We start from the raw sequence: 144,179 nt of genomic DNA, 5'->3' as shown, positions 1-144,179 counted from the left end.
AGCAAGTGAGTAAATTGAGTGATTTAAGGAAAAGACTGGGGCAGGCCAAAGGGCAACGTTTTTGCATCAATTCAAATGGAAGAAGTGCTTTTTCCTCACCCTGCCATCATCCTCACCACGTTCTCAATTGAATCAAGCTGCTGACGTGGAATACAAGGAAGAGGCCCCTGTTCCAAGCCATGTAACCGTACCCCTCTTTAGCACATGAACAAACCATTACACCCACCGTTTGCTCCAAATGGAAAGAAGTTAGGTATCAAACCTACAGTAGGTCCTATTTGAACCTTGCCTGGTAGACTTGGAGCGTTGTCTTGTGAATAGGGCTGGAACTAACAAGTATTTTACCTTATTCGGTGCCATAACATACGAATATGTTTTCAGAAGCGATGTCCCTGAGTGCTGTTAAAATATAAATATATATAATGTTTTTGTTTTAATTCTAAAAACTAATTGTTATCAAAGCTTTGGCGCTACAAATCAGTAAGTAACAAGCCTCTGGGAATGATGAAAAATCAACACTAAATAGCAGGAATGGCAAACAGATCTTGAAAACGCACTCAATGCCTCCATGGCTTCTGTATCAACCATATGACACTGAATGGCAGTGTGTAGTCGACCCGTCTACCAAGTTTGCATAGTTTAGTGAGAGAAGCGAAGATATAACATAGACATAAGACATAGACGGTTAACGCTCAATGGGTTATTCTTTCTAAAAGTCCCATCATCATCATTGAGACGGAAAGAGCTGATGTTTAGTGCACCTTCTCAATCACCATGATGACCTGAATCATGTCATAACTTCCCCAGAAACATTGGGGGCTGAAAAATTCTTGCAAAGTTTATGAAATGTTCAGGCATAAGTGTTCTTGCAATAAAATGTTCTTTAGCAAGCAAAGTCAGTGTTTGAAAACGTAACGTATTGTGTTTTTTGGGGTAAGGCAATTAAATAATGAAATAAAATCAAGGAAACATTATTTGCCCTGAATACCAAGAACTGGCTCAGTAGCAATACTAAAAGAGTAAATAAAATGAATATTATAAACATTTATTATTTTCATCCATCCATTATCTGCACAGCTCTTCCAACTAGGGTCGCTAGGGTGCTAGAGCCCATCACAACTAACTTCGGCAATGGGCAGGGGACACCCTGAACTGGTCCCCGGCTAGTCGCAGGGCAAACAATACACACATCCATTATTACACTCACTCATACCTAGGGACACTTTAGAGTCACCAATTAACCTTTAGAATGTGTGAGGAAACCGGGGTACTCGGAGGAAACCCATGCAGGCACATTCAGGCCATGCAAACAAGGCTTGTAACTAGTTTTGAACCCGTGAACTGTGCCACGGACATGATAACCACTCAGCCTACGTGCAGCCAGCATTGATTATTATTATGTACATTCAGTGAACAACTGCGAAGTATGTAACCAAAGTACTTAACGATTCTCAACTGTTTGAAATTTAACGGTTTTAACTAGGGATCAACGATAAAGGTTTTTCAGGGCCGATACTGTTACGGATTATTAGTATTAAGAAATTCAAATAAAACTTAAGTAGGTATTTGAAATCTTTTTCTGTAAATAAATTAAAATGTCAACACAAATAAATTGACTAATCTTTCACCTAAAATAAAGTAGTAAAAGTAGCAGGAAATTAGACTTAGCAGCAACTCGCATAAAGGTACATAAAACTTAAGAAATAAAATGAAATGATCTGCATTTATATAGCGCTTTTCAAGTCAATGACTTCCCAAAGCGCTTTACAATGTGCTCCACATTTCCCAATAGCGGCCTTGCAGCCATGTAAGGCGCTAACCTGCTTATTGGGGGTATCAGGTGTTCAGTGTCTTACCCAAGGACACTTCGACATGTAACACGGACGAGCCGGGATTCGAACTGGGATCCCTTGATCCCAAGACGAGCGCTCTACCTCCTGAGCTACTGCCGTTTTAATGTCTTAAAACTTTTTGGAGTAAATAAATTACAATCTCAACATTAATAATCTTTCACTTCAAACCAAAAATGTACAGTGCAGGTAATTAGGCCTAGCAGCAACTTGTATTAAAGGTACATAAAAACCTGTATAGCTCCCTGATGGTTTTTTTACAATAAATAAATAAATAAAAATGTCAATACAAGTAACATGAATTAAATTAACTAAAAACAAAAATACATTGACGTTTTAACAGGGCATGCAAATTGAAAAGAGTGGTTATTCCGGTTTTACAGCCAGATTGACAAAATATTGTTATGCCAACAGTCAATCACTCAGCCTTCCACTTTAGCATGCTTTTTAAGATGTCTCTCCATCACAAACACCAGCGTCTGAAACTCATGACAAAACCGGACACCAGGGCAACAACTCTGTGAAAAGTGGCCTGCCCCATTTTTCATAACTTGAAACGACATAATCGCAAAAAAAAAAACAACGTTGTGGCAAAGTATTAAGGATTGATTATCAGAATATATAACAGAACAACACTTTAAAATTAAGTTTTTTATAAATGTACTTATAACATTTATTGCATGTATATGACATCGCTGGTTTCCATCTGCCATCAGTATGTACCTGTATTTACTCATCTTCATTCATGCAATGTTTGCGTTGCGCCGTCTGTTACAAGCCACGTGAACTCTTTTTTCCACGATGATTTTAATGCATGTTTACTTTTTGTAGCGTCACAAATTTTGCTAGCTTCTTTTGAATATTTCTTCTGGGGCAGAGGTTTTTGATTGATTCTTAATCACGTATCCATTTTTCTTGTGTTGTCTGTGCGGCTACTTTGGAAAATGATATGCAAATGCATGACCTTATAACGCTTGGAAAATTCCGGAAGCACGTTATTCGATGCAGGCTTCTGATCAACTGCCGAGTATGCAAATTGCCAAAGGAATCGAAATTCCGAAATATCCAAACTGAACGAAGATTTCGAAATCGGAATAAAGCGTTTAATTGGGAAAAAAAAGATCTTTCGGTTTTGTTTTGTTTTTCTGGAAAAAGTTGTCGGCCACCCGGGCGGAGACGTTTTGTATGTTGTACGCCCGACGTAAAAGATGTACGCCCCAGGCCATCTCTTAATTGTTTTTCTATCACAGAGGCAGGTCGGGACAATTTAGCTGTGCAGCTGATCTCATTGTTTCTGCTTTAGTGGCAGGTTGCTTATCCAATAAGAAGGCGCAGGGTGGGTAGCGAAGATAGAGGAAGGAGGAGAAGGAGGAAAGACCCCGTACAAACCTCTGATATTATGTAGTAAATGTATTTTTTTTACTTTTATTGTTTTGTTGAAAAAACACTTTAGCTAAGGATTATTTTTATTGCTGTTTAATATTGTAGAGAGGGATGGGCGCCACCACACCCAAGACACATCACAGGAAATGGTGGCCCTATAACCCTTGTGGTTAAGGGATCTAACCAACCAACCAACCATGCACTTAATTCAGCACAGTTAAATGAGGTATCAAGTACACATAACACACTAAAAAAATAATTACTGGTTATTCAATCGAGAAATGGGTGGGAAAATAGATTTACCGAAAAATCATAAGTGACAGCTCTGAACTGAACATATTAAAAATAGAACCATTTTACAATCAGCCTTATTTTTGTGGTGTCTTAAAGTTTCTGGAGACTTGTTGAGTGAAATCACAATAGAACGAGGGGAGGGGTTGTGAAGGCACATGACCAATTTTCTGAACAGAGGAACTCAAACTGAGGTCAGAACGTCTTAAAGGGGCATTAAACAGTCTCACAATGTGACTGACCTCATATCAATTGTTAGAAAGGGATAATCCCAAAACCTTTTGAGAAAATTGCATCCAAAAGGAATTTCATGAAATAAACGCAAGAGAATGTTGGTGGTCAGGTGCTTAAACCAAGCGTGTGTGTGTGTGTGTAAACTGAAACAGAGGTGTTGAGATGAAGCCTACCGGAGTAGACAACTGGTGGATTTCACAAATATATGCGTTTGTTTTTGTGTGTGAGTGAGCGACCAAGGGTATTCAAGTTGTTGTCCTATCAGTTTTCACCATGTGGTAAGAGATTCTGGCATGGACTACAGCGGTGAAGTTATGAGGATTACAGCTAAGGGAGACCCCTGTCTACATACGTGTATATGTGTGATTACATAACTGTGTAGATAAAACTCATTCATCTTGTGTTGACTGACCTTGCATGATGCACTTATAAATAAAGTGAAGAGTAAAAATCTAGAACGTTTCCTACTTTAAATTCCTGAACATACTTTTGTTTACCTGACTTCCCATTTTGCACATCTGGTTTAGCTGCTCCTCTTGCACTCTTTGCACTACTGTATAATACTATACATAGCTATAAATTATTTAGCATATTATCAGTACTTCAATACTCTAACTCAGTACAACATTTATTTATATCTGTACATTCAAGAAAACTGTGCGGGTCAGATGTATCGACATTTCGTTCTGTATACACGTGTACAAGAATGACAATAAAGTATATCTGAATCTGAAGAATGCCACAGAGGCAGAAAACGCCCACATTAGTGGCCAACACGTAAAAGCCATACATAGTCATGTAAGCTCTTTAAGCATTACTCACTGTTGTAAATTTGGTAGGTGAGAAAATGGCATAATTATCACTCAGGAGCGAAGCAAGGGTAGAGATAATGTTTTGGTTTTAGATCTAAGTATATATACAGTGCATCCGGAAAGTATTCACAGCGCTTCACTTTTTCCACATTTTGATATGTTACAGCCTCATTCCAAATTGTATTAATTTAATCTCTTATCTCAAAATTCTACACAAAATACTCCATTATGACAATGTGAAAAAGTTTTTTTTAACTTTTTTGAATTTATTAAAAATAGAAAACTAAGAAATCACATTTACATAAGTATACAATAGTATCGTGTACTACAGTTATCTCTGAGCATTATTTAGTTACATTTGAGGTGCTAGCTAAATGTAGTACCAAAAAGACTGAAGGATTCACTGGACGCAATATAAGCACGGGCACAGTCTCTGAGCTCTCCGATATTCTTCCAGGAGTAGTTGCGTCCTTTCCTTCCTACATAGGCTCCATCGAACCACTCCTAAATGAATTCAACGCTACCCTGGCCAATGCCCTGGATTCAGTAGCGCCCATCCGGCATAAATCACGACCTAAAAGACGCACACCTTGGTTTAATGATGAAACTAGATCCCTTAAACGAGAATGCAGGAAATCTGAAAGAAAATGGCGCGCTACCAAGCTTGAAGTTTTCCATCAAATCTGGTGTGATAGTTTGTTGAAGTATAAAGCGGCCCTGGCCTCTGCAAAATCAGCCTACCTTTCGAAGGTGATTGCGTCACAAAAGAACAATCCCAAGGTCCTTTTTGACACTGTAGCATCGCTCACAAGGCAACAGACTATCCCAGATAGCTCCACTCATTCTGCCCACGACATAATGGTCTTCTTTACTAAGAAGATCCAAAGCATACAGGGAGAAATTGCTAAAGACAGCTGCAACAACCTACTGTTTTACTAGTAATCTGTTAGACACCTACACATGCTCGCGCTAATGATTTTGGTTTGCCATTGCATTTCTTCTTCCCTCAATTAACGGCAGCTGGCATTATCAGCATTGCTTAGGCTATGCACGCACCAATCTTGACTTTGAGATTATCAGAATTTGGAACACTACAGAGGAAATTTGCACGTGTAGCATAAGTCTCTGTAGTGCGAAGTGGAAGGAGAAGAGGACGACGAGGTGAGCGGAGAAGATGAGGTAAAATTTTGGACTATTTGATAAAGTTTCAGGAGCGAGCAGAGAGAGTGGGAAAGGTGAGATGGCACAACATTCATTTGGACAGGTAACTTAAAATTAGTTTTACCTGGTTATATCAGTATCAGAAATTATTTTCCCCCCATTTTATTAACACTCCACTTATTGAAACATAAATATTTTGTTTGTTTGTTGTACATGATTCAATTGTTTGTTTGTTTGTACATGATTCAGATTGAATCGTTTCTTGTACATGATTCAATTGTTTGTTTGTTTGTACATGATTCAAATTGAATCGTTTCTCCGGCGCCGTCACGAATGGCAGCCACTCCAGCAGCTCCCGTGTTATTTTCGATTGTTCTCAGTTATTTTCGATTGTTCTCAGCTTAGGGATGCTGCTGGAAAAGTGAATTTCCCTTCGGGGATGAATAAAGTATCTATCTATCTATCTATCTATCTATCTAATTCAACACATACTAAAGCACTCAAATCTATAGATGCACGACATGGTGGCTGTCCAGGGATTTTGTCCCGTTTTAGTGAACTGTCACTCGATAATCTTAAACAGATGGTGAATACGGCCAAACAGATGACTTGCCAGTTCGACCCGCTTCCAGGTTCACTTATTAAAGGTCTCTTTGGCGTTCTTGCACCTTCAGTTCTAAATATTTTAAACATATCACTCTCCTCAAGTGTAGTTCCAGCTGCTTTTAAGTCCGCCGTCATTAAACCCACACTGAAACGACCCAACCTTGATCCAGAAAACTTATGTAATTATAGACCTGTGTCAAACCTACCGTTTCTTTCTAAAATACTTGAAAAAGTAGTGGCACAGCAGCTGAATGATTTCATGTCCGAGAACAATCTCTTTGAATCAATGCAATCAGGATTCAGGGCTAACCACTCTACTGAGACAGCTCTGATTAAGGTAACCAATGATCTCCTACGGGCAATGGACTCGGGCGCATCATCACTTTTGTTGCTGCTGGACCTTTGTGCTGCATTTGACACAGTGGACCATAATATCTTGCTAGAACGGTTGGAAAAAGGGATTGGTCTCTCAGGAAACGTCCTATTATGGTTCAAATCCTACCTCTCAGATAGGACACACTGCGTTAAATATGGCGAATTGACATCTGAGCCATTTAGTGTCACTTGTGGTGTTCCGCAGGGTTCAGTGCTTGGCCCCCTTCTCTTCAGCATTTATATGCTTCCACTGGGTGATATTATTCGCAAGTATAATGTCAGTTTCCATTGCTACGCAGAAGACACTCAACTCTATCTCCCGATGGAGGAATCTGCCACACTAAACTGTGGAAATTTGGAGGCCTAACTCACTGAGATAAAAGAGTGGATGTCACTCAATTTCCTGCATCTTAACTCTGAAAAGACTGAAATGTTAGTTATTGGCCCATCTAAGTCCCGTGACTTGTTCTCTAAAACTGCTGTGAACATAGACAATTGCCACATCACACAGAGCGACTCACTTAAAAATTTAGGTGTCATTTTCGACCCTGATCTGTCCTTTCAAACACATGTGAAGAAAATTACTAGAACCGCTTTCTTCCATCTCCGTAACATTGCTAAAATTCGTCCTATACTTTCTCAGTCGGATGCGGAAATCATAATTCACGCGTTTGTTACCTCCCGTCTCGACTACTGTAATGCACTACTTGCCGGTCTTCCGATGACCAGACTCAAGAGTCTTCAGCTGGTACAAAATGCTGCAGCGAAGCTTTTAACAAGGACAAAAAAAGTACGATCACATCACCCCAATTTTGGCTAACCTGCATTGGCTCCCTGTTAGCCTAAGATGCGATTTTAAGGTTCTCCTATTACTATACAAAATCATACATGGACTTTCCCCCTCATATCTTTCAGATCTGATCTCCCCCTATGTCCCGGCCCGAAGCCTTCGTTCCGAGAGCGCCGGTCTCCTGGGGATCCCAAGAGCCAAGAAGTTTTCCGCTGGTTCGAGAGCGTTCTCCATCCGGGCACCGGTGTTGTGGAATGCTCTTCCCCCTGAGATCCGATCTGCAACCTCGGTGGAAATGTTTAAATCTAAGCTTAAAACTCACTTCTACTCTATAGCATACGAATAACCTAAACTTCTTATATGTAATAACTTGTGAAGCCCTTAGAGACTAATTGTGATTAAGGGCTATACAAATAAAAATGACTTGACTTGACTTGAATAACCTATATTTTCTGTTGACAATATAAGGGGGTGTGTCATTATAGTCTGTAGTTTGTCTTTGATCTGTGCAGCCCTTTGAGACTTTGTGATTAAGGGCTATGCAAGTAAACATGACTTGACATATATACATATACACACACACACATATATATATATATATATATATATATATATATATATATCAAATGTCTGTCAGGAAAGTTAGGTGGGATACCTTAAATGTGAAAAATGCCCCAAAAAGTTAACTCAACTCTATTGGTTTTGTTGACTCTGCAATTTTGTTTGTCTATTTGTTTGTGTGTCTGTCCACCCAAGAAATTAGGGTAGGAGTTTAGGTATGACCACATTATTTCACGGACATTCAGGTAAGGTTATGCTGGATTTGGGGGAAAAAAAAAAAAAAATTCAAAAAAACTGACTCAGAAGCTTTGGTATTGTTGACCCAGTACTTTTTTTCAGAAAGACAATCCTCGCTTCCAGCCAGAACAGCATTCAATTTCAACACCATGTCTTGCAGACCAATGGGTTGACGTATTAGAGAAAAAATGCCAAGGAATGCCAAGAATGACATTCCACTATCCGGGATCAGAACAACATTGGATATCAACACGTTTATTACAGACAAGTAGGTTATCCCAGATGTGAAAACGCCCCAAAAAAGTTTGTGGCCCAGCAGCTTTCCCAGAAGGACATTCTACTCTCTCGGGCCAGAACAAGTAGTGCCAGGATCACAATATTTCACAAACAAACAGGTAGGTCACCCTAGGGGTGAATGCCACCCAAAAATGATTTTGCGTCTCTATGCGGGGGATACTATTATGGCGCAAAGCCATTCTATATGACTAATGTAATTGCAGATCTTAGGACTTTTCTACATTAAACAAAGAAATGCTGCATTTTTGCAACGACACCCAAATGCTGTCAAATATCAAGTGAGAGAAAGGAGCGCGAGTGGGATGATTTCATTCCTTCGTTATCCAATTAGATGCTATACTGTAAATTTATCAAGGACATTCTGTTATATTAGAAACATACAGTGCTAATATGCTGATTTCTAGACTCCATTATCCTTAAGTCAGATAACCTGCTTCAATATGCTTTTTTTTTTTTTTTTTTTTTTTTTTTAAATAACAGCGTGCTATTTTGCACAGCAACAATTAGTGGGCAAGTATTACAAAATGTCCTTTACAACAAAGATGTATTGATTAAAAAACACACCCTGAGCAAAATGTTCAGGCAAGAAATACTCATTGGAGGCAGTGTAAGTTCAAAAAATAATTAAAATCTAATTGTTTGAAACAATTTTCGTGTAATTCAAGTTACTTTATTTGAAACTTTTTCCAAATTTTATTATAATCTTAAACTTTTCAAAATAGTAAAATAAGAAAATAATACATCAAGGGACAGTGCATTTTAATAAGCACCTCTAATGGTAAGAAAATGTCATCATTAAAAATTAGTAATACTGACGCCGGACAAAGAGCCTTGAATATATCACAAAAAGCAAGGGACGTGGCATCATTGCCACAAAGTTTGTTTTCCAGCAAAAAATTCAAAGCCTCAAGTGATACAATGAATGATGTTAAGGTCAACAAAAACAGGCCTTCTCAAAATTTCTGAAAAAAAAAACTTTTTTTCCTTAGTGATACAGGATCTGATATTTGTATCATCCGGCTCATCTCTGTTGAGCTGGAGGGCGCCTTACATCAACAACAGCAGCGACCAGATGATGAAGGTCCTGCATCCTAGTTAGATCAGTAGGCTTCTTAAACTCATAGTTACCATGGAAACCAGTATCTGTTTTATAAAGGGAACAGACACAAAATCCAAAAACTGGTGACAAAAATTGTGTAATCACGTCACATGAAACATCAGGGACAAAAATGTTCTTGCAAAAGTCTAGCATCGTTGCACAAGTTCAGCATTAAAAAAAAATTTAAAAAAAATCATTCTGCAAAGTGCCCGTGTGTTTATGCAAAGCATTGTTTGGTTATTGGGGGTATCGTATATGGAAAAATGAATAAATAAAAAGCACCCAAGTGAAATTTCTGTTTGAAATACATCCTTTCACAAAAAGCTCCTTTGATCTGTCCTGTGCGGATATAGCTAGACAAAAAAAACTTTCTGTGGGCCTTCAAAAACAAGTCAAAAGGGCAAAAGTTGGCTGGCACCGGCTCTTCCAGTTTTAGAAAAACTGCAGTGATCAACAGAGGAAATATAAACATAATGCAACTGACTGCCCTTCAATCTGTATTTTATTTGTGTAATATCATACGGCTGAATGTTTTTTAGAAGTACATAGACAGAAAAAAAAGATGAAATGTTGCGAAGGCAGGAAAGAAAATGTAAAAGTTGAAGAGGTGGTGCCAGAAGACTGTCAACAGCTTCAGCAGCCAGGCCTCTGGGTGGCCCACAGAATCACTCTTGCTTTCTCAGTAAGAAACACAGAATTGCGTTGCGATTCAAAAACAGTGGCAGGAGGGACAAATAGGAGAATGAGGGAGGTGGCGGTGGTTTATGACGGAGGTCGTCACCTTCACTGAATCTGATTCAAATTAGTTCTGAGGAAAATATTGCAGCAACAGTCATAAGAAAATATGACAATTAGCGAGGTCATGCTGAGGCGGTGCTCCAGTGTGTGGCCGCAGTTTCGGGTAGAAGAGGAATGTCAAAAGAGGTCAGGTGAGATTTTTATGAAATGTCTAGATAATTGACTGACTCGTCTGGGTTTTAAAAGCAACATATTCTCAGAAAATGCATTAAGCTTAATTAAAATGCATCCAACAGTTACAACAAATGCACATCTTCTTTTGACAAGCAAGTGTCTCTAAGACAACCTTTGTTTGCAAATTCACATATCTCACACGGTTGCAGTGCATTGTATTCAGGGAGCTTGTAAAAACAATTTCCTAAAACAATATCCCATGTAGGAAATGTAGCATTCCCCACCCCACAATAATAAGATTCTAAATGGCAAAAGAAAACAATATTGACATCACAATAAAAATTTCACAAAACCGTCGGGGCCTACCTTAGAAGAATGATGTTTAAATAGATACTGTATGTACTTCTACTATATACAGGGTGTTCCAAAACGTTTTACCACATTTCGTAGACCAGTAATTTTGACATTTCTTGTTGGAATGACCTCAAATTTCTACAGCTTGTGTAGAAATGTTTCATGTTTTGGTGTGTAACGTTTAGCATTTCTATTTTTTCAAGTAAAAATTGCATTAACTTCAAAAGAAAAGGCCTTTTGGATGTTAGAGTAAGCTCTGACTCAGTCACAGTGCAGCAAGCCTTGTTCACACATTTAGCAAAAAAGGCACAAACTACAATAATAGGAGTACTTGGCACAAATAAGAAAAGGCTGCAAACCTAAATCGCCAAAAAGGCCATCAACATCAGGGGTGACAGTGGCTCAGGTTCGTAAAAATTTGCTTGGTAGTCGTTGGAAGAATCTTAGAAGGGCAAGTGTAGAAATCCACATCCAACAAACAATAATTTGGTGGATTTTAAGAAAAAAAATTGTGATACAAACTTTACAAGCTGCAGCTTTGTCAGGCATTGTGGTGATAAGCGAAAATGTAAGGAACTTTTTGTTGAAATGCACGAATTAGCACAATTCTGCAGTTTGGCGTGAGCTCGAATACCTAATCGATGAGTGTAGAGTCTCATGCGGAGTTCATATCAATTATTTATGAAAAGCTATTGGCTGATAACAATCTAAATCATGCATTGTAATAGCGTAGAAATGACAAACACACCATATAGAGAGTCCAGTGGAATACAGTAGGTTACGGGAAAAAACATTAATTCTCTCTGAGGAAGGGATTTCAAGGTGAAATTGTTGTATGAGAGGGGAAAGAAACCTACGGTAATTTGCTCATGCGTACGAAAACCGCAGTACTCAAGGTAAAAACATTAAAATTGTATTTACATATTAAATATTAGGAACATTGTATATAAAATTACTTTTACGTGGAGTATGTGTCTTGGGTAAAATAAAAAAGATAAAGGGAAAAATAAAATTGTATTTACCTTTGGTGTGACATGACTTGAGCTGGTGTAGTTGAGTAATGAGTGGATACAGAGGTGCAATATGGCAGATTAAAATAAAAAATGACTTTAAAATTTTCACTTTCAAGGATTGCCAGGCCTTTAGAAGACTTGATTGCTTTAATCACCTCCTTATTTTCAATAACTGTCTCAATCCATGATTTGTTATGACCAAATAGATAGATAGATATTTTATTCATCCCCGTGGGGATATTTACACTTCCAGCAGTATCCTTGTGTTGAAAATAAAACAATAATAAAGTAAAAGGAATATAATACATAAATACCCAATGTAACGTGTTGATATAGAGTATTCAAATAGTGCTACATAAAATACACACTGTAATAAAAATAGGGTAATATGCAATGTGGGGGTGTGGTTTAATGTGGGCTTTTACTCCTCCGGGTGGAGTTAAAGAGCCTCATGGCATGAGGAAGAAATGATCTCCTCAGTCTGTCCGTGGAACAAGAGTGTGACAGCAGTCTGTCGATGAATATGCTTTAGCGAGGGTATAAGTGTGTGTGCCTTCTTCCTTCTTGATAATCTGCGCATCTTATGCGAGAAGTTTCAACCACACCAGAAAAACCTCCATCATTCCTCTGTGAGAGAGGGCTGCATTCTCTCTCCAAATGTGTATAACATTTTCCTGGAAGGATAAGAACCGTACTTACGCTTATTTAGTAAGTTGGAAAAGAAAATAGAGATGGAGATGCAATGCTAAAATAAACTTCTAGGCATCAGCTGCATACATGTGACAAACAAAACCGTGCACAACCCCATCAGAGGGCACATTAGACTTTACCAAGAACTGGTGACAACTGTGTGCAGATGAAAACTGCAATGGTATGGTCACATTACAAGCCTATCAGGACTGGCCAAGATCCTTCTCAAGTGCACAGTACAAAGGGGAAAGGGACTGGAAGACAGAAAATTAATTGTGCCAACGACATAAAGGAATGGACTGATGCCAGCTTTTTCACAACCCAAACTCGAGACAGAACTGTCAGCAGTGGAGAGAGCTGTCCAAAGTAGGTTCCTCTGTGGTTACCTGACAACCCAGGGAGTTAAAGGATCTGTGACCAGGAGATTCTGAAAGATGAGGAGCATAGCAGGAATTCAGCCAATATCATAATGGCATCTTCATGAAGCCGTGACACAAACCAATAGCAGGTACGCATCTTATACGAGGACCACCAATAGAAGACAGACGTAATGTATGAGACAAATGAATTGTCATACAGAAAAATACCCTAACATATGGATTTCTACATTTTTACGCTTGCAAAAAAATGAGTTGTTCTTGTCGTATGGTGGGAAAAATGCCTTGAAGAGGTGGTGAGAAAATACATCGTATTTCATATCGCAATGTGAAAATATTGTAAGCGAAGGACGTCATAACCTGGAATCTACTGCATTAATTTTGATTCAGTTCTTACTTCTGCCTGGTAACCCAAGTGTATGCGCGTGTGCATGTGTGTGCGTAAACACGCGTGTATCTTTCATGTCTGGGCATGTCTGCTCTTGGACTGTTACTGGGGACAATTGGACCTTGGTAACAGAGCTCTCAGGAAAAGCGTCATCACCATCTGAATACACGCCCAACCACCCACAAAGATGCCGACGGCTATCTGTCGTAGAAGTAGACAACAGCCTGATAACAACAATTGGTATCAACACAATTAACTAGTCCCATGTTAGGTGTGATAACCCAAGAAAATCAGATCGTCTTGAACTGCCTTTTTAAACCTCATATCTAAACCTCAGGAATCCCCATGACGCACACACAAACAGCTGTTCACCATCATTATCCCTTCCATCTATGTCACAGACAACCCCCACAACTTACCCCGTCTCATCCCCAATTACTCCTGTAAACAACAGACCCTCTCAATTTCAATCACCTGTGCCTAGCACCACAATTCAAACAATCTTAGCTACCAAGCACACACACCAAGACATCTGCATGACAAAAATAAAAGTTGCAGAGAGTCATCCCTACAAAGCGGTGCAACGTAAACAACCAGGCACTCTGCCTGGCGCCTCACCGACTCTCAGGAACGGCAAGCTGGTACTTTTTTTTTTTTTTTTTAAAGATGCATGGCAAAACAGGAAATGCATCAGCAGGGGCCTATCAAAGGACTTTATCAGACCAGTGGCAGCCCAAATGACAACATGGGCGGTGCCGAATGCTTTCTGGTTGATCAAAGTGGCAACTGTGTCATTAAATGTCAGGAGGTTAGGGGTAATCAAGAAGCATCCGAGCAAGAGTACTCGTGTGTCTTTATGTTGCCCTAAATATCTGAATGAGAGGGAACTCCTGTAAATGAAGACGTCAGAGGAGGCTCCTGGATAAAAAAAAATGTAAGGACCTTTGTGTCATAAACAAAAGATTAAGAAAAAAAAAAATTTCAATTGTCAAGAAATTGTTATGTAAAAACATTATCATAAAATAATATTCGGAGCTTATTAGTTTGGAAATAAAAGTGCCTTTTTATAAAAAAAAATTAAAAATAAAAAAAACAGAGATCCCTCGGTTTTTGTGGTTAACGGGGACCAGTACCACCTGCGAAAAATGAAAATCCGCAAAGTAGCGTCGCACCTTCATAAAAGCTCCCAAAGGGTTAAACTTACCTTGAGATTACATCATTACCTACTTCAAAGTATACGATTGTAACAAATTACACCTATTGATCTACAAATATTAGCACACAGGACATAATTGCAGTTGAATGGATAGTTTTATTGTCATTACATAAAAGAAAAACAAAATTGGAGGGCTTCTCCTTTGAGAGTAAGGAAGCAATTTCGAGAGCAGCTTGCTAGCTGTGCGCTAGTATTGGATGTCCTCGATTTGACCCAAGTTTCCGTGATGATTAAAATAAAAGACTACCAAATGTAGCAGTTTCCCACCAGTTGTAGCTCCAGTAATTTAATTTATGGTTAGTGGATGTGGCTTTGCTGAAATACAGTCTGCGGAAGGGTAGCTTGTGAGGGTTGTTAGCTTAGCCGTAGAAGTAGACTCGTTATTAGTTTCTCTCCTAACGTGCCTGAGTCACTTCTGGGAGCCAATAATAATCTAGGGAGCACCTAGGAGTTATCAGCTGTAACGAGCCGCTAAATGCTAGCGATCGCTATCCTTCCCATCTTTGTTATCCTTGTTTTGATTTGGAGACAGAGACTGCGCATGCTCACAGAGGCTGTTTGACTGGCAGCATACAGCCACGCACGCAAACAGTTATGCCCACCCAATATACGCACACACAATCTGACCCATGCAGTATTTTCTCTGTGCTCTCTCTGACCACAAAAATCAAAATGTTGATATCAATAAAAAAAAGAAAATAAGACTATTCATTAAAATCAGGGAAGTAGCGAGGGAGTCTATGTATCACACACACACACACACGACTATTTTTGGGGGTGCGCCTTATAGTGCGGAAAATACGGTAATATTATTTTTATCATGTGGAATCATTTAGGACAAAAAAAGAGAATTTTCAACTAATAAGTTGACATTCTTAACTGGTGAAAATGGGCCAAAAGCAGAGGGCAGTGAGGACAAAGTGGCACAAGTTAAACATGGTAATTGATGTGATAAGCAAGGGTGAGGCAGGCCAGGGAAGGAAGCAGCGCGACAGCCAGGCAGACAGACAGAGTGTTTGAGGAAAGCCTGTGTTTGCGTGACTAGGTGAAAAGGAAGAAAAGGGAGGGAATGAGAGTGGGAGCCACAGCAATCCAAATAGTTGAAAATAAAATTCCTCGTAGATAAGCAACATTTCCACGTCGAGCCAGCTGCTCCAAAGAGCCGCAGATTCACTCAGACCAGAGATCAGCAACAAAAAGCAGTGTGGCAGGACAGCCACATCCTGTGCCCCTTCCCAGCCAAATAAACACGTAGGAAATAGGCTTTGCTCATGCTGTGAGTTTAAACCTCTATACTGTCCACTCTTACCCATCAACAGTTGAACGTCACTGTATTATTGATGAAATTGTTCACAAAAAGTTCGGAAAAGCACAAAAATCCATGCTTTTGAATATATAAAACAATTTTATTTGTCAATGTACCCAATGAAAAAGGATGCCTCTTTAGGGACTATAAGGCGTACCTTTAAACGCCAATTGGCCAGAATTGTGAAAATGCAAAATATAACCCGGTGCGCCTTACAGAATTCTTACACTGTACAGAATACAGTGGATAATATTAAAAATGCATACAGTAATTATAGGTATGCTTTACTGTACATGGTTTTTCATACAAGATTTGACTGTATTTAACCACATTTCAGCAACAATTGTAAAATGATTGATCAAATAACTTAACATCGCTGACTTAAATTGTAAAACATTGTATGCAACAGGAATCTAACCAGAGTAGTGGCAGTAAAAGCGGTGAATTCTTACCAAGAGACCACCAGAGGTATAGATTAGAGGTCGACCGATTATCGGGCAGGCCAATTACCTGCACCGATATTTGGAAATTTGACTGATATTGATAACGGCATATTATTTAGACTATTATTAACACCGAACAACAGCCAGGCCGATCTTTTCTCTTCCAACCTGCCTTCTGTCTCGGGCGCTACCCACCTCACACCTTCTTATTGGATAAGAGACCCTTCACATGAACATAAACTCCAATTTTCCTATGCTTCTCAGCGCTGCTCTCCCGATAGAACGAGTGTCTCGATAGTTTATTGTATTTTATTAAGAAATACTGATTAACATGGTTAAAACAAAAAGCCATGGATGTCATATTTGGCCCCAAGGGGAATGGTTGTAAATTTACACATCAACATTGGATGTGGATGCTTCCAATTGAAAAAAAAAAAAAAAATCAACACAAGTAACTTAATTAAAACTAGTCGAACAGAAATCTAATGCATTTTCTCAATTCACCAAACTCCAAAAAGCGTTTTTGCAGCTGGACAATACAATACGTACGCAAGATCTCTCACAAAGATTAACTTTTGTTTTGATGTAAAACAGCAGAGCATGATATCAGCAATGATTACACCTTAATGCACTTCATATTTGCCAACTAATTCAGCTCTGGATCTCGACCTCCCCCAATGTTCTAATCACCACGAAAAAAAAAACCCACTCAGAATGCACTTTGTGCCAGCAAAAAGGCAATACTTTTATGTGGAATGCATTGAAGAATAGTAAGGTAATAACAACGTCAGCCAATAAAGATATGAGAAACACTTCCCTCTCAAATACCTTTAAGATAGTTACTCTTTACCATTTTTCTGACGCCTCATTAAAATGGAGACACATTGGAGAAATACATATGTAAATTAAGAATTAGTTCCATTTGACAATTGCAGTAATATTTTGGGGCCGTGTTTGTCAGGTGAGTGTTTCATAAAATAAGATGGTTGTGTTTTTCCTATTCGTTTGTGTCGCAAATAATTTTGGGGTTTTAGTACAGAAATTAATAATTATAAATGTCAACGCTGGCTTAATCACTAAATAAGCCTTGCATGAATTTATACTTTCTTTGCAACAACAACAAAATCAAACAGCATTTTTATCGATACACATAAAGAAGCGTATATAAAGGCTTCTGGGGCACAGCGTACAAGCTTAACACAAGACGCAACAATAAAAACCATTTTTAGAGCCAAAAGAAAACAAATACAATACTTAATAGATTAGTTTATTGAAAAGAAAGATACATTTTTTTTAATGTTAATAGTTTAATGCAGAAAGGACGTTTATTTACATCATGATTTTGCTCTTATTTTTCCCCCTTTTAGAATAGTTATTATTCCCAAACACCATGTACAGTATATGGTACTAACTCTAATCAAGTAAAAGGATAACTAGCATTAGTCCAAAAACGCGAATTCAGACCTCATTTACTATTTCCTGAATGTAAACAGGACTGCAAATCAGCAGTTTTGACACTAACTGACTCATACTGAGCTTTAGAGCAAGTATGCAGCCAGCCTTCGTTTCTTGCTGAGTTTCATTTGGTTTAAAAATTTCGAAGACCACATAATATATGAGATGTGAGATCTAATCCATCCAGTCAGCAACAATAGACACCTCGGCACTTATAGTATTGGTTCCTCTCAGATCGGTGCAAAACAACTGTCAAGCAAACAACAATTGGTGTGAATTTTTCTTACAAGGCCCCAAACAACACACAGGTGCCTTGATGTACCATGCACCACACAATGCACAGAGAACACAAACTGTGGTTCTCCCCTCTCGACCTCCTCTGAAAACAACATTTCTGAGATTCCTTCCCACCCATACACGAATCTCATCACCAATTTTAAGTAGAATGTTGGGGGTGTCAGTTAATCTTGCATCTCTTGCTTACAGAGAGAGAGAGAGAGAGAGAGATGTTGGAAATACTTACACATATTTTCGGGCGGGAATCCGTAGTATACAATTTAACTTTCTGTATTCCCTTTGCCAATGGCTTACATCAAGTAATTTTGGTGAAGAGATTAATTTCACTCATTTTTTTTCGAGGAGCAAAGTTTCTTGGACTTTGTACCTTTTGGTAGTGTCAACCTGGGTATATGAACAATGATGAAAGACCAGACAGAGAAAATCTCAAATCAGTATAGGTTTCCCTTGTCTAACATGGGGGTTCAATAGCAAACATGTGTGGCCGAGAGGACCAAAGAAATTGTGTTTAAGTCAAAAGCGAAAAGAATGGATTTTCCCAAGGGTCTTGTGCCAAACAGATGTAAGGGTAAGAACTGATTGCTGATATATATATTTTTAAAACTGCTCCTCATAGAGTAATCGTTAGCCTAGCACGAAACCAATGTTCTTGCAGACAAAAACAAGACAGTGTGATCGACAAAGGAGGCACTGTTGTTCCACTGTTTCAGCACCAGTACCTCCACTCTGTAATACACACTACACAGGCCCTGATAAACATCCCCCGCTGATAACTTTGCTCCGTCTCAGGACCTCCACAATCTGGCATGACTCCATCATGTCCTTATTCAACTCAGTTGCCCACTGCTCACTGTGTGCGAGTGCAAGACAAAGTTATGTTTCTCCATCTCAACCGAGACATTCCAATGACATAATGTATTTTTTAGCCCTTTGCACTAACCTTGCCCATCAACAAATATCATCTAACACTTATCCTAAAAACAAGTCTCATTCAAATCTAAAGTTAAAAAAAAATGATAGTCCTCTTTTAATGATTTAAGTACTTAACAAAGTCAGGTAAACACACACAAAAATCAAGGTCCATTCCAAATAGCTGGGTCATCCCCTTGGACAGAGAAAAATGTTAGTCATAGAACCCCACTAACGCAATGCTTTCCCTCTACCACAAACAAAAATTATGGAACCTAAGAGAGGGAAGGAGAAAATGTATTACAGATGCAATATTACCTGATGGAAGGGAAGGATGAGGGTAAAAAGGGGGCGGCCACAGTGTGAGCATCAACCTCCAAAACACTATTCCACATGTGGAGTCAATTAGAAACAAACTTGTTTTGCACCAACTATTGGAAGAAAAAAAGAGGGCTTTCTATGGATGTGAGACAGAATAAGAAGGAGAGAACGATAGAAAGTGTAGGTGATGGTGTATGAAGTATGTATTTATAACAATAAGCCAAACTAATCAGCTCTACATCCAAAGGAAAAAAAATTACAGAACAATATACCCTTTATTTTGACATTTATGGGTACTTCTCACCATCGAGTAGTGTGTCTGTAATAATTAACAGCAATTGGAAATTTGGAAGACAAACATTATAAACAAAGTGCATGCAAGACACAATGACGGGTGAGATTGAACCGATACCATAAGATGATGTCGCATAGGAATAACACACTATGGAGACAAAAGAGAAAGACCACTTATGCAAAATTAATAGTTGCTTAAATTATTCATTTAAAACGGATTTACTATTCAGATGGTTGACCAGATTTACGGACCACTGTTTTTATTGGATAACCAATTACCTCGAACTGAGACAAGAAGTATCACGTGCAGTGGTGGCAAACGTTACATACAGTGCAGTGGAAAAGGGGCTTCAGTGTTGAAAGGTCTCCACCCCAAACATAAAAAGTACAGGAGTCAACGTGCAAATGTTCAGAAAACAAAACACAGGGAGACAAGAAGCTGACGTGTTTTCTTACCAGCTGAACATATGCTACTTTATAGTCAGGCTGCTTCACCCGCTGGTTACGGTGATTCTTCTTCTTGTTGGAACCTGAGGGGGAAAAAAATGTTCCTTGAATACGTAATAATAACTGAATACATATATACATGTTAAAAGTATTATCAATGTATTAGGTTTTTTTCACTAATAAATTGAAAATACATTTAAAAATGCAATATGGTGAGAACACTTTTTTTAAAATGATTTTTCCTTTTTAGTAATGCAACAGAAAAGCCACAATTAAGCATCCAATGAAAATGTCTATGATTTTAGTATAAGCATAATATATGCATGATGCCAGTAAAACCAGTTCTAATTCAATTCATTTATATTCTTTAGAGACTTATTTTTTTGTCTTGATTGTTTACACAAAAATGTATGTTTATCAATACCTGTAACTGGCAGTAGGCTAGGATCTCCAAAGCCATGTTTGTTCATTTCCCTTTTTAGATCAGAGGTGAGATCTTAAACCATTGCCTAAAATGTCAATCGTTACATTTGGATCTGGCTTCTCTGTTGCTGAATTTGTTTTTAGTAAATATATATTCATAAAAATGTATACTAAAATGATTTTTTGGTTTGAACAAATTTATTGACACTAAAAACAGAAAACAATCATGACAATCTCAACAGCAATTAAGCACATTCACAATATTATATTCCAATATTACGTTTTTAACAGCAAACACAAAGTGAGGTTTGAACAAACCTTCTCGAAAATCAAACATATTCACAATTTCATTATATAACATCTTTGTTAGTGTCAATAGATCCGTCCAGGCCAAAGTCGATTGTCCTCGGTCTGAACAAATCCACTGACACCAACAGCAGCAAAACACAGCCATCAAGCATATTCACAATTTTTTATATTTGACAATATGACGTGACGATATGACGTTTTAACATTTTTTCCTGACATTTTCAACATCAATTAAACAATTTCAGAGTTATTTTCTTTTAACAGTAGTTAACCAGCGTGTAAAAGGCAATACTATTGTGCAAGGGCATAGCTCTGCCATCCCACCCTCCCAAGCAGCATTCTTCCAGTCCTCTGTGTGGGTCCTTTCCCTTCTGCGTGGGTCCTCTCCCTTCTGGGTTCCACAACCCAGGCCGTTGCTGCCGGGACTCCCACAGTGTAGCTCCGGCTCCCCCCTCCGGGTGGGTGCAGACGAGTCTTCTTTATGGCTGCGTCCTAGGCCCGCCGCTCGCAGATTGTATGGTATCTGCAGCCATTTGGAGCACAGCCACGGGGGGGATCTGCCTGCACCTCCATACCAGCAGGTTTCTGGAGGTCCAGATGGCGTCCTTGATGGCGGCGAGAGTGAGCCAGTCCCTGGCAAAGTCGTTCCGAGGCCTCCTCGACCGACTCACCCCGTAAAGCACGTACTGTGCATCAGGGACCTCTCCTGCTGGCAAGTCCGGGAACTTTCCTAGTTGTTTGGCCATTGTCCACAAGACCTGGGCAGCGCTGCACTCACAAAAAAGGTGCCTCACCGACTCCTGGGCGCCACAGCCAGGTCGAGGGCACGTCGAAGTCGCTGACATTCCTCGGTGGTGCATTACAGCTCTGACTGGGAGAACTTCATGAGCCACCATCCATGACAAGTCTCGTAGTCTGTTTGGGAGGGCAGGATGATTGACGTTGCTCCAAACCGTTGTGGATTCGCCAAACGCAGGCCCCCGCACAGGGCTTACTGTAGCTCGCTCTTGCACAATAGCAATAAGGGCCCTGTGGTTTTGTAAAGTGTGACATTCTTGTGTTTCCAAATCAAACTTCTTCAAAAAATCCCGAATAAAGAGATGTGTTGGTGGCAAGTTAAACGAAACTGGAATCAAACGATTGTCTGGTACAAGCTTTAGCTTCCGCAAATATGAGCCCATCCAAAAACGGGTCATTGCTTGACTTTTCGGGTTGTTGGGTGGGCCCACAGCGTTTTGGAAGTGGAAAGAGACATATTTGCTTCCCAGGAAAAGCTGGAGGTCAGGCACTCCTTTCCCCCCTTTTTCCTTTTTCTTTTTCATTGTATCTCTTTTTATCCTTTCCCACTTTGAGCCCCAGACAAAGCGAAAGATGGCTCGGTCCAGTTGTAACAGCACGTTTCTTTTAGGCATAAAAATTAAACTGATTGACAAAAGCATTGGGAGGATGATCACTTTGATGATTAGGACCTTCCCCTCTATTGTCAGTTTTCTTAGTGACCAAAAAACAAGTTTTTGCTTAACTTTCCTTGTCACGTCATCCCAGTTGGTCTCGCCTCCTCCATCCGCATTGAATTTTATCCCTAGGATTTTCTGGTCTGTCTTTAACACCGTCAGCGGGAGTCCTGCCTTTTCTGTCTCTTTCCACATTCCATAAAACTTCACTTGTGATTTTTCTCTATTTAGCCTTGACCCAGACGCCCTCCCAAACAGGTCAGTCAAGTCAAGGGCTCTTTCAACAGATGCGCGGTCAGTACACAAAATATTAAAATCATCCATGTACAAAACACACTTGGTAATTTGTCCCCCACTTCCTGGGATATTGATGCCTTCGACAAATCTATCTTTTCTTAACATTTGTGCCAAAGGTTCAATGCAAAGAACATAGAGAAGGGGAGACATAGGGCAACCTTGACGTACACCGCAGTTGATCTCGATTGCTTCCGATAAATTCCCGTTAATCATGAATTTGCTGTAGATGTCTCGGTATAGCAGTCCTACCCACTTGATGTATTTTTGGGGAAAACCACATTTTTGCAATACCCTGAAGAGGTATTGGTGCGAGACTCGATCAAAGGCTTTTTCAAAGTCTAGGTTTAGGACCGCTAGTCGCATGTTTCTGTCTCTTGCATAACAAATGGTGTCACGGATCAGCATGAGACTGTCGCTGATCTTCCTTCCCACAATGGCACAGGTTTGGTCTGGATCAACCAAGTCTCCCAAGACAACAGACATTCGTGTTGCTAGAAGCTTGCTGAAAATTTTACAGTCCACGTTTAAAAGCGTTATGGGTCGCCAGTTTTTTAAGTCAATTTTGTCTCCTTTTTTGTGCAATAGAGTAACTATCCCTATTCTGAAACTGTCTGGCATATGGTCTCGACTGGAAAATTCGTTAAAAACAGTTAACAGATCTGGTGCTAAAATATCCCAAAAAGTCCGGTAAAATTCGAGGTTGAGTCCGTCCTCCCCGGGTGATTTGCCTTTTTTCATAGTCTTTATGCAATCATTCAGTTGGTCTTGGGTAAAGTCCGATGTTAAAAAGGGGTCTTGACGCACTGATCTTGAAATATGATCTAATACATGCCCCAATTCATTCTCATATGTTTCTTTCTTTTCAAATAATTTTTTGTAGTAGTCTTCGACCAATCTGGTTATTTCACTACTTTCCTTTGTTATTTGCCCGTTTTCGTTTTGAAGTTTAAAAATCCCCTCATTTTTGCCCATAATTTTTTTAAAAAGTAGCGTGTACATTTTTCCCCTTCTTCTATTTCTCTTTCTCTGCTTCTTATTATGATGCCTTTGCTCTTTATTTCCGCCAAAGCGTTTAGTTCTTGTTTGGTCTCTTTGATTTCATCATTAAAGTCCATCCCCTTTTCTGTTAGGATGAAATAGCGTTGGAGTCTTCTTTCTTTGTTTGCGTTTCATCTCTTTAAGTTTCTTGTTTTTCCCTGCATTTTTAAAAAAGGTCTGTGTTCGTTTCTTTGTCATTTCCCACCATTGTGCTCGTGAATCATACGAGTCTTGAAGGGTCTGCCAGTCTTTGTACAGCTCCCTGTATTGTGCGGCTAGAGCCTCATCCTCCAGCAGGGAGCAGTTTAACTTCCACAAACCCTTCCCAACAGTCATACCTGAAGGAAATGAGAAAGAGCAGGACAGTAGCAAGTGATCCGAAAAAAAAACTGGAATTAATCTTGCATCACTCTGTGCTAAACCCCTCGTAAATAGGTAGTCTATTCGAGAGGCTCTGGCATTGTCACTACTGAACCAGGTGAAGCCCTCCTCTCCTGGATGTATGGATTTGAAACAGTCCACCAGTTTAAATGTCCGGCACATGTCTTGTAATAAAGTTGATGTTTTATCTACTTTAAACTCCTCATCGTTCCTCTTTCTTTCCTTCCTACTTAGGATGCAATTAAAATCTCCTCCCACGATTAGTGGTTGATGGCCTAGCATATGCGACTGGATGTCCTCTAAAAGTTCGTACCTGAGTTGTCTGTCGGCATGGCCGTATATGTTAATGAGGTTAAAATCATTCCCTATATAAGAAAGTCTTGCTAAGATTGCGCGTCCGTCTCTCATCACAGTACTCCCCTTTATGATGAGTTAAGGGTTGTTTATTAAAATGGCTACCCCATCGTTACGGTTTTCATTCGAGCCACTCCATAATGACGGATATGGCCAAATCTCTTCCCACTGTTTATAATTTTTTAGAAAGGGGATGCAGCATTCCTGTAGTAAAAACACATCTGTTCTGATAGTTTTTAAGAACGATAAAACACTGTGAGCCTTAACCTTTGATCTCACACTTCTCACATTGATAGTAGAGAATGTAATGTTCATAATTGTTGTTAAAGTATTTAAACTAGTTAGACAAAACCGGGGGATCTGAGTCCATTCTTTGGTGATCATCGAGATCATCGAGAGTGTCACCTGTGTCAGACACATCACTTAAGAGTAGTACCTCATTTTGAGACTCACCGGGGAAAACTCTGGGACCCTCTGACTCTCTGTCTGTGGTTCCAGGTCTTCCCCTTTTTTCTGGGTTAGGGGGTGAGCCAGAGGACCTATCAAGGGGTCTCTTACTTCCTTGCCCACAAAGGGTCCGATTTTTTCCCTCCCCGACTTCCTCCGTCTCAACTTCATACAGTTCCCTTGTGGGCTTATTCACCGGCAATCGGCTTTCTTCTAAATCTCTTATCTTTGTTTCTGTTTTTTTCACCACTCCCAATTTTGTCTTACTTTTACTCCTCTTTCCAGTGCCCGTATGGGTTTTTGGAGAGTCATTCGCCTTTTCGATTTGTTTGTCTTCTCCAAATCCCGGCAATGGCGTAGCAAACAAATTTGCTAATTTGAACTCTCTTCCAGGCCCTTCCTGATTAATATGTGTTTTCGGAGTGGCAGTTGCTTTTTCTATTCGTTTGTCATGTCCAAATTCAGGTATTTTATGAGAAATCGAATTAGAATTTCCAGGTTCTTCCTGTTTCAATTTTGATTCTCTGGTCTCTGCTCCAGGGGTTTTGGTAGGTACATCTGTTTTTTCAATTTGTTTGTCTTGTCCAATTTCTTTGTGCATTTCTTGATCAATTTCATTGGGTATTTCCATAACTTTATTCATTTCCTGTTCATCTTCATTGGGTATTTCTATAACTTCATTAATTTCTTGTTCATTTTCATTTTGTATTTCCATGACTTTATTAATTTCATTGTCTTTGTTATCTTTATTCATTTCATTGTCTTTGTGACATTTATTCATTTCATTATCTATGTTGTCTGACATCATTTCATTGTCTTTGTTGTCTTTGTTAACTGCCTTCCTAGCTTTCAATTTGTTAGCAAACGAATTCGGGCAGTTTCTAAAGAGGTGATTCGTTTCTCCACAGAGATTGCATTTTCTGCTATTGATACATTCCTCAAAGGAATGTCCAATTGTTCTGCACTTTCCACAAAAAAATCGATCACATACCTCAGCCAGATGCCCATGCTCACCACATTTGCGACAGAGTTTCGGTTGCCCTTGATAGTGGATAAAGCCACGGTTTTCCCCCAGGAATATAGTCGACGGGATTTGTTTCAGTCCCTGAAAGCCCTGAGGATCTTGCCGTAGTTGGACTGGTACCCTCCAGGCACCAGTCCAATAGCCTTTCTCACACCTCACCTTCATAGCCTGGCCTTTTACTGAGCAGTATCTACTCAACCAATAACAGACGTCATCAGCACTGATTATTTCACTAAACATTCTAACAACGACAATCTTGTTAGCATTATCAGTCAGCTTCTCCACTGTAAATCCTGAAAACTGGGACCTCACTCCCTCAAAGCAATTCCAAAACTCTTGATAAAGAGCTGCCGTTTCAAAACTCACATCAAAGCCTTTGCCAGAAGTCATTTTTATGACAGCATGTACCTCCTCCTTTTTAAACTTCAGAATCTTTTCAACAAACTTGTTAATAAAATCCGTCCTTGACATTCCCTCCGAAATTGCCACAACATCTTTGAGCAAGAATCTCACGCAGTTACGTCTCCGCCCGCCGGTATAATGCCCGGCCATGGCAGGACTCGGCTGCTTTACTTCTAACTATGTTAAAATGGTTAGAATTGTAAAATTAATAATTAACAATACTCTTAAAACCGACGCCAATGACAGTATAAACGCATAGAACGAGCAGTGCTAACCTGATGCGTCCACCATCAACCGCAAGAGTTGATGTGTGACGACAATGAACAAATTTGAGTGCATTTCTGCCAGTCTCTCTTTTAAAGTGCTGCACTAGATTCTTAGGAACGTACTGCTGCGGTGGTGGTTTATGACCCATTTTTATACCCAAAATAACAGAAAGCATAAAGGTTTTCCGTCAACTTTTTAAAAAATCGCCACAAATATCAAATGTTTGGGTCTGCTTCGGCCTCGGTTCTGCAAATCAAGTTAATTGGTTATGCTGAAGCTCAGTCGGTCTGGATTTTTAGGCCCGATCTTACTCCTAGTTGAGAGCGGCTTTACGTGTCAAAGATGCAATATACATAGATTGTTACAGCATACAGAATTGAGTTCTCATTGGTGAGGATCCTTCATTGTATGCAGATTTCACCAAATGTTATGAGACTTTAAATTACCCTATTTAATGCTAGTATGCTAAGATGTTTGACAACTTAACATTTATCTCCTTCCCACATTTAGTAAAAATGACTCAGTTCATTTGGAGCATCATTTTTATTGTGAATAATGCTTTAAAATATTATTTTTATAGAGCAAGTGCAGGGAAATAAATATGGAATCACTCAACTCTGGAGGAAAAAAATATGGAATCAGTTCATTTTGAGTAGAAAATAAGGACAGACCCAGTCAATTTTATTTCCCTATTTGATCACCTGGCTTAGATTAAGTCTGCTTGTTAGTCAGCAGTTGAAAACAGTGCACTTATCACACCTTGGATGGATCCTGGACTAAGTACAAAATAATCGTACACCATATTTTTTTTTCTGAATGATGCATGATGGGAAATCCCCAGGCGGCGGACGCATGCGATTGACAAATTTGCGTTTTTCTGTACAGATTTCCTTGTACGTCATACTCGTCTTAAAATGAATGAATGAATGAAAACTTTTATTTCGAACATTAAAATAAAAACAGGACAAAAACAATGAGTCCACAACAAAATGTCACATAACATGTTCGAAAAGGGGTAGTCAAAAGCAGATTCTTATTTTCCCTACCCCTTTATCTTCCCTATTAAATACATTTTACAAATCCTCCTTTCCTCTTGTGTCTAATATAACAAAATCTCATGGATATACTTATTACATAGGTCAGATATCAATAATTATAATAATTACAATAATCACATATTTTATACACTAATCTTCGTAATACCCTTCCCTCAACGGCATAACACGCCTAGTTACCAAATGTCACTGCGGCACCAATGATAATAATAACAATAAAAATAAACATAATATTTATAATAACAGTTCTGATATAATAATAGCAACAATAACAACAAGTTAAATGCATAAAAAACTTACTTTGTACGGCAAAACCGTACAGGTTGACAGGTATGCTAAGTGGATTGGAAAAAAATCATGGCTCCAACAAGACAGATGCCTCTTGCGACCAAAGACAGAATCATCAAACTTCTTGAAGAAGGTAACTCTACTTGTATGGTTGCCAAATAAGTGGGCTGTTCACAATCAGCTGTATCGAAGATTTGGACCAACTACAAACAGCATGGGAAGGTTGTAAAAGTCAAGCGAACTGGTGGGCAAAGGAAGACATGTAGGCATCAAGACAAACGACTAAAGGACATGTCTTGAAAACAGAAAATGCACAACAAGACAAATGAAGAGGAAATTGGAAGAATATTGAGTCATTGTATGTGACAGAATTGTGCAAAATAGCCTAAAGGAAATGTTTTTTTTCACATAGGAAAGCTAAAAGGAAACCATCAATGACGCTTAAGAACAAAAGAACAAAACTGCAATCGGCTAAACATAAGCTATCATGGACTGTGGATGAAGGTTATCTTCAGTGATGAGTCACGAATCTGCATTGGACAAGGTGATGATACTGGAACTTGTTTGGTTCCGTCCTGGTGAAATTTACAAAGGGGACTGCCTAAGCAAACATCAGAATTCCCACAGTCCTTAATGATATGGTGCTACATGTCAGGCAAAGGCACTGGGAAGATAAGCTTGGTTAAATCTGCAATAAATGCACACGTTAACATTTACATTTTGGACAGCTTTCTTACTCCTTCAAATTGACAAAATGTTTGGGATGATGAACTCATTTTCCAAGATGACAATGCATCATGCCACAGGGCAAAATCTGTGAAATAATTCCTTGGAGAAAGACGCATGCAGTCAATGTCATGGCCTACAAATAGCCTAGATCTCAACCCAATTGAAAACCTGTGGTGGAAATGAAAAAAAAAGTCCACAGCAAGGCTCCGACTTGCAAAGATGATCTGGCAACCAGATTGATGAAGAATACCGTTTGTTAATCATCAAGTCGATGTCTCAGGGACTGTAAGCTGTCATAAAAGTCAAAGGTAGTGTAAACTAAATACTTGTGATATGCTTTGATTGTTATTTCTTTGTCTGTATTTCATAATTCCATATCAATCAGAATTGAGTAATACCATACACCTGCTCTATAAAATTAACATTTACTGACCATTGCAATGTTTAATCTGAATTTCTTTTAGAGTTTCTGAATGCCAATATGTTGCGCTTTGGAATGACTTTATGATTGTTTCATGTTTGTGATGAGTTTAGTCTACAGAATAGAATTTCTGAGTGATGGCTTGCCTAAGACTGGTGATTGCATACTTTTTAATAGGGGTTGTACACAGAGGAGTAAAATGATTCAATCCGCTTGCAACAGACAAATTGTTTTTAGTGATTACCCAGAGGTCTTGACCATAAATAAGGGAAGCAACATAGATTTACCTTCCTTGACTGCCCTGTAATGCTACGCACTATGTTGGGGTGCGTTGATTAAAGAGTCCTTAAAAAAGTTGAAAGTTAAATATTTTCTCTATGAAGTATGTGTTAACAATGCCCAGCTAAGTTAAAAAAGCCCTCATGCTTTAATTGTCATTGCACCTATCAGCTTGAATCTTACTTTTAGCAAAGCTGTTTGGGACAGAACACATTAAGTAGAAGAAATGGGGTCAAAAGAGTGCTGGAGAGAGATCTAACGCTCGTCCCTGCGGGTTTAGTATTGTTAGTGTAGCATAAAAATTGTGAAAGAAAGAAAAGACATGTATCAAGTACAGTTCAAACTTCATCCCAACCCGAAAGAAAGATGAAGAAAAAGAGTTTATTCGAGTCCAAGAAATGCACATAATTGCAAGCATATCATGAACGAGTTGAGTGGGACTGCAATGATAATGCAAACCAGGAGATAGCGGCAACAAGTAAAAAAGTTCCAAATTAAGTACGGCTCCTTTAACTTCAAACTACCGAACCGGCTTGGCTTGGCTGGAAGTTGGTTGATTTAATCCAAATCTTGTGTAAAGCAATTACAGACCAATGTATTTACAAGCCAAGGACACTGCATTGCAAACTCTCAATTTTCTGTGCATATTCTCTGTGCTCATCAGAACATTTTAAAATTCCTAATAAAAACACCTGTCACCGCCAGTAACAAAATACTGCCCGGTCAGAATACAGAGACCCCACGCTACTTCGCGCTTCGGTTATTGCTGGTTCACTCCTTCGCAGATTTTGAAAGGATTTTTCTTTTTTGTCATTGATTCCATTGTATTGTGCGTTGTAGGGCTGCACGATTTTGGACAAAAACCTAATGGGAATTTTTCCAAAAAGTATTGCAATTTTGATGGCATTTTCGGTTTTAAAAGACAAGTGTATTTTCTGTGCTAGGTTTTTTTTTTGTGAGTACCGAATCATAGTGAGTAATGTTTCCCATAGAATTTTGTGAGACCTGAGTAGGTGAACAGTCTAGGGCAGGGGTCTCTTACATGATGGCTGGGGGCCAACTAAGCCCGCGGGTGATCGTTCGACGCCTTCACCGTATATGAAAGTTTAAAGGGACAGTTATATTATTTAATGCCTCCTAGTGGTAGAAAAAAAGGCATTCATTAAAAAAAATATGAATTCAAAGAAATAATCCAAAATACATGAACCATTAAATAAACATCTTTTTTTTTTAATAAATACTCATCATTCAAGAAAACTGCATTTATTTTCATATAACATGGGCTAATTGCCAGCCATTTCGCTGCTAAGGGTAACTAAAAACCTCAAAAGGCTGCGCAAGAAAATGGGAGGTAAAATTGTGCATTTTGGTCACTTTGAGTCTTCACTGTTTGTTTTCTTCCTTTTTCCACTTTTTTTGGTTGCGCTACACAGTACAGCAAAATCTAGTCGTCAAATAATACACATTGTCCCTTTACTGTAAGTAGATCTCATTCAAATTGGGGATTCATTTATACTTTTTCACATTTTTCTCTAGTTTCTCAATAATTTTTAATGTTTTTTGGATCATATTTTGTGTCGCAAATTTAAAAATATATTTGAGAACAGTGGAATATTTTTAATCAGTTTTCTAGTGGAAAACCTGATTTGGCCCAGCTTTACCCAGACGTTAGCTCCAGAGTAGCGCTAAGAATTAAATGGAAGGAACTATTTCAAGGTGATGGAGAATTTCCAACGAGTCCGATTGTTCACATTTTTGTTTTGTTTTTCATTTTTGTTTTTTATCTAGCGTTTATCATCATATTTGAGGTCTTTTTGTTTTTTATTAAGAGAAAAATAGTTTTAAAATTGGGCAGCACGGCGGCGCAGTGGTTAGCGCGTGTACGGCACAGTACTGAGGTCGTGGGAACTTCCTGAGTGGGTTCGAATCCAGCTCCCGGCCTTAACTGTGCGGAGTTTGTATGTTCTCCCCGTGCTTGCGTGGGTTTCCTCCGGGCACTCCGGTTTCAGGTGAATTGGCCGGTCCAAATTGTCCCTAGATGTGACTGAGCGAGTGAGTTGTCTGTCCCCGTGTGCCCTGCGATTGGCTGGCAACCAGTCCAGGGTGTCCCCTGCCCACTGCCCGATGATTGCTGGGATGGGCTCCAGCATCCCCGCAACCCTACTGAGGATAAGCGGTGGAGCTGATGAGATGAGATGGAGATGAGTTTTAAAAATGCTTTAATTTTTGGCGGTGCTTGGGTTGAATTTGAGGGTGCTCGAGCATCCCCAATTACACGCTGTATACGCCCATGGGTAAAGGTTCACTGTAGATTAAAAGATATTGCCATGGGGTTTGCATTATTTAAAATACTCCCCTTGGCCCCTCCAGGGAAGGTAAGAGCGCAACAGCGAGACAAACCCATGTTTATTATCAAATCAATGATACACAAACATGTGTATCACCAATAAACCCACATGGTGAGTGACAGGATGAAAAAAGCCACAAATCGATAACACCAGCACCGTTCTAGTTGGCCAAGCACACCATAAATGAGATCAACTATAAATCTTTGAAAAAAAACGTAGTGTCTTACAATTACCTATTGCAATACACCACATCGCGATATCAATACCATTTTGGGTAATCGTGCTGCCCTGGTGCATTGTGTTCTGTTAAACAGCACTCTGAGGGCGTTCTGTGTTTGGTGTGTGTTACCATCTGTGCTCGCAACAGTGATAGGCTGGTGTCACTGTGTGTGCAACTGTGGTAGACTGGTGTTGACTGGGAAGCGTAGCGACTGCTAGCCTTTAGCCACTTGTTACATTCAAAATAAATTCATCGACAAAATTGGACTCTGAGGAAAGTCATGTCAGCGCCACAAAATCGTGATCACCAGGGGGTGCTGCATTCATTGTTATTGCATCCGGGAATGGGCTAAGGGTGCGTAAGGTGAGAAAGCACTAGCGAGACTCTAGGCCCGGCCTACTGCCATGGCTAAGCTAACAACCCTCAGAAGCTACCTACCCCCAGCGAAACCTGTATCTTGCCAACACCAGGTCCATTAGCCAATAAACGGATGACCCAAAGCTAAGATTTGTGGGAAACCGCTACATTTGTGACGGTTTTATTTGAATCATTTCGAAGATCTGGCTAAATTTGAGGACACCCGATGCAAGCATAGAGATAGCTGGCCGCTCTCTAAATTAATTTCTTACTTTGAAAGGATAACCCTTCAATTTTGTTATACTTTTGTATAATGACAAAACAAATATTCACTCAACTGCAACTATGTCTTGTGTGCTATTATTTGTAGATCTATAATTGTTATTTTGTTACAATCATATACTCTCAGTCAGCAATGACTTCATCTAAGTCTAACCATTTTGGGGTTTTTATAAAGGAGCCACGCTACTTAGGGTATTTTCACTCGTAGAAGCTTCTTGTCCCTATCATCTGCGATAACCGAGGGATCTCTGTATTTTGTATCATTGCACTCTGTTAAAAATATAAAAAGAATATTTACATTCGATATTTGGATAATCCTAAAAAGATATATGTATATCATCTAAGTTACAGAAAAAAAATGGAGACAAGTTGATTGAGCCATTAATATAAAGTCTGCCGCCCAAAAAAAAAAAAGACCGTGTGTGTGTGTGTTGTTATATGGTCCAGCAAAAATACAAAACAATGAAAGTTATCTTGTTAACAAGGGAATGTCGGTTAACCACTTCCCCAGCTGGAGATGATAATGACATCATGTTTTTTTTTCTTGTCAGATCTACCCAATTGCAGGAAGGACAGGGCACTTGAGGAGTGAAAGTGGTGTGGTATGGCACATGTGTGCGACATGCTTGCATTCATGCATGTGTGTGGTAAGGCGGGGAGAAGACTTTTCAAACAAGCAGCTTTGCATCATATAAATAAATCTAATGCCATTGCTTTCATAAACTTAAATTTCTTAAAAACTTAGTGTGCAGTGGCCGAAAAAAAGTTCAAGAGTAACTCATCTACAAATATGCATGACGGGCCAATGGCCGGTCATCAAAGTGCTTAAATCTTTTTGACAGCTTTTCTAATTGGTCAATTCAATCTGCAATGATGTTGCCAAGGAACAGTCATATATTAAAACATGTAAAAAGAAACATTTCACTGTGGTCATTGGTGCGAATGTGTGATTTTCAGGTACATGTAGCTAGTATTTGCAATAACAGCCAAGCCTTGCTCAGGAAAATTCGTCAGCAATGTTGTAAAACGCAAATACTCTCCCACACTAAGACAACTGGAGGTCCCAGTGAGAGGAAGGAAAAAAGGTAGGATGCGTGGTAATAGTCACGTTGCTGAAAACATGTACTGGGAAATATGACTACTTTTCTAAGACACTGACCGGTCTCTCCATAAACAAAAAAAGAACGACTTAGAGCAGCGGTGTCGAACTCATTTTAACTCGGGGGCCACACGATAGAACAAACATTCTGTCGGGGGCCGGACTAGTAGATTAAAGAGAAAGAAAAAGAGAGATAAAGAAATAAGAGAAAGAGGGAGGGAAAAGGAGAAGAGGGCGGGACAAAGAAAGCAAGAGAGAGGGGGAGAGAGCGTGAGAAACAAAAGAGAAGTCGTGAGAGAGGGGGAAAGAAAGGGAGTGGAAGAAAGAAATCCAAAGAGAAATAGAAAGGCAGAAGGCGAGAAAAGAGAAAAAAAAAAGCACAAAGGGTAGGAAGAGAGAAAGAGAAAAGAGAGAAAAGGAAAAAAGGAAGTTAGAGGAAAAGAAGTTAAAAAGACAACGAGAGAGAAAGAGAAAGAGCAACAAAGGAAGAGAAAAAGAGAGACACAGAGAGTGAAAGAGACAGAGAGTGGGAGAAAAGGGGTGGGAAAAAAGAGAGAGAGAGAGAGAGAGAGAGAGAGAGAAAGAGAGAGAGAGAGAAATACAAGTACAGTGTCTTTGTTCGAGGCACCTTTCTTTGGCAACATCAAGTTGACATATTTCAACCTGCAGTTTGTTTTTCTCTTGCGCTTCTCTGAGTGTTGTCTCGCGGGCCGGATTCAATCCCTTAGTGGGGCGGATCTGGCCCGCGGGCCGCCTGTTTGACACCTGTGACTTAGAGAATCCTATGACACACACAAAAATGTTGGAAAATTAAACTCCAGGTAATCCTTTCCAAACATAGAGAAAGACAGGAAACGCTTTCATAGAACACTCACAAACCACTCCCACTTTCTCCCACTTAGAGATTGTGGTTTGGCAGCAAGATATCACATTACAAATCCCAGACGAGGAGGGTATCCATGGCAACTCCTTCCAAAATACCCCCGCTACCCATGGAGGAAAGAAAGGGCCGCTTGCGCCCCTCACTCTTTTTTTGCTCGTTCCTGTCTTTATGTTGCCGATGGAGTGGAACTCTCAACATAGTCGAGGATACCTTCACTGACGCAAGACTACAGGATCACAGGGGCCCCACAAGACCCCTTCCAACTCAAGCTGCTTCTGTCTTCCGAGCTCTCCTTTTTGCCAAGCTTTAATGTCACCACCCAAGTAAACAGTGTCGATAGGCCTTTCGCAATGTCGGCTGTGGGTAAAAATATTATTGCCTGCACGATAAACGCAATACCTGAGTATTCTTAGAAGGGTAAAAAACAGTTATACCTTTTTATTTACTCATTTGCATTACTTTGTTCAGTGTTTGCACATCTTTTTCATGGCCAAATTCAAGCACTTCTGAAGGACTTTCAGAGCCAATTTTCTCATTTATCCAGTACCCTTCAAAGAAAAAACTATCAAGTTAATAATTTTAATTACTGATTAACAGCCGTTATTATTATTATTATTTTAAAATTGATCCCACCAACACTAATAATGTACTATATCTAAGGAGGGTGGTTATAAAGTTTAACTTATGTTTGAACTACACTACTGTTAATTGGAACTGGTCATCTGAACCACTGTCTTTGTCCATTTATCTTGCTCATATTAAAAAATCATTTACTTTTTACTTATCAGATTTGGACCGGCATTGAAATTAAACCCATGCACATGACGTCATGTTGCATTACCCCAACTATGAGCGCCATGACAGACGGCAACAGCCCCTGTTTCCATGTTAGACATGACCAAAACTATCTGTAGTCTTACCGTATTTTCCGCACAATAGGGCGCACCGGGTTATAGGGCGCACCTCCAAAAAATAGTTTTTGGTCCTATATCTTCCATAGATAAGGCGCACCGGATTATAAGGCGCTACAATGGGAACGTCGACAAAACAGTCAGATGATTCAGTCAAACTGATTACCCCCTTAACATTCCCAAAGCTTGCAAAGAAGCAAATACGTGTCGTAGACACGTGCGGATGCGGTGTCCGTACGATGTCACTCAAATGCATCATTTCAAATATCATTTGGAAGGTTAAAGTCTTGGGATTCAAGAAATGCCAACCATTCCTTAGTTTCTATTTTCTTTTTCGCTCGCAACTTTACGGTGCATATGACAATAAACACTTGGAATTGAGTTGAATTCACTCAACTCATCACAGCAACATCAAGATCGTTCTAAAACAAGATACCGGGAAAATATAAAGCCGCATAGCTCACCTAAGTTCTCACGTTCAATAATGATACGCAATCATGGTCTTCTTACAACCGTGAGTGTAGTAAATTCAGTAGAGTAAAATGTTTACAAATACAGACTAATGAAACATGTTTCTTTATGGCGTAGTTTAGCAAGCTTGCTATTCAGTCATCTTTTTCGGCCAATTGCAGGGTTTGTTTTGGCCCTCTAGCCAATCCAAGGCTCCGAATAACTTCAGCCAATAGCGATCGATTTAACTGATGATTGACACATCTTTTTCGGCCAATTGCAGGGTTTGTTTTGGCCCTCTAGCCAATCCAAGGCTCCGAATAACTTCAGCCAATAGCGATCGATTTAACGGATGATTGACACATCTTTTTCGGCCAATTGCAGGGTTTGTTTTGGCCCTCTAGCCAATCCGAGGCTCAGAATAACTTCAGCCAATAGCGATCGTTTCAAATGATGATTGACACATTGGTTAGCCAATGAAACGCCGGTATAAAAATCCCAGCATACACCGCGGACTACTCCACGTTCGGGGGAAAATCGAGTCGGCGGCTGTTGCGTAAGTTGCGAGACCTTGCGATTTAATATTGACCCATATATAAGGCGCACTGTATTATAAGGCGCATGGTCAGCTTTTGAAAAAAATTAAGACTTTTAGGGGCGCCTTATAGTGCGGAAAATACGGTACTCAGAAACACACATTCACAACAACAGTCAATTTAATCTTCAGTTATCCTAAATTGCATGCTATGTAACCGTCAGTGTTGGGCATGTTACTTAAAAAAAGTAATTAGTTATAGTTACTCACTACTTCTTTCAAAAAATAAGTAAGAGTCGGTAGCTGAGTTACTCTATAGTAAAGGTAACTATTTACCAGGGAAAGTAACTATTAGAACTTGTTGTATGTAAAACCATTTAAAATGTTCTGAGAAGTATTCAAGTCAGTTGAATAAAGAAGAAATGACAAAGTTGTGTTGTAGAACCTTGTAATATTAATTGCACTTCGCCAACAACATATTTATCCTACACTTGAAGTGCAACCAAAATAAACAGTAAACAATATAATAAAATAACAATCAGCAGTAAACAACATAAAGTGACTTTAAAAAATTAAATCTAACACTCACAAGCAGACAACTGGTCAAGTACTCATATGCTACTGTACTTCAAGAGTTTTGTTCACATTGTCATATGTAAGACAATGTAATGTAAGTTTAACTCAATAGAAGAAATAACAATCTTGTCAGACACATGCTACTGTACTTGAAATTTTTTTACACAACAAAAGTTAACAGTTCAACAGTATAAAGGTCATTAAACACTGTAGTGTAAAATGAATATATCAAACTCTCACAATCTGAAACACTGGTCAAGTAGAAATAGGCAACTGCACTTAAAATATTTTGTTTCAAGTCAAAAATCAACAGTAAAACAATATCAAGTGACTATCCAATCCCTCTCTCTATGTAATGTGCTTACATAAGTTGATAACTACATTACCCATAATGCCACATTGTTACAGTACATGCACGGTTTGTCTCCTAATGTTTACAATAGTATGTTACGGTTTACATGTGTGTGACACAAAAAGTAACACTTGTCCACCCCAACACGCCTCGTCTCAATTTATGTAAAGTGGTTCTTTTGACCATCAGTAAAATATCAGGAAAAAAAAAATTAGTTAGATTACCCTGTTCCTGAAAAAAATAACACCTTTACGCAACGGCTTCATTCAGATCGGCGTTATTCCCACCACTAGTACAGTGGGACCTCGCTACTTCGCGGTTCCACGTTCGCGGGTTCAGAGCTTCGCGGGTCTAAAAAATAATAATAAAATAAATAAATAAATAAATATATATATATATATATATATATTTATTTATTTGTTTTTTTTAAGCATTTTTGAAGGGGCGTCGCGGGTGGTTTTGGTCCCCATTAACCGCGATAACCGAGGGAATACTGTAATGGTAGCGGAATTATGACAAAATACATGCTGGAATGGTGGCAGCATGAAAGATCCACAAAGATTGACCGAAACCAGGTTAAGAACTGTAAGTCAAAGGGGCTATCTAGTATCCAGTGTTCCACCAGTCTGAAATTTATGTTAAAGGTGATGGGTGCAGCCTCTTATTTAACCTGGCAAGCGGCCTAAAATATATAATGGGTAAATATGACACACAAATATTGTGATGTGCTTATTCGCCGTATTGCTTAACCCCAGATTAAATATGAATCTAATAAATTATGTGAAAGCAAACCATACGTGTTCAATTGCACTACACCAACCAGTAACATCTATGGGTCAAAAATACACACTGTCCCTTTAAAAATACTGAAACATAGACATAGTGATCCACCACTATTGGAAAGGCTGACAAAGTATTTCATAGTAGAAAAAATCCACAGGGTTAAAGGGACTGCCTGGAAGGAATCATATTGTGGTATGTCAAAAAAAATGGGCAAGGTTGGACATAATTTTCCGCTGTACTTGCTCATGTTTCTACAGGCACAGTGGCCTCTACAATTCTTATGTAGCAGAACTTTGAAAAAGTTGGAATCAGAGGCAGCTGCCCCGCGAATTTGCTCTGAAAAGTCAAGGTAGAAGAGTTTTTGTAATAAGGGTGTCCAAGAAACAGTATGCCCTGGCAGCCAAAACAAGAAGATGGATACAGGTAACTAAAATGGGATTCTAAAATTAAGTAGTTTGACACTGAAAGCTGACAGCTTTAAGTGTAAAATGTTCAAACTGAGGAATGACAATATGTAGGGAAATGTGACATAACATAATACATCTTTTATGTAACTCAAATTTAAGATGTTTGGCTGCTACATTTTAGTGTTGATGATCGAAAGAGTTATTGCAAATAAAAATATGAACCTCTGCCCGGTTAGAAAACGATTTTATATATATATATATATATATATATATATATATACATATATATATATAGATAGATAGATAGATAGATAGATAGATAGATAGATAGATAGATAGATAGATAGATAGATAGATAGATAGATAGATAGATAGATAGATAGATAGATAGATAGATAGATAGATAGATAGATAGATAGATAGATAGATAGATAGATAGATAGATAGATAGATAGATAGATAGATAGATAGATAGATAGATAGATAGATAGATAGATAGATAGATAGATAGATAGATAGATAGATAGATAGATAGATAGATACTTTATTCATCCCCCGTAGGGAAATTCACACTTCCAGCAGTCTACCCCGTTGTTTATTAACAGATTAACTTGATGCCCTAGGGGTGCTTGTAGCGGAGCGGATGACGTCACGCCAGTCCAAAAGTTCGACATCCCTGTGGCAGATGGAAAAATTTTCTTTGTGAAAATCCAGGGATACACCACCTCGTGTTAGCAAGTCCGCCTCCTCTCCGATTCCCCCCGGCTTTCGTGTCTGTTTAGCGGCGTTGAAGCCGGATTGCTCCGGGTAGCTCCGGGTGACTACACGTTAGCGTCCGGAATGCTAAACGTGAGCCACGTTTCCGCAAAACACAGAAACTGCGCCCCCTGTGCGCTTCGATTTTTTCCACCAGCACTCGATGATCTTATTTGGTCGTGAGTTCGCATTTACCATGATTAAGGATGGTACCGAAGACTTATAACGCCGCTAGCCGCTTCGCTAGCTCCGGCTCTTCTTCCACGATAGGCCCCTTCATCACGCCGGCACGAGAATTCTTCAGGGCAAGGAGTTGAAATTCCTTGAATACGCGCATTTTTGTGCGCTAAAACCCATGTCCCATAGGATAGAAGTAATCCATAGTGTAGTTGTCAAAACGGGAAGAAAAACACCGAAGATAGGAGCAGACAATAAAACAATAGGGCAGCTGCTGGAAAAGGCAGCCGCTCACGGAAGCGCCGCTTTATACAGATATCCAATTCATATCCCACATAAAAATCAGGGACACGCTGTATTTGATTGGAATTGCTATATTATTGTTGCATTTGTATGCTTGGTAGAACAACAGATGTCCTGTTGCGATGACAATGTGGTGTTATGTGTTCAGTAAAAAGATGACATGTGTGTGCGTGTTTGAGTACTTGTCCTTTGAAAAACTGAAGAACTAGTGTACTTCATGCATGAGCGGCGTTAATTCACAAATAATTGTCATCAAGTAACCTTGCACCACTCATGAGACTTGAAACTTGAGCAAATCAGTCCACAAGTTCAACAATCAAGGCGAATCCCAGTGTAAAGCTACTTCTCCTGTTGTTCAGGGCACGCAGGCAGAATCTGGATAATTTGAAGTAGGTAACCACATGTAATATTTATAAATTAAAATTACAGTGGGACCTCGCTACTTCGCGGTTCCACGTTCGCGGGTCCAAAAAATAATAATAATAAAATGAAATAATTTAAAATATAAATATATATATATATAATTTTTTTTATTATTATTATTATTATTTTTCTTAAGCGTTTTTGAAGGGGCGTCGCTACTTCGTGGTTCCACGTTCGCGGGTTCAGAGCTTCGTGGGTCTAATAAATAATAATAATGAAATAAAATTATATATATATATATATATATATATATATATAGATATATAATCATATATATCATATATATACCAGCCATATCCCTAGTGGGAGGTGGCTAGAGTCATTTCTGACTCTTTTTGGGAGATTGATCCAGAGGAAGGGATTCCCAGCCCCCTCGCTCAACCCAACTGAGGTGTTGGGAGTCATTAGGTGACCAAACCCCCCAATTCCAACCCCTAATGCTAAACGCCAAGCAGGAAGGCAACGGGTACCAATGTTTAAGTCTTAGGTATGACTCGGTCGAGGCTTGAACCACAACCTCCGAGTCTCGGGGCGGGCGCCATACCCCCAAGGCCACCGAGCTGGTGTAAAATAAAATTTAAAAAAATTTTAAAAAATGTTTTAAATTATTTTTTTTTCTTACGCATTTTTGAAAGGGCGTCGCTACTTAGCGGATTTTCATTTTTCGCGGGTGGTTTTGGTCCCCATTAACCGCGATAACCGAGGGATTACTGTATACCATTTTTGTTCTTAACAGCCTGAATCAGTCAATATAATAAAAGTTATATCAAATATTTTAATATGAGTTTTAAAATGTAGTCGGTAAATTTCGGTCAAGTATTTGGTTGGAAGAAATGGAATGCGACTCACCATACTGTATCCGGGTGCGGACTTCTCCAACGGGAACATTGTATATTTTCTCCAGGTAGTTTTTGACGTCATATTTTGTCATTCTGATGACACATGCAGGAGGGAAAAAATCCAATTAGAATCCAGGTGTAAGAATAAAACAGACGTTATGTGAGGAGTTCTTCGAAGAAGTTAAAAGGTTTATGTTTTTATAAATAGTTTATACTCAGTTGCATATATCAGGGTTTGTACCCGTTTTTCATGGTCAAATTTAAGCACCATTTAAAGATTTTTAAAGCCAATTTTCCAGTATATCCAGTACCATCAAAAGAAAACATCCAGAGTGAATCACGTATTTTGCAGAGCCACAAATATATCTGTTTTTTACACATGCAATTTTTAATCTTGCGTGTGCATTTATCAAGACAAATAAATCGCTAATATATTTGTTTTTGAGACAACTCTCTCCCAATATATATAGATGTTAAAGAAAATTGCAATAATATGTAGCTTACATTTAGAGTGGCAGGGAGATTTTCCCGTTACAATTTACCACTGGGAAACACTACCTTAATTTTTTTGCATGGCCCATATAATAAATCTCCATAAAGTTATCCTTGCACTAATTAAATTACACACATTAAATCATGTCATAGAGACCTGTTTAGGTGTAGCATGGAGACAACAAGTTAGCAAAAAAAAAAGTATCACAGCTAAGCTAGTCATCTATGTGAATTACCTTTCATATGAGTAGAGAAAGCTAATTCACCCATTGTGAAAAGTTGGAGCTTTGTTTTTTTGCATACTTTGCAGCATGCTGAGAATTTGTCCTATGTTTTAGCCATTGTTTTTCCCGTTTTCTAGCTATCGTTCCTTAAAACCGCAGTCTCCTGGCATCTTGTACCTATTTGGCACGATTGGTAGAGGGCAATGACGCTTCACATGACATTACCAAATACAAACAAATGCCAAGTGCCGTTAATCACAAGGGAAGAAGAAATTCAATGACAGAGTGAAGCCACCTGAGCAGGCGTGTTGGTGTATTTTTTAAGCAGACTTGTTTTACTTTTTAATATTTAATGCATTGTCAGACTCCTAAGAAACATAGCAACAATTTCAAGCATTAACAAGCACTGCTCCAGAATTCAAGCATTATTTTACATTTTAAAACACAACATTAAAATTACAAACATTGTAAGGATTTGCAGCACCAGATATATTTCCTTAGTTTAAATGTTAGCCCTTTGGACAATCTACAGCATAAAAAAATATAGAAAAGAAATATAAGTGCTGGTCTTTACCAATTAGCTCCGTGTGTATTGATCAATTGAAATGAAATCCAATACAGGAAGCAAGGCTGGCACCGACTAATCTGCTGGGCCATTCAAGCTCCTTCTAGCCTTCTTTGAGCAGAGGAAGCAAGGCTTTTAACTGCTAATCAATTTAGCGAATGTGATTATCCGGGTAGAAAGCACTTCCCAAAATGTGTCCGACAAAGTACTTTGTAGTGACGCTGTGTTCTCACATAAGTATCTCGGATATGGCATCCATCACATTACACGTTTCTATGATTGAGTGGGATAATGTGTATGCCTGAATTTCACAAGGCTACAACACAACATCATAAATGTTGGAACAGTATTAGGTGAGGCAAAAATTGCTTCTATGAAAACAAAAACCCTTTCAAACTCAAAATGAGGTCATGTGTGTTCCATTCCAGAAACAGAATTGCCTTTTGCATTACAATGGCTCACTGTACTACATGGCTGAGGGCAAATATAATTGTAAAAGGTAACATTTAAAAATTATGAACACATTATACTCCTCTATAGTTTGGTTGAGGATAATGTGTCTCTGTATTAAAAGCTCAGTACCACACAAACAGTGAAACCAAATCCTGTACACTGTGAGCTAAAGCGAAGCTGTCCAGGTGTGAAATATAGAAGTCGCTGTGCAACTAGATAAGCATGATGGGTTTGTTTTGGCCCACGTAAGGGCATGATAGTAAACTGTTTTGTTTACCCTTCTTCTTCCCGTATTCTATTATACAGATTAACCTGCTTTCTTTTCAGACACCACAGATGAAATCTATCCACTGCTGTGACCTTTCAAGTTTGTGGGTGTTTCTAAAAGGTGGGACTTGCTTACACTGGGGAGAGAAGATTAAGAGAATCAATTTCAAATAGTTTAGAGTGTCTTATTACACCTGTGCTCTGGAAGTACAGTACAAGGTAGGTAAAAGGACACAGCTCACAAGACTCTAACCGGAACATCCAAATGTTGGTATTTTAACAATAAATAAGAGTAGCAATGAATAACAGCAAGTAAGTAATAATAGATTGATAAAAAAATTTGGCTGGCTGGTTCACAGGGCTATACACTTTAAATTACAGGTTTTGGTAATGTAGCATCTGATAAATCTAATTGGGTCTAAAACAATTTAACAATCATTAACATGGCACATATTGCTGCCTACCTATGATTACGAAACTTTTAAAATTAAGTTAGTGATTGAAAAACTTAATTTTTAACCTTACTAGAAAACAGGTAGTGGTCATATTTATTGTATTCAAAAATCTAACTTTTAACCCCCAAAAATTGCCTTCTTTCTGCCCAGTCTAGAGGACATTACCGGCCCGCAATACCATAACAGAGCCAACATTATTATAAAGGACTTCTTGTGATTGGGGGCTATACAAATAAACAGGAGTTGACTCCTCTCAATCCAGCCACCACCTCGTTGGCCTGATGCCCTCTTGCAGACACTACAGGTCCCTTAAAACAAGGACTAGGAGTCACAGAGACAGTTTCTTCCCCAGGGTCATCACCAAGACTGTAAAGAAATATATATCTTGCGTATGTATAGAAGAATGTGTATTCATATTTTATTTCATAATTCTTATTTTGGAAATATGTTACTGCAAAAGGCATTGCACAATTTTTAAATACACTATAGTCGTCTATTTCATGGGATCTGGAATTGGTGACAAGCCACGTTTGGAAGTGGTGGCTTAAGAGTTGTTAGCCTAGCTGTTAGCTTACGCCGCCTCAGTAGATTCCCGGACACGCTAAAAATCCAGGGAGCACCCACTTGTGATCAGCATTTATTTGCGCTCTTCTGGCATTCCTTAGAGTCCGATTACATTGATGAAATTATTTTCAATGTAACAAGCCACTAAAGGTACGAGTTGTCGTGTTTGTTTTGGTGGCCAGATTGCTTGACTGAGAGCTTACAACAGCCTCTCAAAGTTGCACATAGATGTCTTGAAAACTTTGCCTCACTTTTATTGGCTGGTGCCATAAAAACCTGCTTCTGATTGGCTGGCACTTTTGAACCCCAAAATGCGAAAACTCTTGTGGGCTAAACACTCCATTACTCAAATAACAAACTGGAACTACATATCCTTAAAAAAACAACAACAACAGTGTTTTGCAGTTACATTATCGCACTATGTCTCATCGCAAAAATCGATTAGATTTGGTTTAATCGAGCAGCCCTACATCCAGGTCAGACTAACACATCATGTGGCCAATTACAGACCAAGAGGGTCGCGTAATGGCAGCTTTTGGCAGAGATAACCTTTTGTGGTACAAACCCAAAATGGACAAAACACTAAAGGGCAGTTATTGACAGATCTTTATCAGTACAGCAAAGGAATTGTGTCAATAGCTCACAAATAAGACTCTTGTTAATGAAGTTTGTTGACTTGGAGAGTTTTCAGTCAAACAAAGCCAAATGGTTCACAAACAAGACATGCAAAAATTACATACATTTAAAAATAAAAAACCAGGTCATTTTATCTAAGGAGGCTTTAAGTTCAAGGAAACAACAAATTCCATCCAGCACCAAATGTCTTTTGGGCTAAATATGGTCTGATCTGTAATAGACATTAGTCCAAAAATAGACTTGGGGTGTGTTTAGCCCATTCATATTGCTTCAAATGTTGTCCAATAATATCATTTGAAGACACAACGTTGAATACAGTGTTGTCATGTTCAATCATCAGTTCGTAATTATCGGTAGAATAATTATCAAGTAGCCCTCCATAGTTCCTCTCAAATAAAGGTAATGAGTTGAGAGGACAACGGCTAAAATGTCCCTGAAAAACAACTAATTTGAATGTTTACCTAATAGCAGAACTCAACTAAAAATTAATTTTCAATCATTCAATATCAATCCCGCACCTAATTGTGGCCAAATGTAGCACTGCAATCTCGAAGAATCTAGGCAAACACAGTTGGTTTCCTCTTTGTGCGACAACAACTGAAAATGTCATAGATAGATAGAGATAGAGAGAGATACTTTTTTCCGTAGGGAAATTCACACTTCCAGCAGTATCCTTGGGTTGAAACTAAAACAATAATAAAGTAAAAGGAATATAATACATAAATACCCAAAGTGACGTGTTGATATAGAGTATTTGAATAGTGCTACATAAATTACATAACATAATATAAAAATCTTGCACCTTTTCGCTATAAAATAATGATTTAAGTAATGAACAGTTTATATATATATATATACACACAAAAATCGTTGTTACTTGTGGTAAATGACATACAAAGTTGATTACCATGACATATGTCTTGGTTAATAAGTGTGGAGAGGCTTAACAATTTCACTCATGCATTGGTTAAAGTGGACCGTGAAAACTTGGTGAAGGGGTACCATTTGATGTAACAGGTACATAGTGTAAGGCTGCCAGACAGTATTGACTTGTGTTAGTGAGGATCAAGTGTCTCAAGTCAGATGACAGTGAGCGGCATCTGGTTTCATCTTTTAGTCAACAGCATAAAACTGAGAAGTACAGACAACAGAACATTCTGTTCAGCTTTGTTCTGTGTTATGTGTAGGGTGTCTTTACTCTTGCAAGGTAGGGTAACAAGATTGGCAAGGAGGGTTGTGGGAGGAAACATGGAAATTTGATGATGTTCTTCAGGAGCAAAGAAAAGTGCTACCTGCACAAAGCTTTAAGGAATACCAAGAAAAAAATACTGCTTTTTCATGAGATAACCCAGGTGTAAGGCACAAAAATTGCAAGAAAATCAGGTTTGCAGACAGAAAAGAAAAAAAAAGGCCAAGAATATGTTAAAGCGGCCTATGCCTATTATATATATATATATATATATATGTATATAAATTGTTTTCCCACTAACACCCCATTTGGTGGAAAAAATCTAAAGCAAAAATAAATTAGTTAGCAGCGAATTTCTTAAAGCAGCTTTCAAAACAAAATGTCATGTTGTGGTTAATGACTGAGAACTCCGGCTTTACCCGCTCTCATTTACAGCTGTTCTGGATCAAAGTTCATCTTCTCTGACCTTGATTTATTAGTCTCAAATCACCTTTGTTGAACTAATAGCTCGGGGTGTAATTGCAATTTATTTTTGATTGGTCACTATCAATACATCTAAGCCTTTAGTCTGGTAATTAATGAGATACTGTTGTATGCAAAGGTTTGGGCACCCCTGATCATTTTCAAGATTTTCCTTTATAAATCATTGGTTGTTTGGATCAGCAATTTCAGTTAAATATATCATATAGAAGACAAAGACAGTGATATCTGACAAGTGAAATGCAGTTTATAGGATTTACAGAAAGTGTGCAATAATTACTTAAACAATAGTAGGCAGGTGCATAAATTTGGGCACCCTTGTTGTTTTATTGAATACCTTTAGCACTTATTATTGGAACACAAAATTTGTTTGGTAAGCTAATTGACCCTTGACCTACATACACAGGTGAAGCCAATCATGAGAAAGGTTATTCAAGGCGACCAGTTCCAAGTTGATCTCCTCTTTGTATCTTCTTTGAAGAGTGGCAACAGGGGAGCCTCAGAACAACTGTCAAATGACCCGAAAACAAAGATTGCTCAACATCATGGTTGAGGGGAAGGATACAAAAAGCTAGCTCAGAGATTTCAGATGTCAGTTTCCACTGTGAGGAACATTGTGAGGACATGAAAGCCCACAGGCAGAGTTCTAGTTAAGGCCCAGAGTGGCAGGCCAAGAAAATTTTCAGATAAGCAGAGGTAGAGCATGGTGAGAACAGTCAAACTCAACCCACAGACCAGCTCCAAAGACCTACAACATGACCTTGCTGCAGATGGTGTCACTGCGCATCATTTAACTATTCAGCGCACTTTGCACAAGGAGATATGTATGGGAGAGTAATGCTGCAGAAGCCTTTTCTGCGCACGTGCCACAGAGTCGCTTGAGGTATGCTAAAGCACATTTAAACAAGCCAGCTTCATTTTGGAATAAGGTGCTGTGGACTGATGAAACTAAAATCAAGTTATTTGGACATAACAAGGGGCGGTATGCATGGCAGAAGAAGAACACAGCATTCCAAGACAAACACTTGCTACCCACAGTAAAATTTGGTGGTGGTTCCATCATCCTGTGGGGCTGTGTGGCCAGTGCAGGTACTGGCAATGTTGTTAAAGTTGAAGGTCACATGGATTCCAGACAGTATCAGCAAATTCTTGCAAACAAAATCAGTGACAAAGTTGCGCCGGGGCTGGATACTTCAACAAAACAACGACCCCAAACACTGCTCAAATTCTACTAAGGCATTCAGGCAGAGGAACAAGTATAATGTTCTGGAATGGCCATTTCAGTTCGCAGACCTAAATATTATTGAAAATACCTTCAACGAGAATCCAGACGCTCATTGGAAGATATAGGAAGCATTTCGAGGCTGTTATTTCTGCAAAAGGACGATCTACTAAATATTGATGTATTTTTTCTGTTGGAGTGCCCAAATTTATGCACCTGCCTACTTTTGTTTAAGCAATTATTGCACATTTTCTGTAAATCCTATAAACTTCATTTCACTTCTCAGATATCACTGTGTTTGTCTGCTATATGATATATTTAACTGAAATTGCTGATCGGAACAACCAATGATTTATAAAAGGAAAATCTTGAAAATTATCAGGGGTGCCCAAACTTTTGCATACAACTGTGTGTACATGCATCAGTCAGTGCACAAAAACACCTTTAAAAAGGTTAAACAATCCCCTCTGGGATTCGGTTAACTTCCAGTATTTATTTTCTAGTTGTTGTGTTGCTAGAATATTTTTCAAAAATTTCACAAGTGTGCTCATTGCCCCAAGTATAAAACAACAAAGGTAAATTAAACTCACCTCGCACTTAGCTTACCGTCTCACCCAATGGACAAAATGATTTCATGTCACACACAATCTATGTGTTTAGAAATTAAAACTGCTCAACTATAGGAAGTTAGCTAAGTAGTCTTAGCATGTAAATATTAGCCAAAATCTGGCTATAGGCTAGCCAAATATTTAGAAGCAAAAGGACACAAGAACTTCACAGAAAATGACTAAGCTTGTAGGAATTCCTGTTTTGACAAGGGGTGGGCAGAGCGATTAAAGTATCGATATTATCGTTGTTAAGCAATACTACTATTGTCCGGGGATCGATACTTTGCTACGCCACCAATTTCCTCAAAACACCTCTACACTATGTACCGTAAATTCTGGACTATAGAGCACACCCGATTATAAGCCGCACACACCACATTTCGGGAGGAAATCCGATTCTGTACATACACAAGCCGCACCTGTATATTAGCCGCATGCGCCCAGATTGAAAAAATGCAACACAAACACATAATTAACCCATACCCGACACAGTCCAAAAATCACAGCCGGCAAGATGAACGGAAAATGATACCGGTACTTAAGGTTTGATGCAGACCTGCAGAGTCCAGGTGCCCGTTGAAAGTAATCCAAGGAAAAAAGTGTATATTTCCAAAATTAAGGGTGGGAAAAATATATATCCACTATTGTCGGCCGCGTCCACAAACGTCTCACCTTTACTCCACTTCCCATCAGCCCGCGTTTGCCCCGCCCCTTCTTTCTCATTTGCTCGTGCAAAACCAGAATAAGTTTCTAAAAGAAAAATACATTACAAAAATATACAGTTGCAAATACATATTATACATGGTTACACATATTTACAAAGAAAGACGGTACACCGAGAGAGTTTTCAAAGCTTTAATAATAATAATAATATAACTTTCATCCCAAACCGTGCCTGTGAAGGGTAGCAAAACGCTACTGGTAACACGCTTGCAACACTGCAAACGGATCTGTTAAAAAAAAACTTAATCTACAAGTAGAAACAATGGTAAACCGTGCTCATCTTCCTCCTTATAACTGACGTCATCAAAGTCATCTTCCTTCAGTATGGGAAAGAGACTTTGTCATGGAGACGTCGTCCTACGCTCCCTTATTCAAAAACACGCCAGCAACACGCTCGCAAAGTAAAGTTTACGTGCAGTAGCTCGGTTTCCTTCTTTATCGGACTGCTCCATTGCGTTTAGCTTGAAGGTTGCGTCATGTGCCTTTCTTTTTGCAATTTGCATGATGAGGATATGTCTACGCTAATTTAATTTGTGCACAAGCTGAGAAGTTGCAGTCTTCCTCAGCGCATATATTCCACCGGTCTACATCTTACCTATTGAACTCGAGCGCCGCTGGCGGCCGTTAGAAAAATTACCATATTTTCCGCACTATAAGGCGCACCCCCAAAAAACAGTTTTTGGTCTCATATTTTCCATACATAAGGCGCACCGGATTGTAAGGCGCTACAATGGGAACGTCGACAAAACAGTCAGATAGTTCAGTTAAACTTATTACCCCCTTAACATTCCGAAAGCTTGCAAAGAAGCAAATACGTGTCGTAGACACATTTGGATGCGGTGTCCGTACGATGTCACCAAACAAATATTTCTTAGTTTCCATTTTATTTTTTGCTGGCAACTGTGGGGACAGCAAAGTAAGAATTTTATTGTGCAGGGAAACTGGGTTCTTTACTGTGCATATGACAATAAACACTTTGAATTGAATTTATTTTAAAAATAGACTCATCACAGAAACATCAAGATCGTTCTAAAAACAAGATACTAGGAAAATATAAATCCGCATAGATCACCTAAGTTCTGTTGCAGTCTTCACGTTCATTAATGATACGTAACCATGGTCTTCTTACAACCGTGAGTGTAGTAAATCCAGGAGAGTAAAATATTTACAAATACAGAATAGTAAAACATGTTTTCTAAATGCCGTAGTGCAACCCAGCCTGTGATTCACATTCATCTTTTTCGGCCAATTGCAGGCTTTGTTTCGCCCCTTTAGCCTATGCGAGCCTGTAAATGATCAAAAGGATCTGCCCCCTTTACCGCTGAATAACTTTAGCCAATAGTGACTGATTCAAATGATGATTGACACATTGGTTAGGAAATGAAAACGCCGGTATATAAATCCCAGCATACACCATCGGCCTTCGGGGGAAAATCTAGTCGGCGGCTGCTTGCTTTAGTTGCAAGACTTTGCGACTTAATATTGATCCATATATAAGGCGCACTGTATTATAAGGCGCATGGTCAGGTTTGAAAATAATAAAGGCTTTTAGGTGCGCCTTATAGTGCGGAAAATACGGTACATAAATTGGCCGCATCACTGAATAAGCCGCAGGGTTGAAAGTTTGGGGGAAAAGTAGCGGCTTATAGTCCGGAATTTACGGTACATTGCAAAACCTTTCTCTCACTCTCACCCAGCGCATATGCCTGAGTGAGTGACTGACAGGCACATGATTAGCATATCTCCCTACCTGGGCTGCTGCTGTGTCATCCCCTGCCAGGAAGAAGAGAAGGTTAAATCCATGCACTCACCCCTACCAAAACACCTACACATGACATAGGCAAATAGGAAGCGCAGCACAATGTGGATTTTTTTTTTAACAACAGAAAAGGACAATGTCAGGTGTCATTTTTTTGGTAAAGTGATCTGCCACTGTGGCAACACCACAAATTGAAATAATCACAAGAAACATATCTCACTCTGCAGAGAGCAATGAGTTGCAAGCAAAAATGTAAACAGTTACTGTTCCTGGACAAAGACCTGCAGATATGTATTTACTTATACTGTTAAAGTTTGCAATGTCATTATTTAATAAAAAAAAGAAACATTTTGAGTGCCTAAAATCTTTGTGCTCTGTTTATCGTAATTATAAACTCAAGGGGGAGGGTTCAATTATTCAATGATCATGACAATTCTAAACAAAAAGTATCGGATTTTATCGAATGGCAGCACCATGTTTTTCAATGGATCAGATCAATACCAGTACAACCCACCCCTAGTTTTGACAGTGGTCTCCACACCTTCCTTATCATGTGCAAAATGAACATTAAGCAGTCATGTCGCTTGCAAATTACCCCCGAATAACAGCCAACTTCGCATCGCTTGCATCCCTTATGACTTAACATATTCACAACATTGTTCTTTGTGTAGCATTTTTTGTTTCATTTATTTCTTTTGTCAGAAACCAAAAATGCTCTTTCGGTCATTTTAGGCACAAAGAATATCTGTGCTGAAAATTCCCTACAATTTAACTGACCTCCATCCAATACACAAACCCATTTATGTCCATGTGCACACACACACACACACACACACACACACACTTCCAAAATTATATAAGAATTCTTGGAATTCGGCAGACAAGAGACAAGGGTCACATTGGTAGGAGGCCGAGCACCTGGATGAACAGATTACAATCGAAAACCCACAAGCGACCTGTCTTAATCTTCTATTTTTCTCCCCAGCACAGACTTTGGACCACTCAGTTCTCCTAACCTTCGTGACCTTGGCTGCAGGGGTAATCACAATGTACTCTGTAAAAACAATCTATTGTATTTCATGACACAGTAATACTGCAATATGATACTTTGCAACGCTATCACGCCGATAGGGTATGGATTGGATAAGTGTAAAAACACAAAATCCTAATGATGTTAACTGGATAGACAGATTGAAAAAACATAGGAAAGTTTTCAACCACACAACCCTTCGGAGTACTACGTAGTAAATTGAACAGCTAGATTACACAAACAAAGTAATAGGAATTCGAACTAAGAGAATTGCAAAGACTTGAGTGCTAATTTTCAACTATGCGCCCTTCAAGGCTTCAGAAAGAGCAAGCACACTTTGCAAGCTTACCACAAATTACTGCATTCGTGAAATCCTTCTAGTTTGGGAAGGCACTGAATTGTGAACCCGGTCCTTTAATGATTTTTTTTTTATAAATACTCAATTTGAAAAGTTTGAGCCTGGAGTTCTTAGCATGTGATTTTGATGAACAACATAAATGGTAAATTTTTGCATTTATATAGCGCTTTTCAAGTCAATGAAGACCTCCCAAAGAGTTTTACAATGTGCTTCACACTTACCCATTCACACACACACACACTCAGACACACACCAATGTGGAGTCAGCGATGCAAGGCGCCTACCTGCTTAACCAATAATTGATATGTGCAACCTATACTTGTGATGCAAAGTTGAGGTTTCAAATAAAACATTGATTTGGGGAAAACAAGTTAATTCAAGGTATTTTCAATAACAGGGGTCAGGAACCTATGGCTCGCGAGCCATATATGGCTCTTTTCATGGGTGCATATGGCTGAGAGATGAAATAGAACAGTTTTTAACATATTGCTTCATGCAAGGCAGAGTGTCGCACATGCAAAGCCGAGACAGTAGTGATGCATTAAGGGTTTGGTTCGGTATATATAGGACACTATTTTAACTACCGTAATTCAAACCCGTTAGACGCAATCTTTTAAAGGGCGCACTCTCCTTGGTTCTAATCTCTTTTTTGTCGGCTCATTTGGCGCACTGGCCTATTAGACGAGAGCATCACGCGACTGACTTTAATACAGCAACAAACATATAAAAAAAAAGCACTGAGTTTGATTGTGGTTTATTAAATACTTATCATAAAGTAAAATACCAGAATACAACAAAAGTGTAAATATATATATTTTTTAAAAAGCGGGAGTTTGCACTGGATCCGTTTATTCAAGTAGAATACAATTTATTTATGTGTTACGTCTCCTTTGATGATGACAAGAATTCAGAAACGTTTGTCTATGGATTGATCTGTTGATAATTTGACAGTTCATTTCAGCGTGATAAGCTTTATGGTAGAGCAAATGGAAAGGCCTCAGGAAAGAAAAGGCAAAATAAAGATGCTACTTGCTTAAATGAGCATTACCGTTTTATTACATCCATAACAAATGAGAGACGAAGTAGCAGTGACGCTGACCATTCAAATTTTGGCGGGAAATCCCACACAGCCTCTGGCACGTCCACTAAAAAAGGCGAGTTGTGTGATAGGGCGCGGCTCGCTAAATGATGCTTTAAGTGGAAGCTCATCGAGCAATATATGATCATTGTTGAGACACTTCATGAAAAATCACAGAACACACTGTAGCCCAAAACAAACTTTAAACCCAGATGCTCTAGCAAAGCACCTAAAGCACTTTGATTGGGTGAGCGGTAGGAATTGGCGGAGCTATTCACATGACAGGAAGCGCACATTCATTCTTGCCCAGCGACGTCTGCACTGAAGGTGAATAAATTGGTATCCTCGTTTGCATTATTTTGTGATATTTTTCCCCCCAAAAAAAACTGTTTGCACTTTGTCTTGAAACTATTATTAAGGACAACAAAAATTAGCCTCAACACTCTTGGGTAACTGCAGACGGAAGACATATTTTAAGTGGTATATTCATATTGATGAGGAACTCATGGATTTTATCAAATCATCTTATTTCATACAGTGAAATTAAATTTGCTTTTGTCGGGAGAGCGGGTTTGACCGTTTTGTTGAATTTTGTCTTTAAAATATATGGTCATATATGGCTCTCTCAAAAAATACAAATTCTAAATATTTTTGCTTTTCTGTTATTTGGGACAAAAATATTCCCGACCCCTGCTCTACAAGACATTATGAAGGATGCAGCTCCTGGAAGCATTCTGAATGTCTTAACTCTGTCAATGTTGTCATTGGCACCTAAACGTAACGTAAGTGTGTCACGTCGTTTTGACTTAATTTGCCAATTTCTTTCTGTGTCCTTCATTCACCATGTGTCATTCTAACATCTCAATGAAAAGATGGGGAAGCTTAACTGCTAAGTGCTGCTTATGACTTCTGTTATTAAGGTTGTCATACCACCTTGTGGCCGTGATGCAAACTGCAATTATTGTCAAACACAAATTACATGGATAGTTTCAAGCAGCACAAAAATACACAAAAAAACGAGTTGTAAAAAGAAAATACAGGGTGTCACAAAAAAGTTAAACATTTTAACAACTGATAACTCAATTAGCTTTGAAGAAAGGAACTTTACCGTATTTGTTTGTGTGATACACACTCAGGTATAACACAAAACCATATTTTTTTGTTAAAAATAAAAATAACATTTTGTTTCACTTTTTCTCAGCTCAAACTAAGCATTGTAAAGGAAATTTGTTGCTGATTATCATGCAGCCATGATTTAAATAATTTGACAACATAAACTTTGAACAAAACACAAAAATAAAATGTACAATGCATTTATTTAATGTCCTTCAAAGTACGATATATCACCAGACACATCAAGAGTTGTTTGCCTCGTTGTGCTATTTTGCATCTATATACCATATATTTTTTAAGTTTTGTTTTAACCGTCTTTATTTAACTATGCCTGTGCGCAATGATTTTTTTAAAAATGTTGGTATTGTAATCAATACTTAAATAAACCACAACTAAACTCAGATTTACTCCATCTGTATTTTTAAATACGCACACTTGTATGCTTGTCTGTGTTGTCGGAGGGCGGCCATGGCCAAGGGCATCGGCGCCCTATTGTGCAGTGCACCCTGTGTTTGTGTTAAATACTGAAATAGAACCAGTTACGGAGACTCCGCCTTTTAACACGGTGAGCCCCGCGGTAATTAGAATACGGTATATATTTCAGAATTATTTTCTGTTCTCTCCATTCTCTAACATTAGTCTCCGGTGGTGTGAATAAAAAATGTGTGATAATGAGATCAAATCGAATGTCAACTATATCACTGGTTGTCTAGTGGTTAGAATTTGGCGCTCTCACCGCCCCGACATGGGTTGAATTCCAGTTGCATCTAGAGTTCAGGGGTTGTGGTCAGTAATTTTTCGACCTATCAATCAATGCGGAAAAAAAACGGGAATATACTACTGTAAAACATGTATAACGTGGGCCAAAACCTTTTTTAGGTTAAAAAAAAAAAGGCGTTATACACAAATGCTACTGGAGGTACGAAAACACAGAAGTACAGACAGTTTAGGCGGGAGTTTGACAAAGAACCGCCAAAACAAGTTACCATCACCTCAATTAGAGATAAGTTTGAAGCTAATGGAACTGTTCATGATGTCCATAAGAAGTGTTCTGGAAGACAAGGCTCACTACAAATTACTGAAAAAAATTCAACAACATAAAAAAAAAGTATTTGAGGCAAGCTAGCAGTGAGGTTGTCATATCAATATTATCTGTCCATCAGATCATGAAGCGCTGTCAATAGAGAAGTTACATTTCAAGATTAGTAGTCCATGCTCTAAATGTGCCGCAAAGACTTTATTGGACATCGTTAAAACGTTCCCAGAATTGTTGCAACATTTGTAGGGCTTTTCCATGTATGTGTTCTTCCTGAACGCTTCTTATGACTGGTAACTCGTGTTGGTGGTTCTTTGTTTAAGTCCCTCCTAAATTGTCTTTGCACTTCTACTGTGTTTTCATACTTCCAGTAGCATTTTAGAATAAATTTCCTTTCTTCAAAGAAAAGTCTGGCAGCAATCACTCGGTTCAATCCATATAGTTGAATAGGGCTGCAAGATTTTGGAAACAAACCAAGATCAGTATTACACTTTATATACGGTTTTCGTTTGTTTACAAAAAAGTGCAATTTCTGTGCTATCCATTTGTAAGTACTTAATCATAGTGAGCATTAAAATAGAATATAGATATAGTTAAAATGTGCAGGGACGAACATTGGGTCTCTCTCCAGCACCACCCCCACCCTTCTTTTCTCTACCCTAAGGTGTTCCGTCCAGACAGGTCTCATCAAAGTAAGATAAAAGCAAATTGGCAAAATGGAGCTCACTGCTGTACTTGACACAGGCCTTTTCTTACTTTTACCATTTCCATGCTACACAAACAAGTAGAAAGAAAAAACACCTGCGAAATTGAGCATGACGTGAGTCTCCAAGTGGACCACCCCAACCTTCCCTACTCGTCCTGCCCTGAATAGGTCTGATGAAGGTAAGATAAAAGCAGATAGACGCAATGGGGGAATAAGCATAAGGGCCCTTTGAACTCAGTTGGGCATATTTAAATGAGAAAATATTCTAATTTTCAGACGACAAACGACACTCCCCACCATTAACGCTGACATTAGTCCAGGCCGTAAAAAATATTGCCAGACATCAAATTGTTCAGTGTTGCATAAAAGGTTGTGGAACACTGGCATAAGTATCAAGCTGTCCAACTTACACCATTGGGATGCGGAACTGCACAGTGTCAGCAAGTTGCTCCTTTCCAGGCCTCACCAGGGTCAAAAACCAATTTGGTCTGAAGATTCTTAACTGTGGATTACCCAGCTGGTAGAAAGGAAAACTGAAATGAAAACAATATTAACATTTTGAAAAAATTTCAGTATTTGGAATATTTTGATCGCATCTTCAGTCAACAAGTAAGAAATTGCATTTTGTAATGTTATACAAAGTATTAGCACAACCACATTTTTTTTAAATTATAAAGATATTTTGTAAGTAAATCCTAGTTTAAAAAAAAAAATCATTTGGACAACCTAAGTCTCAAAACAACCCATTCTGTTTACTCGGTTCTTCGTTCAGGTCCCGGTGATAAAGAATGGCCTCTGAGATTTGTAACCTCAGTGAAAGTTTTCAAGTTTTTGACTCAAGACACACTCATATTCTATACCTGGCAACCTCATACTATTTCTGCTGCTTGATTGGTGGCTGGGTGAGAGAGAAAGACGATGTTAAACACTGCATTGAATTGCATTCTGAGTCAGCGGACTAGCACCTGGGCCAGATGCATTTAGGGCCTAATGCATTGACCAGGTGATTAGGATGGGAAGCTATGTCGTTGCGGTCTTCGACATTTTGAACAATTTCAGTGAAAATGTATGTTTATTTCATTTCATTTCATTTCGTTTTCATTTTATTGTTAGTCTTGGCTGTGCTTTGTCTATTAGTGCCCATTGCTACATTTATTACAGCCTGGTGATCCTGGAAGGGAATTACCTCACTGTGTGGCCCCTTCTGAAGGCTTAATTTTCCTCATGCTGGGTCTTTTCTAGTTTTTCCTTTCCCTTATGTAGGTTTCAGGTTAAAGGTTGTTGTAATTGTGGCCTGTGCAGCCCTTTGAGACTCTGTGTGGTTAAGGGCTAAACAAATAAATGTGAATAGACTTCAGCGGGAGATTCAATAATTAGGTCAAATGGAATTAACCCAATTCTTGCTTTATTTGTACAGGGGTACAAAAACCTTAAATTAATACCGTGCAAATAATTTCCACAATTTATCCAGACATTTCTTTATCTTGTTATTCTCTTTTAAGTTTTTATTATGTGTTTATCCTGGAATGCCATGTCGAAACTCATTGCAAACAATGTTCACTATGTTTGGTATCAATGACAATAAGGACAATACTAATTCAAAATCTTAGTTCTTCTTCTTAATTTTGTCTTATTTTGTGTGATACTGCTGCTTGTAGGCGAGCCCCCTCTTGAAAAAGAGGTTTTGATCTCAACAGGTCTTTCCCTCTGTTAAAGGGACTGTGTGTATTATTTAGCTCATTCTAGTGCAGGAAAGCTCTAGGGGCAAAGTAAACTGCAGGGTCTGGTTCGTCTCTGAGGAGCGGAGGACACCTGAAAACAACGGCGACCAGATAATGAAAGTGCTGCATCAGAATCAGACTAGGATGATTCTCCTGCTACTGGTACCAATGGAAATTATCCATCCATCCATCCATTATCTGCACCGCTTATCCTCAGTAGGGTCGCGGGGGCGCTGAAGCCCATCCCAGTTATCTTCGGGCAGTGGGCAGTAGGCTAAAAGCACAGAGTTGCCTCTGTCACTGACGCTCACATTCCCATATTCATTCATAGAGTATATATTTTTTAATAAACATGACTGCCTCCTCCTAGAACATTAATTGATTATGATTGGTGGAAATGACTACACCCTCCTTGATCTGCTACCTTATCGTGGTGGAGGAGTTTGTGTGTCCCAATGATCCTAGGAGCTATGTTGTCGGGGGCTTTAAGCCCCTGGTAGGGTCACCCATGGCAAACAGGTCCTAGGTGAGTGGCCAGACAAAACGCAGATCAGAAGACCCCTAATGATGAGAGAAAACTTTGGTCCTCGATTTCCCTCGCCCGGACGCGGGTTACCGGGGCCCCCTTCTGGAGCCAGGCCTGGAGGTGGGGTCCGCTGGCGAACGCCTGGTGGCCGGACCCTTACCCACGGGGGCCGGCCGGGCACAGCCCGAAGGGACGACGTGGGACCCTCTTCCCATGGGCTCACCACCTGTAGGAGGGGCCAAAGGGGTCGGGTGCGCAGAGAGCTGGGTAGCAGCCAAGGGAGGGGTCCCTGGCGCGACGATCCCCGGCTACAGAAACTGGCTTTTGGGACATGGAACGTCACCTCTCTGGCAGGGAAGGAGCCCGAGTTGGTGCGTGAGGTTGAGAAATTCCGACTAGATATAGTCGGACTCACCTCTACGCACGGCTTGGGCTCTGGTACCAGTCCTCTCGAGAGGGGTTGGACTCTCTTCCACTCTGGAGTTGCCCGTGGTGAGAGGCGCAGAGCCGGTGTGGGCATATTAATTGCTCCACGGCTCGGCGCCTGTACGTTGGGGTTCACCCCGGTAGACGAGAGGGTAGCCTCCCTCCGCCTTCGGGTGGGGGGACGGGTCCTGACTGTTGTTTGTGCTTATGCACCAAATAGCAGTTCGGAGTACCCACCCTTCTTGGGGTCCTTAGAGGGTGTACTTGAGAGCGCGCCCCCTGGGGACTCCCTCGTACTGCTGGGAGACTTCAACGCTCACGTGGGCAATGACAGTGAGACCTGGAGGGGCGTGATTGGGAAGAACGGCCCCCCTGACCTTAACCCGAGTGGTGTTTCGTTATTGGACTTCTGTGCTCGTCACGGTCTGTCCATAATGAACACCATGTTCAGACATAAGGGTGTCCATATGTGCACTTGGCACCAGGACACCCTAGGCCGTAGTTCGATGATCGACTTTGTCATCGTTTCATCAGACCTGCGGCCGCATGTTCTGGACACTCGGGTGAAGAGAGGGGCGGAGCTGTCAACTGATCACCACCTGGTGGTGAGTTGGCTTCGATGGTGGGGGAAGATGCCGGCCCGACCCGGCAGACCCAAGCGTGTTGTGAGGGTCTGTTGGGAAAAGCTGGCAGAATCTCCTGTTAGAAGAAGTTTCAATTCACACCTCCGGCAGAACTTCGCCCATGTCCCGAGGGAGGCGGGGGACATTGAGTCTGAGTGGACTATGTTCCGCGCCTCCATTGTCGAGGCGGCTGATCGGAGCTGTGGCCGCAAGGTAGTCGGTGCCTGCCGCGGCGGCAACCCTCAGACCCGTTGGTGGTCACCGGCGGTGAGGGATGCCGTCAAGCTGAAGAAGGAGTCTTATCGGGCCTTCCTAGCCTGTGGGACTCTGGAAGCAGCTAGCAGGTATCGGCTGGCCAAGCGGAATGCGGCTTTGGCGGTTGCCGAGGCAAAAACTCGGGCGTGGGAGGAGTTTGGAAAGGCCATGGAAGCCGACTTCCGAACGGCTTCGAGGAAATTCTGGTCCACCATCCGACGTCTTAGGAGGAGGAAGCGGTGTGCCATCGACACTGTGTATAGTGCCGATGGGGCGCTGCTGACCTCGACCCGGGACGTTGTAAATCGGTGGGCGGAGTACTTCGAAGACCTCCTCAATTCCACCGGCACGTCTTCCTCTGGGGAAGCAGAGCCTGAGGACTCTGGGTTGGGCTCTCGTATCACTGGGGTTGAAGTCACCGAGGTTGTCAAAAAACTCCTCGGTGGCAGGGCCCCGGGGGTCGATGAGATCCGCCCAGACTTCATTAAGGCTCTGGATGTTGTGGGCGTGTCATGGTTGACGCGCCTCTGCAACATCGCGTGGACATCGGGGACAGTGCCTCTGGACTGGCAGACTGGGGTGGTGGTTCCCGTCTTTAAGAAGGGGGACCGGAGAGTGTGTTCCAACTACAGGGGAATCACACTTCTCAGCCTCCCTGGTAAGGTCTATTCAGGGGTACTGGAGAGGAGGGTCCGCCAGGAAGTCGAATCTCGGATTCAGGAGGAACAGTGTGGTTTTCGTCCTGGCCGTGGAACACTGGACCAGCTCTATACACTCTTCAGGGTCTTTGAGGGTGCATGGGAGTTTGCCTGTCCGGTCTACATGTGTTTTGTGGACTTGGAGAAGGCATTCGACCGTGTTCCTCGGGAGGCCCTGTGGGGGGTGCTTCGGGAGTATGGGGTACCACACAGTCTTATCCGTGCTGTGCGGTCCCTGTATGCCCGGTGCCAGAGTCTGGTCCGCATTGCCGGCAGTAAGTCGGATTCGTTCCCGGTGAGGGTTGGGCTCCGCCAGGGCTGCCCTTTGTCACCGATTCTGTTCATAACTTTTATGGACAGAATTTCTAGGCGCAGCCTTGGCGGGGGTGGAGTCCGGTTTGGGGGCCTCAGCATTGCGTCACTGCTTTTTGCAGATGATGTGGTGTTGTTGGCTTCCTCAGCCCGTGATCTTCAGCTCTCGCTGGAGCGATTCGCAACCGAGTGTGAAGCGGCCGGGATGGGGATCAGCACCTCCAAGTCCGAGGCCATGGTTCTCAGTCGGAAAAGGGTGGTATGCTCCCTCCGTGTCGGGGAGGAGGTCTTGCCCCAAGTGGAGGAGTTCAAGTATCTTGGGGTCTTGTTCACGAGTGAGGGTAGGATGGAACGGGAGATCGACAGACGGGTCGGTGCAGCGTCTGCCGTCATTCGGACCCTGTACCGGTCTGTCGTGGTGAAGAGGGAGCTGAGCCGAAAGGCAAAGCTCTCGATCTACCGGTCGATCTACGTTCCTACCCTCACCTATGGTCATGAACTTTGGGTCATGACCGAAAGAACTCGATCCCGGATACAAGCGGCCGAAATGAGTTTCCTCCGCAGGGTGGCTGGGTTCTCCCTTAGAGATAGGGTGAGAAGCTCAGTCATCCGGGAGGGACTCGGAGTAGAGCCACTGCTCCTCCGCGTTGAGAGGAGCCAGTTGAGGTGGCTCGGGCATCTAATAAGGATGCCTCCTGGACGCCTCCCTCGGGAGGTGTTCCGGGCATGTCCCACCGGCAGGAGGCCCCGGGGACGGCCCAGGACACGTTGGAGAGACTATGTCTCTCGGCTGGCTTGGGAACGCCTCGGGGTCCCGTCGGATGAGCTGGAGGAAGTGGCTGGGGATAGGGACGTCTGGGCTTCCCTTTTAACACTGCTGCCCCCGCGACCCGACCTCGGATAAGCGGAAGACAATGGATGGATGGATGGGATGGAAATGACTACAGTTTGAGCTAACCCTCGAGTTGTCCTAGTTTTAAAGACTATGTTTTTTTATATATAAAGCTTTCATGGAAATGTGAATAACAAGTCAAATCATGTTTATTTGTGTAGCCCTTAATCACAAGGAGTCTCAAAGGGCTGCACAGACCACATATTATTGCAAACTACAGACTATTATTATACTATCCCCTGATCTAAAACCTACATAATAACACAATTTTATTTTTCTAATTTTGGGAACAATCACTGCTTCAGATGTGTGCTTTCAAATTCAAACATTTAACCAATCACATTTCAGCCATTACTTGGTGACAGGATCAGAGATCTACCCGGAGGTTTTTACAATAACTTTTGTAGGGCCTGATGCATAAGATAAGTGTCTATAATATTGTTGGTTTAGCTAATCAGAATCCAAGTTGGACACACCAATAGCCTTCAAGAAGGCGTAACTAAACATCAGCGTTTTCACAAACAATGATTGGCGAGGGAGCGGTAACACAAGTATTGCAATAAATGTGTGAAGGAAAATAGCCCCGTGTCCGCTGCTTCTATCAAACGGACTTTTTAAGCTCTAAATAAAAAAAAAACTTATGCCAAAATATGTCAGGACAGGTTCGACTTTCAGCATTAGCTTTGATAGTGATAGACAACAAAATAACTTAAATCTGATTGTGATTAGCGCGTGTGCGGCAGAGTTCTGAGGTCGTGAGATCACACCTTCTGTGTGGAGTTTGCATGTTCTCCCCGTGCTTGCGTGGGTTTCCTCCAGGCACTCCGGTTTCCCCCCACATTCCAAAAACATGCATGTTAGGTTAATTGGCCGGTCCAAATTTTCCCTAAGTGTGAATGAGCGAGCGAATTGTCTGTGTGCCCTACGACTGGCTGGCAACCAGGTCAGCGTGTCCCCTGCCCACTGTCCGAGGATGGCTGGGATGGGCTCCAGCACCCCTGCGGCCTTACTCAGGATAAGCGGTGCAGATAATGGATGGATGGATGGATATTCCTACATAATAGTACAATGTTAAAATGTTGTGCTTGATTATTTTTATATGTGTCGCGGCTGTAGTTGCAGTTAATGTTTTATAGCCTTAAAATAGTAAGCTTATTACGGGTTGGATTGATTGAGAAAGCACAACTGAAGGCTTAAGTGTCTACACAACCTACGTGAAGAAAACAGGATGGTTTAAACTGTATTCTTTATAATTATTCATAGGAGATATCCCGCCCTCAAACCATATTAACGTCGGAAGTGTTTCTTAATAGTATGTTGGGTATTATAAACAAATTGCAACATGTATGCTTGTTTTTAGCATCACATGCTAACACGAATGATCGTAACACTGTAGGTTCAGTCACGAGGACGTAACTCCCGTTTAACAACACACAAACAGCACAAAATAGAAAAAATAACACATCGTAAGATCAAGTTGAATGTGAATTGTTGATAGGGAATGTCTTGAAGCTCATGATGATGCGAGCTTCATAATCAACTGTTTTGTGTTGGAGACTTTACATGAGCTAAAACTGACTCGACCAACTTGCTACTTACCGTAGTCTCGTAACTGACATCTTTTTTTGTGGTTGTTGTGCTGGGCTTGGAAACTGGCAAGTGGTGCTTTTTGTCTCTCCAAGGTTGTCAACAGGACATGTGCAGCTACTTCCGGTAACTATCTCCTGCGCATGGGCAATGCGAAACAGTATTCAGATGCTTTATTGAGGTGAAAAAAAGCATATACTGTAATGTACATTTCCAAACAAAAATTCCTAAGCAATGTAGCGGGAAAAAATAAAACAAAACTGTACAAACAAATTCAAACAATTACAAGGAAATATAAACAGACAAAAACGCATGAGGGAAAACAAAAGTTACCTTAAGATACCAAAATGTTTACAAATTGTTCCGTTTTTTTGTGTGTATTTTAAACAAAATGTTTTTATCCAGGCTTTAAACACACTTATATTCAATGGCTTATGAATGATGTTGACTTCAGGAAGCTTCCAATCAGACATTCTTTTATTACCTATGCAGGGGGTCTCCAACCATTTTCAATCCCAGAGCTACTTTGTTACTTGTTAACACAAAGGACACCCAGTTTGATGTGTATTTCTAAAATAACATGTTATCTCTGTGTGTCTTTATACAACATAACATTTTATCACTGGGTTGTTACTTTGTTGTTTAATGTTACTGTCACGTAGCGGGTCGGGAAGCAGGAAGTTGGAACTCATTTGCGTAGACGATCTATCACTTTAATTAAGAAAGAAAAGTTGTCCAACACACAAACGGACCAAAAACAAAACAAAGCAGGCTCAAATGCAGGCAAAACTACAGACTAGGAATTTAACGGGGTTAAACAGAACTTGCAGGAATCTCTCAGAATGTTACATCAAAGTGCTACAAAGTCCAACAAGCGCAACAAGAATAAGCAGGTATCAAACAGGCATGAACTGGTTTTCAACAAGGGTAAACAACGATCTGGCAAAGAGCAGTTTCAAAAGGCACGTTTAAGTACCCATAGGAGTAATCAGGAAATGCTGGTCAGCCGGTGTCAAGGGGCGGGGCCAGCTGGGCGCCATGACAACCGTGCAGGACATGACGGTTACTGTATATCTGTCAACCTCCACGGCTATATGCCCTTACAAAATACAAAAAAATCTTACACCATATTTTCATTTCAAAAGTGTTTATTTATGTAGTTTAACATGTTATATTGTACATGTGTTTCGTTATATCATTCTGTACATATTCTTAATAATGAAATAAAAAAGAGAATGAGAAAAAAAAAATCGAAAAATCAGGAACAATTGTTATCAGTGTGACTAAAATATACTTTAGACTTATACACTTTAGATTTAAATTTGTAAATAAAGATATTTTTGGGAGGAAGAAATTAGTAGGCATTTCTATTTTGTAAACCAAACCACAATATCAACCATTGATGCTTGTATTTTAAATTTGAATGAATGAATTAATGAATACTCTATTACATTAACATTAAAATAAAAACATAACAAAAACAATTACTCAACAACAAAATAATGTTTCATTGTTTTAATAAGCTTATTATATAGAATACGATTGCTTTTGTCGGAAGCGCAGCAGAGTGCGCGTTCACGCGAGGGGGGGAGTATTTTGCAGGGGAGTCGAAATTAGGCACTACAGCGGCAGACGCATGCGCACAGTAGCATCAAACCGCTCGCTTTGATGAAAAAAAAAAACCGATACGGACATAGAAGCTTCCGCGGCGAACTCCTTTGACTTGATTGATTTGCCGTTTTGTGATAGTAGGTGTATACCGGATGGTACCCATCATTGAGAAATTTGCGTTTTTCTGTACAGATTTCCTTGTACGTCGTACTCGTCTTAAAATGCATAAAAAACGTTCTTTGTACGGCAAAACCGTACAGGTTGACAGGTATGAGTCAACCACTGAAAATCATTTAATTAAAAAAATCCCGGCACAGATGAGCTATTTTCAGAAGAGTCCGCGGCCACTTCTGTTGTCACGAGGGTGCACCCTGGTGCCCGCGGGCACCACATTGAAGAGCCCTGAGTCTATAAAGTATTTTATGTTGATGATGTTGTTTGTACGGCTTGTTGAGCTCCTCAGGTTGCGTTTTTTTTAATTGTTCTTGCTCTCATGTAGGTTTTCGATCAGGGGAATGTGAAATTGAAGTCTAAACAGCTCTTTGAGAGAAAATATACAGTTTGACTTTACATTTAAATGCGATGAAAGCAATATTTCTACTTTTGAATTTGCACTTGTGAAGCAATACAGTATTTGCACAGGTACTTCAGTCATAGCAGGTTGTGATGTTGGGTTTAGAACTAGAATTGTTTTTATTCAAATCACATTTATTTGTAAAGCATTTTCCAGGCAAAATATTGACACTCAAAGTGCTGTATAAAATATTGAGTGTACAAAAAGCCAGTAAAATCCCATTTACTTGTGCAATGACGTTTAGCAGCAACATAATTCCAAAACATGAATACAGTGGGACCTCGCTACTTCGCGCTTCGACGTTCGCGGATTCAGAGCTTTGTGGGCCTAAAAAATAATAATAATAAAATAAAAAAAAATTAAAAAAAAAAAAGAATATATATATATATATATATATATATATATATATATATATATATATATATATATATATATATATATATATATATATATATATATATATATATATATATTTTTTTTTTTTTTTTTTTTTTATAGGGCTAGATACACTGATGTAGTCATTCAAGTCGCCTCTAATGATACTAAAATGAGGCAATCTGAGATTACAAAGAAAAATGTTGCTAGGACCTGTAATCTCGCCCGCAAGATGAGTCAGCATCAAGTAATTGTCTCTGGCCCCTTGCCTGCGAGAAGCAATGATGATAGGTTTAGCAGACTAGTCTCACTAAACCGGTGGCTGGCAAGTTTCTGTAGTCAGCAGGGATTTAGGTATGTGGATAACTGGCCTGCTTTCTGGGGCTGACCTGACCTGCTGAGGAGAGACGGCCTTATTGGCCTTGGTGAGACCTGGTTAAAACCAAATGAGTTTGTAGTGTTACAAAAGTAAATGAGGCTTCTCCCCCTAACTTTGTGAGTTCGCACTTGGCACGACCATGCAAAAAAGGTGGAGGCGTTGCTCTTATATCGGAAGGTAGGTTGAAATTTGCTCCTGGTACCCCTACTGTTTTTAAACGTTTGAAGTAGTTGTTATGAGGTCCTTAATGTCAACACCAATTTATGTTGTTGTTGTGTATCGCCCACCTGGACCATACTCAAATTTTTTGGATAAATTTTCAGAACTGTTAACAGACTTAGTAACTTATGCGGACAATGTTGTAATTATTGGTGATTTTAATGTTCACATAAACTCCCCATCAAATTCACTTGCAATTGCTTTTAAGTCACTGATTGATACATTTGGTTTCAATCAAATAGTTGATGTGCCCACTCATAAAGATGGGAACACTCTAGATCTTGTTCTCACCCGTGGCGCAGTAGCCTCAAATGTTAAAGTGTTACCGTATCCTAATGCCATCTCTGATCACTATCTGGTTAAGTGTGAGGTGCTGTTTAATGTTTACTGTGATAAAGAAAATTTAGGCTTTAGCAGTCGCAATATCCGCCCTACAACGGCATTATCTTTAAAAGAACTATTACCTATGGTAACTGCAGCCTCCCCTTTGGACACTGGGTCTGTTGACTCACTTACAAACAACTTTAATACTGCTTTGGTTAATTTTCTTGATTCTGTGGCGCCCCTAAGGCATAAATTTCGACCTAAGAAGCATACACCTTGGTTTACTGAAGAAACCAGGTTACTCAAACAAGGTTGCAGAAAACTTGAACGAAAATGGCGCACTACAAAGCTGGAAGTCTTCCGACTGGCCTGGTGTGACAGCTTGCTGAAATATAAAGTAGGTCTTGCCTCAGCTAAAGCATTGTTTTTCTCTAAGATTATTGCTAAACATAAGAATAATCCGAAATTTTTGTTTGACACAATGGCGAAACTTACCAGACAACAACTTAACCCAAATAGTTCTACTTATTCTGCTAATGACATTATGGAATTTATTGATAAAAAGATTCAACTAATCAGGAATGAAATTTTAAAAGAATGCTCTGTAACCTCCCCCTATCTCAAAGATGTGGAGGTGTTAGGTAAGGGCCGTGTCGGCGCTTGTTCAGAAACATTCTCCAGTTTCAATGATTTGTCCCTTGGTAGTCCAACACAGATGGTCAGTAGGGCCAAACAAACTACTTGCCTGCTTGATCCGTTTCCAGCTTCACTGGTGAAGGATCTGTTTGGGATCTTAGGACCATCAGTTTTAAATATTATTAACATATTCAGATTCAGATTCAGATATACTTTATTGTCATTCTTGTACACGTGTATACAGAACGAAATGTCGATACATCTGACCCGCACAGTTTCCTTGAATGTACAGATATAAATAAAATGTTGTATTGAGTTGGAGTATTGAAGTACTAATAATATACTAAATAGTTATAGCTATGTATAATATTATACAGTAGTGCAAAGAGTGCAAGAGGAGCAGCTAACCTGATGTCTAAAATGGGCAGTCAGGTAAACAAGTCACTATACAATAACAAAAACACTGGAGTACGATAGTGCAGAGGAGAACAGATGTGCAAAGGAGTGGCTAGGTATAAGAGAACTGACAGTACTGCAAAAAACAAAACAAACAGAGGTACAGATTAGCAGCTGTGTAGGCTTACTGTGTGTGTGATTGACCATTTAACAGTCTAATGCCCAGGGGGACAAAGCTGTTGCAGAACCTGGTGGTCCTGCACCGCACACTGCAGTATCTCTTCCCAGAGGCTAGCAGAGTGAACAGTCCATGATGGGGGTGAGAGGGGTCCCTAATGATGTTCTTGGCTCGGGATAGGCAGTGCTTCTGGCCAATGTATGGAGGGGAGAGAAGTCCCGATGATTTTCTCTGCTGTCATCATCACCCTCCTCACACTTCCCCAGTCGGGGGCACTGCAGCCTCCACACCACACAGAGATACAGCTGGTCAGGATGCTCTCTACTGTATGGTGCCCCTGTAGAATGTGATAAGGGTGGGTGGGGGCAGGTGGGCTCTCCTCATCCTCCGCAGGAAGTACAGGCGCTGCTGTGCCCTGTTCACAAGTGATGCAGTTTTCACGGACCAGGTGAGTTTGTCTGTGATGTGCACCCCTAGGAACTTGGTGCTGCTGACAACCTCCACAGCCTTGTTGTTGATGAGAAGTGGGGCGTGGTTGGGCTGGTTTTTCCTGAAGTTGATAATGATCTTTTTAGTTTTGTCAACATTCAGGACCAGGCTTTTGACTGCACCAGCCCACCAACTGCTCCACCTCCACTCTGTAGGCCAGGTCCTTGTTGTCCCTGATGAGGCCCACCACTGTTGTGTCGTCCGCAAACTTCACGATGTGGTTTGTGGCTGACCTATGGAGGCAGTCGTGTGTCATCAGGGTGAACAGCAGGGGGCTCAGGACACAGCCTTGGGGGGGAGCCCGTGTGGAGCGGTTTGTCCGATAGGCAAACTGAAAGGGGTTGAGTGAGTAGGGGAGACTGGAGGTGATGTGCTCTTTAACCAGTCTCTCAAAGCACTCCATTATGATGGGAGTTAGTGCAACGGGCCGGTAGTCATTCAATGATGAGATCTGGGGATTCTTTGGCACTGGGATGATGGTGGCAATCTTGAAACATGATGGTACCATGGCTTGGTCTAGCGAGGTGTACAAAATGTCTGTTAGGACACAAGCCAGCTGATCGGCACACTACCTAAGGACCCGCCCTGGAATGCTGTCAGGGCCTGGAGCCTTCCGTGTGTTGACCCTTCTCAGGGTCTTCCTCACGTCAGTTGAGTTCAGGAGGAGTGCTCTTTCGTCCTGATGTGGAACCGCTGCAGGGGTGCCATTTTGTGCCCCAAACCTCCCAAAGAAGTTTGTGAGGTCAATCAGGAAGTCCATGCTAGTGTCCCCCACTGGGGCGGTGGTTGGCTTGTATCTGGTGATGGCCTGAATGCCTTTCCACATATCCCTGGTGTTGGTTGTGCTGAAGAAAAGGTCCTGGATTTTTGACTGTGCGATCGCTTTGGTAGTCTGATAGCACGGTTTAGGTTGGCCATCGCAGATCTCAGTGCCTCCTCATCACCAGATTTAAAGGCAAGGTTCCGTGCCTTTAGCAATTTGCGTATCTCAGCAGTCATCCAGGGCTTCTGATGGCACGGGTGCAGATGGTTTTGGTGTTGCTGACGTCCTCTGCGCATTTACTGATGTAGGCTGACACAGACATGGCGCACTCATCTATGTTTATTTTGTTGTTGTAAGTGGCAGCTGATTTAAATTTTTTATGTCCCAATTCGTGCATTCAAAGCAGTCCTGTAGTGCCTCCATTGCCCCCCCAGTCCACACCCTCACCTGCTTCACTGTAGGTTTTTCTCTGGTCAGCAAGGGGTTGTATGCAGGAATTAGCACAACAGAAAGGTGATCTGATGAGCCAAGGGCTGGGCGGGGGGCTGCTCTGTATGCTCCTCTGATATTTGTATCGGCCAAGTCCAATGTGTTCCTACCTCTTGTAGCAAAGTCGACATGCTGGTGGAAATGTGGTAGAACTGTTTTCATGTTGGCCTGGTTAAAGTCCCCAGCAGCAATAAAAATGCATTCGGTGTAAGCATGCTGCAGTTCACTCACAGTTCGGTAGAGTACGTCCATTGCCTCCTTTGTATTAGCGCTGGGGGGCACGTACACGGCAGTAATGATATTAGCGCTAAACTAATAGAAGGGTCTGCAAATCCCCGTCAAAAGTTCAATGTCCCATGAGCAGTGATTCGAGATTATCTTAGCATTTCTACACCAGTTGTCGTTGGTATAAATGCATAGTCCGCCACCCCTGTTCTTACCGGTGAGTTCGCCGCTCCTATCAGCGTGGAATGCAGTGCCCCACAATGCTAACAGCGTCAGCCGGGGTAGATGAGTTTAACCATGTCTCCGTCAGAATTATTGCGCAGCGGTTCGTCATCTCGCGGTTCGATGTTAGTTCCAGTTGTAGATGGTCCAGTTTTTTGTCCAGAGAGCGAACATTGGAGAGGAAAATGGATGGGAGAGGCGTTTTGAAGGGTTTAGCTTTTAGCTTAGCGGTTAGCCCGGCCCGACAACCTCGCTTCCTCCTCCGGTCACACCGCCTTCTCCACTCTGCTTCACTGCTTCGTAAGCCGCTGGGTCTTGTTGACGTAGCACTCCGAGGCTAAGTAAACACTCCAGAGTGGTCGTAGCAACGAGCACTTGATTTCTGGATGATCGCATATCCAGCAAAACTTGCGATCGTATATTAATCTGCAGTTTGAGTTGACTATGTTCGCCATCAAAAACTGAGTCGAAGACTGGGTTTTATGACCAAAATGTAAAAAACTGTGGCGAGCCGATGTAGCCGCAGCCGAACAGGGCGCCGCCATCTTGGAGAATATCCGCTATCCTCGGGTATTGTTCCTGTAGCCTTCAAGTCTGCCGTCATTAAACCCACGCTTAAGCGACATAACCTTGACCCAGAAAGCCTAGGTAATTATAGGCCAGTGTCAAATCTGCAATTTTTGCAAATTACTTGAAAAGGTCGCTGCGCAGCAGTTAAATGGCTTCATGTCAGAAAATAACCTCTTTGAAACTGTCCAGTCAGCATTTAGGGCAAATCACTCTACTGAGACAGCCCTGGCCAAAGTAACCAATGATCTCCTTTTAGCAATAGATTCCGGTGCCTCATCAATGTCACTGCTGCTGGATCTCAGTGCTGCTTTTGATACTGTCGACCACAACATACTCTCAACTGTACTCTCATGGTTTAGGTCCTACCTGTCAGACAGGATGCAATGTGTTAACTATGGCAATCTGACCTCTAAACAATCTAATGTCCCCTGTGGTGTTCCACAGGGCTCTGTACTTGCCCCCCTTCTTTTCAGTATCTATATGGTCCCGCTTGGTGACATTATACGCAAGTATGATATTAGTTTCCATTGCTATGCAGATGACACTCAACTGTATGTGCCACTGGAAACAACTGGACAGTTGAGTTGTAGAAATCTGGAGGCTTGCCTTACTGAGATTCAAAGATGGATTTCACATAATCTTTTGCGCCTTAACCCAGAAAAAACTGAAATGATGATTATTGGTCCAGCTCACTGTCGTGAGTTGGTTTCAAACACTACCCTGAACCTAGACAAATGTAATATCACCCAAAGGGGCTCGGTCAAAAATCTAGATGTTATATTTGATCCTAATCTGTTGTTTCAGTCACACGTGAAAAATATTACTAGAATAGCTTTCTACCACCTCCATAATATTGCGAAGATTCGTTCGATGCTGTCCCAATCAGATGCAGAGGTTTTAATTTATTACTTCCCGGCTTGATTACTGTAATGTATTGCTTTCTGGTCTCCCGATGTCTAGCATCAAAAGTTTGCAGCTGGTTCAGAATACAGCAGCTAGACTATTGACTAAGACCAAAAAGTTTGAGCATATTACTCCTGTATTGGCCATCTTGCACTGGCTCCCAGTCCACTTAAGATGTGACTTTAAGGTTCTCTTAGTAACATATAAATGTTTGCATGGACTTGCACCCTCTTATCTCTCTGATTTAAATTCCCCCTATATTCCTGCACGGAGTCTGCGCTCGGAAAATGCCGGTCTACTTGTGACTCCGAGAGCCAAGAAGTCTGCAGGCTTGAGAGCGTTCTCCATCCGGGCCCCGGTGCTATGGAATGCCCAGCCTCCGGAGATAAGATCTGCAACCTCAATGGAAGTTTTTAAATCAAGGCTTAAGACACACTTCTATTCCAAAGCTTATGATTGATGCCCACCTCATATTCTGTATTGTCCTGTCTTTTTCCGACTGCCTGCCTGATGGTGATACGAAGGAGAAGGACGATTTGAGATGACTCAGCGGACATGCGTTTAACCTGAAGCATGTGAACGCCTGCCTGGACCAGCTGGCAGAGATGGGAAGCTGCGTCGTGGCCGCCATAGACTTTCTGGGCTAGTTTACAGGCTGGGGGCGTCGCTGCTGTCTTGCACTTTCCGGACAAATTTTCAACATGTTACCTAGTGTTTACTATGTTTGTGTACTGTAATGCTAAATGTAATTAGCCCTGGTCATCCTGAAAGGGGGATACCACTTGTGAGGTCCCTTCTCAAGGTTTCTCTTTTTCCTCACGCTGAGGTTTTGTGTTGTTCCTTGCCCGCATGTTGGTTTAAGATCAGGTAATTGTGTCATTGTAATCCTGTGCAGTCCTTTGAGACATTTTTTTGATCAAGGGTTACATAAATAAATTTAACTTGACTTGACTTGACAATGGAGAACCTCTGGAAAATCCTTGGATGACAAAGTTATGGTCAAGAAACCCACTACAATCATGGAACTGTGGAGGAGGCTGGAGGAAAAATTGACCAAAATCACACCAGAGCAGTCGGAGAGACAAGTGGTACAGTGGACCTCGGTTCTTGACCATAATCCGTTCCATCTCTTTGTACGAAAACCGATTTGTACGATCACCGAAATCGTTTTTTCCCATTGAAAGTAATGTAAAATTGTTTTAATCCGTTCCAACACCCTAAATATTTACCACGAAAGTAAACATGAAGCTAACCCAGGCTAATCATACGTTCACGTTAGCGTTATCTTCCGTACGAAAGGTTACGCTAACATGAACGTGTAAAAATAAAAAAAACAGGTCGTTTACACGTCATTTAGCACCCGGGTCTCCACAACAAGTGGTGAGCAGTTAAAGGATAAAGAAAAGAATTATGAGTAGGATTTCTTACCTTGGCGGTTGTCTGCAGAAGCCATGCTGTATTCCTGAAAGAAGGGAAACTCGCACACCTTCTTCATATTTTGCTATTATTTCTTTCTTAAATGCAATAGTTGTACGCACTACTCCTCTTTTTTCACCTGTAGCAACTTTGCTGCTTGCACCAACCTTCTTCCGAGGCATAATTAGGAGTTAAAACACTCCCTTCACCGCTTTTGAAAAACGAAAGTAGAGAAGGAGTGCGCGTTGCCGTGACAACAGTTCTTCACGAGGGGTGGGGGCAATCTACACTCGTACACCGCTCAGCATCGCCCCTAGCGTACCGGCGTTCGAACTCCGATTTTTTGAACGAAAAGCGAAGCAAGAATTTCTTGAAATTTTTGGTCGAGAACCGATTTGTTCGAACTGAGAGGCGTTCGAAAACCGAGGTTCCACTGTATCCTTTGGCTGCAGATGTTGAAGCCATGGCCAGAAGAGGCCTGTACTCACAAATTGCTGACTGTTGTAACCTTTAGATTTTTTTTCCCATGCCAAAGACATGGTTGTCTCTAATTTTGATCAGTGTGTTCTCTAATTTTAATCTGTGCGATTTCGGAAAAATATAAATTTCTTGTGAAATGCTTTAGTCTTTTTGTGAAAATAAATGTTGTAGTACCATGATAAAGACACAATAAAATGGTATTAGTTCAAAATTATTATTATTTTTTTATACGTTGTTCTCTCATTTTGATCTCCAGTGTATATATTTTTTCATAGTCTTGTACGCTTGTTTAGGGTGGTGATGGCCCTTGGAAAGAAACTTAACTAACCCACCTTGGACATCCTAATTATTACTCTAGTCATGCTTCAGTCCAACTCCATGTAGTCCTAAAGCAGGAGCAGCAGAGGGGGACTCTGTTCCACTTCTCTCGCCAAAGATGCTTGGAATATTATTGAGTGGAAAGGAGCCTCAAAATAAACCACACGTCGTTATTTGAGGGGACACCGCGACACTGACAGCATAATTGTTTTTGTCAGGTTGCAGTCATTACCAGGGCAGTTGCGCTATCACAAAGAGTAGGTTTGAGCAGCAAAAAAGGATCATAGGTTCTAAACAGAGTTGACAAATAGATTTTGTGTATGAAAGTATATATTTATTTCTCTCCACACCAGCTCCAAACATATAGTAAGGTCCATTACTTTTTTACTATCCCTTCTTTCGACATGCTTTAGGTTTGGTTGGCATTGGGCAAGAACAGGCTAGAGGTGGCGGATGCTGTAATATAAAAAATAAAAATAAAAAAAGAAATCTACTTACTTGAGTCTTGAATCCATATTTAAATATCCCCTGGAAGAGGCAAGAAATGGCTGACCACTTTTTGATGAATTCTGTCCAGCTAAACTTAACTCTTAACTTAACTTAACTTAACTCTGAAAAGACCGAAATGTTAGTCATTGGTCCATCTAAATGCCGTGACTTATTCTCAAAAACTGCTGTGAACATTGACAAATGTCACATCACACAGAGTGACTCAGTTAAAAATTTAGGTGTTATATTTGACCCTGATCCAACCTTTGAGATGCATGTAAAGAAAATTACTAGAACCGCTTTCTTCCATCTTCGTAACATTGCCAAAATCCGTTCAATACTGTCTCAGTCTGATGCGGAAACTATAATTCATGCATTTGTTACCTCCCGTCTCGATTACTGTAATGCACTACTCTCCGGTCTCCCGAAGTCCAGAATCAAGTCTCTTCAGCTAGTACAAAATGCCGCAGCGAGGCTTTTAACTAGGACAAAAAAGTACGATCACATAACACCGATTTTGGCTAACTTGCACTGGCTCCCAGTGAGCCAAAGATGTGACTTCAAGGTTCTCTTAGTATTGTACAAAATCATACATGGACTTGCTCCCTCTTATCTTTCAGATCTGATCTGCCCCTATGTCCCGGTCCGAAGCCTACGATCTGAGAGTGCCGGTCTTCTGGTGATCCCGAGAGCAAAGAAGTGTTCTGCTGGATCGAGAGCGTTCTCCATCCGGGCACCGGTGCTGTGGAATGCTCTTCCCCCTGAGATCCGATCTGCAACCTCAGTGGAAATGTTTAAATCTAAACTTAAAACTCACTTCTACTCCATTGCATATGACTAATAACCTACTCTTGTCGGCTGAAAAATAGTCTGTGTAACATAGTGTACTAATCTGTGAAGCCCTTAGAGACTTATTGTGATTAAGGGCTATACAAATAAAAATGACTTGACTTGACTTGACTAAACCTATTATAACAGTTCAATGTTATTTGCAAGTTTATTTACTGGACCACAGCCACTTTTGTTTTTATTGAATCATACTGCTTTGCCCTTTCACAAAGTTTTATTATTGGTGCATTCCCTTGTGCCACACTCATTCCAACTCCTGTCCACTTGATGTTGCCAGTCTCTCTTTTCAACAACTTCTCCTTCAGGTGTCATCCCTGTCATCCATACTAAACTATCGGATCAACTGGGCTTCATTTAACAGATTGTACACTGCACTTTATTGAGGCTACAACCAGTAAAGGACAATCTTACATTTAGCTGCTCCTTGACAGCTCCTAATAAAATTTGACAAAACCGCCGGCTGCAAGGAAGTGATTTACTCAAAGAACCATAAACATCCTTGCATTGAAATTATATGAAGCTTTCAAATGGATACAGAATGTTAGATTAATTATTTGACAGTTTAGTTGTAAGACCAGTAGTAGGAGTAGTGATAGTAGTATTATTTAGTTATGTGTACTGTTCCTTTTATGAATTGTAGTAGGATTGATTACAGTATCAGACATTACAGAGTATAACACATTAGCTGCCAAAATTGCCCAATTATACAAGGAAAACCCACACAAGCATAGAGAGATGATAATATTTTAAAAAATCAACCCCTACTAATCCTATATAATTGCATTTCATTTGCACACTTGAAGTAGGGGAGAGCGTGTACAGTTGTAACACAGGGACAGTTGTAACAGTCAAAATTTGACCAACTGGAAAGGAATTGATATAGGATACTGCCCTTTCCATTTTGACCTCATTTAAGAACTTTGACGACTCTGAGTGACATTGTCTGTGAGAGATTGTGAGCAAGAAAAGGAAACAGTCCGGTCAAAAATGGGCTCTTGGAAACTTCTAATTTTTAAGGAAGCTGGGAACAAATTGTTGGTATTAAATATCCCAAAGTGAAAATAAAGGTTGTAAATGGACGATCCAGACATGTTGATGGAAAGGTTGCAATGACCTCCTGGTTAAGTGATTTCCCTTCAGCTAGTATTAGAGCATCTTTGAACATACTAACTCTAGTCTACACGCAAAAGGGATACAAGATATGACCGTATGTTGTGTTTTCACCTCCCACAGGCCTCTTCTGTATGCAGTCCTGGATCTGATGCTGCACACACTATAATTCTTTTTAGTGGTATTGTGATGTGAGGACGGACTTCTCCCGCTGTCCTACATATTGATGTAATATTGAAATGCGTCAATGTTCTGCATTTATATAGCATTTTTCAAGTCACTGAAGACCCTCCCCCAAAGCGCTTTACAATGTGCTTCACTCGTAACCATACACACCCACTCACACACTGATAGTGGCGTCAGCCATGCAAGGCACCTACCTGCTTATCGGAGCGTTACGGGTTTAGTGTCTTGCCTAAGGACACTTCGACATTTAACCCCTGGGAGCCGGGAATCCAACGGTCCCAAGACAAGCACTTAACCTCCTGGGGAGTTCTATTCCATCTACTGGCCTCCCTGCGCTGTCCTCCCCATGCTTAGATGGGTTTTCTCATGGGAATTCCAGTTTCCTCCCACAGTCCAAAAACATGCATGGCACGTCGATTGGAGAGTCCAAATTGTCCCTATGTGAGCATTTGCATGCATTTATGTCTCTGTGTTCCCTGCGCCTGGCTGGCAACCAGTTCGGCGCGTCCTCTGCCTGTCAAGAACCCACTCGGGGTTGTGCATAAGCAAAGTGCAGACACAATGGTTGGTACAGCAAACGGTGGTCTTTTATTCTGGCAGGGTTTAGTAAACAGGAAATCGGTTACAGAGGCAACAATAGTGCTCCAAGATGATGGTAAAGGATCAGTGTTCCAGTAAGTCCAAACAGAAAGGGCAACAGTCCAAGAGTTTGTTAGGCGGCACATGTGGGCAGGCAAGGGTTGGGTTCAAGGGACGCTGTGACAAGAGTGCTAGAGACGTTATATGAATGACAACAAACTAGAAGAGAGCCAAGGAGACAAAGTATTTGAATAGTGATAAGAGACGGTCGTCATAGAAGGGAAATCAAGAGATGTGACTAAGCTGTGAGAAGGGAAATTGAACCCGGAAGTTCGAGAGGGATAGGATAGTAAGGAAAGAAGGGGGGAGGGGGTTGTGACACTGCCTATTACCCCATGACAGCTGGGATGGTCTCCAGCACCCTCAGTGAGGATAGGCGATTCGTAAAATAAATGGATGGAACACAGAGCAGACAAATATTCTTTTCACGCACTACCAATTTGCACTTGCTCTTCTGAATGTGTGGTAGAGGAGCCAACCAGTTCACGATTGACACCTCTATTTTTCATGCCGCATGTTCACACTCAATAAGGGGGTAGTTGCATGCCACTCAGTTACCTATTTATATCTGCTAGGGGTGGAACTGAGTGTTGATGGTGTGTAAATTCAAACCCTTTATATCAAACCCTACCACCCCCTGCCGTGGATGTTCTGCTGAAATCATGCGGCTGACCTCTAACCCAGCCATGTTGAACCCAAAGGCACACATGCATGAATGCATTATCTTGTGCTCCAGCAACTGACAGAGTTATGTGATGGATTAGCAGCTGGGTTGGGATGTCTGACATTCATAACCAGGGACAAGAGCAACGGATATTAAAGATATGTCAGCCAGCACTTTTTTGGACATCGGATACAGCAAAGAAAACAGCACATACAATAGAACATAGAACATAGAATCACAACACTCCAAATGTACTGTTTATCTTTAGAATAACATTTACAGTATGATTCATAAAAATGGGTTGTTTTCCAATAAAGTTAGGAGAAAATTGCAGAGTCTAGTGTTGGTCATTTTGTGTCGTGGGTGTTGACTAAGCACTTAGGGTTTGAGTAACAAAACCTGTGTTCAGCTTCTAAACAAGCATCGATACATTGTTGAGCTCTATGTGCCAAAGTGTCGTTCAGTGGCACCATGTTGACACCGTGACTTAAGATACAATGGATCGTGATGGTCCGAATGGCAGCCGTTGCCACCTTGCACAGACTGCACTGCCGGAGGCCACTTTCAGGCACATAAACAACATTGTTGCCGTCAAGTGTTTGGCAAATACAATATATGAACCCTGCAACAACTCTCATATTCATAAATATGATAACGCAATGAAACTACAAAAAATATTACTTCAATTGTACGTAAATGTAATTTTGTGTCTTAATATATTCTGATTGCATATTGTACTAAATTGATTTAAAAAGCATTCTTAAAAGTTTGCAAAATAAATACTTTATTTTTATTAATTCTTTTCAATTCTGATTTTTTTGTGTTTCTTTGTGTTCTACATAATACCTAGCTCACTTTTGTTTGCATTTCATTAAAAAAATAAGTAAACCCAAAAATGTTCTCATTATGTCACATGTGCTTCTGCTAATAGACACACTACATCAGGGGTCGGGAACCTTTTTGACTCAAAGAGCCATAAAAGCAAAAAATATTAATTTTATTTTGGGAAAGAGCCACACCATATATTATGAGACAAATTTACTAAATTGCTAAACCCGCGCCCCAGACAAAAGCTTAGTCTTCAACACATTTATTTTTGATGATTTGATAAAAATTATGAAAAGAGAATAATGCCAGAGCCCCTGTCCCAAAATCAACAAACATACCACTTTAAACTTGTCTCTTTCTTGCAATTACTCAAGATCGGTTAAACTCCTTTTGACCCTTTTTTTCACACATTTTGGTTTCAAAACCAGATGCAAGCAGTTATTGTGTAAAAACGTCACAACATTCTGCAAATAGGGAGCCTGATGAGCTCACTTTTGGCGCAGACGGCGTAGGGTGAGAGATGGGAGGGAGTGCTTGCACTTTTTGCATAGCTCCACCATTCCCTCCCACTCACCCAATCAAATGACTAAGTTCTCTTCCTGTGTTTTGGCGTATTTACAGTTATGTGGATTCATCATAAGGTATCTGAACACTGAACACAGATTATATAGTGAACTTTTATATAAAGGATTCTTTAGCATTCTACAGCCAAAACGAGTTCCCCCCCTTTTTTTGTGTGTGACACCTTGACTGTAAATTGTAGTGAAAAACGTTCCCAATATATACTGCAAAGTAATGCCTTGAAATTTTGTATTGGTTTGGCTCTGTGTGTTCCTGAATAGGATAGACAAATCAAGTTTTGGACAAGATGGAGAAATTTTGCATGCAATCAAATTTGTCTCTGAGCCACAGATGCTCATAGAAAGAGCCATATATGGCTGGCGAGCCATAGGTTCCCGACCCCTGCATTACATTGATTATGACTGAGTAGGTTCCATTTTTTTTTTTTGCAGAATAGTAACAATTTATATCGGTTATTGTAAACCACCCACTTTTTATGATATATTTATATATAGCAACCATTGTTTTGTCCCTACAAATATCATTGTTTGGTCTCCACATATCATATGTGTTCACTTACGTGCCCACTAATGCCAGGAGCAAACATTTGCCCTGGACGAAACATGCTCATTGTAGCCATTAAAACACACATTATTTTATGTAGTTTTGTTTTAACAATTTGCTCTAGAGTTAATCTTGGTGAGGAGTATGAATAGTTTGTTAATTGTAGATGTTATGTAATTTAGTTTTTCCTTATTATATGGTTTGACATGGTCAATCAAATGTTTTTTTATAGCTTGAGGATTTGAAGATCAAGGAGATTGTTGTGTACTTCAGGAGGGCACACACCAAGCATGTCCTACTCACAATTGACGGTGCTGCAATCCAGAGGGTAATCAGTACCGAGTTTCTGGGTGTCCATATCAACAAGGCCCTGTCCTGGAGCAATACCATCACATCCCAGACCGAGCCCATCAAGGCCTGTACTGTCTCGGCTAACTCAGGAGAGCAAGTGCAACAACCCTTATCACTCTTTTATTCTACAGAGGCACCATCGAGAGAGTCCTGACCAGTTGCACCTATATTTTTGACTGTGTGGTATATCGCCTCCACTGTTTCATGCTGAAAGACTGTGCAGCTCATCGTGAGAGCAGTGAAAAAGGTCATTGGTGTCCCCCACACGCACCTTCCGGACATCCACAACTTCGGCCACACCCTCAACGCCACAGGACTGCAGGTGACCCCACACACCCATCTCACAACCTCTTCAACCTGCTGACGTTAGGAAAAATACTGCAGTCTCAGAGCCAGAAGACTCAAGGACAGCTTCTTCCATCAGGCTGTCAAGACTCCAAATTCTCTCCATGCTCTACCCCCTCTCACCCCTCTGCCTTTTGCTAAATCAATGTAAAACGGTTCTATTTAGATTCTAACTGTACTTTGCACATTTTGTTATTTGAAACCTCATGTATTTCTATATTTTTGTATGCATATGTTTTTCTTTTCTTAACCTTGCTGCTATTTACTATTTGTATTTGGCCCTTTATACTTCGTGTGGCAGGAAAGATTAAGCATGTGGTGGATTAAGCATATTTGACAATAAGGTTAAATTATTTTATTTTTTAATTTAATTACAGTTAATTGAATAAATACATTTTTCATAAATGTGTCCATGTTCTTTTCCTTTTTTTGTCTTATATGTTGATAAAGAAAACGTTTTATACATAGTTGTATCCTTAAAAGATCAATTGAGAAATTATACAATTTTTTGTGTCAGTGCTTGTTGGGGGACGCAATAGGTTTTCTTCTTCCTTTGGGGGAGAGGTTGGTGGTGGGCAGTTGGGTGTTATGACAGAAAATAATTGAGAAGAACTGGGCATGTAGCAGACAGCAGACGCTCTCTTTATCTCCAGTGCTGGGACAGTACTGTGCCGTCTTTACGCACAAGGAGCGCATGGCTAGTGCGCGGCCAGGCGCGGGGGGTCTCTCCCCCTTCAAGTCGACCTTAGGAGCTTCACCCACCCTGGAAGCTTCGTTATTCGGACGAAATCTGCCAATCCCCCCATTCCCCCCTGTCCACCTTTCAAGTGAAGAAAGAGTGCGGTGTTACACACGTCAGACTGCGCGCGGCTAGCGAGAGCGCGTTTTCGGGGCTATTCGTGGGCACTGCTTGGGGCAGATCGACGCTTAACTGCGGCCAATTCACATCGAAAAGTCAAGAATTTTAAAACAGCAACTATGTGGTAAGTCGACTCTCCATTCCTGCTGGTTTGCTACCCACACCGATTCCTTCACTTGGCATGTCTCTTGCTGGTACACTTGACGGCGTTCCACATGGTGCGTGTAGATAAAAGAAAAGAAAAATCCACTCACACCGTAATGGCATGATGAAGCAGCAACAGAGTCGTTTGGCACACAAAGCTTTCTGCTGTATTTCTTGCTGTTTTTTTTTTTGCTGATCTAAAAAACAACATGCCTCACGCTCGAAATAGGAACCCTAGTCCCATTCCAGAGGTAACATGGGACACGGGCTTGAAGGAGATGAACGAGACGTGGAAAGGAGCAATAGCCTGTCTCGGGGTGGCCATCTTCTTTGTAATGACCATTGGGATAATATACTGGCAAGTGGTGGACCAGCCCAACAGGAACTGGATCCTTAAGGGGACTTTGAGCGGACTTATCTGGGAGAGAAGAACACAATCACTGCTCATCCAGACCCTGACAGAGGACAAAACCTTTGTGGAGATAGATGTCAGCAACGTGGCAAACCCTGACATAGAGGTTCCCTTCGTCAGGAACCTTTGCTGGCTCAACAAGACCGAATTCTGCTACACCTGGGACGCCGTGGCTGAGATCAAAATCTCCCTGGACGTGAACGAGGACACGCAAACCGAGTGCTACAGTATGACCTGGACGCCAGTGCAGTGTCAGGTGCAGCTTAAGGTAAACTGTGGCTCACTTGATGATTGCATACTTCTCAACTCAGTCAATGCTCACCTTATCATAAATTGCAATTCCTCTTATTAAGCAAAATAAACCTTACAAACAGACCACGGCACATATTTACTCACAGACAGACAGCCAATGTAGAGAGGGGGTGCCCAAATGACTTTTCTTTCTTTAATGAGAGGCCGGTGACAGTTTCTAATAGAAAAAGTTTTACAATCGCAGGAGTTCCTATATGTAAAAAAAAATGTTTTCCAGATAGGTACAATCAAATAACTCTTGTGAATTAAATAAATAATAACACTATTTATGAAATCGATAATACCCAAAACACATTCTGTGAGTTCTTCTCAGGAAAAAGTCAAAGGAATATTAAATTTCTGTTTTGCCATAAACAGTATTGACTGGTGTTCAGCTTAGTTGCCAGCGCACTGGACCACTAGGTGTATAGATGACCTGCAAAAAGGCAGCAGATTTTACCTCATTATCACACTATTTTTAGTGACCATACCAGAAAAGAATAGTTCGCTGTGCGTGTAACTTGTTACAATGATAATAAATTGGATTTGATTCTTATGTTATAGTCGAATCATTGTAAGTGACAAATGTATTGGCATTGTGACAAATAAAAATGAAATTAATATTTGTTCAATGCCTTTTCATATGTCATATATATCACCAGTAGTCCAGCCTCAGGATGGAATACCATTACAACAAAACACCCACACTCGGACTTTGAATTACTTTTAAAGTAAAAAAAAAAATGCACGTCAAAATACTTTCTTGTATTTTACAGGAGGCCAAACCAAATGTGGAGGCCTGCGGGGCTCAGTTTAGGGACCACTGATGTATGATTCAAACGAAGATAATTTGTGTAAACAAGTTTTTTTCATTTAGCAAATAAACAACACAATTATTTTGGCAGCTTTCTTAGTATTTTCCAATGACGATCCGAATTAGAGTCAAAATGCGCAAAACCAAAATGGTCTAACAAAAAACTTTTTATACATACGATTCTTGAAATGATCAAAACACATCTAAAATACGGCAAAAAGTTGTTAGGTATGTGATTGTCATGTTTGTGTAAAAAAGACTGTGAAAAACAAAACAAAAAAAACTAAAGTATAAGCATATTGCAACATAAATCCATTCACTGGCAAAGCTATTAGGTGCAACAGCACACTGAAGCCTTTAGTGACAAACTGCATACGTAGTTCCGTGCAAATACAACACACATTTACAGTGATCCTTTGTCTATTGCGGGGTTTAGGTTCTGAAAAGAACCAATTAACCAGAAACTTTATTTTTTTTGTAATTATAATACAAGTAAATATTATAACTTCGTGCTTCCGGACTTTCCCGAGCGTTATCATTTGCCAAAGTAGACGCACAGAGGACACAAGAAAAATGGATAGGTGGTTAATTATCAAGCCAAAACCTCAGCCCCAGAAGAAATATTCAAAAGAAGCGAACAAAATTTATGACGCTACAAAACGTAAACAACATTAAAATCATCGTGGAAAAAAAGAGTTCACATGGCTTGTAGCTGACGACGCAACGCAAACATTGCATGAATGAAGATGTGTAAATACAGGTACATACTGATAGCAGATGGAAAACCGCGATGTCATATACAAGCAATGAATGTTATAAGTAGATTTATATTAAACTTAACTTTAAAGTGTTGTTTTGTTATATATCCTGATTATCAATCCTTACTACTTTGCAACAATGTTGTTGTTTTTTGCGATAAGTCGTCTTATTTTGTTTCAAATTGTGAAAAATGGGGCAGGCAACTTTATGGCTGGGCAGGCAACTTATCAGAGTGTCTGCCCTGGTGTCCGGTAACTTTTTGTCATGAGTTTCAGACACTGTTATTTTTTGTGCTTCTGACAGCATTTTCTCCCGAGCCAGCTTAAAGGATGTGGTGGGCCACATTTGGCCCGAGGGTCATGAGTTTGTCACATGTACTATAGAACAATCAGAATGCGGTACATAATGCACGATGCAAATCTGTGAAGTAGTGAAAACGTGAAAAGTAAAACACATTGAAAACAAGTTTTATAATAATAATAATAATAATAATAATGATAATAATAAGAATGACAACAAAAGAAATCTAATTTAAAAGTACATCGAATTACCGTTTACCAAATACACCTCATAGTTCAGAAGTCCCAGGTTCGATTCCAGCTACCAGACTCCCTGTGTTGAGTTTGCATGTTTTCCCCGTGCTTAAGTTTTCTTCAGCCACTCCGGTTTCCCCCTACACTCTAAAAGCATGCACATGTCGTGGTTGTGTCTCCTACCAATTTGCCCAGCTGTCAGCACCCTGCAGCCTTCGTGAGGATAAGCAATTGGCCTATGAATGAATTATCTGAAATTGTTTTAAAAGTTAAAGATTTGTTTTAATGCCTTAAATTTCTATACACCTTAAAAAAGTTGGGGAAAAAAAACCTTCAAGAATATCCTATCAAAGCATTCCTGTTTTGACCATATCGGCACACGCTGTACTTTCTCTCGGCTTATTCTTATACACACCTCACGATTACTTGGTTAATCTGTACCCGCCATAACTCCCTGTCATGTGGCGTGATTGCACGGGCTCACAATATTATTTTGAACACAAAATTTTCCAAATCCTGCAGGGTGCCACTCAGCTGACCAATTGGCAACACGCCTAAAACAGGGTTTGGAGTTCTATACTAGCTTTTTCGTGCTTTAAAACAACAGCAACCAGATGATTAAAAGTGTATCTTAGTCATCTCGAGAGGCTGCTCTTTCTTCTATTAACCTTGGAAAACAGTACTATATGTTTTTGTGTGGAGTAGCAGACCCCTACCCAGAAGAAACAGCCTACGGAGGCCCCACCAGGCTGTACTTGCCTAAGACACACCATGGGAACTGGTGCTCCTACAACTTTTTTTAGAATTTAATGAGATTTGTCTCTATTGTCATTGGTATAGTGAACATTGTTTGCAAGTGGATTAGACATGGCACCCAAGGATAATCACGTGCTAAAGACTAAAACTGAAAAAAAAAAGATATAAAGCAGGGGTCACCAAACTTTTGAAGCTGAGAACTACTTTTTGTTACTGATTGGCACAAAGAGCTACCTGTCTAGCCTTCATTTCTAAAATAACATGTGAGAACAGGGGTCGGGAACCTATGGCTCGCGAGCCATATATGGCTCTTTCTATGAGTACCTGTGGCTCAGAGACAGGTCAAGTCATTTTTATTTGTATAGCCCTAAATCACGAAGAGTCTCAAAGGGCTTCACAGATTATTACACTATATTACACAGACTATTTTTCAGCCGACGAGAAGAGTAGGTTATTCATATGCTATGGAGTAGAAGTGAGTTTTAAGTTTAGATTTAAACATTTCCACTGAGGTTGCAGATCGGATCTCAGGGGGAAGAGCATTCCACAGCACCGGTGCCCGGATGGAGAACGCTCTCGAACCAGCAGAACACTTCTTTGCTCTTGGGATCACCAGAAGACCGGCACTCTCAGATCGTAGGCAGGACATAGGGGGAAATCAGATCTGAAAGATAAAAGGGAGCAAGTCCATGTATGATTTTGTATAATACTAAGAGAACCTTGAAATCACATCTATGGCTAACTGGGAGCCAATGCAGGTTAGCCAAAATCTGTGTTATGTGATCGTACTTTTTTGTCCTAGTTAAAAGCCTCGCTGCGGCATTTTGTACCAGCTGAAGAGACTTGATTCTAGACTTCGGGAGACCAGAGAGTAGTGCATTACAGTAATCGAGACGGGAGGTAACAAATGCATGAATTATAATTTCCGCATCAGACTGAGACAGTATAGAACGGATTTTAGCAATGTTACGAAGATGGAAGAATGTGGTTCTAGTTCTTTACATGCATTTCAAAGGATAGATCAGGGTCAAATATGACACCTAAATTTTTAACTGAGTCACTCTGTGTGATGTGACATTTGTCAATGTTCACAGCAGGTAACATTAAAGGGCTCAGATGTCATTTCACCATATTTAACACAGTGCGTCCTATCTGAGAGGTAGGATCTGAACCACGAGAGGACGGTTCCTGAGAGACCAATCCATTTTTCCAACCCTTCTAGTAGGAAATTGTGGTGCACTGTGTCAAAAGCAGCACTAAGATCCAGCAGCAGCAAAAGTGATGAAGCGCCAGAATCCATTGCCAGTACGAGATCATTTGTTACCTTAATCAGAGCTGTCTCAGTAGAGTGGTTAGCCCTGAATCCTGATTGCATGGATTCAAAAATGTTATTCTCGGATATGAAAACATTCAGCTGCTGTGCCACTACTTTTTCAAGTACTTTAGAGAGGAAAGGTTTGGTTTGACACAGGTCTATAATTACTTAAGATTTCTGGATCAAGGTTGGGTCGTTTCAGTGTGGGTTTAATAACGGCGGACTTAAAAGCTGCTGGAACTACACCTGAGGAGAGTGATATGTTTATAATATTTAGAACTGAAGGTCCAAGGACGCCAAAAAGACTTTTAATAAGTGAACCTGGGAGCGGGTCGAACTGGCAAGTTGTCGGTTTGGCCGCATTCACCACCTGTTTGAGATCATCAAGTGACAGTTCACTAAAACTGGACAATTTCCCAGGACAGCCACCCTGTCGTGCATCTGTAGATTTCAGCCCTTTAATATGTGTGGTATTAATAATTTCTTTAGCAATTTCTTCCTGTATGCATTGAATCTTCTTAGTAAAGAAGACCATTAAGTCATGAGCAGAGTGCGTCGAACTATCTGCGATAGTCTGTTGCCTTGTAAGCGATGCTACAGTGTCAAAAAGGGCTTTGGGATTGTTCTTTTTAGACGCAATCACCTTCGAAAGGTAGGCCGATTTTGCAGAGGCAAGGGCGGCTTTATACTTTAACAAGCTGTCACACCAGGTTTGATGGAAAACCTCAAGCTTGGTAGCGCGCCATTTTCTTTCCAATTTCCTGCATTCTTGTTTAAGGGTTCTAGTTTCATCAGTAAACCAAGGCGTGCGTCTTTTAGGACGTGATTTTAGCTTTATGGGCGCTATTGAATCCAGGACACTAGTCAGGGTGGTATTGAACTCATTCATGAGTGAGTCAATCGAGCCATTGTATGAAGGAAAGGATGCAACTGCTCCAGGGAGGAGTTCAAAGAGCTCAGAAACTGTGCCAGTGCTTATATTGCGTCCGCTAAATCCTTCAGCTTTTTTAACACTACATTTAGCTAGCACCTCAAATGTAACTAAATAATGATCTGAGATAACGGTAGTACACCGTAACACCATAATGTTTGAGGTTAAAACTCCTCGAGTCAGAATCAAGTTTAGCGTGTTCCCATCTTTATGGGTTGGCAAATCAACCAGTTGATTAAAACCAAATGCATCAATTAGCGACCTAAACGCAATAGTAAGTGAACTGAGTGGGGAGTTCATATGAATGTTAAAGTCCCCCATCATTATAATTTTGTCTGCATAGGTTAATAGTTCAGACAAAAGTTCAGCAAATTCGTCTAAGAAAGTTGTGTATGGCCCAGGTGCGCGATAGATAGTTATTACATAAATTGACAATAGAGAGGACCGCATCACAAGAGCCTCAAACGCCTTGTAATTATTAGAGGTACGAAGATTTAATTTGAGCGATTTTTCAGAAATGAGCGCGACACCGCCACCCTTTTTCAACGTGCGTGCTACATGGCTACTCGCGTAGTGAGGGGGTAAAGCATAATTTAGCGCTAAATACTCATCCGGACGTAACCAAGTTTCACAAAGACCCATACAGTTAAGTTTATAATCACGAATAATGTTATCAAGAAGTAAAGCTTTAGGAGCAAGCGATCTAATATTTAAAAGACCAAATTTTAGCTTTGCTGAATCATTTGACTTAGCTGAAGTCTTTGTAGTCTTTGTAGAGATCTTCGGTTGTCCGGCGAGGAATGAATGGTGGAATTAGTTACATCCTCGCGTCCTTCTTGCTCCTTAGACTTCGCACGCTTCACACATCTACCTGCACGGCAACCACGCTTCTGTTTTCTGTCCTTACGGCACCATTGTCGTCGTTTATTAGGAGGAATAGCTGTCCACAAGGATGCCGGATCTCTTTGAAGTTCGCTCGGTATATCATAGGCGGTATAAAAAGTGCCCGAAAAGTCGAAATTTAGACGTCCACCCAACCGAATAAGTTTGTCCCTACTGTAAGTATTTTTGGCCACACATGTGTCCAAAAGTGAAAGCAAAAAAGACAAGAGAACGGCAATAAATAGAAGATTAGCTGGAGAGCAACGAGCCGCATGCATGCATCCATGCGCCGCCATGTTGAATCCAAAATTGCATGCAATTTTTCCCTCCGGTTCAAAACTTGAGCCATTAATCCTGTTCAGATACACGCAAAGCCAAACCAAAGCTGAATGATAAGGCAGTACTTCGCAGAATACATAGGGCACGTTTTTCACTACAATTTACAGTCAAGGTGCCACACAAAAAACAACCAAAAAAAAAAACTTGTTTTGGCTGTACGCTAAAGAATCCTTTATATAAAAGCTTACTATATAATCTGTGTTCAGTGTACAGATATCTTATGATGAAAACCACAGAACAAACTGTAAATACGCCAAAACACCTAAAGAATCTTTTATATAAAAGCTCACTATATAATCTGTGTTCAGTGTTCAGATACCTTAGGATGAAAACCACAGAACAAACTGTAAATACGCCAAAACACCGGAAGAGAATTTAAAGTTATTTGATTGGGTGAGTGGGAGGGAATGGTGGAGCTATGCAAAAAGTGCAAGCACTCCCTCCCATCTCTCGCCCTACGCCGTCTTGCGCCAAAGGTAAGCACATCAGGCTCCCTGTTTGCAGAATGTTGTGACGTTTTCACAAAATAACTGCCTGCATCTGGTTTTGAAACCAATATGTATGAAAGAAAGGGTCAAAATGAGTTTAACCGATCTTGAGTAATTGCAAAAAAGAAGCAGGTTAAAAGTGGTATCTTTGTTGATTTTGGGACACGGGCTCTGGCATTATTCTCTTTTCATAATTTTTATTCAAATCATCAAAAATAAATGTGCTGAAGACTAAGCTTTTGTCTGAGGCGCGGGTTTAGCAATTTAGTACATTTGTCTCATAATATATGGTGTGGCTCGTTCCCAAAATAAAATTAATATATTTTGCTTTTATGGCTCTTTGAGTCAAAAAGGATGCCGACCCCTGTGTTAGAACTATGTTGTTTATATGTTATTACCATGTTAATTACGGTTAAAGGTTGGGAACTTATGGCTTGCAAGCAATTTATGGCTCTTTTCATGAGTACATATGGCTCAGAGATAAAATAAAACTTGCTTAATTAGTTAATGTGTCGTTACAGAACAGATTATCACACATGTGAAACCGCGGCAATACTGATTTTGTATAGCGTTTGCTCCAGTATATATATATATATATATATATATATATATATATATATATATATCATCTCATCAGCTGCACCGCTTATCCTCAGTAGGGTCGCGGGGATGCTGGAGCCCATCCCAGCAATCATCGGGCAGTGGGCAGGGGACACCCTGGACTGGTTGCCAGCCAATCGCAGGGCACACGGGGACAGACAACTCACTCGCTCACTCACACCTAGGGACAATTTGGACCGGCCAATTCACCTGAAATGCATGTTTTTGGAATGTGGGAGGAAAACGGAGTGCCCGGAGGAAACCCACGCAAGCACGGGGAGAACATACAAACTCCGCACAGTAAGGCCGGGAGCTGGATTTGAACCCACTCAGGAGGTTCCCACGACCTCAGAACTGTGCCGCACACGCGCTAACCGCTAACCACTGCGCCGCCGTGCTGACTACATATATATATATATATATATATATATATATATATATATATATGACACACTTTTAACTAAAGTTTACAGTCAAGGTGTCACACCTACAAAATCCTTTATATGGAAGCTCATCAAGCAAGCTATGTTCATTGTTGAGACACTTTATGATGAAAAGCCATACAGCAAACTTTAAACACCTAGAAGCTCAGGCAAAGCACCCAGAGCATTAGGAATAGGGTGGAGATATAAGCAGGGCGGGCACACTCCTTCTCCTCGCCCAGCGGCGTCTGCACTGAAGGTTGGTAGTGTTTTGTGAACATTTTACAAAAGAACTTTGCGAGAACCTTGTTATGAAACCATTATCTAGGGCAAAAATGACGGTTAAAATGAGCCTCCACACTTTTAAGTAATTGAGGGCAGGAGACAAATTCTAAGTGGTATACTTATATGGGACAAAGGTTCTGGCAATATTTTTATTATTTCATAGATTTTGTCAAATCATCAAACATCACCCAGTGAACTAAAATGTGCTAAATAATTATTTTTTTCTCCAGAAAGCAGGATTGGCGGTTTTGCTTTTTTGGCTCTTTAGGCCCAAAAAGGTTCCCGACCCCTGCCTTAACATATAGTAAGTAAGATAGATGCTTTCCTTAGATACCAATAGCATACGAAGCCTCCTGGTCTGACTCAGATAATGCAACTTCATCATCTGGTTGCTGTTGGTGTCCTACCGCTCTTCAGAGATGATACCATATCCTACATCACTTACTTTCTGCATGCCATGTCAGTTAGGCTTACTGTCGAAGAAACCCCAAAAGGGTTTGATGTGCCAAAGTAGGGGTCGACTATACAGCAATGCTAGTGCTAGCAAACTTAGATAGCTTTTTGGGATCTTTAGAAACATTTGCTTAACTTAATACTCAAGTTTTGAACCAGTCACAACTTAAAAAATAGGACCACTTTTCAACCTGAAAACACAAGATTCTGGTTTCATCCACCCCAAGTTTTAATTACTGGAGTTAAAAATAGGCTCAACTACTTAACAATACACCAGTTAAAAAATATTTTTTAGAAAATCACAATAACCCATGATATATTTTCAGAACTAGTCCACCGGCTACTGAGCTGGTGTTAAGGGGCTACTTGGTGCCCTCGGGTACCACATTGGAAATCCTTATTACAAAGAATGTTAGCATAAATACGCCAAAATATTTCCAAAGTAGTGCTGGGAGATTTGTCAAAGTCCTAAGTACATCGTAATAATTTTTCAATGAAAAATAGTCCATGGTAATAATAGTGCAATGAAAAGTGGTGTGATTACATTTAGCAGCAAGAAAATTCCTCAATAAAATGCAAAAACACATTTCCTATACAGTATCTATTTTTCCGTGCAATTGCCAAGATATAAATTTTTGACAGTCTTGCATTCTTGTCTAGGATTGCGATGGCCTTGAGGAAAAAAAAAATCTCTGAGCCTGTTAGTTTTAAGGGACCGTCTAGTGGCTACCAGAGGGCAACAGTTCAAAGAGGGGGTGGCCGAGGTAAACGGAGTTCTTTATAATGTTATTGCCTCTGTTACGGTATCGCAAGCCGGCGATCTCCTTTGATCAAGGTATTCAGTTTATAATCTCTCTAAACTAAATACGGAATTCTTTGTGTGTATGTTTGTATGTGACATCTAGGCTCCGAAACAGCTGAAACAATTTTCATGAAAGTAACACAGTTGTATTTTAGGCCTTCCGCGAGTGTCTTTAGCTAGGTTCCGTGTCAGGGCACCACCAATAAATACCAGCAAGATCAATAAACTGATCAATAAATCTGCTGTCGTGTGGTCTGCTTTCGTTTGGGTTCAAACACCCTCTGGCGGCTCAATTGGGTACTGTAGCTCCCGACCACTGACTACTCCATGCAGTCAAATGCAATCTTCTCTCATTTTGTTTGTTAAAATAAAATGCTTGCATGACTTTTGACGAAGAAAAAGCTGTGTAATACTTTTAGTTGTTCAAATTTTGTAATTTTGATTTTCGTCATGTTCTTTTGGCACCAAAAACACGCACAACTCTCATTTCAAATTCTTATTAAATTGAAAAAAAAAAAAAACATTTTCGCCCCTGATTCTTCACCCATGACAACTTTTTGGCCCTTTCAGGACTGTTTCTCAATGACGAACGTATCCTGGTACGGCGGCGCCATCGTCAACGGTCAGACATGGCCTATCAATGATCAAAACGTCACCATGCAGCCCTTCGTTGTCAGCGATCTCAAAGAAAATCCTTCCGGCTTCGGGTCGGCCCTGGAGCGATACTTCCTCGGCTCGTCAGGTAGGAGCTTGAAGCTACTGTTAATCCGGGGTTTGTATAGGTGCTTGTGATCCCTAGAAAATGCTTACATTTTTATGTTGTGTTTTCAAGGATTGGAAAGTGCTTGAATTGTAGGTGAAGTGCATGTAAATTTGTCATTGTTGTTAACAGGGTACTTTAAAATGTGTATTAGTGCAAGGATTACATATCAATTATGGACTTTTATGATGGGCCATAAAATAAATTAAGGTAGCGTTTCCCATTGGCAAACTGGTTTGGGAAAAACTTCCTGAAACTGAAAATGTAAGGTACAAATTACTGTTTTTACCCAACTCTTACGTGGGGGAGGATTGGTCTAAATGATATTGAAAAACAAGTTGTTCAGATCCACGAATATATTCGGGATCTACGCAAGACCTAAAAATCATACATTTTAAAAAATGCACACACTAGATTAAAAATCACATATGTAAATCGCAGATATACTTATGGAGCAGCAAAACACAAGATTCACACTGGATATCTTTTTTTAAATGGTACTGGAGAAATTGAAAAATAGGCGTAGAAAAAGTATTTCAAAGTGGTTGAATTTGGCTATGTATGAATCCTGAAATCGTTTTGGTCTGTCAGCATGTATAGGTGAACTCCGACCTTTACAGTGACGAAGCGTTTTGCACATTGTGCTATTTGGAAATGTGAAACCACCTCTGGGGCTTCACTAAGTGTAATATGAGAGAACCCCCGGTCCTGCTGATATTACATGTACTCCTCTAAAAAAGAATGATAAAAAAAAACAAAAACAAAAAAAAACCGAATGAGAGTATATCCTATAAAAAGACACTTAAAATGTGACTAACGGGATGGGGAAGTGCCCCATAAATAGATTCTCATTTGCAGCTTGGACCGACTTTTACAGACTCAATGGTAATTGCCCATTGTTTCTATTAGAATAGTAGGCTGGATGATAGCCCTTTGCTCATGGAGGTATTTCATTTTATCCTGATGGTTAAGACTTGATTCTGTGGTACATGACTGGACATTGTTTAACGTTTGACTTTTAGATGTCGCTGTATTGTGTGCTGCTCAGGTCTCTAACTTTTTTTTTGTTACTAATTAGCACAAAGGGCACCCAGTTTGATATGAATTTCTCAAATAGCAATTTAGCTAGAAAACTAAAAGGAGATTGATAGCTAAATAAATGAATACAAAGTCAACTAAATAGCCAGATAGAAAGGTAAAAAAAAAACTAGAATAGAATGGAAAAAATATGAAAAGCTAGCCAGATTGCTTGCTAACTAGCTAAAAAGGTAGCCAGATATCTGGCTAAAACAAAATGCACATTTTTGCTCACTCGCGTGGTATAACGCATGAATTTTAATTTAGTTTGTTCTATTTCCTGAAAAATAAATCAATAAAAAGATGAATAAATTTGTTTGTACTTGAAAAGATTCACATTCTAAAAATAATCATCAATACTTGAACAGATTGTTTTTCTCCATGAATCCAATGATCTGGAATTTATTTATATGAACTTCTAAAATATCAACTTATGATATTAGTATCATGCTTCAAGTTTATTACCAGATGAATGACTAAAAACAGGGTTAAATAGACTCACTCAACCAATAAAAGGATAATAGAAAATAACAATGACCCAGCACTGGTGAGATATTTTCAGAACAGGTCTGCAGGCACCTCAACTGTCCTAATGGGGCACTCTAATGACTATCTTATGACTATAAAATATTTCCTGCAGCTACAGCTGCAACACATAAAAAAGCATCAATAGTAACCTAAAAAATCACTATTGTTTAGGAATATAGCCATCTTTTACTCACAAAAATCATTTAAATTTGTGAACAAAATCCAAAATCCCTCTCTTTCTTCAAGGAGATTTTTAGTTACTCTGTTGTGCAGATTCTCTATGCATTTCAGGTCCATCAAGATGTACTTATCTTTGGACATCCAAAATAATGCTGAAAGTAGAGCCTTTCCAGGCATTAGTTTTTATTCAATTTGGAGCTGAAAAAGTCAGTTGGACAGAAGCAGTGGACACAGAGATTTTTTTCGTTACATTTTCTCTATACTTCCATTACAGCCCCCTAGTCACTCGTACTTTGTGAAACCGCTGACGTTTCGTTATGCCTTCTTGCAAGCACTGGATCTTCAACTCAGAATCTGACTTGCTAAAACAACAGCTTTGTTATCACTAATTATATTTCTTGGGGCCTTTAAAGCTGATTGTGAAGGCCTCCTGGTAGATTTCTGAAACGTGGCTGAAACATGATTAGCTAAATGCAGGGTTGGGTAGGGTTACCTTAACTTGATTACTTTCAATTACTTTTGGAGAACTCCAATACCAAATATGCTAATAAAAGACAAAATAAACTAAATATAAATAAAATTATGACTCACAACACGTGGTAAGCTTTCTCTCCTGGCTTTGATCTCTTTGATCTCAGGCAAAACTAATATAAAATGCGACTGAAACAAAATGAAAATAAATCCAAACAGCTTGCCAACATCATTTTTGCTGTTCCATGTATTCCGTTACTCCCCAAGCCTGCACAAAATTTAGTAATTTTGTTCTTATTTAGTTTCTTTTGTCTTTTATTAGCATATTTGGTATTGGAGTAATCCAAAAGTAATTGAAAGTATTCAAGTTAAAGTAACCCTACCCAGATCGGGCGTTGCGGGAGAGTCGGACGAGTCGGAAGAGTCGGACTGGCGAGCTGGAGAGTCGGACAGGCTAGCAGATGAATCGGAGTGGCGAGCAGACGAATCGGAGTGGCGGGCAGACAAATCGGAGTGGCAGGCAGACGAATCGGAGTGGCGAGCAGACGAATCGGAGTGGCGGGCAGATGAATCGGAGTGGTGGGTAGACGAATCGGAGTAGCGGGCAGACGAATCGGAGTGGCGAGCCGAGGAGTCAGACAGGCGATCAGCGGAGTCAGACTGGCGATCAGCGGAGTCAGACTGGCGATCAGCGGAGTCTGACTGACAGGCGGGTATGGAAGGTTGGCCAACAGGCGCGCCGTTGAGGCCAACGGGATCTCGAACACCTTGGCGCCCAACCTTCCCGGAAACCCCATTCGAGGCACAGCAATTGCCATGGCGGGCAGGGCCAAGGTTCGAATGGGCAGGAAAGGTAACGGCGCGTCAGGAGAAGAGGCCCCGGAAGGCGGGGCCGTTGCCGACAGGAGCAATTTGAGCTGACGCGACAGGAACTCCGCTGAGCTAATTGCTCCGTCTGGCGCTGTATGCTCCGTTGATTTCACTCGACCTGCAGTTGAAGGGCGGTGATGTCACTGGGCGATCGCCAGACCTCGCCCTCAGTCCGGTGCAACTGCTGCAGGGCGGCGGGAGTTTCTAACTCTCCCTAATCCGCGCTTGTGTGAACGTTCGCTGGGTTTATGTTGTGGTCTGAGCGTTCTGTCATGGACCAGGGCAGGAAACGGGAATGGAGAACCCATTAGCGTAACGTACTCACAATTTATTTGGGAGAGGAGGAATGCGCGCACACTCGATCGATGGTCGCGGAAGAGGATTGAAATCCAAATAAAAGAGTGGTCAAAATCAAACAAATCAGGCCAAAAATAAAACAGGATCAAACGCAGGCAAATTCACAGAACTAAGCATTTCACAGGGTTTAACAGGAGTCTTGCAGAAGTTTCACAGTCGCTCAGACAACTAACGTCTCAAAAGACCGCGTTTAAGTACTCCCAAGGAGCAATCAGTCAACGCATCTCAGCCTGTGTCCATGGGCGGGGCGAATTGGGCGCCGTGGCAACCATGAAAGAACCCGGCGCCACGGCAACCGTGACAGTTTGTTGGTATGACTGATTTTCGGCAGTAATAAAATTGCAGTGCCCAAACCATTCTTAGAAAACTATTAATTGAAATTGAACTGATTTAACAAACTAGGCACTAGACAGGGGTCTCACACTCAATTTACATGGGGGCCACTGGATCTAGGCTCTGAGTGAGGTTGGGCCGCATCGGGTTTTCACAGGCAGAAACTCATCAAAAGTTACATGTAAGATGCATCCAATGTCCTTTAAGCTTCAGTTCAACAGCAGTCACAGTCTTCTTCGACCACCCAAGCAGCCCCTCCTTTCACATTTGAATTTGAATGCAATATTTTGCTATTAGCTATTGGCTAGCTAATATGTTCAAACAATTGTATTGAAGGGCAGACTGACACCGATCTCAAACGTTAGTGTGGGAGTTTTGAGCCCTGCCTAACTTATTAGCATCCATATTAACCTTTCGCAGGTTGAACAAACATTAAGCTCTTATACTATGGCGGGGGCCCCAAACCATCCTCTTGATCCATGGATGGCCCGTGAGTTTGAGACCTCTGCCCTAAAGGGTGCTATAATTATACTACTAGGACATAAATTCATCTTTTTAAAAGATGAAGGCTACTTCTTTTAATATCAATGAAAGAATAAAACTTTATTTCGAACAAAACAAAACAAAACAACATGTCAAAAAAACAAAATTTTAAAGTACATGTCCAAAAAGGAACAAGAAGAAACATATGCTTATTTAATCCTGCTCTCCAGATTTCCTTAATAATGTAGTCTTACAGATAAATGTCTTGTGTATTTACATGTAAGAAACACCTCATGAATATACATATTTACATTGGTTTTGTGGATGCAGAGTCACTTCATCATCATCATCATTGTTATCACCATCACTATATTCACCGTCATCATTGTCATCATTGCTGTCTCCATGAATTTTCAGGATAATATAGAATATGGAAAGAGTAGCTATTATAATAACAATATTTTTACTTTACTATCGCATACTGTAATGCAATTTTGCTTTTAGTTTTAATTCCAGGGGTATCCAAACTTTTCAGAAAGCATGCCAGATTTGTTAAGCTGAAGATGTGTGAGGGCCTACTATTCAGCCTTGCATTGTTTGAAAGTTTTGCAATGCTTGGCGATCAACGTCGCGACCCCATAGCTCACCTTTGTAGCAATTTTAATTGACTCGCAGGGTCTTCTGATGATTAACCGTGGTGGTTAAAATCCAATGAACTACTGCATAAGTAGCTAGCAAAGAGAAGGGGCTGTGGGCCAAATAAATGATACAAGCGGGACAAATGCAGTTGCACTTCCCCCCACAAAAAAAGTACCTTTGAACATCAGGGATATCGTTTGTTGTAATTTGTCAGATCCTGAACAGACGGAGGACCCAGATGCGTAAAGTTTTCACACAAGCTTTATTTTACGGGAACGGGGCAGTCATGCGCGGGAACACAAACCCCAGCGATTCTGCGATCGCTGGGCAGAAGAGATCGAAACCGGACAGGACAGACAGGATCGATACCAGATACAGGATATACGAGCAGATACCGGACAGGACAGGACAGACGGGATCGATACCGGATACAACAGCAAGATACCGGACAGGAGGGGACAGACGGGATTGATTACCTGTTAGGTTAACCCCAACACTTATAATAAAACCTGCACTCAAAGAAGACACAGAGACATGAGTATAGCTTTACTTGCAAGGAAAATGACCAGAGACTGCCCTTACAGTCTACTGAAGTCACTCTGAAAAAGTCTCCATCGTCCTTGCCTTTTTATTGTGTTAGGAACGCCCTAGTTTACATCAGGTCTCTTCTGCTAAAGGGAGGGGGAGTGACAAAAAAACAATTGAGACCTGTTTACACAACAACATGTTATCGTCAGCATATTCTATAGTGAAGGGAACTAGGCGAGCCTGCGGTCAGAGAGGAGCTGAGTGTCACACTCAGCTCCCTTATCTGGCCGCAGCTAGGTGTCGGCTGTTTAGTGAACATCCTGTTTCCTCCTTCTGCAAACACAAGCAAGAATGGCACACAGTATGCAAAGAAGATAAACAACAGTAGAATAACATATTTACAGTTTAAATCTATCATTACCGGATACTGGTTACACGAGCAGGATACTGGACAGGATAGGACAGACGGGATTGATACTGGATACAAGAGCAAGATACCGGACAGGACGAGACAGGCGGGATCGATACAAGATACTGGAGACTGGAGCAAGATATCAGACAGGAAGAGACAGACGGGATCGATATCAGATACTGGAGACTGGAGCAGGATACCGAAAAAAGTCAAAATTAAAAAACCCTTGCAAGTGCAGAGGTTCATAGACGGACTGACAAGAAGTGAATGAAAGCACTGAGTTTGAATAGAAGGGAAGCCAATCAGGCAACGAGAAGCAGTGTGCGCCAAATGGCCGGGCCCAAGTGAGGGCAATGGGCAACTGTGACATAATCTTAATGTTTATTGTTTTTTTTTGTTCAGCCGAATACCTCAGAGTTGCACAACACGTTTTTTGTTCAAAAGATTAGTTCAAGAATAATAAATAATATAAAATAAAAAACGGCAGCACGGCGCAGTGGTTAGCGCGTGTGCGGCACAGTTCTAAGGTCTTGGGAACCTCCTGTGTGGGTTCAATTCCAGCTACCGGACTTACTGTGTGGAGTTTGTATGTTCTCCCCGTGCTTGTGTGGGTTTCCTCCGGGCACTCCGGTTTCCTCCCACATTACAAAGACATGCATTTCAGGTGGATTGGGCGGTCCAAATTGTCCCTAGGAGTGAATGAGCGAGTGAGTTGTCTGTCCCTGGCAACCAGTTCAGGGTGTCCTCTGCCCACTGCCCGATGATTGCTGGGATGGGCTCCAGCACCCCCGCGACCCTAGTGAGGATAAGCGGTCCGGCTAATGAGATGAGATGAGATAAAATAAAGACATTTCATTTCAAACGTTCACCTTTATTTCTGTTGGTCTTCATCTATTACAGAAAAAAAAATCACAAAAGGAAACAATTGTAAAGAAAATGACCCATAAAATCATGAAAACTTCACAATCACAGCAAATATATTTTGTGAAAAAAAGAATAATGCCTTGGGATATTTCTGCTCCAGATTTTCTTACCACCACAATCCTATATCTGCCTATATCTGGTATTGCTATTTCGAGACAAAAGAAGATAATACATGAGAAATTTAGCCCCCATTGTTATCCATATGCATCTTATTTTTTTGCTCTTGGTCCAGCATAAACTATGGACAGCCATTTTGATGATTTGTGATAGCACTATAATACAGCAAAAGAAGTAGGCAGGAAAGTTCCATTTCCTCTGTAAATGTGTTAACAGAAAATTTATCTATTCATCATATAGGGCATTTATTCCATTCATTTTCCAAATCTCTTTAAAATATTTCTATATTACTCTATCTTGCCTGGCTTGGCAGGTGCACAGTCTGCTGAAGGCAAATAATACATAACCGCAGACATATATATTGTGGGTGTTAGGTAATTCCACGCAAGCTCACATGACTCATCCCTCTAACTTATAGAGGGCTACCCCATAGGTTTTTGTTTCTTAATTTGGCTATGCAGAGGGAAAATAAAAATACATGTCTAAACATACAGTTAACATTTGTTTGAATCAAACCATAAAGGCTTCAATCGGATTATATGTATAATTCATTTTTCAGCCGCTTGTCCTCACCAGGGTCAGAGCCCATCCAACCTATCGCAGGGAATATTTAAAATGGTACAATTATTAATACATTTTAGTCTTTGAAATGAACACAACTACAAACAACAAACAAATGCAGTGATTTAGTAATTTGCGTAATCTGAACTTATTGTCATGTCTTGCACGGTTGCCATGGCGCCCAGCTGGCCCTGCCCATTGACACCGGCTGACTCGCGTTGACTGATTACTTCTGTGGGTACTTAAACGCGCTCTTTTGAAATGTGCTTTGCCAGATCGTTTGTTAAACCTTGCTATACCTGTTAAACTTTGGTGAGATTCCTGCAAGTTCTGTTTTATTCTGAGAAGTGCCTAGTTTGTAATTTTGCCTGCGTTTGACCCTGCTTTGTTTTTGGTCTGGCCTGTTTGTGTTTTGGACAACTTTTCTTTTATTTGGACCTCTAATCCATTCCACGACCATCGATCCCCGGATTGAGTGTGCGCAACCTCCTCATCCTTCCCCAATAAATTGTGTGAGTGAGTCTATGCAAATGAGTTCTTATTTATGTTATATATCAAATTGAATAAAAACATGAAATATCATATCTTCAAGTCCTAAAATTTGACACTTGCGTAAGATTGAGTGGACAGTACTTCATGAAGGTTGGTCAGCATCAGTACTATAAATTGTTTTCTAAGGATCTGTTGTCACCGTCCATCATCCATTTTCTGCACCTCTTATCCCTAGTAGGGCCGCGGGGGTTTTGTCACCAGTTGGGTGTACATTAGTAAAGATTCTCGTGCAGTTGACAAATGGGACTTTCAAATGTTGTGCGTTCCCGTATCTCCATTTTGAATATGTGAGATCCCTTTTCGATTACAATTGTTTCAAACAGTGATTTAGACACAACTGTTCCCAAAAACCTCCTTCATTTGATTTCTAAAACTCCAACAGATATTGTTATGTCACTGTAATTCGATAAAATATGAATACTCATTTTTCTGCATAGGCAAGATAGATATTTTTTACAGTGTTGTGTGCTTGTTTAGGGTTGTGCTAGCCATGGGGAAGAAACTGTCTCAAAACCAATTATTCCTTGTTTTAAGGGAACTGTTCCGCTTACCAGACTTATAACACCACGGTTGCGGACAATAGGTGAGGGGATCACTTTGTGACCATCAATAGAGAACATATGATTCGAGGGGAGGAGAGATTTTTATCTAATAAGAAGTTGAGTTTTGTTGCTGTTAAATTTAAGACACTTTTTTGTCCATTCAGTTTATAATATTGGTAAGGGTATTAGTATTTGGCTTGGTGGATGGCATAGCTAGGGTAATGAATTTGGGGGGATGTAAAGCTGGGTGTTGTCGGCATAGCAGTGAAATTTAAGTCAATGGTGGCAGGTGATCTGGCAGAGAGGAGTTACAAATATGCAAACAGTTTGGGGCTGTGAACGAAACCTTGACAGATTCCCAAAGAAACTGAGGAAGTATAAGAATTGGAGTACTGTAATTTATGGATTCAGTGTGGTGGAAATCGGAACATTAAGGGGTCAATTATACAGAGTCTGGTGCAAAGAGGAGGTCTTGGATACGATGAGGAGAGCTATTTCAGTACTGTTATGTGAACTGAATCCATATTAGCAAAAGTTATAAAGCCGTAAGGACAATAAATGATGTTGGAGGTGAGTTATGATGGAGCAATCCAGTAGTTTTGAAAGTATCGAACACATTGGATATGGGGTGGAAATCATTCAGATTGTCAGGTTCCATTCCCAGTTTCTGCCTCCAAAATATATTTTAGCCTGAAATGTTATAAAATATAATCAATAACATTGAAGTTGGGGAGCATCGTTTGAGGTGTATGATAGTGTATAATAACTTCTCTATTAAGTATGTGTTAACAATGCCCAACTGAATTCAAAGAGCCCTTAAAAAAATCCCTATCTGATTTAAACTTACTTTGACCAACGCTGTTAGAGGACTGGCAACACATGAGGTAGGAGGACAGGGGTAAGGGTTGGGAGTGTAGTGGGATTTCATGCTTGATTGCTGTTACCGTAGCATTAAAATGGTGAAAGTAAGAAACAACTGTTTCAAATACAGCACAAATGCCAAGCCACATTCCCAAAAAGATGAAAAAATAATAGTTTATTCAAGAGCGTCTAAGGAATCCACACGATTTCACGCGCCGCACTGTGACAGAGGCTGCAAGGATTTAAGCCAGAAGATGACGTCAGCAAGTAGAACAATTTCAAATTACGTACAGCGCTTTTTAGGTCAGAATTCCAGAGTGCCCTCCTTGATCCCATGTAAATTTGCTACAATTTGTGTAATTTATTTATCTAGTGTTAATCTCAATTATGGCCAATTGAATTGTATAAAAATTGAATGCTGCCACCAAAGATTAATGGAAATCTATTTTTCTTGTTCACTGCCAGCCTAATTTGATTATTGATATCTAAAGCTGACAATGGCATTAAATGTACAATTTGAAATGTTGTGACTTAAAGAGTGTTTGCTTAGCCCCGGGACATAGAACATCGTACGACAACAGGACTCACTGAGAAAGCAATTGCTGCATGTCTTTCGCAAGGTCACCGAGCAGCTGCCCACTAAAGAGATGCAAAACACTTGAAGAATGACTCATTTAGCTGGCCTGTCCTTGTTCATCTCCGAGAATCCCTGGCTACTGCAAAAACATTTCCCATAAGGCCCCCGGAATGTTTCCATCATTGAGAATTTACTAATTGTTTAATTTGTATATGATGGAATCTTCATTTGGGTTTTCTGATAATAAATTCCCAAATGAGATTGAAAATAACTAGAAGTATTTTACTTTAAATCACAATGCAACCTGTATGGTCATACCTCAGGAAACCAAATGACCCTGCTTTGAACTAGCTTGTCATCATTTCTTTCATAAGTGGGTTTGGAAATGTAAAACCTGGGAGTATTATTCAAGGAATGTAGCTATCATTTTGTTGAGGTTGGGCACAAAGAAGAAGTTTCCATCGTAAAGCACACATGTGCTTCCATATTTCAGAGTACATTTTATAATTTGAATCCAGTCTGTAAGTAGATGCAGGTGTTTTGCATCATACAGAGGAAATAGGTGAAGCTAGCTGCTATAAGCAGTAGGAAGTGAGGCGACAGTGCTGTCTTAGCGTTGATTCCAAAACAGAAAGGTGACAAGTAGGGGTGGGCAGATCATCGATACTAAGCAAGTACTTCGTTCGGATGGATACTATTGTCCTTGGATCGATACTTTGCCCTCCCATCAGTTTTTTTTCAAAGCGCTGCTTCCCTGCATGGATTCCGCATCCCCTCTCTTTCTCTCACTCAGCGGCTTTTGCAACTCTCTAAGTATATCCCTTAGAACGGGCATGTCAAACCCTGCCTGTTGGATTATTCAATCCGGCCTACAATAAGTAGGTAGGTTAGTACGCTGAAAGATATAGCATAATACAATACAGAAAACCTATAGGAGGCTAAAAAAATTGCGTTTAAATTCTTCGACTGCTCCTGGCGGCCTCAAGACAAAAAGTCTGGATCCAGCCGCAAAGCTAAACTGACTCTCTCTACCTGTCTACTGACATGCCAGCCAGTCAGGCAGAAGAGAGGGCAAAGGAGGGTTTTAGAATGTTAGACCGATCTGCCCACACTTACTAGAAGATAGAAATTATACAGGCAAGCAAGAAGTGTAGCACGGTGTTTACTTTTTTTTCAACTACAGAAAACGACAGGGCCAGGTGTAATTTATGGGGTAAAGAGGTCTGCTACTGTGATAGCACCATAAATTTACATGCACATACAAAAACCACAGCTCACCCTGCAGAAGGCAACAAGCTGCTATCAAAGCTGTTACTATTCCTGAACAAAAACCTGTAAAACCATTGTTACTATGGCAACAGAACCAAAAAGGCTTCTTACTGAATTATTTTTTAAGTATTGCGCAATGGAGGATATTTTACTCATCTCGTTGACATTTTTATTCTGCATTTGTATTTTTGCTACTTTGCTAGTATTTCCGTTTGACTCTCTTGGCTTTTGTTATGAACCAGGCGCAATAGAAATATTTACATTTTTTTTTCATATTACTTATAAAGTTATTTGATTTGTTTGAAAAAGGAATTATTTCAGTGACAAAATGTTTGTGCTGTTTATTGAAATTACAAAACTAACTCAAGGGAGGAAGTTTTCTATTTACTAATGATCAGGATGTTTTCAAGCAAAAAGTATAGGTATCGATCGAAACAACATCACATTAAATACAATCACTTTATTTTGAGTAGAGTTGATCTGGGAATTCTGCCGAATTGAGGATTTGGCCATCCATACCTGTCAGACTTGAGGGCACATTCTCTTCTGCGGGATGGTGGAAAATATTCATGACAAGCTTGGAGTGTTTAAGGAATTGTTCTAAAAATAGAACCACCCAACCCCCACCCCGCCCCATTTGCTTCCCTTCTAACTCTCGGGGCACCCCAACTTGGCTGTAACCCAATGATCCAAACCTGCTTCTCTTTCTTTAAATAACCAGCAGAGTCCACTCTGCTGTGTGATCGAGGGATACTGTTCACTCAGCTGCATGAGTTTGTGTTCTCCATTGAACTCACATAAATTACAAGTCATCGATTTTTTTTTGATTGACAAATCAATAGTGGTCTTTTGACATGGCTTGGAGTTTTGTGGTCAGAAAGGAACCCATATAAAGTCCCTACTGATGAGGATGTTTCCGAGAGGACGAGCGATTTAATTTCCCATCGACCTTAAATCTGACTCCAGAATCTACTCTTGCAAACACTTTCCACCTCGCATGCACTCGTGCAAAACACGGGGCTCCTGGGTGTCTGGTAGACACCGGTCACTTATTTTTCCGCCTCCTGCATTCCGCTTCCATCTTTTTATGAAGCTGGAATACAGTGCCTTGACAAGAAGTATTTGACATATTGCCATATTTCAGTCTTTAATCATAGAGATGAAAAACTCAAAATAATTTCTAAAAAAAAAAAGAACACCAACATATGAGACTAAATGGTGAGGTGGAACCAAATTATTTCAGCATTTTACATTATATTTACAACAGCAATACTGAAAAGTAGGTATTGGACACTTTTAAGTTAATTCTTTGTAGAACCTCACTTTGCATTGATTACAGACACAAGTCTTTTGGGGTTATTCTTTTGCACAAAGTTTCGCACATCTTGAAACAGAAAAACCTGCCCATTCAGCAAAACAGTTTAATTTCCTTAAGGTTTGATTGTGATCGTTTGTGCACAGCATTTTTCAGATCTTTTCACAAATTTGTCGATCAACTCTAATAATCTTCACTTCGTGGTGAAGAAAAGCCACCCCAGAGCATGATTGGTCAGGGTTAGAGGACACTAGAATTAACGATCTGCATTTATAAATTATTGTAGGAATTGGTCCCAAGGCATTAAACACAAGAGAAATAGTTAAAACTCTTTATTGTTGTATAATCGGTGATTTTGGGAAAAAAGTAAAGCAAAGCAAAATCCTTGACCAAAAAAAATTGCATTCTACGTTTCATCAAATATAAGAGTTTTTTAAAAAGTCCAACGTATTTTATTTATTTAAAAGATCAACATTCAAATAATAACGAATGTTGAGCTCTGCTCTAAATACTGGATCGATAATCCTTATTCAGAATTGACAGGTTCAATGTGATGCAGCATAGAGGCAATCAGCCCGTGGAACTGCACAAAATTAAACTTAAAATATACTGTCTCCTATGTAGTACGGGAAAAGGTACACTTGAGGTATCTCATCTCATCTCATTAGCCGTACCGCTTATCCTCATTAGGGTCGCGGGGGGGCTGGGGCCCATCCCAGCCATCTCCAGGCAGTGGGCAGGGGACACCCTGAACTGGTTGCCAGCCAATCGCAGGGCACACAGGGACAGACAACTCATTCGCTCATTCACACCTAGGGACAATTTAGACCGGCCAATTCACCTGAAATGCATGTTTTTAGAATGTGGGAGGAAACCGGAGTGCCCGGAGGAAACCCACGCAAGCACGGGGAGAACATACAAACTCCACACAGGAAGTCTGGAGCTGGATTTGAACCCACGACAGGATCCCATGACATGAACTGTGCCGCACAATCGCTAACCACTGCGCTGCCCACTTGAGGTATACTAAAATAAAATACAAAGTGGGTCGTACAGTTCCATCTTTTCCTCAGGGAACCTCATATTGCACTACTTGTTTTTGTCTCTTGCAACAAGTAAAAAGACAAGATCCATGGAGTTAGCGGAGTTAACGATCTGATTCCCTGTGTGGAAAGGGAAGGAATCTTCCGTGATACAGGTATCTCTTAGATATTATGCATTGAAAACAGTGTTGCGCATGTTACTTTTAAAAAGTAATTTGTCATGATTACTGATGTGACTCAGCTGTGCTCGCTCATTACAAAATAATCTTACCATTTTTTAGGCTCAACAAATTTAAAGTGAACCCCACAGAATTGACAAAAAAATGCATATTGACCATCATAAGAGAAAAAAGGTGTCTCAGAGGAAAAAGCCTCCCTTCGTTCCCTTCCAAATGGACATTTCGTTCATAATCAACACGAGCCCATTGCAGCACCAGCCCTCAATCACCTTTTCTTTTGGGGCATAAGTAAATGCTATATTCGTAATCGCTTTCTAATTGTATGGTAGTCACTTTTTTGAATGGGGACATGATTCGAAAAGACGTGACGTAAACAACTCGGAGGAGAGCAGTAAACTGTGCCACTGAGGTTTGCGGATGCACGCTGCCGTTGCTGTTCTGCAGCCAAAGTAATGCACCGCTTTTGACTATCAGCTACGGTAACAGCTCTTTTAAAACGTAAAAAAATAATTAGTTCGATCCGGTACTAAAAAAATATCGGCGTACGTTATTTCCAACGCTGATTGAAAACATATGAGAGGTGCGCAAGGGCGTTTGACGCTCCATTCTGGCTCTTTTAAATCTTTAAATCTTGGAATCAGATTATGAACTCCCGCCTTCTCTTGATTCCTGACTGCCTGAGAACAGTGCAAGTATTGAAACCAGAGAGGGCGACAGAAGTAAGAACCCAAGTTCTCAGACAGTCTGCCGGAAAACACTCTTGGATACTAATCTGTTCAACAACTAATGTCTAAATCCCTCTTTGAGGCAAGATCTCGGAAATCCCAGATTAGGTACTGTATCTGTCCTATATTGACTGAGAGCAGAAAGGGGCACAAAACGTGGCAGGGCAAGAAAGTGGAGATGGGTGGTGATAAAAAGGTGTACGTCAGTCAACAGTTAGGAAGCAGTGTGGGTTGAGGGCTAACTGGAAACTAAAGACAAATTCTATGCAGGGCACGAGCATCTGCAGATATAATTTTTTTTTACCTTGATTAGTATTTACCAGTATTTGAGTTGCTTCCTTGAAAGCTTCTCTAAGTGTTAAGTTTAAACTGAAACTTAAACTCATTGATCACGTTAACATACAGTGCCTAGCGAAGGAATTTGCCCCAACAAAACCTCTTTGTCCTCTTGCCACATTTCAGCTTTAAACTACAAACTATCCATCCATCCATTATCTGCACCGCTTATCCTCAGTAGGGTCGCGGGGGTGCTGGGGCCCATCCTAGCTTTCTTCGGGCAGTGGGCAGGGGACACCCTGAACTGGTTGAACTAGAAACTAAAACACTAATAATATTTTCCAAGAATCAACAACAAGTGTTGGGAATAACACCGTTATATATAACGCTAGCAACATTATTATTTCACTAACGGGGTAATCTAACGAATTATTTTTTACAAGGCCAATTTTACTGGTCAAAAGTGGTGCGTTACTTTGAATATATTGAAGAAACTATCAGCCCTAGTGATTCTACTCTGCTCTGTTTGTTTGTCATCCTTGTACGTTCTAGAATAGCGCCCGTAGGAGCCAAAATGTATGTGTGTCATTCATTGTTATTATTGTGTTGTGCACGTTAATTTGGTGGTAGCATTGCTTGTATACAAATCTCTGTTATGCGAAATCTGGTTTGTTGTTAACTGTTGGTTCGAGTGTGTTTTGTGTTGAGGAACAATCTAAAGCGAGGATTAAGAAACATCTATTCCTTAGATACAATCACCATACTATCACTACCCCTTGTAGTGATAGTATGTTTTGCTGGATACATGAAGGAAGACAAACAGATTGTCTCAGGTTGTTAGATTTACACTGCAGTGTTAAACACACTTTGTTGTGTAAATCTATTGTTCAACTGTTTACTTTCGCAGTGAAAAAAATATTTGAAGTACAGTATGTCTATATGATCCGTTGTCTGACTTGAGACTGTGATTTATGCTACAGAGAGAAAATGACTTAATATTGTTTTACTATCGACCTTTCTTGTGAAGAAAATATTTTAGTTCATTTGTCAATTTCTACTTGACCAGTTGTCTCAGGCTGTGAGAGTTAGATTTAATTTATTAAACTCAAAACTATATTATATATATATTGTTTACTGCTGATTGATATTTTATTATATCTTTCACTGTTTAATTTTGTCGCACTTCATGTTTAGGATAAATCTGCTGCTAGTGAGGTGCAATCAATTTTACAAGGTTGTATAGTACAACTACTTTTCTGTTCTCCTCTATTCAACTGAGTCGAATACTGCCCAAATTTCAAATTATTTGACATACAACAGAAATAATTACTTTCCCTGGTAACAAGTTACTTTTACTATAGAGTCATTAATTAAGTCACTAAATCAGTTAGGGCCCGGTCACACAGCCGTTTGCGTCTGTATCGAGGCTGAATCACGGCCAGAAATTTCTGCCTGTTAAGCAGACGCTGTTGGACGCTTTGAGATCGCCATACAGACGAGATACAGCAGTGCTTTACACGCGGTCGGAAATTCACACGCGGTTGGCAGCGCGAAAAAGTTTTGCGCTGCTCAAAACTTTAGACCACGTGTTAAACGCGGGCGGCACACGTGGTACACACGAGGTAATGACGCGGAAATGACGCGGAACGACGTGCTATGGCCGCGGCCAAGGCGTGGTTACAAGTGGGTAGGACGCGGAATTTCAGCGGGTAATCGTGGGTGGAGCACGGTCATAGCATGTTCTGCGCCTGTATCGCGGTGTTATTACGTGAAATTAGCGTGTTACGCGTGTGACCGTATATAAATCACTTTTGAGAACTGTTATGCACTCTACCGTAAAGCTTATTATGCAGAAATAAGCTTTATGGTAGAGTGCATAACAGTTTCAATTCGAGCGATTTGAATAGAAAAAGGAAAAATAAACATGTTACCTGCTCAAATGTGATTTGTATACGGCGTGCATTACCGTTCGATTACATTCACAACAAATACAAAGACAGAATGGTTTAAGTTGTATTACATTCCCAACAAATGCAAGACGAATTGGTTTTGGTTATATGTTCGCCATTAAATTCCCTAAAAGTTAGATAAAACGAGGTAAAAGTGGTTGTAGTAGCGAGGGGATGCAAATCTCGGCAAGGATGCATTTCTCGGTATAACGCCGGCTCGGCAGCTTTTATATAATGAAATGAAATGAAATATCCGTGGTCCACACGCGGAAATGACGCGATGAGGAAGCTGAACAGTCGCCGGCGTCTGTTTTGCGGGCATACCACCGATGAACAGCGGGTTGGCCAATTTTGCGCATTTATCATCGCGGGTAACTACGGGCAAAAAAAAATCGCAAAATTTTACCCGCGATACAGACCCAAATGGCTGTGTGACCGGGCCCTTACTTTTTTGAAGGAGCAGTGAGTAACTACAACTAATTATTTTTTAAAGCAACGTGCCCAACACTGCATGTGACACACAATTGTAAAGTGGAACCAAATTTTTTCAACATTTTATATTATATCTTCAACAAAGCGGTATGAAAGCTGAGTTGTTAGCACGTTAGCCATTATGATAACAAAGAACACAACAAGCAGGTATGGAATAAAGTTGTGGAAAGGTACAAAGAAAGAATGACATACAAAAAGATTTTGAAACATTTACACATCTCCGGGAGCACTTTGCGAGCAATAACAGCAAAATGGAGGGAGCAAAAAATTACTTCAGATCTACCAAGACCTGGCTGTCCCTCTAAACATTCGACTCAAACAAGGGGAAAACAAAGAATCAACCAACAAACCGTTGATCACACTGGATGACCAGCAGGCATACACAGATGAGGTAGGACAGTCTGTGCATGAGACATCTATTAGCCGTACTCTGCGAAAATTTTCCCTTTATGAATGAGTGGCAAGAAGAAAGCCCTTTCTGAAAGAAAGAGGATAAGCCGCATGGGAGACACAAATAACATGTGGAACAAGGTGCTCTGGTCTGATGAGTTCAAAATGTAACTATTTGGGCTGAATGCGATGCTTTACGATTGGCATAAGAGTAACACTGCACATCACCCCTAAAACACCATCTTTACTGTCAAACATGGTAGTGGCAGCATTATGCTCAGGACTTGCTTTTCTTCAGAAAGTACTGGGAACATCAATAGAGTTGATTGGAAGATGGATGAAGCTAAATTCAGGGCGATTCTGGCAAAAAAATCTTCTGGAGTCTGCACGAGACCTGAAATAAGGTGCAGGTTCACTCAGAAAGGGGGACAATATTTCTTTGAAACACCTACATTTCATTCAATACAAAATAATGAAATGAGAAATGAGAAGAAAAGAGAGGGAAAAGATCCAAGTGGCCTAGTGGTAATATGTCAGCAGTCTTATAGCTAATACTTAGGATCAATTCAGTGCATTCTGATAGATTAAACAGTCTCTCCAGTTCCTGACCTGTGTGTCAGCCTCTGGCTTTAATATGTATGCGTACGTAAAATAGCTTATATAATTTTTGTAACTTTCAGTTTTCTCCATTCTCTCACATTTGTTGTTAAAGATTTCCATAGTACATTATAATTGGTTTAACAGTCCCTCCACTTCTTTACCTAAGTGTCAGCCTCTGGCTTTAATATATATGCGTATGTAAAATAGCTTATATAATTTTTGTGACTTTCAGTTTTCTCCATTCTCTAACATTTGTTGGTAAAGATTTACATAGTACATTATAATAGGTTCAACAGTCTCTCCACTTCTTTACCTGAGTGTTAGGCTCTCACTTTAGTATGTATACGTACGTGAAAGAGCTCACATAGTATTTTGTAACTTTCAGTTTTCTCCAATGTCTAAAATTAGTTGGTAAAAAATTACATAATACATTATGATATGATATGATGTTAAAATGGACGAAACAGAAAGTCTTTTAACCATAAAAGCTCTTTTACTTACAAATACATGGTAAACTGAGGTTATTGACCCACAGGTGAAAAACTGAAGAGACAGTTTAACATGTTGGAATTCACTATGCAAATCAGTATTGTACCACCGTAAGAATAGTGTGATAATGAGATAAAGTCTAACGGCTTGTAGCATGCCGTTTGTACCACTGCGTTCAATTCCAGCGTCAGCGATGGTTATTGATTTGATCATTGCTCATGTATGGTCGTATCGTAAAGTTTTGTATGGTAAAGCATACCAATAATTACTGTGTGCATTCTGCGGTATATAAGGCGCACTTTTAAATTTCTTGCCAAATACATGTTTTTAGGTGTGTCACAAGCCAGAAACGGAGACAGGACCCAGTAGCGTTCGTTTACTCAGTTTTATTGATTAAGAGGGAGAGCAGGGCTTGCTCCCACGATCCGAGGATCGTCGGACACCGGTAGTAGGTGGCGGGAACGCGGAAGTGGCACTTCCGTGTCGAGCGAGGATAATCGTAGACTGAAGGGGTACTGGTCACTAGCCGGGACGGGAGCGCAAGGGCGGTATCAAGTTCAGATAAGAGGTCGGCAACAGGTATCAGGCAGGAAACAGGGCAAAACAGATCGATGGTCGGGATGGCAGATCAGGGCAGAAACGGGTCCAGAAACAGGTTGGCAACAGGTATCAGGCAGAAGAAAACAGGGCAGGAAAATGTCGGACGGAATGAGCTTGCCTAGCGGGGAGCAAAGGTTCCGCAACTATCTGACACCAGTAACAGGGAGCTGGGGGGTTTAAAAAGTGGCAGGGAGCCAATTGGCGACCAGGGCTGTTGGCGCCAACGGGGCAGCCGCAGGTGCCCCGAATCAGTAATCATGACAAGGTGTGACTTATAGTCTGGACAGTATTATGAAGTGCAATTGGTTTCAAGAGTCCGTGAACTACCTTGTCTTTTGTTTTCTGTCAAACAGGTGTTGCAGTGCTGGTGTCCCCTGACCTTCCTCTGCAGCTGGGGTTTGACAGCAGACAACAGTTCTGCTTGCAGTCACTGCCCACTATGGGACTTTTACCCCTGCAGTACACAGTTTGTGTAGCCAACAATGTGAAGGCCGTCCACCAAGAAGCAATGCAGCAGCTCTCCCAGCTCACTCGAGAGATTCCGGACTTGAGGGCGCTGCGGTAAGTGCCTTGGAAGAAGACGAGAAGTTCTTAATGGTGAAAGAAATAAAAGCATGTGTTGATGGAATGGAGTGGACCATCATAACGCAAACATAAGCTCTTTGTGATTCTTCTCCATCTTCACTCTACATGGTGTATACTAGAACAGGGGTCTCCAACTTTTTTCAAGCTGAGAGCTCCTTTTTGTTTCCAATTAGTGCAAGGCTACCCAGTTTACGATGCATTTTTAAAATAACCACTAAGCTAGCTGGGTTTCTAAATAGCTTAAAAAGTAGTGTGATAGTTAGCTAGAAAGGTAAACATGTAAAAAAAAACTAAAAGAAAGACAGTTAGCTAGACAGCTTGCTAAAAGAGTGAAAAGCCATCTAAATAGCCAGATAGAAAGCTAAAAGAAAAGCTAGCTAGCTATCTAATTAGAAAGGAGGCTAAAATTCAGCCTAATAAGTCACAAAAAGGTGTTAAATGTTAGCTAGACAGCATACAAAAAAACGAATCTAGCTACATGTAAATAGTCTGCATTTATATCATGTGTTCAAGTCATTGAAGACCTCCCAAAGCGCTTTCCAATTTGATTCACATGTACCCATTCACACAGACTCACATTAGGGATTCAGTTTCTTGCCAAGGACACGTCGACAAATAACACAGAGGAGCCTGGAATCGAACCTGCGACTTCATGATCCGATGATGAGTGCTTTCCCACCTGAGCTACTGTCGCCCCAGATAGCTTGCTAAATAGGTAAAAAGGTACACAAATAGCATCTACAAAGCTAAAAAGCTAAAATAGCGAGCAAAAAAAAAAAACCTGCTCATTAGCTATATAAAACCCATAAATTTGAATTTAGTTTTTTGTATTTCCTGTAAAATAAATCTAAAAAGAAAAAAAAAACGACAAATAAATGAATTATTTCTACTCTCTCAATTAACGAATTAAAAATAATCTTTAATACTTAAATAGATTATTTTTGTCCATGAAGCCCATGAACTGGAATTAATTTATTTGAATTTCTAAAATAAGACCTTCATGGTATTATTATGTTGTTACTATGTTACTGGGTGAATTAAAAAAAAAAAACTTTAAAAAAACGAAGAAAAAAATACTTTACTAGAAAATCACAATGACCCAACACTGGTGAGCTAGTTCCATAACAGGTCGGCGGGCAACGTAACTGTCCTTAAGGGGCACCACGTCGGAGAACCCTGTATTAGAAATAAGTATTGAAAACAAGTGGCGGGCTGTGCATTTTACATCTAGGCCTTCAGTGGCGCTCTGACTGAATCAATCCAACCCTCAATAACTATTATATATGATTTACCAAAACTACTTTTTAATCGTGCACAAAATCCATCCTCCTTTTTTTTCAAGAAAAATTCAACGAGTTCTTTTTTATTGCCATCGTACTTGCACACACATCATGAATGAGCTGACAGAGGCTGCAATGCTGACACAAGCCAAGCCATGTTTTTGAAATGTGGGAGGAAACCCATGCAGACTCTGGGATTTGCAAACGGCGCAGATTTGAACCAGGGACCTCAGAACTGTAGAGCTGACGCGCTAAACATTTAGCTGTCGTTCATGTTGGCATTTAGAATGTTTTTTTATGTACAGTAGTACATCATTACCCTGGTTATTGCGGTTAGTGGGTCGCAGAACCCTCCGCGAAATGTGAAAATCTGTGACATACCGACATCCCTTCACAAGAGTTTCCAAGGTTCAAACTTACCTCAAGATGGTGTCCTTACCGACTGACAGTATCTACCAACGGAATTACAACTATAGATCTACAAATAAAAGTACAAAAAACTGGGGGGCTTCTCCTTTCAGTGTAAAAAAGCTATTTTGAGAGAGGCAAGCTAGCTGCACGCTAGCATCGTGTATCATTGGATTGGGCCAGGTCGCGTAACGATTAAAATACAACTGTCTTAAATGTAGTGGTTTCCCACGAGTTTTAGCCCAAAGTCACCTGTTTCGTCGGTAATGGATCTGGCGTTGATGAGATACAGGTTTAGCAGGGGTAGCTTGTGAGCGTTGTTACGTAGCCTAGGCCTCAGTCGCTTCCCGAAAACAATCCACAGAGCACCATTTCTTTGCACTCTTTTGACTTTCCTGAGAGACTGATTTAATTGATAAATTTCCTTTGAATGTAACAAGCCGCTAAATGCTATCTGGCGCCTGGGCTATCTGGGTGGCAGCCATTCACGCCCCGCTGTGTTAAGAGCAGCTGTTACCCTGCTTGGTAGTTTTGTTTTGAGACACAGACTTGTGCGCCCGCCCACCATTTTTTCACTGACAACATAGAGCAGCCAGACACGGTCACGCCCACCCAAAACACACATACGCACACAAAATCTGCCCCATGAAAGCATTTGCTGTGTGCTGTATGCTGCAGAACACAATGCACGATCCTTTGATATCACTCACAACAAAGACACATTTTAATTCAAAGTTCGCTAACAGAAGAGTGAAGTAGCAAGGTGTCCCTGTAGTAGCAATACTTGGTCTCCTTTCCATCACCTTGTCATTTGCGCACCCTTATGAACTTGCTTTTGTGTTTTTGTTGCAGGCTGCCATCTTGGAAACTCCTCAGCAATGTGGACTCAGGACCGAAGGTTGAGAGAGAACTGAGGACCTTCTCCAATCGTCTTAAGAGACACCAGCTAGGAGATGGAATCATCAGCCTTAATGAACATTCCACCAACCTCCTCTCTGAAACGGTATATACGATTCAATTAAGTGCTAAACTCAATGTTAGATCAACTCCAATGTCCGTAGACAAAAAGAAAGAGAAAACAATTGCCCACAACGGTGCCGAAGTCAAGCTTCGGGTTTATTTTGGACTCTGTCCCTCAAATCAAGGTAAAGGTTATATGACCGCGGGCCGTGTTGGGTCCGGCTGGATCTTTTAAGGCCAAATCTTACCTCTAACAGAAATACAACAATATGACTACAGAAATACTACCAAAAATACTACTGAAATACCACAAAAATACTATGACAAAAAAGACTACAAAAATAATACAGAAATAATACAGAAATACCACAAAAGTAATATGACTGAAAGACTACAAAATAAATATACATTAAAAACAGTAATACTACAAAAATACTACTTTGCAAATACGACATAATTCTTGCGTCTGAAAAACTACAAAAAACTTAGAAAAATACAGTAATACTATAAAGCTCATTATCAAATGTAGTTCTTAAAACTGAGACCCTACACATTGAATTAAAAAGAATTGTATTGTTCTTATCGTCATTGATATCAATTCAGTGAAACATTGTATACAACAAGATTAGACATGGCTTTCCAGGGTAAACATGTGATAAGGTCTATAAAGAGGGAAAAAAGAGAAAAGACTTTTAGGAAAAATAGGCAAAACGTATTTTCAACATAGTGTCTAGAGACTGGCCCAAGTTATAAAAAGTAGTGCAATCAAAAAATAATAGTGCATCGTAACAGTATTGCAATAAAAGTAGCCCCAGGCTCAATATGTGTAAACAAACTTAAGCAGTCTTCTTCTGTGGTGTGAAATGTCGGGTGCCAACTCGCATTTGCAGGGCATTTTTGCCATCTACTGTTACGGAGTGTCACTAACCCACTGGTGTTTTTGTTTTGTTGGCTTTATTTTGCCAAGGCAAAGGCCTGCAGCCCACTGAAAACACTGCCATAAAGAACCCATGATTGGCACAATCCTTAAAGAAACCAACGTTAATATTGTTTGAAATTATTATACAATAAAATACTCCATTATACACAGAAGACAAAAAAAGAGAGACACACTGAAACAAAGGGAGAGAAATGAAGAGAAAGAGAGAACGACAAGGAGAGAGAAATAAGGAAAGAGAGAAAAAATAAAGAAATAACAAAATGGAAAAAAAGAAAGAAAGAGAGAGAAAGAAAGAGAGAGAGAGACAGAAAAAGAGATGGGAAAGAAAGAATGAAAGATTATTAGACAAAAAGTGAAATAATAAATAAAAAAAGATCCAAAGAAAGTGAGACAGAAAGAGAAAGAAAGAAAATGAGCGAAAATAAAATAAAAGAGAGAAATAAAGAGCTCAAGAAAGAAAGAGCTCAAGAAATAAAGAGCTCTAGAAAGAAAGAGCTCAGTAAACAAATAGCTCAGAAAGCAAGAAAGAAAGCTAGAAAGAAAGCAAGAAAGAAACAAAGCAAGAAAGCAAGAAATAAAGCAATGAAAGAAAGAAAGAAAGAAAGAAAGAAAGAAAGAAAGAAAGAAAGAATGAAAGAAAGAAAGAAAGAAAGAAAGAAAGAACGACATTGAAAAAGAGAAAAACGGCAGTTACGGATATTTTCAAAGGAGGAAAATTTAAAACAAAAACGAGAGAAGCCGGTTGAAACTTGAGGAAATGCTTTTCTGGTCCGCTGAAGATATAAAACAGTTATGTTCCTATCATAAAGTTTAAGCCAAGCTCTCGGTGTTGATGATGGAAATAATTCTGCAATGGTTCGGGCAACAATGATCCTTTTATTTCTCTTTGCTTTTATTAGTCGTCTGAAATTATCAGTCACAGGTCATTTATTTTCCATAGCATTTCGTTGGAGAGAAATGTCATTGTGTTACTGTGTGTGTTGTGTTGCCTTGAAGAGATGTGGCTTATTTCATCATTTTGAAGTATTTCTATTATCTAATAACGCAACTGTGTATAGCTCATTCTCAGTTTGTTTTGATTCACTGCAATTGTTTCAATTATGTCCAAATTACAAATGAAATTTGAGGTGAAATATGTCTCATCTCATCTCATTAGCCGTACCGCTTATCCTCATTAGGGTCGCGGGGGGGCTGGAGCCCATCCCAGCCATCTCCGGGCAGTGGGCAGGGGACACCCTCAACTGGTTGCCAGCCAATCGCAGGGCACACAGGGACAAACAACTCATTCGCTCATTCACACCTATGGACAATTTGGACCGGCCAATTCACCTGAAATGCATGTTTTTGGAACGTGGGAGGAAACCGGAGTGCCCGGAGGAAACCCACGCAAGCACGGGGAGAACATACAAACTCCGCACAGGAAGTCTGGACCTGGATTTGAACCCACGCAGGAGGTTCCCATGACATGAACTGTGCCGCACAAGCGCTAACCACTGCGCCGCCGTGAAATAGGTGTATTTTAAAAAATAAATTATATAGCACTATAAAGAGAAATATATATATATATATATATATATATATATATATATATACATATATATAAAAGCAAGATAACAATTGAATACATTTCCACTACAGTTTACTTAATTCAGGGAGAGTCATACCACCTGGAGGGTAATACAAATACCACACAATTGCTAATTTTAGTGCAAAAGTATTTAAATGATTGTTTATTTTTAGATTTCATATCTATAATAGCAGGGGTCTCCACCAGGACGCCCCCTAAAGACAGCTGCCGCGGTCCTGTTCTGAAAATAGCTCACCAGTGCTGGGTCATTGGTCAAATTATTTTTTTATTAGTTAATTTGCGTCTTTTTTTACAGTTCATGGGCTAAATGAACTAAAGAAATCCAAATTTAGGGGTTTTATAAAGCAAATGAGAGAAAAGTTTGCAGTTTTTTGAACTTGCTATCTGGCTAGCTTTTTAGCTTTGTAGATAGCTACAGTATCTTCCTACTTTTTAGCTATTTAGCAAGCTATCCAGCTAACTCTTCACATTATAGTTTGAGACCTCAGGTCCTATTTTTTAATGTCATATCCATGTGCTAAATGAAAGTTTCCAATCCCCGGGGGATCAAAAGCGTATTTTTAGTAGCAAATGCTGCAGTTAAGACAGACATCCACACACTACAAGTGAGTGCAAATATATTGCCTTAAATAGCGCATCCTTGACTTCTATTTTAAGTAAAATAACTGTTTCCTCAAATTTTCTCTGGTTGATGAAAAAAATATTCAGCAAATACAGGTGCAGTGAAATAACAGTGGACATATTCAAGACTGCAAGTCAATGTTTGACGTGATGCGGCACATTTTTTTCCTGTGATTCTCTAAGAATTGTGTTACGGGCTGGATAAAATCTGTTGGCGGACGTATGTTTTACACCAATGCTTTATTAGACCACTTGTTATTCTTCAAGCTTTGACAATAAATAATATTTGTGTATAGCTCCCAATTTATAAGCTTTTGATGAGGTTTAAGTTCTACAAAATAATCTACAAGGACAGTGATCGGCAAGCTTTTCTGTACCATGGACCTTATATTTTTACTGCCAAGGCCAATTGCGTCATTAAAGATATCTGTTCTTTTTCTAAATAATAATAACAATAATAATAGTAGCAGTATATCTACAGTGTAGCCATGTGTAACATTTAGATGTCCTCGTAAAATCGTACCAAAATCACGTTCATTTATTCATTTTCTGAACCGTATATCCTAACGAGTGTCACTGGGATTTTGGCCCAATTCCTACCATGTTTTTGGAAAGTGGGAGGGTGTAAGTAGCTAAAGACCATAAATTAACCTACCCCCTGAAAAGCTTGTTGGTGTCATGTGGTCTCCGTCTCGTGTTCTTGACTCAGGGATCCATGCATCCTCCAACTCTGTTGCCAAAAGTTTTTCCGTAGTGGCAAGTTTGTTTGCAATCGTTTTAGCATGAAGTAGTTAAACATTTTCCACAATGATTAGCTATAAGTGCAAAAGTTCCTTTACTGGATCTCCGGCAGGCAAAGCCTCATTTCACAAAAATCACACCGATTTTAATCCAAAAACACCACTTTAAATCCTCAGTTCAAGCTCAGTCTGAAACGTATTAGTGTCCATAAAACAACAATAGGTAAAAAAAAAGAAAAACATTTTTCCTTCTGTGCGGTCAGGTACCAAACTATCCATGGCCCTGTACCAGTCCGCGGCCCGGTGGTTACCAACGACTGCATTCGGAGATATTTTTTTACAAAGACATCCTAAACCTGCTTATCATTCCATAGGACCATGACTACCTCAACAAAAAGAAGAGGGGGGCTTCCAAAAGACTGAGCAGGGACCTCCCACTTGTGAAGCTTCTTAACATTTCCGTCACTTTGTCCCCTTTCCTGAGCGTGGGCACCACGCAGTTCCATACGTCTCTCGTGGAGGGCACCGAGGCCTTCTGGCTTAGTCTTCCTTCTGCGCCTCACGGACAGCTGGTGAGTCAAGATTCTCTGAAGTTTATTGTCACCTATTCTTGGGTTCTTCAAGGCTCAGATGATAAAACTGCCTGTGGTTTCCATTCCAAAGGTCCCTGTGATGACTCAGTGGCGAGGGAAATTCTGTGTAAAGCTAAATGTTACAAACCCTGGAGCAGTCAGCTGGTTCCTGGACAGAGTGGGATCTATACAGGCACATTTGGGCATGGAGTATGTCCTGCTAGAGGGGGGTGAGAGGAATCTCTTTGAGGAACAGGCCTTGCGGTCACCCGATGCTCTGAGCGGGGACGCCTACATCAGCCTGCTGGCTGATGTTGCTGCTAAGATTGGAGACTCAACCATCGTGTCATCGGGGACAAGGTGCAAGTTTTCACTATTTCAGATGTAGTTCTTGCTAATTCCAAATTCTGGACTACAAGCTGCTACTTTTTTCTACATTTTCAACACTACGACTTACAATACTTTGCGGCTTCTTTTTTCATCGCGAGGCGGATGGTCGTAAAGGTGTCGGCAACGACTTTTGACACGCGTCAGGCCCTTTCCAGCTGCGGTGCCCGTCGGGGTGGCGTGATGTGTCCCAGGCAGGTGGCTGCCAGTGCCTAGCATACCTGTCAACCTCCCTATGGCTCCATGCCCGTAATAACTGTCGTATTTTCCCGTACAAAATACAAAATAATCTTACACCATATATATATATATATATATATATATATATATATATATATATATATATATATATATATATATATATATATATATATATATATATATATATATATATATATAGGGCAGCACGGCGACGCAGTGGTTAGCGCTTGTGCGGCACAGTTCATGTCATGGGAACCTGTCGTGGGTTCAAATCCAGCTCCAGACTTCCTGTGCAGAGTTTGTATGTTCTCCCCGTTCTTGCGTGGGTTTCCTCCGGGCACTCCGGTTTCCTCCCACGTTCCAAAAACATGCATTTCAGGTGAATTGGCCGGTCCAAATTGTCCCTAGGTGTGAATGAGCGAATGAGTTGTCTGTCCCTGTGTGCCCTGCGATTGGCTGGCAACCAGTTCAGGGTGTCCCCTGCCCACTGCCCGGAGATGGCTGGGATGGGCTCCAGGCCCCCCCCCGCGACCCTAATGAGGATAAGCGGTATGGCTGATGAGATGAGATGAGATATATATATATATATATATATATATATATATATATATATATATATATATATATATATATTTATTTATTTTTATTTTTTTCGGAATGATGCAGGGTGGGAAATCCCCAGGCGGCATACGCATGCGCACAGTATCATCAAACCGCTCGCTTCGTTTGCAACGAAAAAAACAATACCGAGATAGAGGCTACCGCGGCGAACTCGTTTGACTTGATTGATTTGCCGTTTCGTGTTAGTCGGTGTATACCGCATGGCACCCATCATTGACAAATTTGCATTTTTCCGTATAGATTTTCTTGTACGTCGTACACGTCTTAAAACGCTTAAGAAACGTACTTTTTATGGCAAAAACGTACAGGTTGACAGGTATGGCCTAGCAGATGGCTGAGAACTGCTGCGGACCAGGGCATCTGACTGTTTGATTAAAACAAAGCAACACAATTTCAGCCAAGTGCTCTGAATGGCAAAATGAAGAATTTTGATGAAAGCAGCGCAAGTAACTCTGACTCCCTTCGGTAGCCAAATTCCTCTTCATCTAATTAGGGACCCTCATGAATAGATGTCCCTATCAGTCTTATGTGTAACGTTTCTAAGCAAAGTAACATATTGTGCCGGGATTAAGACACTCATTTGCGGACTCTTTCCGCGGCAGTCAATTTAATTTGATTTAATTGTCTTTATTGTCATTGATATCAACATTGTGAAACGTTTTGTGCAATAATACTGGACATGGCACACTAGGGTAAACATATAACGAAGAGGAAAAAAGATATAAAGAAAATCATGGTAAAAGTCCATTCATCTATCCATCCATCCTTTGTCTTCTGATTATCCAAGGTCGGGTTGCGGGGGCAGCATTCTCAGGATGGAAGCCCAGCCACTTCGTCCAGCTCATCCGACAGTATCCTGAGGCCTACCCTGGCCAGCCTAGAGACACTGTCTCTAGGGCGTGTCGTGGGTCTTCCCGGAGGCCCCCCAAGTTATTTTCACAATTCATTGTGGCAGAAGCCAAAAAAGAAAAAATTAATGTACTGTGTAGACTAAAGTTTAGAAGCCCAACATTTACAAAAACAGTCTGTGGGCATGCTGAGCCATGCGACTGGTCTTAAGCTCTCCAAACCCTTGCGCATAAGACCAAGTGATAAAGAGAAAACCAAGCATTGCTACCATTACATTAAAAAAGTCATTATACATGCTGACACTTTACTAACTAAGGAGGAGCACATGATAATTAGTCACAACACTAAAATATTTAATCAGCCGACACTACATGAGAGAAATATTCCAAGCATTCATATATAATGATTTTTTTTTGCACTCGCGCGTATCGCCAATATAATCAATATTGACTGCTGCACTCGTTGATTGAGATGGACAGCGGCGGACACAGTCTGCAAACAAGTGTCTTAATCTTGGTACAATATGTTACTATTCTGATGTGTTTCAATTCAAAGAAATGAGTTCATTTTTATGGCTGTTAAAGCTTAAAATCCGGTGCTTCTTGTACGAAGACAAAGTTGAGCTTCTTCCTTAAATTTTCGCATGCAACTTTTAATCAGGTGCGGCCTGTAGTCCGGAATTCATAGTAAGGGATCTGTCTCTTATAAAACTGTTAATTTGTTTCATCAGGTCCAGTCACAAGCCAGTGTTTCTCAAGATGAGCCCTCTGCAGTCTGATTGGAGCCAAATGGGCCTGAAGGGCATCATTCCGTCACTTCTACATCACACTGTGCTGGGATATAACTTTCTCATTCCAGATGCAGTAGGTAATGCTGCATTTGAGGGGTCACTTTAATGAATCGCACGAATAAGAGCTTGCTCTGTCCACTCCACGCATCGGCCCGGTATTGCAGTACCTCCGGGAACGGTGCATTCGCAATGATCGCAGCAAGGCTTTAGGGCTAGGACCTTAGCTTGGCCTTTTGGCTGAGAGTAAGTGTCCCGGCTCCTAGGCTTTGTAGCGTATTATGAACTGACCGATAACGGATAATGGATAATGAATAACGAAGATAGAACAATAACCCTTAAAAACCCCAAAACCCCCGCACGTAAAAAAAGCATAATTTGGTCAGTCAAAAGAGGACACACAACAGATGGTACGGTCCATCAATCATTACCATTATTTGATAGCTGAACAGCTTTATTTAAAAACACAGGAACATAAACACTGCGACTGGCTGGTAACCAGTTCGGGGTGTCCCCTGCCCATTGCCCAGAGATAGCTGGGATAGGCTCCAGCACCCCCCGCGACCCTACTGAGGATAAGCGGTACAGATAATGGATGGATGGATGGAAGGATGGAGGAACATAAACAAGATGAACAGAAAAAAATCAAATTATTGTTTTTGCGAAAAAGCAGCATAAAAAGAAATGACACTGCTCCAAAATGGCTTCTAACTGAGTGTACAAAAATCTCCAGGGTGCGTCTTCATTTTCTATTTGACGTTTCTCTTTGGGGGTACGACCAAGTTGGATATGGAAAATCAAACATGTTGAATACCCCAATTTGCCATTTGGGGCGTCTTACAACTTATGGTGCAGCGTTTCTTAACAGTTTTCCTCTATAATTCCATTAAATTTCAGAGACAACAAATAGATCATTTGCATTTGCGAAAAGCAAAATGCAGTGGTGCCAGAACCACCTGCGAAAAGTGAAAATACTAGAAGTAGCGTCGCACCTTCATAAATATCCCCCAAGGGTTAAACTTACCTTGAGATGAACTCAACCAACCAATCAACCAACTGAGAGTATATGACTCTAACAAAATAACAATTATAGTTACACAAATAATAACACACAGCACATGATTGCAGTTGGATGAATAGTTTTATTAAAAACAAATTTGGTGGGCTTCACCTTTCAGTGTAACAAAGCAATTTGGAGAGCGTCGGGCTGGCTGCATCAAATTTAGCCAGATCGCTGCGATAATGAAAATAAAACCCTCCCAAATGTAACAGGTTTCCCTCGAATTGTAGCTCCAGGTTATCAGTTTCAGGGCTAATGGACCTGGAGTTGGCAAGATACAGGGTCTGCAGCGGTGGCTTAAGAGAGTTGTTAGCCTAGCCATTAGCAGTATGTTGAACAAGGAGCACTGCTCTTGCCTTCTTTCCGACGCTGCCTCAGTCGTATCTGGAACTCGATAATAACCCACAGAGCACCTGCTGCTGATCACCATTTAGTTGCGCTCTTCTGAGATTCCTCAGAGTGTGATTTAATTTATGAATTTATTTCAATGTAACGAGCCACTAAACGCTATCTGGCTCTTTGCTGCAGTTTGTTTTGCTTGGCAGCCAATTATGCGCCTACCCGCTGTTTAAGTAACAGCATACACCAGCCCAGTAATTGAAAACTTGTCATCCGTTCCTGGCTCCCCAAAAGCATCCAAGTTAACCCTAAATAGCCATGTAATACATCTTCCTGATCACTAAAACAAGTTCAAATTATAATGAAACAAAAACACAGGAGTAAGATTAGATAGATCTTTTTTTAAAGAGCAAGTTTATTATGGGGCAGCACGGTGGCGCAGTGGTTAGCGCTTGTGCGGCACAGTTCATGTCATGGGAACCTGTCGTGGGTTCAAATCCAGGTCCAGACTTCCTGTGCGGAGTTTGTATGTTCTCCCCGTGTTTGCGTGGGTTTCCTCCGGGCACTCCGGTTTCCTCCCACGTTCCAAAAACATGCATTTCAGGTGAATTGGCCGGTCCAGATTGTCCCTAGGTGTGAATGAGCGAATGAGTTGTCTGTCCCTGTGTGCCCTGCGATTGGCTGGCAACCAATTCAGGGTGTCCCCTGCCCACTGCCCGGAGATGGCTGGGATGGGCTCCAGCCCCCCGGCGACCCTAATGAGGATAAGCGGTACGGCTGATGAGATGAGATGAGAAGTTTATTATGAGCACTTGCCTCTGCCAGTCTGCGAACGGAGGTGTATCTGTGTGGTGCGATAGGAGTAGGAGGAGGGGTGAAGGAGCACAAGAGACTGTTGATAATACCGTATTTTCCGCACTATAAGGCGCACCGGGTTATAGGGCGCACCCCGAAAAAATAGTTTTTGGTCCTATTTTTGACATACATAAGACGCACCGGATTATAAGGCGCTATAATGGGAACGTCGACAAAACAGTCAGATAGTTCAGTCAAACTTATTACCCCCTTAACATTCCGAAAGCTTGCAAAGACGCAAATACGTGTCGAGAACACGTGCGGATGCGGTGTCCGCACGATGTCACTCAAATGCATCGTTCCATCATTCGGAAGGTTAAAGTCTTGGTATTCAAGAAATGCCAACCATTCCTTAGTTTCTATTTTCTTTTTCGCCCGCAACTTTACTGTGCATATGACAATAAACACTCGGAATGGAGTTTAATTTAAAAATAGACACTCCATTCCATCCATTATCTGCACCGTTTATCACAGAAACATCGAGTTCAGTCTGAAACAAGATACAGGGATAATATAAAGCCGGAGTAGCTCACCGAAGTCGTTGAGTTCATAATAATGTGCAGCCATGGTCCTCTTATATCCGTAAGTGTAGTAAATCCAGGAGAATAAAATATTTACAAATACAGAAAAGTAAAAAATGCTTTCTGTATGCCGTCTACCACGTGCTATACACATTCATCTTTTTCGGCCAATTGCAGGCTTTGTTTTGCCGTTTAAGCCTATGCCAGACTGTAAATGATAAAAAGGATCCGCCCCTTGACCTCCGAATACCTTTAGATAGATAGATAGATAGATAGATAGATACTTTGTTCATCCCCGAAGGGAAATTCACATTTCCAGCAGCATCCCTGAGCTGAGAACAATCGAGAACAATCGAAAATAACACGGGAGCTGCTGGAGTGGCTGCCATTCGTGACGGCGCCGGAAGAAAAGATTCAATTTGAATCATGTACAAACAAACAAACAATTGAATCATGTACAAACAAACAAAATATTCATGTTTCAATAAGTGGAGTGTTAATAAAATGGGGTGGAAATAATTTCTGATACTGATATAACCAAGTAAAACTAATTTTAAGTTACCTGTCCAAATGAATGTTGTGCCATCTCACCTTTCCCACTCTCTCTCCTCTCACCTTTCCCACTCTCTCTCCTGCAGTTGACTTGCTCTCCTGCAGTTGACTTGCTGCTGCTCGCTCCTGAAACTAATACTTACCTCTTTGTGTATTGTGCAGTCATTGCATCTTTTGTATAAGTGAGATACGCAAGAGTAAAAAATATATACATATAGCTAGTTAGAAAAAGTCACCTTGGGGTACTGTTTGACAGGTATAAGGACTCGCTCCTTGAGTTTGATGAATTTGTTTGTGAAAAGATCAAGGTAGGTCTCTGGCTCTAGCCAATAGTGATCGATTCAAATGATGATTGACACATCTTTTTCGGCCAATTGCAGGCTTTGTTTTGCCGTTTAAGCCTATGCCAGCCTGTAAATGATAAAAAGGATCCGCCCCTTGACCTCCGAATAACTTTAGCCAATAGTGATCGATTCAAATGATGATTGACACATTGGTTAGCCAATTAAACACCGGTAAATAAATCCCAGCATACACCGCGGACTACTTGGCGTTCGGGGGGAAATCTAGTCGGCGGCTGCAAGTTAGTTGGAAGACTTTGCTACTTAATGTTGATCCATAAATAAGGCGCACTGTATTATAAGGTGCATGGTCAGCTTTTGAAAAAAAAAAAGGCTTTTAGGTGCGCCTTATAGTGCGGAAAATACGGTACCTAAGCCTCTGCTGTACATTTGAATTTTTTTACACCATACTGTTTATATTTTCTTTATTTCATTTTAATAAAGCGAAGCGCCGCGTGAACACTCTCCAGAGCAGGGGTCAGCAACCTTTTTGGTGTGGAGTGCCACTTTCAAATTTCTTTGTAAATCAGTGTGCCACACCAAGATTATTGACTCGCACAACATTTTTTTTAAATCCAACATAGCTGTAATTTTACGCCAATCCAAATATACAACATGGATATACATTTTAATCATATAACTCAGTGTTTTTCAACCATTTTTGAACAAAGGGTACACTTTTATTTATTAAAAATGTTCCGAGGCACACCGTCCGTCGAAAATGTTTGAATATGAAGTTATGTCAAATATTTCACTGTACTACTTCATAAGCAGATAATTAGTATATAAAAAGAAGAAAATAATACTTAAAATAAAAAAGAATGATGTGCTTTATGTTTTTATTTTTTACAGTGCAATCTTAAACCGCTTTGTTAAACAAATTAAGTTATTAAATGTCCTGTGCTACCTCAAGAGCAGATAATTAGTAAATAAAAAGTATATAAAATTCTACTGCCACCAACTGATATGGATGACTATTACGGTTTCTGGTCTGAAGATTGCAAAAATACTAAATAATGGCCTGATTTTTTGGAAGGATAAAATTGGGCAAATTCCAGCAGCACACTAGACAAGGTCTCACGGCACACTAGTGTGCCTTGGGACACTGGTTGAAAAACACTGGTATAACTGACAAATTTATCTTCCACTATTCTTGTTCATCAATCAACTAAAAAATGAATGTGAATAATGTGAAGTGGAAAGGCCTGTAGCCATCCATGACTTCAACTTTTTGCCACAAGAATGAACCAGAATCAACCATTCTTCATTAACAATGAACTACAATCAAAAAACAAGTGTTATGGACAGCTACCATAGTTTCATTAATGATATGTTGTTGCAGAAAATATCAAAACTTGAAATAACAGCAGCAAAGTAGAAGGGACGGGCGCGCACACACATACGCGCACACACAGGCTTCTTTAAAATATTCGCTACCGGTAAATGGTTTTCTGTGCATTGCTATGCAGTGAGCAAAGTGATAGCTAGATTCAGTGGTGGTTTTTTTTAGCAGTGACCTCTTAAGGGTCTGTGTTTGATTGCCATACCTGGACACTGCGCGTTTTAATGTCTCCGCTATGTCAGACTCATCCTTAAATTCATGTTTATGTTTCGTCTCGTAATGACGTTTAACACTTGCTGTGCGAGGTACAAGGGTCTCGAGGCATAATGCACAAAACAGCACGGTCATTTTTTGCACAAAGCCTCATTCGTCTGTTCACATTGGCTGGAAAGAACGAGATGTTTTCGCTCGAGGAGCCGTCATGATGCATTCATTCATTGCGCGCGTGTGTTTCGTTGGCTGGGTTAAAACACGGATCTGTCCTCTGCGAGGCGTCGCGCAGACACACGCTCACAAACGGAGGAGAGGCGCTAACATAAAGCCTCTAAATAACACGGTGCGCAACTGAAAATGTCTAAATTTCAGATAAAAATACGCATTTTTAAAATACAATCATAATTATTTTGCGGTGCGCTCGCATACCACTGGTTAACCCCTCGCGTGCCACTTCTGGCACGTGTGTCATAGGTTGCAGACCCCTGCTCTAGAGTGTATGAATGCCCTCTTCTTGAATTTCTCAAATCAGCCATGGCTGTACTTGAAATCAATTGCGGTTTTACCTGACGATGACTCCGCCTCGAGTAGATGTCCTTGTAGATAGACAGGGACTTCTGCACTCCATGAAGGTATCTACTGCAAGCTCATTGTCGCATATCCACAATAACCAAAGTGTGGTTTCCTGGTTTGTTTTATAGCCTTGATGACGTCTTTCTGTTTCAATTGAGTACAAATCGGGGATGTTGACCAATCTCACTGGAAGTAGTTTTAGCGGCACAGAGGCTCTTTTTCAGGCGACCTAGCGAGTCAAATGAAAATGCTAAGAAGGCGAGCAACGAGGTCACGACGCTGATCGCCAAGCACTGGAAACCTTTCACGGAGGAAAAATTTATTGAAAACTGTTCAAAGAATACCAGGCTGAATAGTTGGCAAATTTTCCGCTTACAAAATCTGGCCCGCTTTCTAAAAGGTTTGGACACCTGTCTCCAAAAGCAATGCTAGATGATAAAAAATACTAAAGATATATACTACTTAAAATAGGAGCTATAGGAGTTTATTTCAGTGTATTACGTGCATTCATGGCTGCACGGCGGCTGAGTTGGCGCATTCGCGGTACAGTTCTGAGGTCAAGGGATCAAATCCAGCTAACACCCTTCCTATGCAGGGTTTGCATGTTCTCCCCTTGCTTGCGTGGGTTTCCTCTGGGCACTCCGGTTAACCCCCAAATTTAAAAAAACATGCATGTCAGAATTATTGGCCTGTCCAAATTGTCCCTAGGTGTGAATGAGCAAGTGAGTTGTCTGTCTCTGTGACTGGCTGGCAACCAGTTCAGGGTGTCCCCTGCCCACTGCCCGAAGAGGTCTGGGCTGGGCTCCAGCACCCCCGTGACCCTACTGAAGATAAGCAGTGCAGAATATGGATGGAAGGATGGATGTGCATTCATTTTCGATTTGCCAGTCAGCTAGCCGCTTTTATTCAGGGACCATCAGTAGAGGTATTGTACAGTGAAAAAGGTACACAACGATTCCAGGTGTATGATACAATAATACATCATTCAAGATCATCTCAAGCGCCGTAGAAAACCTTCCTGCTGGCCACATCTGGCCCTCGGTGCCAGATGACATATGTGACATATGTCTTACAAGAGATACACGCTTAGAAATCCTAAAATAAGAAAAAAAGATTCTTAAAATGAGTATGGATTTTGGCAAATAGGGTATGAAAAAACGTTAGATATGTGATTAAAAACACATAAAACTTGAATTGCCCTGGAAATGAATTTTAACATTTGAATGAATGAATGAGGTGGCACGGCGGAAGGGTGGTTATCGCGCAGCCCCATGGTGCAGAGGTTCAGGGTTCAAGTCCAGCTACCGCAGCCTCCCAGTGTGAAATTTGCATGTTCTCCCCGTGCCTGTGTGGGTATCCTCCGGGGGCTCCGGGTTCCTACCACATTCCAAAAACATGTCAGGTTAATTGACCGGTTTGAATTGTCCCTAGGTGTGAATGAACGAGTGAGTTGTCTGTTTCTGTGTGCTCTGCAACTGGCTGTCAAACAGTTTAGGGTATCCCCAACCCTTTGCCCGGAGGGAGCTGGGATGGGCTCCAGCACCCTAGCAACCCTACTGAGGATTAGCAGATAATGGAAGGATGAATGAAGGAAGGAACAAACGAATGAACGTACGGTCTTTAAATGTCATTATAAAGTAGCAGAACTAAATTCGAAAAAATGTTTGACTTGTGATTACAAACACATTTAACTAGAAATACATTTGAACATTTGAATCAACGAAGAAAGGAAGAAAGAAGTGGTCTTTATTGCCATTATATAGTAGTGAACTAAATTAGAGGGCTTCTCTTTTGAGTGCAAGAAGCAATGTAGAGAGGAACCGGACGGCTAGATGCATGGGTTATTTGTTATTGTTATTTTTCATTAAACGTTTTTAAAAATAATTTTCCAAGAGAGACAGATTCAAGGAAAACCAATGCACCACCAGTTTGAAATGGCATACCATGCAAAAATCACAGTTACAGTCCACCTCAGTTCTGTTTATTCATCTTTTATCCCCATTCAGGTGGATCTCTGTCTGGAGACATGGTCACAGATGAGGAGTTGTACATTCGGTGGCTTGAGATTGTGTCTTTTCTTCCAGTAATCAGCTTCCATACACCCCCATGGGTCTGTGGAGAGGACCGGGTAAATACACTACCCTTCATTTAAATTAACCAATCCACTAACGACTCGATTCCTGGTTTATGTTTGTGATATAAAAAGTACAGTAAAATTCAGACTGATAGAGCACACTTAATTACAAACCGCACTGAGAACATTTTTGAGGAAAAAACATTTTGTAAATACATATGCCGCACCGGACTCTGAGCCGCATGTGCCCACATTGAAACCTGAGATACTTGAAATGAAATGAAATGATCTGCATTTATATAGCGCTTTTCAAGTCAATGACTTCCCAAAGCGCTTTACATTGTGCTTCACATTTCCCAATAGCGGCCGTGATCTGTGCAGCCATGTAAGGCGCTAACCTGCTTATTGGGGGTACTGGGGGTTCAGTGTCTTACCCAAGGACACTTCGACATGTAACACGGACAAGCCGGGATTCGAACTGGGATCCCTTAATCCTAAAACGATCGCTCTACCTCCTGAGCTACTGCCGCCCCGATACTTACAAAGAAAGATGCTACAGAAAAAGAGTTTTAATATAAGACCTTACCTTAACCCCTTAACGTTTCTCCGGTAGGATACCAGACTTTTTATAAACAAATACGTGTCTGTACGATGTCACCAGTCACTGAAATACGTCATGGACAGCTTGAACTCTTGGAATTCAATATATAAGGACCATTTCAAAATATACTCATCAGAGAAACATCACGATCAGTCTGAAACAAAATACCTAAAAATTATAAAGCCGGCATAACTCACCAGTATGTCCCCTGGCCATCTTTGACTTTTTTGAATATTAGCTTTGTTACATCAAGGACAATCCATCTATAATCAAACCGTGTAAAACATTTACTCCAAAACACACGATAATGCCGACAGATAAATAGGATTCAGCCTTAAACATTTATGCTTCATTTGACATTGCTTCTCTTAATCCGTTCGTTTCGCCGCACTTTTACTGTTTACAAATAGACTCGTCAAATTATTCTCAAAACGGTAGTTGGCCCAACCCTTTTGATTGACACCTTTTCCATGATGAATCTCTGTTTATGCTAGTTTTATTCATGCACAAAGCCCGGAGTTACAGCAAACTCGCGTCTTCCTTGACACATACAGAGTAGCCTAGATGGTAAGGCGCCCGCTTCGAGACTGGGAGGTCCGTGGTTCGCGCCCCGGCCGAGTCATTCCTAAGACTTAAAAAGTGGTCGGCGGCGCCCTCTGTTGGCTGCGGCTGCATCGGCTCGCTACAACGGGTCAGGTGCAATCGACATTTCGTTCTGTGTACATTGTTACACAGAATGACAATACAAGGAAATTATTATTATTATTATTATTATTATTATATAACACGTGTGTCACTCCTACCTGTACTGCTCAGGTGCCCCTGGCGGCCGTTAGAAAAATTACATGCATTTGCTGCATGAATGCATGAGCTGCAGATTTGAAAACTTGAAAAAAAAGTCGCATCTTATAGTCCAAATATTACAATATGTAGTGTACTGTAAATTCTGTACCCACAAATAAAGTCCGCAATTTATACATCCAAATTGAACAGCAGTGGAAGTTATCTATCCCAAATGCTAAACTTCCCTTCCATATAATCGGTGTCAATGTCAAGTTGCTGAAGTTTTCTTCAATTCACCAGGAACGATGACGAGCAATTGCAATTTGCCAGTGTTCTTAAAATACTTCCTACCCAACAAGGCATCCTATCACTGCACATGCACATACACATGCATAACGCTGATAGAGATTTGTGCATCTGATTTGTGAGTACTTACAAATTTCCTTTTTATTTTGTCTTATTTCACTCTTTCACTGATTCGAAATACTGTTTTCTGATGAAGCATTTAAGCCTGGTGTGTTTTTCCTGTAGTAGCTTCCTAGCATGGTCTTTGCTGACTACGGTAATCATGCAGTGTGCGTATGCATGCCAACTAGAAGTAAGATCTTAATCCCAAACCCAATCCCAGCACCACCCGAAAGTAGGGTTGGGCCTTAAATGTCATTACGTTTGGGTTTGGGCCAGGCTTCTCTCCTACCTTTTTTTTATCAATTATCCATCTGTCATTGTTATTTACTTCTTTTTCTTTGCGTCGCACGGTGAAGGATTTATACGATGGATTCAGTGCCCAAACCTCCTTCAGTCCCCCCTTACGCGCAATGCAGTCTGAGAGACTCACAAATAGAATACTTAAAATTCTGATTTTCTTCGGGCTCGGTCCGTCAAATCAAGTTAATTGGTTGGTCTTGGGTTGGGTAGAGCTTGAATACTTGCGGCCCATGTTGGGTCGGGCTGGAATTTTTAACCCCAATCTTACCTCTAGTGCCAACCCTTGTTTTATATGATCAGTAAAAGTTATTTGCAATTATTCCGAGTTGCAGTGTTGCTGGTTTTACTTGATTATATAGAAAACAAAATTGGTGCTGTCGGCTCAGCCTATGCTATGAGTCGGATGGTTTGGCAAAACACCAGGCTTAAAATGTAATAAATGGAATTAGTTCATTTTATGGCTGTTCCATCTTAAAATCCGGTGTGCTCTGTAGTCCGGAATTTATGGTAATTACTTTTTGAAGTAACAAACATACTATAGTGAAGTCTATGTACTGCATAATAATTTGGTATGGAGTAGAAAGGTGAAGCTCTGACTCCATCAATGACACAACCAAGCCAATGGATTCTCCTTTGCTTTTCTCATTGGTTCCCACGAAAGAATACGCAAACCAAACACAGGCTATGCCCACCTGCAGGAAACGTATCTTCGTGATCTCTCATGCTGTTAATGGCCTGACATAAAAACATGTCCGACTGTCTTTGAGAATCTGATGACTTCTCATGATGCCGACCTGGAGTGTCTTCCTGCTGGCTTATGCATAATAGAAGCCAACGATTGGCCCACTCCCAACATCACCTCTGGTTTTAGGGCTCCATCTGTTCGCAATTATAAGGCCTTCCCTAGATTTTTCTCTCACATTCTGGAGTGCCGTCAAAACAGGAAGGAGAACCAATTTCAGGGCAACACTTGGAAAAGTGCATAGTTTTATCGTGTTGGTTAAACATTCTGTGGAAATTAGACCAACCTTTCAATCATATAATTTCTTTTCCTTTATTAAAGACCAAATCATATTTGTTATGACGTGTGTTATACTGACAGATATACATTGTGTCCCAAAATAACTCAATTCTTTCTAAATAGACTGAACCCATTGAACCGACTGATGGCAGCCAGACTTGACTTTGAAGAAAGGAAATGTGTTCTAAAAAACTACTGGAAGTATAAAAACACAGTAGAAATGCAAAGACAATTTAAAAGTAGGGGTGGGTGATTCTGGGAATTTTAGTATCGATCTGTTCCAAGTAAGTACATGGTAGTATTGATAGGTAGCATATAGATACAGATACTTTTTACTTCGAAATGTGATGATCATTTAATAATTGAACCCTCTGCCTTGAGTTAGTTTATATATATATATATATATATATATATATATATATATATATATATATATATATATATATATATAACTATATCATCTCATCTCATCTCATTAGCTGCACCGCTTATCCTCATTAGCTGCACCGCTTATCCTCAGTAGGGTCGCGGGGGTGCTGGAGCCCATCCCAGCAATCATTGGGCAGTGGGCAGGGGACACCCTGAACTGGTTGCCAGTCAGTCGCAGGGCACACAGGGACAGACAACTCGCCCGCTCATTCACACCTAGGGACAACTTGGACCGGCCAATCCACCTGAAATGCATGTCTTTGGAATGTGGGAGGAAACCGGAGTGCTTGGAGGAAACCCACGCAAGCACGGTGAGAACATACAAACTCCGAACAGGTAGGCCGGTAGTTGGATTTGAACCCACACAGGAGGTTCCCAAGACCTTAGAACTGTGCCGCACACGCGCTAACCACTGCGCCATATATATATCATATATATATATATATATATATATATATCATATATATATGATAAACACAGCACAAATGTTTTTAAATGGAAATATATCTATTATGACTGTTTCAGGAAAAAAAAGCCAAGAGAGTCATGTAAAAACGCAACAATGTATCAAAAATACAAATATAACAATGTCAACATGTCAACTCACCTTTCATTGCACAATATTTTAAAAATAATGTCAGAAAGTGCAAATATTTTAAGCATCTATCCGTCCATTATCCGGACCACTTATCCACACTAGGGTCAGAGGAGGGCTGAAGCCCATCCCAGCCATCCTCAGGCAATAGGCTTAGGCAGGGAATACCCTGAACTGGTTGCCAGTCAGTCGCAGGGCACACAGACAACTCACTCAACATTCACACCTACGGAGAATTTGGACCGACTAGTTAACCCGACATGCATGTATTTATTTTTGTGGATGAAAACCAGGGTGCCCGAGGGAAACACATGCAGGCACGGGGAGAACATGCAAACTACATTTAAGGAGGATTAAACCCTCCGCACCGTGGGACTGTGTGCTAACCACCCAGCAGTCGTTCCTCTCTATAGTGTAACAGATACAATCTAAAAAGTGTTTTACAATATTACAAATGAAACTTCTACAATAACTGTTATAGACCAAAAGTCAAGCCAAGTGCCAAACCAAAAAATCAGCAATTTAACAACCAAGCCCTGTTGGCTCTGTTGCCATAGTGGCAACAGATTTAAATGTTTTTTGTTGAGGAACAGTAACATGTTTGGTTGCAACTCAATGCTCTCTTTAGAGTGAACCATTTTTGCATGTTTATCTAAATTTGACTCAGTAACGGACCACTATACCACTACATTGACACGTGGCATTGTCCTTTTCTATTGTTAAAAAGATGATGTTTGGCTCAGTCATATTCAGCCTCTGATAAGAGTGTGCTTAGATTCTGCCCTCTCTATTATGGCAGGCAACATGCAACAGTAGGTAAAGAGATTAACCAAAAGTGAGCCTTTTAGTTACAAGAACAGGAATAAACTTAGAAGGTTATTGATATAGTTGGATGAGAGAGATATGGACTGTGCTATCTACATAAAAAAGAAATTGGTGAAGGGATAAAGTATCAGTCTCAGGAAAACAGTATCAATCTGATTACTTGCTCATTATCAATAATATCATTATTTTGGATAAATCAGCCCTACTCCTACTTAGAATGGAGTTCAATAAAGAACCACCAACACAAGTTGCTATACTAGGATTAGCGATAAGTTTAAAGCTGATGGAGCTGTTCAGAACGTTTATGAGCAGCATTACAAAACACAATGTACATCAACATGGCCCATAAAACATTACTGAACACGTTTCAATAAAATCCAAAAAAGTCCATGTTCTTAATGACGATGATCCAGGCCAAACAGTACAGTCTTATGAGTTGTACTTGGAAAAATCTAACAAAGATGCACACTTTCCTGAAAAGATTGAGTAGAATGATGAGGCCACATTTGAATTAAATGTCTCGTTTGACATGCACAATATCAACTGCAGGGGACATGAGAATCCACTTTTTATGGTCGACCGCCATGTTAATTTACTAATAATTAAGTCAAGTCTGATTGCCATAATACATATTTGAGTCATCCGATCTTAAAATGGGTATAACATTTTTAGGGGCACACCCTATGTGTCGTTTCTTTAAATGTGTTTCTGTAATCTGCCATTTGCTCTCCTATAAAGTCATAGAGTTTAGATGAGGTGAGAGAAAGGACACATTTTGGAAAAGAACAGACCGCTACTTTTCAGTAGACATTCCATGTCGTATTTTAGGACAAGCACATCGTGTGCGACCCTTGATGTCACACAATGGACGTGAACTGTTGTAAATCATCTCAACACAAAGCCACCTGGCAATTCGTTCTCATAATCTAACCAGGCACATTCTTACAAATGTTTTCTTTAACGGCACATCAGTTATTGTTTTTATTACGAGTTACTGTAGACGTCGTGATCCTTCATGGAATGCTCAAATCAAAATAACCACATGGAGAGGACAGAACAACTTGAAACTTGTCAAAACAACTGAGTCAACACTCAAGTCCCATGTGACTATACACTGTCTCAATTGGACAAAGCCCACATGGACATGATTGTCCTAATTTGACCACACGAAGAGAAAGTGAAGATTGCCCCGCTGGAAATGTCTGCCATATTTCAGGCTTCAAACTCATAAAAACCTTAAAATTGTTTCTAAGAATTAACAACATTAATTATTTAATTAATCAATCAACATTTTATCTTGTTCCAACAAAAAAAATGAAATGCAGGCCCCTTTCTAAGTACTTTGTACAACCCCCCTTTTCTGCGTACACAGCCACAAGCCGTTTTGGGTGTGTCTATAAATTTTGCACATCTTGAAAAGGAAATATTTGCCCATTCTTCCTTACAAAACAGCTCGAGTTCCTTATGGTTTGGAAGGTGATCGCTTGTACATATTTGTTGTCAGATCTTTCCACTATTACGCTATAGGTTTGAGGTCTGGAATTTGGCTTGGCCGTTATAGTACCTTTATATTGTTAGTTTTAAACCATTTCATTCTAGATTTTGCTTTATGTTGAGGGTCGTTGTCCTGTTGGAGAGTGAACCTATGCCCCGTTTTCAGATCTCTTGCAAACTCCAAAAGATTTTCTGCCAGAATCACCCTGAATTTAGCTCCATCCATCTTCTCATCTACTCTAAAGATCCACCCAGTCCCTGCTGAAGAAAACCAACCCCAGAGCCATGGGGCTTTCAGGGCGATTTGCAGTGCTACTATCACGCAAAATCTGGTCTCATTTTGGTCTCATCTGGCCAGAGCACCTCATTCCACATGTTTGGCTTCTTGCAAACGAGAAACAGGCTATTTTACGGTATAATTTCAGAAAGGAGATTTTCTTTTTGCCACTCTTTCAAAAAGGGCAGATCTATGCAGAGGGCAATTAATAGTTGTTTTATGCATAGATTGTCCCAACTTATCTGTATATGCCTGCAGGTCATCCAATGTGATCATGCGTATCTTGGTTGCTTCTCTGATAAGTTTTCTCTTTGTTTGAGCTGAAAGTTTTGCAGTTGTTTACGCTCACTTTATTTTGATATTATTGCTCAAACGGTGCTGCAGGCTTGTTGGTGTTATGTGGCCTTGTGTTGTGTTCGTGACTTAAGGATCCATGCATCCTCCAACTCTGTTGACAAGAGTTTTTCCATAGCATCAATTTGGTTTCCAATCATTCTAGCAGGAAATAGTGACAATTCTCTATACTGATTGGCAAGAAGTGCAAAGGTTTGATTCCTTCACTCCATTTTTGGAGGGCAGGAATCCTTGTGTCCAACGTGACCGTTGCACCGCTCAACTGGTAACTGCGCCAACCCGTGTGAAACACATTGATTTGAATTGAAACTCAGACCTCAAGTTAAAGTTCAGTCTGAAATGTGGCAGTGGCAGTAAAACAACAATAGATATAATAGGTTAACATCTCCTGTGCTCTTCTCCTGTTGCCCAGTTGCTAAACTTAACACAGATGTACATCACCAAGCACCAGAGGGATGTGGTACCACTCATAGAGAAGTTGGCCGATGACTGGCGGGAGACAGGTAGCCCGATCTATCGACCCGTGTGGTGGCTCAGTCCCGAAGACCCCGTGACCTTCACCATTGACGACCAGTTCCTCATTGGAGATGAGGTAACCTTACATCACAATACCGTGCCGCGTGCTTACACTTACAAGTCTGTTTTATCTATTTTTATTTAGTGTTTTAATCCTGTGTGTGTGCATGTTGCAGGTTCTGGTTGCCCCAGTGGTTGAGAAGGGGGCAGTGAGGAGGGACATTTACTTGCCCGATGGGGGCTTCCAGTGGCAGGACGGTCAAACAGCTCAGGTGTTTGAGGGAGGGACGTTCCTGCAGGACTACCCTGTGCCGCTGGAGGCGGTGGCTGTTTTCTTACGGCGCAGATGAGTGATGAGTTACCGCCTCTGACCCTTTGGACACACATGCTGTCCTGAACTTGCACTTTTTCCACAAGAAACCATTGTCCCTGCCTTCATACTATGAATTGAGGCAACTAGTAAAAAGACATCTTTATACTTGCACTTTACTGTTCAACTTTTCTAATTTTGTTTTTCCTTTGGTTGTATTTCTCCTCCTTTTTTCTGTTCAGCTTCTTCGTTTGTAAGGTCTGGACAAATTTGAGTTTACTAACCGTAAATTCCGTTCTATAAGGCCTTACTGTTTTTTTCTACATTTTCAGCGCTGCCGCTTACAATGTGATGCAGCTTATCTTTTTTTTTCACAAGGCTGATTTTTACGAGGGTGTTGACAGCAACTTCGGACGTGTGCTGGGCCCTTCCAGCGGAACTACCTAGCAGTCTTGCCAGTAGGGGGGCCCACTTAGGCATTCTGTGACCCGTCCTCTCCCCCGTCCTGAGCTTAGCTGCTGGCTTAGAACTGGTGCGGACCACGGGAATCCGACTGTTTTATTAAAGCAAAGCATTGCGAGGGCCGAGTAGCTATGTAAAGAAAAGTAACACATTATGCTGCGATAGACACTAAGCAGCTTTTCAATCTTAATCAACTAGAGCAGCAGTCAATACGAAATGCTTGTGAACAGGTTAATTTTCATGGCTGTTCAAGCCGGTGGCTTAATATCCGACACGGCATGTGAAAAAATTGAGCTTCTTCCTCAAATTTGTACATGTAGCTTTTAATCAGGTGTGCCCTGAATTTCGGAATTTACTGTACTTTTTTTGTCTCCCTACAGAATATAAGGTTAGCTACCGCTGTCTCTCTTGATAAAAAGGAGCCAAGCACGCCCCCTTGTTGCTTAAAACGAATCGAAATCACTCGAAAAAGACCAAATGAAGTGAAATCAAAAGACTATGATGCCTGAAAGGGCTTTATTGAGAAAATGTTAGCTCACAGAAGGCTTTGCGCTGACACACTCTTCGCTCGCATGTTTTGACAGAAAGGTTTTACTTGAATGTTTAAATGAATGTACCTCACTACAGAAATTAAATGATATACTGTATATGAATATATTCGAACAACCTTTAGTACTGTAGAACAAATAGGACTGAGGCCCGAATGTTAATTATCCCTTGTAGGAAAGCCATAATACAGAATTGCATATACAGCTAATTCTGCAGTACGTGTCCAAAATCAAATGAGATCTATCAACAAGGACCATCATTAAAGGGACAGTGTGCATTATTTAGTGCCCTCTAGTGGTAAATAAACAAAGAGCATTAAAGAAAAAGCACTTTTGATTTAAAGAATGATAAAAAAAAAAATACTAGATCTATCATGAAGACCTTTTTTTAAAATGCAAGTAGGTTAAGAAAGATGCATTTGTTTTCTATTACATGAGCCTCGCCTGAGGGGAGCTGACATTAATTATCTGTCATCTTGCTGCTACAAGTGCCTAAAAAAAACCCCCAGCTTAACTTGGCAAAGAAATTGAGAAAAAATGGTGCACTGTCCCTCGAAGGAGAACATTTTAGTCAGTTTATGATGGTTGCCCTTTGTAAAGTTTAAAATGTTTTATATTTAAGTGAGTTCAAATGAAATACACTTGCAATGAGTACATTAATAAGGGAATTTCCATATGAAATCATTTTTCTCTTTTTAATAGTTTCTCATCTTACTTCAAGTTGAAAAAAATAGGTTAAAATATAGTGAAATAAGAAAGATGTATGGAAACTTTTTTTGCCGCTAACTATTTGCTGTGCAATATGTCATAATAAACAAAAAAACCTTAATCATTTCAACAATTTACATTTTGGTATTAAGGAGGAAACTGATAAGTATTACGTAGACTAAACAAAACGTAGTCATTTGTCTTTTATAGGTATTTCCCCTTGTTTAATTAATGGTTCATGATAATACTTAAAAAAGCATAAGGCTCTATAACTTAATTATTCTTTGTATTTATTTTATACTGTACCAGTTCAATAATAAGAACTTTTTCACATAGCATTAATAACTGTGGCTCTTCACTGCCATGCTATTATTGTTAATTGACTTAAGCCACTTAGTGGATTCTTAATAATGGAATTTTAAAATTGAGTCCAATACTTTCAAAACAAGTGTTTTGTATTTTGCTTGGATGCGTTTAATTTTGTCTGCTTTTGTGTCGTTTCGTTCTAAGTCAGCAGAGTTCTGTCTCGCTCTTTGTACGGAAGTCTACACACCCGAGTTCAAATGTCCACTTTGTGATATACAGGGTTCGTACGGGGGCTTGAAACGCTGGCAAATTTAATTGATTCGTTAATTTTTTTTTATAGTTGTTGGAAAAATGAGGCACAAATTATGAATTCCACGGTTTGTATGGGTGCTTAAAGTCCCTGAAAATACTTGAATTTTAATGTTGTGTTTTCAAGGGTTGAAAAGTACTTGAATTTGGGGTGAAGTGCTTTTAAATGCTTGAAATTGTTGCCAAGTTTCACAACAAGTCTGCTTAAATATGACGTCTACATTGCTCTCTGATGGCTTCGCTTTTCCATTGCATTTCTTCCCTCGTGATGACATTAGTTTGTATGGCATTGTCCTATGAAGCACCATTGCTTCCTACAGGTTAGGCTCATAGGGTCCGGTGCATGCTACACCTAAATAGGGCACTATGGAATGTGTTTTAGTGCAAGGATTATGCATCAAATATGGAGATTTATTATGGGCCATGCAAAAAATTAGGGTAACGTTTCCTAGTGGTAAATTGTAATGTAAATAACTTCCCGAAACTGAAAATGTAAGCTACATACAGTACTACCGTAATTTTACCCAACACCTATATGGGGAGAGGTTTGTCTAAAAAAAATGTGTTCTTAATTTACAAAAAAAAAGATTATGTCTTGATAAATGCACACGCAAGATTAAAAATCACATATGTACACTGAGATACATTTGTGGAACTGCAAGATATGATACACACAGGATTTTTTTCTCTTAATGGTACCGGAGAAATGGAAAAAAAACTGGCTTTGAAAATCCTTAAAAGCTACTTGAATTCATCCTTAAATAAGGTGTTTGAACACTGCATATAAAGGGGAGTTCAAGCTGTATTGAATTTAATTTTGAAACTCATCCTTTTTCCCCAATATGGTCACTGACTGCAAAAGTGCACACAACTCCTTACAAATCAAAGGATGGTACGTTATGAATTAATCAATAACCACAATTCTTAACTTAAGAATTAATATACGCCTGTCACCAATTAAAGCGTTGAGCTACTTTTTGTAACGTATTAGCTCAAAGGGCACCCAGTTCAATATGCATTTCTAAAATTACAACTCGTCATGTTTTTATGATGTTGCTGCTATTTTATTTCCAGGTTGATTATTGTGAGTATGGATAAATAGACTCAGGCAACCTCTAAAAAAATCGTTTTAATAGAAAATCACAATGATTCAGGTCTCTACTGACCTAGCACATGCAAACGTCGTCAACATTTTAACAAAGAAACAAAATAATAATCTTGATGTTTTTACAACTTCACAACAAAACATCGCCTAAACAGGGTGTGTGGACTTTTTGCTTAGTCGCTGTTCTCTGTTGATGTCCTGGTTTAGGTTTACATTTTACTGATCTAAAATGTATGTAGATGTTCGATTACCAAATCGTGTAAGTGTGTAAAATGAAAAGTACGCTGTGGGTAAATTTAAATTGTTTGTCGAAATTGTCCCCGGGTATGAATGAGTGTGCGTATGTGTAGTCAATGTGTATGTGTGCACTTTGACTGGCAACCAATCCTTTGAATGTTTCATTCAGAAGCACTGACTGTTTCTTTCTTCCTTTCAATGTGTTAGAACAGGGGTGGGCAAACCACAGCCCGCGGACAACATGCGGCCCGGCAGGCTTTTTATTCCGCCCTGCCGATTGAAAATGGTAGAAATATAAAATATATATAGTAATAAATGAAGTACTACTAATTAGAACACTTTTTTTGTGGGTGCCAGCTTTGTCCCCATTGCCCCTTTGTCTGTATACTTCAAAAATACTACTACAGGAATTCTACAAAATAACTACAAAACTAGATATTACATTTTGTGCTCAAAACCGAGACCTATTACAACATATTGCTTTCATTTTGAAAGAAAAGGAAACACTACAAATATTTAAAAAAAAAACTACGGGAACTCTATAATGCAGACATACTGTACTACTACAGAAATACTACTACAGAAATTATGCAAAAAGATTACAGAAAGACTACAAGAATACGACAGAAATACTACAAAAATACTGTAAAAATGTACAGAAATCATAATACAGAAATAATACAAAAATATTAAGAAAATACAACAACAGATATATTACAAAAACACATACACAATGATGCTACAAAAACACTAAATAAATACAGTACTACAAAAATATTTCTACAGAAAAACTATAAAATACTACTACAGAAATACTATGATATAATAGTACTACAGAAACACTAAGAAATTACAATATCATAAATTAAACAAAAACACTTATACAATAATGCGACAAAAACACTACGGAAATACAGTACTACATGATTACTACATACATACTTCAAAAATACATCTACAGTAATGCTACAAAATACTACAGGAATACTACAAAAACATATTTAGAGAAATACTACATTATCGTATTATTAAACTATTAAAAAAATCGTACTACAGAAGTACTACAAAATCCTACTATGGAAATACTACAAACACACAACTACAGTAATAGTGCAAAACTGAATATCCAAGTTAGTGCTTAAAAGGGCCCCAATGTAGTGTTTTAAAACTAGTGAGTGTTTTAAAACTATTTTTTGTACAAATCTTATTTAAAAACAATTATAAAAAGAAATTCAACATATAGATGTCTGCATTTATATTAAATCATAATTGAATATTATAGGATAGGTGTCCTGTAGCGGCCCTTTTGCCAAATCTGTAACCCCATGCGGCCCGCGACTCATACAGTTTGTTCAGCCCTGTGTTACAATCTTCTTCTGATGATCGGAGCATTATACTTATATTGCGCCCCCTTGTGGTTTTAAACAGGCAAGGCATGTCGTCGTGTGGCGTTCACCTTGATTTCACAATGTTATCCACTGCAATTAAAACAATAATAGTGAGATTTCATAATTAGCATCTGCATTTCTGTGTTGTTTACCACACACTGTATTAGTGTACTACTCTTAACTCCAAATCCAATTGTTTTATTTTTTGGTTCTGTTTTTGTCTTCTGGACTAAATACTCTTGCTCAGATATGTTGATTCAAGTGATTTGTGTAATGTTGCTTATTTGTAATCGAATTTACTGAAATACTCACCTTAATTTAGACCAGGCATGTCAAACATAAAGTCACGGGCCGGATCCAGCCTGTTGGATGATTTATCCCGGCCCACAGTGAATTTCTGAGTACAGTGGTACCTCTATTTATGAATTTAATTTGTTCTAAGTGTAGCTTCGTAACCTATAAACTTGGTAAGTAGAGATTCATTTTGAACGTACAGGGTGATATTTATTTTAATTAATCATAAAAAAATCATCAAAACATGAAACAAATAAATGTTCAAATTGACCTCACAATAACATAAAATGAGAGGCACATAATTTAAAAAAACAAAGAACAAAGGAAATAATATAAATATTACTTTTTTGCACGGCATATCTTGTAAAACTGGTCGAATAACGTCTGCTTTTGCCGGCTTTTGACAATCCGTCAGACATACGTAAGGCAGACATCATAGTGAGCAAAAGCCTATTTCCCGGTGATTCCTTTACACAAATTCCGAGACTTTGTGGAATTTTGCTCAAATGTCTTTAATCTAGGCTAAATGGCCGGAACTCCTCCTCCTCCTTGTCTCTGAACTCTGAACTGTGACAATGACACGAGGAGCTTGCCGGGATGCACGCAGCCAGTTTGTCTATATTCGTGAAACTCCGGGAGCGGCTAATAGCAGCGCGTGCTGTAATGTATTTTTGAAATGGTATCCTGAAAACGCCTTCGTAACAACAGGCAATATTTTCCCGTTCAAGTACTTTATAACCTGAAACTTTTGTATGTATGGACAATTGTAAGTGGAGGTACCACTGTATGTAAAAAAATGAAGCAAGTCTCACAGTTATTTCTATCAAAAGTTGTGATTTTTAAAATAAATGCAAACCAAATACCCTCTCTGGCCGCTAAAGGGCAGTGTAGAGTCTGTAAGACTTGGGGAGATGGTTCAGGGGTAAAACTTCATTCGCTTCACTGTTATAATGTTTACAAATTCAATGTTACAAATGTAGGCTTAAAGATAAAGCCTGATTCTGAAAAACTTGGAGTAGACATTCTTTTACTGATCCGGCCTGCCCCAGTACACAAAGTCTGGATCTGGCCCCAGAGCCAAATTGAGTTTGACATCCCTAATTTAGACTCTTTCTCATTAAATGGTATTGTTTTGAATTTTATTGAAATTTTGCCATACAAACAAACTGCATTTGATA

General features: G+C 40.3%; 2 protein-coding genes across 3 annotated transcripts in view; one reads left to right on the top strand and one right to left on the bottom strand.

Moving 5' to 3' along the window:
* mrpl23 (mitochondrial ribosomal protein L23) overlaps nucleotides 1-63,127 on the bottom strand; it is a 71,960-nt gene extending 8,833 nt beyond the window's left edge. The window contains exons 1-4 of the mRNA XM_088340904.1: nucleotides 62,998-63,127; nucleotides 56,356-56,478; nucleotides 40,998-41,080; nucleotides 20,128-20,201 (exon numbers count right to left, since the gene is read on the bottom strand). Coding sequence (XP_088197030.1) covers nucleotides 20,128-20,201; nucleotides 40,998-41,080; nucleotides 56,356-56,478; nucleotides 62,998-63,017 — 300 coding nt within the window. The 5' untranslated portion in view covers nucleotides 63,018-63,127. The remainder of the gene's footprint in view (nucleotides 1-20,127; nucleotides 20,202-40,997; nucleotides 41,081-56,355; nucleotides 56,479-62,997) is intronic.
* A 17,974-nt stretch (nucleotides 63,128-81,101) lies between these two features.
* On the top strand, nucleotides 81,102-142,953 carry LOC148363280 (SITS-binding protein). 2 transcript variants are annotated; one of them, XM_088340903.1, is made up of 11 exons: nucleotides 81,102-81,121; nucleotides 81,371-81,821; nucleotides 91,794-91,965; nucleotides 111,676-111,883; nucleotides 114,448-114,598; nucleotides 118,819-119,016; nucleotides 119,108-119,376; nucleotides 121,805-121,941; nucleotides 129,664-129,785; nucleotides 137,231-137,410; nucleotides 137,511-142,953. In XM_088340903.1, the coding sequence occupies exons 1-11, from the start codon at nucleotides 81,117-81,119 to the stop codon at nucleotides 137,682-137,684; spliced, it is 2,067 nt and encodes a 688-aa protein (XP_088197029.1). In that variant the 5' UTR covers nucleotides 81,102-81,116; the 3' UTR covers nucleotides 137,685-142,953. The 2 variants fall into 2 exon arrangements, with proteins under 2 accessions (XP_088197029.1, XP_088197028.1); XM_088340902.1 differs by lacking the exon at nucleotides 81,102-81,121 and having other exon boundaries at nucleotides 81,178-81,821.
* The last annotated feature ends 1,226 nt before the right edge of the window (nucleotides 142,954-144,179 follow it).

Source organism: Urocampus carinirostris, chromosome 7 (genome assembly GCF_059441175.1).
Source record: "Urocampus carinirostris isolate Australia breed hairy pipefish chromosome 7, RoL_Ucar_1.0, whole genome shotgun sequence".
Classification (NCBI taxonomy): domain Eukaryota; kingdom Metazoa; phylum Chordata; class Actinopteri; order Syngnathiformes; family Syngnathidae; genus Urocampus; species Urocampus carinirostris.
This window is presented reverse-complemented; position numbering and strand designations above follow the sequence as displayed.

Bases quoted from the DNA above. Each gene is read 5' to 3' on its own strand.
- LOC148363280 (XM_088340902.1), top strand. From the start codon at position 81,351: ATGCCTCACGCTCGAAATAGGAACCCTAGTCCCATTCCAGAGGTAACA. The intron at 81,822-91,793 runs GTAAACTGTGGC...TGGCCCTTTCAG, and splicing joins AGTGTCAGGTGCAGCTTAAG to GACTGTTTCTCAATGACGAA. The intron at 91,966-111,675 runs GTAGGAGCTTGA...TCTGTCAAACAG, and splicing joins ATACTTCCTCGGCTCGTCAG to GTGTTGCAGTGCTGGTGTCC.